Here is a 144,179-nt window from a genome sequence, read left to right on the forward strand (position 1 = left end):
TAGAAGTTCTCAATTTATTTTAGTTTGGAAGTCAGTTTCCACCAGATTTTTATTTTTATTTATTTTTGCACCTAAAAATGGTCAAGAGAGCAATGAGGGATGTTATGCAAGCATTAGAATTACAATTAAATCCGAAATGGTTGAGAAATGTGTGGGGGTCCCTCTACTGTACTGTACTGTACTGTACTGTACTGTACTGTACTGTACTGTACTGTACTGTACAACCCGAAATCATCACATTTATAATATGCAGTGCGTGTGTGTGTGCACACGCACATGCGTGCGTGCGAGGCTGAAAAACAGTGACACTTGGTGGTGAAAACCATCCAAATGCTATTTTCAGGCTCGGACGGACCCAGGCAGCCAGCCAGGGATACAGCCAGGGAAACACATAGCTGTCTATAGGAGTGGTTGCAACACTCAAAAATAACAGAATAACTACCCTCGAGGAGGGGGGGGGGGGGGGGGGGTGTAATGCAATTTCACATCTCAAACTGCAACAATCAGAGAAAGGAAACCATGAAACTCATTATGCACGTGATCTGTTATGGCCCTTCTCTACTTGGCAAAGGACAAACTGCTGTCTCATAAAAGGTTTTTCTGCCAAGACTAATTTGTGAGGCATTAGAGAGTGAAGGCAACCCAGGACTCTTCTCCCTCCTGCCTCCAGAACTGTGGAATAAACTCTGTATTTTTCCTTTTTGGAGGAGCGATACCTCCTATAAACAGCAGCACCTTGACTCTGTTTGACCTGAATGGAACACAACCTTAATTAATTTAGCACCATTCATTGGTATTGTTTACCCTAGTAGGGTTGTATGTCACAATGGCTGCTGTTAAAATGAAGGTCTATAAATTAATCAATTTCAATTACCGGTAAACTGGAGTTAATAGGAGCTGAATGGAGCTCGGATCAATTGTTTTAACTTGATGTTGATTATTTTTGTTGCCCATTAGAAATGGTTTGTATAATGATATGATTTAATATCATATATAATAGGCCTACTATTCGAATTAAACTGGGGAAAAAATTCAATGATATTGAATACATACATTGGTTAACTATACCTACATTCTTGAGAGTGTATGTGGTCCTTGACATTTAAAAAAGGTGTATAGTTTTGTGGATGCAATGCACTGCACATTGCAAAACGATACATCCTGCAGTCTGCCATTTAGATTATGAGATGTATCTACAGTATGTAATCTGTATCAAAGTTGACATTTTGGCCAGAGACTACAAAATGTTATTTCCGTCGCATAAATGTTTAGGGCTCATCCTCCACGCAGATTCCATGGCAATATGCCCATTACTGTAGCTTTTGAGATATCTTGTGCACACCTGGAACTGTTGGGGGAAAAGGCCATGGGTCACCAGAACCAGTAGGTCTCATCATACTGAAGGTGCACAGTAAATTATGTGGCAATTCAGACAGTATTTATGTATTTTATATATATATAAATTCTTCACTAGAGGACAAGGCAATTGATTTTCAGCAACTCGTTTTCGAGGGGGTTTAAGATATGTAGTTTGGGGAATTGAATAGACCAAAAAACCTAATAAACTATGGTGTATTATTTTATTATAATCTGTTGATGTATTTTATAAAAGGATTCGACTATTCACTCAAAACATAACACTCTGGGAAGAACTGCCTAAGCCAGAGAATGATAGTGTGTATGAATAAATACATGTTTCACACTGTTGTAATGAAAATCACACTCCACACAGTGGAGAGATAGAAATCACCTGTGTGTGTGTGTGTGTGTGTATGTGTGTGTGTGTGTGTGTGTGTGTGTGTGTGTGTAGGAGCTGCATTCAAGCCGCCAGGCCAATTATTTCTGCCCAGCTGCAATTATAAAAGGCTCCCCAGCTGTGTTTGACACAAAGCTGGCTTAGGGAGAGAGAGAGAGGCTTACCACCAACCAAAAACATCAACACAATTACAGGAGTCCTAACCTTTCACAGTGTTCAGCAGCGACAACAGAGCCTTGTCAAATGGACCTTTGGTCTCGGGCTGTTGGCCGAAAAATGCCAAAAAACGGTTCAATCTTTCACCACGACAGTGGTTTCTTTTGAAGCCCCTCTGCAAGAGAGTGAATCGATAAATAGTTGCGATTGTCCTTTCAACTCATTCAATTATGAACTGTTATTGGGGAGTATAACCTACGTACAGTACAGTATATGCACTATTATAAAGGAAGATACACCGTAGGACTGTATCACTAAGAGCTACTGAAGTGTTCCTCTGATAATGATAACCAAGGCAATGATTACAACTACCGTATTAATCATTATAGGCAGGAATTCCATAATGAGTTAACACAAGCTGACCCAGTGAGCTCATCGTCTAGGTAGAAGCTGTCATTTCACAATTCCTGAGTGCTAGGATGCTAGTGTATTAGCCAGAACCCTCGCATCCCTATCCTGGGGAAAACGTTAGACACAAATAACAGATCTACAAGCGCAGTCACAATGCACTTGCAGATTGGCTCTTTTAAGCCAAGATATTCAGTGTAGAGGGGAAAAGAGTAAACTAGTCAACTAAGTAAGGTTTAAGTTAAGATAGTCCGTTTAGTCTGTCATTTGTATTATATATGAGGGTGCGAACAGACTTCATGGGGAGATTATAAAACATTTAACACATTTGGCGGCCACTCTCTGCATACATACAGCACCCTGTACTGATTATGAAGCAGCATTTGATGACCGGAAAAAAATATGGCACATCCATGATGGCCTTTTCTCGAGTTCTTTAAGCATCATAAAAACCACATTACTTGAACGCCAGTGAGTACAGTACATCGCACGGTTGGCCATGAAAATGTCCACGGTGAATCTTAAATACTGCACGCATGTCAAGCGTATTAGCAGGCATGAGGAGGGTGGTCTGGCACCATCAATGCCGTCTCTGTCAGAAAGATAGAGACTTGCTGAAGAGAATGGCTGTCATCCTGCCTAGAGATGGGAGAGGAGGAGGGGACTGACATCTCAGCTCTTCCATCTGTCACTCTGTCTCCACGATGATATATGGATGTAATATGGCACCAGTCACGCAGCAGAACCAGTCAATACCATCAGGCCAAGGAATGCTATAAGAGGGACAATGGAAGACTGTGACCCTTGTTATGGAATGACAAAAATCCACAAGGATGGGGGGGAATGGAGGGGGTAAATGGGGGGGGGTGTCTTCCATCCATTCAGTCCATTTCCTTCAGTCAGCAGTCACATAATATCTTCCAAGAATGATAAAATGCTGTTGCATAAAGTCACGTGTCAAGTCAAGTGTAATGGAAGGAGAAATAAAATTCAAATGATACTGTGCCAGAAAAGGTGTGTGAGAATTCTGATATTCAATCCATTTTATGGATATGCCCTAACAAGAGCACAGTGTATGATCCCCCCACACATACGCTATACTGCGTGTAACGAGGTTGCTGTGCACCAACACAAGGCATTACCCGAACTGTAGTTGGGTAATGCAATATATATATATATATTTTTTTTTATTCCCCTACGCTGTACTCCAGCGTGTGTACTTCAAGCGTGTTCCATGTTAACCTCCCTCAGGTTGTCAGCGAGAGCGTTTTCCTCCGTAACCACCGCGGGGAGGGCGAAGAACGAGTCGAGGTGCGCCGTGCGAGCTCCCGCGCAGCCCTTGAACCAAGGTGATATCTGTGTGTGAACACAGACGAGTGAGAGCTGCGCTGTATGCACTGTATGCACCCCCCCACACACACACACACACACACACACACACACACACCCCACTTTCCAGCTCCTAGCCCTGCGGGGCCCTGCGCCTGCCTGCACGCCGGTGCCGTTATCTGCTGCTTATTATTTGGCTGAATGAGCTGGAGCGGGGGCTCCCGGGGGCCGGCTTCTGACATAATGACTGATTACAGTCTTGCGGCTCCCCCTCTTAGAAATCCCACCACTGCCACGGCCGCATCTCGGCATCACAGGCGAGGACCTGTGTGTTTGCGGGGAGGGGGTGGGCTTGTCTGCAAATTGCACCTCACCCCCTGCACGCGCACGCGCACACACACACACACACACACACACACACACACACACACACACACACACACACACACACACACACACACACACACACACACACACACACACACACACACACACACACACACACACACACACACACACACACACACACACACACACACACACTTACACACACACACACACAACACACACACCTCTTGCCAATGAATTCGCTTAAAAGCCCTTCTCAACCTATTTTGCCCACATTATGTATTATGCATTATGTATTAACGCAAACTAATCATATGTTGCCTTTTCAAAAGATACCTGGGCACGTGCTTCCAGTCATGTCAACAGCTACCCTTCTCAAATGACACGAGGTACAGACCAAAACGTGCTGTGATGTTTACGGCCATTTTCCTCCTCTGGCACGGTACATCAGTCGAGGCTGCTCTGACCGCAACTAAAGAGGTGAGACAGGGCTGGAAAATGAGTTTATTTTTGCCCAGCAGTGTCACAAGTCTGTTGAACTGATCATTATTACACCAACCTGGTTTTCTAGACTAGTGCACTAGTTCTCACAGTGTGGCCTGGGAACCAGGAGTCCCTGGGGGGTTCCCAGCTAAATTAGTTAATATAATATAGCATACAAATCTGTTTAACCACTTTAATCCCAATTTATATTTTAAAATACGGTCAAAGTTGGCTAATAGAACATTAGGAAAATGTTTAAATAATTTTTAAACAACACAAATCATCTCTTATGGGGTTCCTGCCACAAAATCGCTTAAATCGGTATCAGCGTCCATAATTAATACATATCAATCAGGGGATCCTTGACATGGAAACATCTGAGGCCTCATTCACACGTGCCAAACACCAATCAAGCAATGTTTGGTCGTTTTTTGGGGCCACCACAATGCTTTTCCAATGGGAGTAACATGGTTTGATTGCTGATTGCTCCCCCCTCATCAAACAAAAATGTTTGGTCAAACCACGTGACTCCCATTGAAAATGAATTGGGAAGCAATCAAACAGCAATCAGACATTGCACACGGACCAGACATTTGTTGTGTAGGTGTGTACGAAGCCTGAGAACCAATGGTGTAGTATAGAAGCAGGATTATTAGGCAAGGACACTCTGGACGCACAGGAGACTGAAGACACACCAATCCCAGGCAGTCTCATCACATTGATGAGAACAAGGGACTGCTCTCTTCAAGTGACTGTTGGCCAAGGCAGACAGTCAGCCAAGGCACCCCCCTCCACACCCACCTCCACACCACACGCCTGTAGTACCCCTAAATCCAATTCTATGCTATTGATTAGCAGAATCAATTTGGTTCAAGTCACAAGCGCAGGGGGGAAGGGGGTGCTGAAATGCTGCAATACATTTTGAAGTTGCCACTGACATCACATTCTGATCGGCTGAATGGATAAACCGCCTCTCAATGCATGACAAATATGCATTCTCTTAATTAAAAAGAAGGGGGGAAAAAAGGAGTAAACGACCTCAAGTGATACATCAATAAATCTTTACTCGGGGAATGATCCACCTGCATGCAAATGCTGCTCATTATATTTTGCCAATCAAGTATGGCGAAGAGGGACGGCATTGTAATATGGATGTAATTTGGAGAAGTTCAGAATAATATTATTAATCAACGTCTTTCCCAGGCGTTCATGCTTGGTGACTGTCCCATTTCTGCCTTCCTAAATACAAATAGATTTTCTCTAAAAAATTAAGGATGTGGATTTTAAGTGAACGTACTACTTGCAAAAGTAGTGTTTTTTTTATATATATAAAATATATTTTTTTATCTCATTGCCATTTTATATAAAGATAGTAGTAACTAAAATTATACAGTGAAAACCAAGGAGCGCGTTACAGTCAAATTTTAAAAGGATATTGATCCATTATCAGGCCTTCAACTTGACTGCAAGGTAATTAAATTAAAAATGTCATACGTAGCATATAAAGTATACATAAGCTGAATTTGCTAGGCATTATACCGACATTGACCTAACCATTTCATTATTCCGTATCAGTGACATATCTGCTATGAAAACATCTGTGCCTGTATCTAAATTGACACTACTAGATTACAGAATGTTAAGATGCCATAGCAGAAATGCCCTCTGGCATTTGCAGCTCCATTAGACTGTGGTAAAAGTCTTCTTGGCTTTTTGATGGTCAATTAGTGATCAGATCAAGAGGTCCCGATGGTTTAGGGAGGGCCTAACACGAACCGTCATTTCCATTCATTTGTATGCAGCTGCAGGTGCAGCAGCTCATTACGTATTCAAGCCCAAACCTGCCTTCCAAACAGGCCATAAATTAACTTCTTTTAGGGCTTCGGCGGCAGAGAAGCACTGCATCTTTGTTTGAGCCACATATAAAGAACTGGGTTTCAGGGAAAAACTCAAAACTACTGCTAAGCCCTCAATATCAATCTCGTGGCAGGAAAACCTAGTGTCACATTGTAAAATGCACGTATAGACAAATGTACCACAGGGGTAGTAAAGAGGTTGATGGACTGTGGCTCTGTCAGACTATGTCAGTTCCATAAGATTTGGATTCCTTTTAGCAGCACCAACAGGGTCATAAGGGTGGCTCAAATGTATTTTTTTGTGCTAGATCAACAGATGTAGGTAGCTGCACTATCCTTCATTTGAAGCAAAAATGACGAAATATGTTTTAAAATCTGTATAGCATGTTTCATATACACAGAGAAGCTCAATATTAATATGCAATACAATAGCCTGTATATATTCTAGTGAATCTTGTATATCGCATGAGTGGGCCTATTATACTGTACTGTATGTTAGCTTTTGATACATCAAGGCCAGGCGTTTTATGAATCAGTACGACTTCATACAATTGCATTTTCCATGTATAAAATCAATAAATAAGACTTACAGTAATGTCATTAAAAGTCATAGCATCAGAGGCAAAGCCAATAAAATATAAGGAAGCCGTTCATTATTGCATCGCTTACACAATTCTTCTATATCAGGAGGACACATCGATTCTCACTCATCTTTTACTCCATTTGTATAAAAGAATGCATTTGTTGCAGCAGAAGCTATTTGATTGCATTCCACATTGTGTCACAGTTTTTGTATCACAGTGCAGGATGTAAATTGTTACTGTATACTGCTCCGGCTAAATGTTTTGATCCCCCCCCCCCCCCCATGTGACAAGTTAACAAAGTGGTAAATTGTGGGTTTAGCTTGCAGAAAATCTAAAGTGGATGTCCACAAGCGGATGTGCACTCATAAAAGTTTGGAGGGAAAAATGTCATTGGGCACGGTCGTGTGCACACTTGAGCTCAACAACCTCATGCTGGAACGTGGGGCGCTTGCAGGCTTTTATTCAAATTGAATGCATAAATTACTCCAGTTAATGGCACCGGAAGTCAAGACCAAGCCAAAACTATTTTGTTGTGTTTTGTTTTCCCATCTTAATTGCAAAAGCCAGTATGCCAAATGCCCGTCTCACCAAAAATCCCCTAGTCATTATACCCGCATAACCACCAGTGCCCACCAATGGTTGCATGCAGTGAGTCACCAACTCCCACCCATCTCAGGCCCCGGCCTTTTAACGGTCACATTTGGATTCGGTAGCAAGTTATCTATCTGGAACTAATTTGATAATCCCCAACAATGCAGATGTACAGCAATGTGTGATAATTGGAAACAGTGGAGCCTATAGGTAGGTCTTCGTCAACTAAAGAAACGCATCTCACACAAAATATGCAGTCACTGCATGGCTGGGCGATATGACTTGAAATCATTATTATTTCAAACTTTTGCTTTGAATAAGATTGATGAACAATTTGTTATTAGTGAATATAGCTGATCTACAAGGTCACAACGTGTTATGAGCTTTAGAATTGTCTATTTTCACTATTTTTGTACACGTGCATCTTGGTATGAGACAAATCGCTTTAGTCAATTATAAAAACACTATTGATGTTGATTTGTTAACCTTGACTCGATTCTTAAGATTCAGTCATGGCATATGATATCAATCCAACATGGTTGTCTTCACAGTGCCGCAACATAAGAAACCACTTCATGACTGAAAGGCCAAATAGCAGGGGACACTCATTCTTTCTCCCTCATAAACCTTTAAAAAGCTTCCGGCTTTTATGCTCTGGTCCTTTGTGCACACGTCTGACTGGTATGCAGCAAAAACAGTGATGCCAGAGCACTCAGTCAGCTAGCACCACAAAAGAAGCTACCACCAACACCGGTCCTATCTGGTCGGTGACCTCATTTTCAGCTCTCGATACAGCAAAGACACACACATCGTGGCATACAGTGAAAGCACCCATCAACAACATTAATGGTGCTTGTGCATTTTTTTCGTCCTAATCTCACCCCCCCCCCCTCTCAATTTATGACACTCTGGAGGTTTCTTCTTCTCAGAGCCGTATGGCATGGAGTGATAAACACATTGACCTTTAAACCAAACAGAAACCTCCCACCGCTTTCATTTTGGCCATTCCATTTTTTTCCCTCCACACTCTGATATTTACATTATAGAGTTTGTGAAAGCCTGGACCAAATACCACAATGCTTTGCGTCTAAGCTCTTTTTAAAACAGAGGTCAGGACAGACAGGTAAATGTGTTCAGAGGAGAACCTTGAAGACATTTTTACATAGATGTTTTTCTCTTTTTTCCCCCGTCAGTGACATTCCTGCCAGACAAACTGTGCTTTCGGCAGGGTGAGCTAACAGCATGATCACTCCTGTCCTTGGGACCTTACGGAACCCAGACCCTTACTAGAACAGCAGGGAAGAGTTGGCCTGTGTGTATGTGTGTGTGTGTGTGTGTGTGTGTGTGTGTGTGTGTGTGTCTACGTGCGCGAGTGAGTGCATGTGCCCACGCAAACGTCATAATGTGTTATCTTAATATTGTTAACTTCACTAATGCTTATAACATCAGCCTGTATTTCAGAGAATGGTTGTGGACAGTTCCGAAACCCACCTACCAGTGACATCATCAGTACTCTGTAGTTTGTAGGCAGTTTTGGTCTTTTTTTATTAAAGCAAGAAGAATGGCTTCTATTCTGACTTTCCACTCCAGGAAGACAAAGGATGACGTTTCTATTAGTCTGGAATCCCTGCTGATGAGATTGGCAGGCAGGTCTCTGAACCGTCCATAGCCCACCAATGAGTACAGTAGACGGAAATTGTGCCATCTTTAAATGATCATTAATAAGGATCAAACATGAAGATAAGAATGTTCCCACTGTCCTTCATATTGCATTTGCTAGAACCTTTCCCTGGGAATTTGATTTGTAATCTTGGATATCTGAATTGAAGGGTAATTGTTGAAATGTAGTTGTAGTACAGTAAGTAAGTATTCACAGTAAACAATCACAATTACTGTTCAGTTATTCAACAGCAGGCCTTGGTGGTATCAGCTGAGGCAAAAACCTTAGGCTTTTTCACTGCCAACTTAATGTTACGCTATTTGTGACTGATGCGTGGAATGTAGTGAACTGATTGTTCTTCTTCTTGATTAACACAGGCTGCTGTCCTCACCTCTCTTTGCTATAATTGGTTTTCTGGGTTCAGTAAATAATTTTCCTCATTAACGCTAATGCACATGGGTGCTGGGTGGAGGCAGAGGGTTTTCACAGCAAAAGCCACAACAAATCAACAAAGGTTGATTCGAAAGACATGCTGGTAAAGGTAGGTAGATACCCCCGTAGCATACTTTATCGCTGGAGGCAAAGCAGTCATCTAGATAAAGAGGTAACAACAAGGTTTGTTCACTTTGTGATCCTATTTTTCCATTGCAGATCTGGGTTGTTGCAAAAGCTTACCAAGTTGGTATGCGATTTGCCTGCTTGGATAGAAATATGACAGCTTTGTGTGTAGGTGTGTTCGGTTGTGTTTGTAGCACGGAATGTGATGATTTGATTGGTTGACGTATGATGATGTAGGATGATAAGAGCACCCCTCACTTCACACAAGTGTGTTTTTTTTCTTCTTTGGAACGTCCCATTCCAACTGACACTGAAGTAGGCTAAATAAATAATAAAAAGTGTTTCCAAAATCTATTTGACCAAGATTTCTGTACAGGCGCTCAGGCACTAAATCATTTCTGCAATCTTTAGTCTCTGTGGTAAACACCCATTAATGTTGCTTTCTTCCACGATGTCAACTATAAAAACTAAATTCACACCGACACAAGAATGTGAACAAAATACATGAGCGTGAGCATGACGGAATGTGTGTGACGTGTGTGTGACGTGTGTGTGTGCGTGCGTGCACTTAGCGTTATCGTTTGAGAGAGCCAAATGTCCATACATGGTTACTATTGGTTAGATGAGGAAAATGACAGATAGACATTTTGCTGCTACTTAATTTTGAAGAGCTCGTTTGGAGATTTCAGTAGACTTGATATAATACTTGAATAATATGAGTTATTTTAACTAAGGTTACAGTTAAGATTAGGTGTTATGTAAATCAGTCAAAAGCTCTCACTAGTGTGCGTGCACGAAAAGGGCAAGATGGTCACATCACATCAAGGTAAACAATACAAGGGGTGCCCGCTGGCCAAGTGGTCCAGGCGCATGCCACATATAGGCTTTGGCCTGAAAGCGTGTTGCGTGTTCGAGTCCCGTTCATGACGACCTTTGCTGCGTGTCTCTCCCCTTCTCTCTCTCTCCCTCTTTCCTGTCTATCTTCACTTGATACTATCATTAAAGGCAGAAAAACAAAAATGTATTCTTAAAAATAAAAAATAAAAAAAGGTAAACAATACAATAATCTCAGAGTTTTGAAACACTTAGTTTATGATGGGCTATTTCAAATCGATGCACTGGTAAAAGCCTTCACTCACTGTACTACAAAAGAAGCCTTGAGGCCATATACTGTAAAAGCTAACCCAATGAAGTAAATTGAAGAGCCCGTGTCTCCATTCATACAGCACTGGCAAATTGGATTCCACCTGGCGTACGATCATGTCCAAAAGGCAAAATCAAATCAAATAAATGGAATTGGCTTTGGAGAGGAAACGCAAATACACTTGCTGCATAACTCCAGTACAATGCATGAGCAGGGAGGAGAGGGAGGGGGGGGGGGGAGGGTATAACGTCAGACAAAGGTAGGGGGGGGGGGGGTCCCAGGTAGAATACAAATACCCAAACAAAGAAACATGGTTTAAAATGAGGGCACTGAAATTAGCCCCCATGATTAAAAGCCAGCACCATAGGGATAAATATGGGCCAATGCATAGTGCAGGTCTTAAATCATCCTGTGGATATAGTAAGAACTCACAGAGAAACACTACATACTATGGCAACGGAAGAAATCCATCTCAAATGGCCGACTTCAAATGGACCCAGCTAATTAAGGATGACCTGTTTAAGGATGAAAAAGACTAAAAATAAGTATAAGTATCTTCATTAGCATCGATACAAAAGACAACAATGTGCTGAAAAGCTTCATTCGGCTTCTGAAAGCCACTTGCCCGGTCGGGCAAGCTGATAGCAGAGTCCACCTGCCGAAAGTTTCATTTAGTGTCAAAACCAATGTCTGTCTTCATAGACAATCTACACACACACACACACACACACACACACACACACCACACTGTGTCAAAACAGTGGATTGTCTCCTGTCAATAGTATTTTGACAGTAATCCTATTCCAACTTCTGCAGGCCCAAAGATGTGGTGCGATTATTTGACAGCAGTAAAGGCCCGGACCGCTTGGCCTAGCGGTCTGGACACCTAGGCTCCATTGCAGTGTGTGTGCTTGCGTGCAGCTTATCTACAGCACTGCTGGACTGATCAGTGTGGAAAAACCTTTGCATGTACACAGCACATTATCTCTCAAGTCAATTGATCAAGATACATTAGTCAGATCTTTGAGATTCTATTTCAATTGGCTATGATTCATATGTTTGCCAGAGTTGCCCGTTTAGCAAAAAAAATCACAAATCCTGAACGGACCGCAAATTTGAATCGGTACCTACCCTAGGGGACACAGGGAGAACATGCAAACTCCACACAGAAAGGCCCTTTCGCCAACCCCACCTTGTGTATGGGCACTGATGACGTGGAGGAGGGAACACGCCCCCAGCGCCAATTTTTGACAATGTTTCCGTTTACACAAACACTCAAAGCTGGACATAGGAAACCATGTCTTTTGCACACCTTCAAAGTGACAGGTGCGTGGGAGATGACCCAGCAGGGGCCCAAACACAGACAAAACTCCTGTACTGTAAGATAATACTTTCATGAGAATATACAGTGTAACAACGTTTGTCTAAATGAGACCTTCACCATCTGAAGTATTCAATAAATCTGATTAAATGTGTGGCTGTGGCCCATTTCTTAAAAGACACATCATGAATGCAACATCCATTCATACCAAAATCAGAATAGCATGTCGAGTTGCCTCTAGTCTACTCTACACCTCCAAAACCACTTTCACTTATGCCCATAGGGATAAAAATACAACAAACTACCCTGTAGCGGGATCCACACGTAATTCCGACGGAGCATTAGTCCGACTAGTCCGACATGCACTGCTCCCGTGCTTGTGGTTATGGTTTGAGGTATTAGTTGTCGTCCCCGTCCCCATACCCCGTAGCTTCTTTGTGTCCCTGGTCAGGCGAGCAGGCCTGGCGGAGATCTGCACTCAGAGGAGTGCGCTTTTCTGGTTTATTTTTTTGTCTTTTTTCCTTCATCACCATTATATTCCCAGAATGCACTAGACGAGATGACAGCTACAGGGCAAAGTGAGAATGTAATTTATTTGATACTGCCTAAAACTATCGCTGTGACACCAGATGTTCCTTCCTTGGATAAGGAGTGATTTTCCACAAGGAAGAGCCCTACGTGTAATCAAAATAGACACAATACATTGAAAACAAGGTAACGCTTGACATAAGCAGTTAAAAAGAATGCAGCAAATGTCCATTAGAGTCGGTCAAGGCAAGGCTCTCTGGTACAGACTGTCTGTCTGTCTGTCTGTCTGTCTGTCTGTGAGGCATGGAGGCCCAATGTACACTGCCATCCTCCTGCAATTTACCTCTAAATTCCACTGGACCTAAAACTCTAAATGGCAACACGAGCAAACATCAAAACCCCCATTCCAGAGGGATGAAGAGGAGATGAATGGCAGCACTGTGCAGTGATGGGGAAACCTCAGAGCATCAGTTTCAAGTGATTGGCTTTGCAACCTTTCACACTTTTGATTTTGATGCTGAAAGAGTCCTGTCTTTACATCAAAGCACATCATATCGGCCTATAGGCCTACAGTCTGTACAGTGGCCCCTCTATGCGCACTCTCTCCCCCCTCTCTCGCTCTGTATGATGATTTGAATATGCAATGCAACCATGCATGCACCCACACTCAGTCTCTGTCTTAGTAGTAGGCCCATTTGTCTATGCGTAGCCTAATATTCATGATTCATTAGTCTATGTGTAGGATATTTTGCAATATATTAAAAGACAGTATGGATGGATGCATTTAGCTGGTTGTGCTTTTTCTCCACTAACTAACTGATGCAAGCTCTCAATGTGCCTAAATTCTGACGTTTGCTCTTAGCAATCTATTATGTCATGCTGGCATGAACAACATATATATAAGTAATCAGTCTATACAGCTATACAATGTGAAATTATGCAAATATCAATATCATGTGATGTGATATGAATGATATATAAAGTTAGTAATGACTAATATAGTCTATTAGGTCAAATGTAAGCCTATTCAATTTTGACTGCATAGGACAATTACGTGACCAACACCCCCGAAATATGAATCCATCTAAATCAATCGATCCATGTGATTTGATTGAAATATTCGTCCATGTCAATCCCTGCAACTTCTCAGCAAGACGACAATGTTATAATTGATGAACATCGTTTCAAGTAGCCCAGGCATCCTACGGCAACGGCATGAATGGAGAGGAATGGGACTAGAACACCTCGGCTTAAACGTTACATACAATAACATGCAGACAATTCCAGTTGCGACTCAAACATCCAAACCTGTACTCCGGATCGATCCAGGAAAACAGCTGGGCAGCAGTCAGTTATATCCGTCGAAATGAAATTATCATATTGCCTATCAATATGTGGCGTTGATTGATGAATGCCACTTTAAAGTAGCCTATCGAATGCCGCGTTTAATTAACTGTGGGCTGCATGGGGAAACTGGACCGTTTTATACAGCAATGCGAAAACAAAAACACCACCATTAAATGCAGGGTTGAATTATGGTCATTTTAACCTAGCTCGCTGGATGGAACTGCATATATATATATATATATATATATATATATATATATATATATATACACACACACACGTTAATTGATGCGCACAAAATACAGCAATGCTTGAAAAGTCTGACACTTACCCGCACGTCTTTAGATCAGAATGTTGATATATGTTTTGCTTCGCGTCCTCCCATTTAAAGTATTTTATTTAGTATTACGTGTCTTTCTCCCCTGGGTGATATATCGTATCGTCCTTACGGGCACAGTGCATGCGGATTGCACCTAATCAAAGGCTCATCGGGAGAGGAAGAACGAATCCAAATAGTTGCCTCCGGGTAAACTCCTGTCAATATTATCCTGAAACCTCCGCATCTAGCTGAGCAGAAATGTGTCTAGAATCCTCAAAGCGGCGATATGTTGCAGCCGAGCAGAAAAAGAAACGGGTGCTCCTTGTATTAGTAGTATCCACAATACTGTCGCTTTGTCCCTTTATTATCGCACAAGGCGTCCTCTCCAGTGCAGTGGCTATAATACAACATACATCACGATCACGTCCCATGGAACTGAAAGGCAGAAGGCGCCTACACAAACACACACATAGTCACACACCCGCGCGCCGCGCACACACAAAAATCAAGAAGAGTATCCAGAAGAATGTCGCGGGTGTCTTCGGAGAAAAGCTCCGTCTGGGGGGGCTCTGGGTGGGGTGGGGGGGTAATCGCGAAGTTGCTTTGCGTCCAAGACAGAGTTCTCTCTCTCTCTGCGACTATGACAAACCTACCGACCGCATGCAATGCACTGCCTCTAGGAGGGACGCTGGCTGGAGACTGTAGCTCTCACAGCGACGGAGAATTAAAGGTGAGGAGAGGAACTGTGGATCTGGATTGCCGCTCACGCTGTATACTAGGGCTCCACCTAGCAGCAAATACGAGATAACATGCTGCTACCCAGTACCCAACGATGGCTTTTCTCATACGGTGTAGGCCAGTATAACAGCAGGTGATGCTCTTTCTCTCAGCCCGTTTACCCCCAGTTTGATAATTGGAATTAAAACTTTATCATATCATACTGTATATTTATTAGGGATTAGGCCACACCGGTTGATCTTTCTTTTTTTCCCCCCTCCTCTGGGTCTGAAGTATGAAAGTTGTTTTGGAGTTTTGTTTGTTTTGTTTTGTTTTGTTTTTGTTTATTTTTTACTCAGGAGAATGTCGGACTAGAAGACTTTCTTATCTTTATTTGTAGTGAGTGACGTCCCCACCAAAGAGGTCCAGGTGTTATTTTGTGCAAAAGTGCATTATGGCTATTTCCCCTACCAGGTTGGGTTTTTGTGCTAATTCGCTTATTTCCATCGAAATAAGTAGCAAAATGTTCAGCTTGTGATACTATTTACATTATGAAGACAGGATATATAAAAATATATATTTTGTTGAGCGATGGAAATAATAATATAATAATAATAATAATGGTGGTCCCCAGCTGATGACCCTGCAGCAAAACTTACCTTTCTGGTATGGTCAGGGCAGGCTTGGCTCAGGGAAGAGGACGCCCGTTGGAGGTGCGACAAAGAAAGCAGGAAGAGTAAGACCATCCTTCTGTATGAAATAATGAAGACGGGATATATAAAAAATATAAATGAGCGATGGAAATAAGCGAATTAGCACAAAAACCCAATGCCCCATTCAATTCAATTCAATGCAATTCAATTCAATTCATTGAGGGCTTATAGAGCACCGAAGTCCTGACGTCACTGTCTGTAGAGGGCGTCATTCCCCAGGTTCATGTATTTTTTTAGTTGCATTGAAAACGCATTAGTGGGATTTATGATCGCTTCATATAAGAACTGTGTTTGGGAAAAAAAACCGATCACCCCGGCCTTTACACTCATATGGATATGAAGCATCGACTGAAGGTGGAAATGTACAAATATATCCAAAGAGTAACAAAATAAGCGCTCGAAATGAGTCAAACAAGTAAACAACCCATAGACTACATATCCGGGTAGGCGGGGTGACTGCATGGCTGCAGCTCCCAGTCGCACCCAAGATACGTCACGCTTAGCGCGTGTGTTTTGTTTTGTTTTAGTCCTTAGAAGACTCAGACTTCGTTTCCTCTCCGTTTTAACGTTTTGTTTCGTCAAACAAACTAAATGAGAAAACAACATGGTACTATGCTTCGTCCCAGATTGCGACCATGAAAGCGGTCAGTGCCACGGTTGTACTTTCTACCGTTTTCGTGAAAATAAGAGGACGAGACGCCGTTGGATTGAGAAGATACGGTAAGGATAAAACAAAGTTATGGGTAAATGGTTTTGTTGCTAAGTGAAGTGACAATGCATGGAAATAGCCAATAATGCGCTTTTGCACAAAATAACACCTAGACCTCTTTGGTGGGGACGTAACAACTACAAAAGGTATAAGAAAGCCTTCTAGTCTGAAATTATGGAGTGGAACCAAATAGACCCTTGCAGGCAGGCCATTCCGTTTGTACACTCGAGTTGGAGTTATAGACTTGTAAAAGCCCTATAGGCTACAATTGTATTAGCCTACAAGGCTAAGTAGTATAGGCTAACTATAAATGTAGGCCTAATTAGCTGCCACACGGGAGACTCATATTGTTAAAATAGGCCTACAATAATATCCATAAAACACAAAATAGCAAATTACCCAACGTCAAAAGCCAAATTCTTTGCCATTAAATACTCACTCACCTGCAAAAATGCACTGTTCTTTAAGCTGGTTTCGGTAGCCTATGTGGTTTCTTATTTTTCTTGATTAATCAACTAGGCCTACGTGGCGCAGTTATATTATTTTATAGGCCGCTCATGAGGCTTTCGAAGTTCGCGCTCTACTTGTCCAGCGTCTGTGTCTTGTCAAAAGGGAAAGATCTACAAACTCACAACGCCTTGCGACGCGAAGCATTGTTAGCTTGTATATCTGTTCTTGTTTGTAACGACGCCCTGACTTGGAGCCAACCAATAGGAAAGAACGAATCTCTCTCTCTGTGTTTACGTCACTTGGCATTGAATTAGACACTTACAAGTGTCTAATTAATATAGTGTCATAATCACTATAGTATAAATAGTGATTATGAGAAGACTACTCAACTTCACTAAACCCTACAAAAATAATGCACACTCACACAGTGAGTGTGTGTGTGTGTGTGTGTGTGTGTGTGTGTGTGTGTGTGCGCGTGTGTGCGCGCGTGCCAGGGCCATGCAGACAGCACTGGAGGAGGGGGCAGGAGCTCAAAGCCCATGCACAAAAGAGCACATTTGTGTGCATGCTCTGTGCTCAGATTTTCAGGGTGGTCTTTTTGTGGGGGTCGGGTCCCTTGTGTAATTTCACACCAGAATTGTAGTAAATTGGATGTCTTATGCTATGCAATAACTTGGCCCATGTCATTACTAGACAGTAAAATATAAGCAATACGTTCTAAACGAAAATACATCGCATGGATGCAACTGTATCCTCAGTGATGTATCACAAGGTCATCAGGGTTTCGGGTCTCGCAGAAAATCATACCCCTCACTGTGTGTGTGTGTGTGTGTGTGTGTGTGTGTGTGTGTTTGCGGCTAGGGACAGTGATGTCATGTGGTACAATACATAAACAATTATTATTATTATTAGGGATCAAGCCAGAAGGAGCGAAGACCCCTTATTGTTTTCCTAGGTATTCATTTTACATTTTTTTGCATTTTTGGTTGGTCAGTTCGTTTTCCACAAAATTCGGCAATATGGTAGAGGGTCATGGGAATGGTTCAAGAACTGAAGCGTGTGGCCCAGGCGGCTAGTGTAGCGGTCCGGGCACTAGCCGCTGCTAAACCAGCCTGACGGCGTGTCGCAGGTTCGACTCCCGATCCCAACGACCTTTGCCGCGTGTCAACCCCCCATCTCTCTCCCCATTTCCTGTCACCATACTGTACAGTGTACTGTACACTATCCAACAGTCATTCGTCAAAGGACCTCTGCCCCCTCATAGCCTGGTTAACCACTCCCCTTGGAAATTGCATTTTCATGCATTTGTGTTGAGTTAATTGAGCTAATGCATATTAATTATATATTTTCTTTTATTATATTTTTACTTGCTCAAGCAGAGCGTGCAAGTACTGTGGTATGCCGTATGTAGGCATGTCCTCGGTGGTCCCTAATTGTCTGTTGATGGTGACATAATTATTGGTTGTTCATGTCTTAACTTTTTATATTTTATAAGGGCTGAGACTAAGTTTGTAGAAGTCGCCACGCTCTGCTTGCGCACAAGTACATGTGTGCATGGTGCAAGTTGGCAGCTCGATAGAGTGCAATTCTAGTTTTTACTGTGGACAAAAAAAAAGACCCTAGGGGTCCCGGACCCCCGGTTGCAGTCCCATGGTCAAATAATTCATAAATTCTCCTGGGCTTACAAGTGAAAGTCATATTACATTGTGCCTGTGTGCTTGTGACAACAATATTTATGCAAGTTTTAAGTTTATGCAAGTCTCCAAAACGATTCAATGCATCTTGAAAATACTTGGCAACCCTGTCTGTCAAGTGCAATTGCCCCTTAACAGTCACATGTTTTCAATCAGGAAAATGTAGCTAAAGATATTGGTGGATTTAATGATTGAAATAGCCGGCACATTGGGTTTGAAGCAGTTAAAATGTCATGCATGCGTGATTTGCGTTGGGTAAAGTCAATCACGTCACGTGCATTTTTTAATCAACTGCATTTTCTCCGTTTTTCTCAGTTTCTGGGAGAATGGTTTTCTGGGTTATAATATGCAGCCACCATTCACCATTCCATCCTTGAGAATAATAGCTCATACAACTTAGCTGCAAGTTTAATTAATCGCGGTGGGGATTGTGTCAGTGAATAATCGCAGTATCCTGATTATTAACCACTTGAATTTCTGGGGGAAATAATACAACGTGATCATGTAGATGGCCTATTTTTGGTGAAGACAAAAAAAGCAGTCAAAGTGCAGTTATACAGTAACCGGTTCTCTAAGATTGGAGAATTTAAGTCATTAAAAAAGGTGTTAGAATACAAACATTGTAGTGACAAATCTTTTTTCCCAATATGTGCCAGCAAGCATTCATTCATTCATTCATTCATATAGCTAATTAACTAGTCAAATGACTAATCAAATAACGACCTCTAATTTTCCAATCACTCAACTAACGAGTGTCCTGCTAATGATCACATGCACATGGATGGAACTTACATGGTATTGCACCACATCTTTGTATATATTTTCTTTGTATTCTGTCCAGGGGGAGGACACCTCGAACTTTCACCGACGGCAAGTTATTTTTCATTTGGACCTACATTTGAAAAGATGAAGTGTTATCTCTCCCCAACACTGCTTGCCATGCACCCCCCAGTGCAAATGGATTTCTGCAGGTTGTGCATACTGACCAAAGCTGCAGTGTATGCCATTACACTTACATAACCCAGGTAGCTTCAAAGCAAATGGCTTAAGCCTTAAGTACTGTGCAATATACCGCTGCCATAAATACATGAAGTCCAGAGCAGCAGTCTCTACATTGGCACTAACCTGAACACCACACCATTAATGACAAATGTCAACTTCTACAGAGTTATAACATTTCACTAATGGTCCACACTTGAAATCAGTGTAAAAATGTCCATTAACACTCTAAATGATTGAGGAATATAATACCTTTATTGACCCCAGTGGGGAAATTCAGGTGTCAGCAACAGCAGTAGGCTAAGTATGAAACACAGTACAGATGAGAGTAGAGAGAAATAAGGATAGAGAGTCTGACATTAGACATGTGCCAATGATCTGACTGAGTATATTCTTATATAATAGTATCTATCTCCATGAATGAACGAACGAATGAATGAATGAATAGTATGTACACACTATCAGTATATAGCAAATATTAAACCCATCTATGAACAGTGTCAGCTGGCCTTCAACAGTACATTAAGTATCAATACTGCAATAGAACTACTCCATTACAAGTCCGGAATTCAAAATGTACTTGAGTAAAAGTAGAAAAGTATTGGCATTAAAATGTGCCTAAAGTACCAAAATTTAAAATGACTCATGCAGAATGTCCCATTTCAAGTTTTCAAATGTATTATCCTTTATCCGTGGCCCTTATCAATATGGACATGTAGAGATTGGACACAATTAAACCGGTATGTGGAGCGAGTTTGAATGGAAGGTCAATGTGGAACTATTCAAAAATTCAGCAATGGTGGTTGTGGCTTGGTGTGAGCCCACACATTGGGATCTCACAAAATAAAGATCAAAATATTGGTGTAAGTGCCTCAAATAATGAACACATGCCTGTTTTAGCGCCACCAGGAGGCTGATGCATTCAGAACATTGCTGCCACACAATAACCATACCTGACCGTGCTCCAAGGAGCACTTTTTCTAGTTTTTCTTTCATCTTTTTGGTAGAAGGGATGTCACAGAACACAAAGAAAAAGTTTAATGTCATGATATGATAGAGGCCTTTTAAAAGAGTGAAAAAATTGTATTCAAATGCAATGGAAATGATTACTTTTACTGTTGCAACATAATTGTGTATAATGTCCAAGCCCTAGCTGCAACAAGGCCGATATGGTGTAGGTACCTGAGACATAATTATTATAATAATAATTGAACACCATGAAGTGATACATATAGTGCTAGAAAACCTCTGTGCAAAGACTTGCCATGCTGTGAGAAACAGAATAATATATTAATACCAATTTGAATTTGTTAAACTGCAAAAGTGTTGACACCTTAATATTCAGAAGTGTTTACTGTTAGAATGCTTTGGCTGCTACACAGTCTCCTTTAGCAGTGTGTACAGTACAAAGTAAAAACTGATGATGTCTGAATCATGCTTTATTTAATGTTTGTTTACCAATGATGTTTGCTGATAGGCTATTCTTCTGAGCTGCTACTTTAACACACATTTAAAATTTGAGGCTTTTTTCTTTTGTAGGCTATACTATTTAAATAGTTTTCAGGACAATGCAGCTATTTGTCCCAAAATGATTGCAAATGATTGGTGCTATTCGTTTAAAAAAGCTTTATACCCATAAATGGAGCGTCACAGTCCCGCCCACTTTCATGGCGATGACAGGCCCAGGAAATAATTCCCCATGGATTTTTCCCATAGACATTTCAAAAAGTATTTATTTAAAGATCTGTAAGCCTCGAACAAAGCCAACTCGGATCGTGACAAATCATGACAACAAACTAAATTAATTGTGCCGAACAAATAATTAGAAGAAGAACAAATATTGTGTTTGTTGTCATGATTTGTCACGATCCGAGTTGTCTTTGTTTGTGGCTATACAGATCTTTAAAGGTATATTCAGTGATTTCACTTAATTCAAATATCATCTCGCCCCACACATCGCCCCACACATCTCATATTTGCCATCGACAATGAAAGGAGAAATGAGGTCAAATGTCCGCCAAATATGACGTAAATTGTGGCAACAGGCATTCTGATTGGCCAGTATGAGATGATGTACGATGATAAGAGTTCCCCTCCCTTTTTTTTACAATAATAATAATCAACTTTATATTAGGAACTTTCAAAACTAAGTTACAAAACGTTGTACAGTACTAACAGTAGCTAACATCTCTTTCCTCTCTCATGCTTCACTGTTACCCTTCCCCTGAACTCAAGATGTCTGTTTCCTGATTAATCTCAGCTGGCCAACAATTGTCTGCTTTACTGCCCTGCTGCTTGTGGGTATTGGTGTGTAATACAGCGTGGCTATTATGGCAGGTAATCCCTCGCTGGGGCCATCAGGAGGCTATGTACCCCCATCTACTATTCTACCGGACAGGTAGCCTATATAGATACTGCATGGTATCACAATGGCAGCAGTCATCTTCCACACTAAACCGCGGCGCAGATTCCCCCGTTTCAAAGCTCACATTCTTAGATCAAAACAAAACTCAGACTCAACATTGTTTTTAGGCTTGCCATGCGATGAGGTATTTTGACAAACTTATCTGATATCAGCTTGATTAATATACATGGTATCTCAAGACAGGCTCCCACAGCTTTCGAATGCTTCGACCTACCCATAAGTATTCAAATGAGGCCATATTTCCCCACTTCACATTTGTTGCATGATGAATTGATTGGTTGGAATTGGGTATCCCCCTCTTTCTGAACAAATAGGGCTACTGTGTATAGCAATGATTACTAATACTATCATAATACAGAGCTTTAACCTTTTAACAAAATACTTTTTGTTTTAGCCAAACAAAATATTGACAAGATCCTATTTAGACCTTTAAACACAAAAACAACAATACTTTGGCAGTGGACAAGGCTACCGGTATATATGTCTTTACAGAGTAATATTGATTTTGCGTATAAAGTATGAATATAAAATGTAATTTTTCAGCATCAATTTCCATTACTTGGCATAAATTTGTAGTTATAAGTAAGCCTTGCCGAGCCATGAAGCTATCTCCTGTTTCCTTAGTGTGAGGCAGACAGCTTGATGTACAAGTTCACCCCCTGGACATGACACTAGTATGTCACAGGGATTTTATACCCCAATCCAACCCCTGATGCTGAGTGCCAAGCAGGGAGACACACCCATTTTTCACAGTCTTTGGTATGACCCGGCCAGGGATCGAACCATGACCTCCCAGTCCCAGGGTGAACACTAGTGTAACCACAAGGCCACTGAAACTAGACACACCAAAAAGTGAGATGGAACCATGAATGATACAAAACTATAGGTTATTGTAAGGACTATTCTGAAACTATTTGCCTATGAAAGACCACCTGCACTTGCACATAACAGGCCTTTATTATCTCCTGACCCTGCATGAGAATTGTGCAGTATATCCCATGTGCTCTAATAGTTTATGTGGGCTATGAGATGGGAGATCAGTGGATAGCGCAATCATGAGATAATCATGGCAATTAGATAAACACTGTCACACAGCTTGGTAGTTATTGCCTCTGCAATTAGGAGTCATTTACTCAAATAAAAGGCATGTACTTGTACAAGCAGTACTTTAGAACTCTTATTTCATTAGAAGGGATTCTGCCACTGCAAAACAGATCTAACTCTTCATCCCTCAGCCTTTTGACAATACCTAATAGACTAAAGATTGAAAAAGTGTCAACATGAAAGGTACCGACACTTTTTCAGTAGAAAATACATCATGTTGCTCGTACAACACATTTGTTCAATGAAGATTGGAAAAGCAAGATGGATTTGACTGATGTGACTGATGTGTCTGGAAACATCACACCTCTGGCTCTGAGTTGCATATCAGTTTTTGGCTAGGTCAGAGTACACGGCCTGTTAATGTGTGGTGGGATTCATGAATACCAATACCTCTATACAGTGTATACAGTGATACAATGACTTGAATTTGATCCATTGACTTTTCTGATGATACCACTCTCATACACTGTGTTCTCTTGAATCTGTCAAACAGCATCTGCTAACAGCATAATCAGCATATAGTCTCATCATGGATGGAAACGTTATTGTGCCGATTCACATTCATCGCGATAAATGTTGAATACTCAAAATGACAATATTCATTCTATGAATAAACCTTCAGTCCTTACAAATAGGTTAAAGTACTACTGCATCTCCAATCACATCAGAGGGGACCTAAAGTCATTTGTAACTAAAGAAAATAATAATAACTGCAATCAGTTTTGAGCGTGAATTATTCCCCTCCCCCTAATCCAAAGGTCACATAGACACTCTGGAGGTCAGTTAATAATAGACAATTAACTTCCCAGCAACACCATCTCAAGAACCTCTCTAGTCACCAAGGGCAGCAGATTGCCTACATATGGCTCTTTGCAACTAAAGGAACTAAGTAAACCATTCCGTGCTGTGAAAAGTATTTCACAAGTTCTGGATTAGTTTGCATTCATTTGTAACATTCTGAGAACCTAAATTAGGCCTTTATATAGACGTGGATCCAGAACTCAGAACCTATACTTTTATAATTTTTCTACAATAGTGAAAATAGCTGATCTCGTGTCATGGTGCACTTGTGCATGCGTATACGTGTGTGTGTTTGTTTTTGGGGAGTTGGTCATTGACGTTTTGACATATTAGCTCACCTGTTGGACATAAAATCAATACAACTCTGTAAAGACATATAACCTTGTACACTGCCAAATTAAGGTTGTTTTTTGTGTTTACAGGTCTGAATAGAAATGTATCTTGTGGCCAGGATGGCTGGCATAGCTGTCTGGGCACCTAGGCTGCTAATGCCTCCTGACAATTTCTCGTGGCCTGATTCCAACGACCTGTGCTGCGTGTCATTCCTCATCTTTCTCTCCCCATTTCCTGCCAGTCTACTATCTCTATCAATAAAAGGCAGAAAAGGAGCTAGAGAGACAGGGAGACCCCTATCACTGAACAAACAATGATTACTAGAGCTGTTTAACACTTACCGTATTTTAACAAAACAATATCACTTGCATTATTGCACATTTAATCATATCTTCCATAATGAATTATGGAGCTGAAAATCACATCCAACAGCAGACAGCCATGATCAAATGTCAGATTACGTATTTAAATTAGGAATAATCATGGGTAATTATATCCTTCTACTTTTCCTTGTGGTGGTGCAGTGGGCTATTATTCTTGTTAGCGTATGCTTGCCCCTGTCTGCACAAGTAAAATCTGCAGCATTTATTAAAATCAGAGAATACATATTGTTAAACGAACAAATAGTGATTTTACTGGAGGGTCCTGAAACTGCAGCCTACAAATATCCTTTCTGCATCCACTAGTTGTTATCCATTGTTTAGTTTTTTGCTCCTGTTTTCACATAAATGAAAAGGCAACTTTATTAATTTACCAAAACAATACAGAACGTAAGTCACATAAACTGCTGAATTATGCATATATCAAACTTAAATTAGTACCTGAAGCTGTGCTTTTGGAGTTTTATGTTATTTCATTATGCTAATGTGGTCTGGGCTTTTGTACACCACTGAAGCCCAAGGCAAAATTCCTACATAATAATAATATACAAATAATAATATTTGCACTCTCTGAGAGTGAAATCTCAAAGTGTCTTGAGTGTACAAATGGAACCCTTACGGGTCCATTTGGTTCCATTTGTACACTCTCAGAGTTATGGTGGTACTTCAAATGAAGAAGTTTGAGAGTCACTGACAATGTGATAAAAACCAACTGTGATGGAACCAATTCCGGTTCCTCAATGTTGGGGTCCGGTTCCTCTGGATCTTCTTTTTCCCGATCCCAACGCTACTGAGAACAACTGCTGAAGAACCTCTGTCACCACAAGTCGTGTGTCTTCTTATATCCTCAATCATGGCTACTGTTGTATACAATACTGGAAATAATAGATCTACAAGATCTACAATGCGTCGCGGAAGTGGTACATTGTGAGCTTGTCTTGTTGATGGACTTTTTTCAATGTGTGACGCCATCTCACGACAGGCCTATGGCATGAGTCATGACAATCAGTGTATGTTGGTACTTGGAAATAAGGAACTTTTTAATAAGAAGTTAATAGAACCTTGCCTGTCGTCGTGCCATTGAGCCTGTCACAAGTAGGCTAGTACTCATAGAGGTCATTTTCATTTAGAAATTATCGTACAATCATTCAAGCTTGAGAAACAACCTTGACCATTGAAACAAAATAACCATTAGCATTTGGGGCAACATACGGGGCGGCAGTGGCTCAGGGGTAGAGTCGCCGGATGGCAACCACAAGGTTGCCAGTTCGAACCCGGGCTCCCCTAGAGTTAATGTCGAAGTGTCCTTGAGCAAGACACTGAACCCTTAATTGCTCCTGATGTGCTGGTTGGTGCCTTGCATGGTTTCCGCCGCCATCTGTGTGTGAATGGGTGAATGCAAACTGAGTAGACATTTCCACTAGTAATTACAACACTCACAAATGCTAAATGTTCTTTCTACCTGACTGTGGCAGGCATGAAACAGCAGAATACACACAGCACAGACCTGAATAGCTGGAATTCTGCCCTTATAGGTGTATTTTTATCTGAAAGGTTGCTCCTTTTATGGTTCATGGATGAGCCAATCTTCTTGCCAGTTGTCAAACTAGGACAAAAAGTGTGAGGGAGAAGTGAGGATATAAAATACATGAGGGACTAAGGGAGGATGGAGAGGAAAGAGGGAAAGGGTTATGGACTTGAACCCAGGTTAGCATGTCCCTTTGTGTCCACAAAGTAGTTTGAACCTGTGTTATCTCTGTCTTCAAAGAACATCTAACAGATGGGCCGTACTGGCTCTCTTTGACTTTGTTGCAGGTGTTTTCAGAGATGAACATAGGGGCAGCCAGGGGTAGCCTGGTGGGGTTCAAGCAGCTAAAGATGTTCTGCTCATAATCAAAGAAAGAAAGAATAGCTAGCATAGCCATACGGTTGTTAGCTACAGTCAAAGTCATCTCTACCACAATGACAAGGCCTTCTGGTCTTCCTCTCGTTGATTTCTTTGTGGTTAAACTTATGACCATGTGTTTGTGTTTAGGGAGCTTGTTGACTAAGCTAAATCAAGTTACCGGTAAGCCTATTTCATTTGTGAATAGCACATTTCATACCTACCTAGGTAAACTCAATGAGCTTCACATTAATAAAACACAACTATCCAAAGCCACCACACGCTATAAACATTAACCACATCCATTCACAATTGAAATGTTACAACATATCCAACCTACTCTCACAATAACACAAACACGCACGCATGCACTGTGATGCAAGCACACACACACACACACACACACACACAACCAAAATCCTGGGGAAAATGGGAATGTCATAAGCGTGTAGTTTTAAGACTTGACAGGTTTGCTTGTGATGAAAGCACTGATGATCACCCCACCAGCTTTGGAGCTTAAAACAATCCCTATACCTCACACCAGTGGTTACCAAACAGTTCCCACAGGTGTGCCATGGGATTTTGTGACAACCACATTATTGTTGTGTCATTCTGTCTGTCTGCATCACTGCCTGGTATGGGAACTGTACTGACCTCAACCGCAAAGCAATGCAGAGGGTCTTGCAGAGAGCATCAGAGCTGTGGTTTGCCAACCGTTGCATTGTCATGGGCACTCAAATATGTAATGTTTTCAGATCAACAAGTTCACAGCTTGAGCTTGTAGATCACCTTTTTGGAATAGACAACATATAAAATAGAGTTAAAGTGGTTAAAATCATTGTGATGGTGTATTAAAGCGGCACAAATTGATAATACATGTTATAAAAGGGGCATTTTAAATGGATGTGAATTCTCTCGAATAACCTGTATTCATAATATTATCCATGTACCGAGATGTTGACTTGTCCTTAAACCACTTCCTCACACAATACCATGACCCCCAGACAATTTATAAAAGTCACAGCACTGCTGGCTTGCGCGTGTATGAGATTTGATGCAGAATCACAATTTCTAAAGGAGTTTGTCCCTGAGGATGTTTGATACATTTAATTTTGAGTAACGGCTCATATCAAATTTGATAAGCACGGTACATTGGGACCTGAAATGGAGAACATAATCCTATAAACAGGATACACTAGATGATCTTACATTGTATTCGCACACTGTGTCCTTCTCCAAGGTGCTTCCTGGGTTGAAGAAAACATTCCTTTGCCTCCTTTGTACCATGCAATGTTTAGTGAAATTGAATATGCTCACTACAGTTCACAGTTCACTATTCATGTGAGAAACTAAACCTTTTTGGGGGTGCTTATATTTGGTATTATTCTTTCCACATTGATATGCACGATAACAGATGGTTGAAGAATATCGCAGGTTTAGAATACAATATCATTATTGTTTGTGGTTTGGCCTTTTTGATATACTGTATTTCAGCAGTTGCATATTAATTTTGCATATTAATTTTGATTATGTATTGGCTCAATAGTCTATAGTCAGTGGTCAATAGTGTGCTGTACACTATTGACCACTGACTATAGACTATTAGACTATAGAGTATAGACTATTGTACAGTGATTCTCAAACATTTAAAAAGGACCCCCGGTTTGGCATATACCACGCATACCCATACTCTATGTATACGAGTGTATGGAACCGAATTGACCCTTAAGGGTCCATTTGTACACAACGTGTACACAATTTGGTTCCCAATTATCAATCATTTAGCACGTGACCCCTGGATCCCCCTCAAGGACCTTGTAGGGTTCCTAAGACCCCACTTTGAGAACTAGTGATCTGCACAGTAAAATCCTGGGTCAATTTGTACACTTTCAGTGTTCAATCAACACTCTGGAAATCCTGTTGTTAAAAATATGAATCACAGATAATTCACTATAGACAGTTGTTGACAGGTGTCAGGTAATGTGCAGTGAGTGAATAACAACAGGATAATTTGCATCATTGCCAGTGCAGATGGAAAATAAATAAATAAAGTTTTAAACCTTATCATTATTGTTAAGGGGCGCTAGCTAGCTGAGGGGCCCAGCTTTTGGTGTGTATGACATTTTGACATTTGATTTTTATTATTAACACCATTATCATTCCATGAATATGTATCTCTTGAATATATTAACCTTCATACTTTGTGTGTGCTCCATTGTTGTAAAACTTTATGTTTTGTATTGATGGTTTTTGTAGATATCCCAAGCCGTGCATATCCACGGATATCCTGAGGAAGAAATGCCACTTGACAGTTTTCAAATCAGCCTCATGGTGGCGCTACAACAGGCCAAGTTGGGTCACACACACACACACACACACACACACACACACACACACACACACACAGTTTGTTCATGTGGGCATTAATTAATAATTATTAGATCTTTGCGCCCAAAACGACTGGTAAGCATTTTAATGGCATTGTCATAATTCTGGTCTGATAAAGCTACTACATTTCTGCATCTCTTAGGGCCCATTTAACCATATAATGCATTTTTATGACCAAATCATTATATTTTTTTTATGATTTATTTTTATATGGGGCAGTCAATAAATGTTTATTCTCCCAAGAAACATCTCTGAGAGTCTGAGGTCTTCTGACACATATTTTTCTTTCCATCACCATCCTCATCACCGCCAGTTTGACGAGTGAACCCTAATGTGATTTCCTACGGTATCATTTTCATGAGAATTGGGCACAATACGTTTCCATACGTGTCGGATACAACTCCCATTATAGGGTTCTTACTTGTATCTCAATGTCATCATAGTTTGCGTAGTGCAATCACATCTGTGGCCCTTTTAACTGGAGTCAGATTTTAACAGTTTGTTCATGTGGGCATTAATTATTAGATATTTGCGCCCAAAATGACTGGTAAGCTGCATTTTAATGGCATTGTCATAATTCTGGTCTGATAAAGCCAATTACGTGACTATAGCCGCTGTGCCACTTAAGAATGACGAATTTATCAGACTTACTTTGTGTCTATTGCTGTCTCAAATTGACTCCAAAGGCTTTGCCATTGACTCACATCTCCAGTCATTGACTCACATCTCCAGTGAACTTCTCCATGGTCAGTTTAGGCAGTTTGACGGACTGTTGTCTTTTCACTGTATTTCCCGAGGCTAGGTATATACTGTTATCCTGAAAGTGTACACTCTGACAGAGACCAGTACTGGCCTACTGGGTCCATTTGGTTGTGTCATCCACTATGGCTCTGCACTGGGAAGCCGTGTCTCCACCAAAAAGAAAAAGAAAAGAAAAAGTGTCTCCACAAGGACGGTCCTGCAGGAGGATAGGAGAGTGTGTGATGTTTGGCAAAATGTTTAGGAGTAATTTAAACATGTTTGTGTGGGTTTGTGTGGGTTTGTGTGTGTGTGTGTGTGTGTGTGTGTGTGTGTGTGTGTGTGTGTGTGTGTGTGTGTGTGTGTGTGTGTGTGTGTGAGAGAGACGCAACTTGGCCTGTTGAGGCTGATTTGAAATCTGTCAAGTGGCATTTCTTCCTCAGCCTATAGTGGGAATAGGCATGCACTATCCACGGATATCATATCCGTGGATATGCACGGCCGTGGATATCCGTACATTGGTGAGATATAGCAGTGTGTGAGTCAGAGGCATAGTGGATGACACAACCAAATGGACCCAGTAGGCCAGTACTGGTCTCTGTCAGTGTACACTTTCAGGATTACAGTATATACCTAGCCTCGGAAACCCAGACGTTTTTTATTTCCAGGGAGAAAATACCAGGTTTTCCAGATATTTATATTTTATTTTATGTATGATTGATTGAAGTATTTATTAACATTTTGCAGAATGGGTACATTTCACATGAAAGCACAACTCAATACAAAGACCATGGACGACACAATTCAATTCAAAGGGCTTTATTGGCATGAGAAAACATACGTTTACATTGCCAAAGCAGAAAGAACAATACAACAATACAGCAATTACAATCAAAACAAAAAATTATGTACTTTGAAGGTCAGAATCTTCAATAGATCAACTTCTGTGTACCAACGACACACTAGAAGCATGACACTTAATTGTTTACAACATGCAGGGTCCACCATTTTTCAATTCAAGTATGTATTTATTTGTTTGTTTTTTATTAATTAAAAGGCGTTTTATGGCCTATAGTCTACATATCAAACGGGGAAATTTGACATTATTATACAGCCTACAGTAGTTCACAACTTCACATGTCCAGTAAGGGGCGCTTCATCATCATGCAGTGTGTCAGCACTTCAACTCTCTTGTCTGTCGCTGTAAATGTGTCCATAGGATCAGATTACACTACGCCCCATGTTGAAGCCCCGGGGCAGGCACTGGCAGTCGGTCTGTCTGTCTGCTGTGCGCCGTTACACGCAGCGGTACTACTGTTACAACAGGATTACATCAAGTAAAAGGAACGCCTGGCTACATGTAAGTGTATTCTTTTTGTGATTATGTTCTTTTGTCGACTAAAAGTAAGCGCGTACAATAGCTTTGAGAAACAAATGTGCTTGGGCTGTCGTGCAACATATAACAACAATGTTTATGTCGCTAAAGAAGCCGAGACGCGGTGGAGCGATGGGTTCACTCACTCATGCGATAAAAGTGGCTTTGCTTTTATTAGTCCTTTGTCGCATCTAAAATGCTTCAATGTACTGTACTGTAAATAAAGCCGGGCTCCTTCCCTTCTGTTCCAAACTCAACAGCTCGCCTCGCCTAACTTTTCTATTCTTTGTCGTGTTTTGCGTCGGGTAGCCTGTTGCTTCTCGCTACTCCATGGATGAGATGGGAAGAGGAGCCTGAGGAGGAGGAGTTGAGAAAAGCGGATTGTCCCATACAGACTTGATAGGCTACATAATAATAGCCACAGCTAGGCATGACTTTATTCAATATCCACACAGGTCACTATTTACATTGACTCACTATTATAACACAAAAGCATGGGCCAAATGATCAGTAGGGTATCTTTTTAAATTATTTTTGTTTTATACTCTTGTGGAACTAAACATGACTGAATGGCATTTAATATGTTTGAGCAGGCTGAAAGTAGCAGTCAGATCTGCAAGCTCACTCACTGACTGTCTCACAACCAGGTAGCTTACCATAATAACTATGCAGCTTACCTGTCGTCTATTTTCGGCAAGCGACTGTCTGTAGCGACACCGTTACGATGGGTCAGGGGGTCAGGGCTCAGGGGGCTGCTGATAAGAAGAGAGACTCATTGTTTACAGGCGCTCCCATGGGAACGGGGCTAATCAGTGTTAGCCACCAGTTGTTGTCCCTTTTCTGCTATTTGGCACTGCATAATAATGATTCTGAACAATGTGTGTATTTACGACACGTTGTAAGAAGAATGTAGGCCATTGCTTAGGCTGCTATAATCCCCCCTGAAGTCTGATTTACATATTTTGCCAGTGATTCCTTCAAAAAACTATAAACGTAGACTGGAGAGTAGAGACAAAATGTTACCAGCCGTGAATCAATACAGGTCTGGTGACTGGTCCACTGTAGCATTTTTCATTATGTCTTATTGTCTTCAGTGTCCACTCCAGTCAGCAGATACTATAAGTGTAATAAGTATAGTCGCCTATTTGGTTATCCAAATAGGCGAATACAGTGTTCAATATTGAACACTGTATTTATGTGAAAATATATTAAATAGGCATAATATATGCTGTGTAGGCTATAGTAGCCGGGCTAACTGGCTGCAAATTTTGGTGCAAAAGCAAACTGCGTACAGATGAAGGTGAAGACACTATACTTGTTGCTCCTTTGGTCACTCATGAGTCATTGGCATGTAAATGTGCTCTAGTACGTCACAAAGCCACGGTCAATTACTGGAGTCCAGGAATGGCAATTGACAAATGTCAATCCATCAATAAGAGCATTAGCCAAAGTAGCCCAGTAAGATCAGTGGCCGTTTTCACAAGAGGTGAATTTCAAAAATGTCACTATACTTCCTGCACTTTGGGTGTGTATGTGAAAACGGGGCATATGTCACTCCCTTGATATGAGAATGAACCGTTTGTTCCAAGTAGGAATGCACAATATTGACATTTTGGCAGAAATCCGATAACCGATTAATTGCGTGGTCAAATCAACCAATATTGATACAGCTTTCCAAGTTTCCAGTAGGGTTTACCTTACAGCTGTTAAACAGTATAACTGTGAATCTGGGTGCAGAATCTGCAGATGCAGACTTTAAAACAAACTTTTTATTTGAGCATTTTCCAACTTTAGCTTTCATTTGTTTCATTAGCTTAATTTGAAAGTCTCCCTAGAAAGACAGCAGCCTCCAACCATCACAAAAAGGCCCTTTCAGCTTCCAAATAAAATACCAGTGCAGACACCGATTTGACCAATATGTCATTTTTAAGTGGCCTCAATATGACAAGAAATAGTGATTTATTGGACTGAGAAAGTGAAATTACAATTGGCCGATACCGATCTTGTGCGTAATATTTACAAAAGTATTATATGTCAAAACCGTTGCTGTGTGTGGGGACTCGGGAGGAATGGGAGACTGTTTAGGCCTCACAAGCACAAAGCTCACAATGTGGCACGAAGCGATGCGTAGTGTAAGCTTATCAGATGTGCTATTTTCACTAGTTTTGTTCCCAGGCAATCATCTAATTTCTCATTTGCGACTTTGAGTTAAAAAGTTTGGGAACCACAGCTCTATATGACAAGTCTGCATTTGATTATCACCACATTGCTCAGGTAATGACTTCACTAAGGCCTGCCACAGGCATGTCACACAAGTCACGAAACCCCTGCCAAAGTCGATTAATGAAGTGTCTCAGGAATTGCAATTCGCAGCTGTTTATCCATCAATAAGAGCAGATATACTTATAAGAGACCTACTGTATCAGCCTTGATGTGTATGTTCCCTATTGTTTCCATGCCGGTAAAGGTTTGCAATTGCACTGGGATTCCGCAAATAGTCTAAGGTTCGGTTTCGAAGACACGATGACATTTTGATGAAGCATCCGGGCAGATAAGAGTCCACCCATCAGAAAAGGGCGACATCCAATTCACGTTGACATTTAGAGTAGAGGACATTGGAGAAGTCAGTTACTGAGAGGGAATGCTAGGTTAGCTTTTGGTTGTGACTGCAAAAAAGCATGAAAAACAACAACAGAAAGATGTCAGTGAATGAAATAGCTGGGCTATTGATTGCTGGTTTGCTGTCTCACATTTTGCAGTCACTGATTTATTTCAGTCTGCCTTATTTATACATGGTCACGCGACGGTGTCACTGTAATCTGTAAGCTGCCGCGAGCTTACTGTAGATCTGCTATTTTCTGCATTTACATAACAGTTGCTACTGTATGATGCTGCTTTTCCCTCCATGAGTTTGGAATGATGTGATGCTGTATTGTATTTTGCAGGCCTTGAAGAGAAGAAAGAAGTGATTTTTGTTAATGGGCAACTATCACACTCACCTGGCATCCAGAAATGATTGAAACAATGGGTAAGTCATCTATTATTCTGACAACATTAAGACAGACAATATAAACATACACAGAGAATGAGTAAGAAGTAAGAGATAAAAACATATCAGAAGGATGGAAACTGGAAGAGAATCGCCTTTCTTGGCCCCACCCCTCTCCAATTATTTAAATTGTGTTTAGTTTCCAAGATGGCCACAGCACCGGGAGGGGGTGGAGGTGAGCGGGTCGGCATATGCCCTTACTGGGCCGCGTTCACACATTTAAGACACCTGTCTTGTGTCTGTCTTGTGTCTGTGTTTAATGACCGCTCCAATGCATTTCCAATGGAAGCCCATATGGTTTGACCAAACATTTTGTTTGGTCAAAAGCTGTCAAAGCTGTGTTCAGACACAAGTCAAGTGTCTTGAATGCAGCTCAGTAAGGGCATATGTCGACCCCGCCTGCTCACCTCCGCCCCACCTCCTCCTGGTGCTGAGGCCATCTTGGAAACTAAACACAATATAAACAGTGGGAGAACACACACATGCTGTATTAGGCTTACAGTCTGGTGGGAGTCAAATATAAGCATTATTCATGCTTGTGAGGCGGCAAGAGCAACCTAAACAACGGTGGCGGAGTTACCCACACTGCACCGGGTGGGGTATCTAACAGAAACGTCCTGTCTGCTGAGACCTCCACGCTATTGGCTTGTTTACAGCCGCTGTTCAAACAGCCGAAACCCCCCCCGCCGCCATCTCTTGTACCTTGTATTAGGTGTTAGTCACAGTTGGGGAGCCTCGGAAATTGCTTCGTCTCTCGTCCAAATGACGCCGGACCGGCCGATCTTCACTAACAAGCCGCTGTGTGTCTTGTTAGTGAAAGATGACGCTTGAGTTGCTCGATTGTTGGAGCTTATGCTGGGTCCAGCAAGCAAGCTGTGGAGGGATGTCCCCCCTCCCCCCGTCCCCAAGCCCCCCCCGTCCGTCCCTTCCTGCAGATACCCATTCTAGGCCTCCATGTATCCCGCCATTGACCCAGAGAAAAATAGAAACATTGTTACTCTGGAAGAGAATAGCACATTGCATGGAGTTTTCTCCTTCTTTCTTTCTTTATGTATCTATCTATCTAGCTTGTTATTTATTTTGCTTTCACGTACGTACAAGCTGGAACCACATTATTCCATTATTGTAACTTCTATTGAATTGCAGTCAACCTTAACTAACCCTTCATGGATGGAAACCTGTGGTTTGCCCTCTCTCCATTAGTCTCTGTCTCTACTCTACTCTGTCTTCTCTGTTTCACCCTCTGTTTCTCATTTACTCTAGTCTGTTGTAATATTAACTACATTCCATTTCTGCATCATCGAGAGGCACATGACTGAGAGAAAATATTCCAAACCAAATAATATCGTCCCATTTAACCTAAAGTCTATATTGCACTGCACTAGTGTATATCTCACACACACACACACACACACACACACACACACACACACACTGGTCTCCTCCTTACCGATGCCATATCTCTTTGGGTCTGATGTGATCCCGGTTTTCACTGATTACCGATATTTTGACCAACATTTTGTAAAAAAAAGTGTTAAACTTTTCTAATCATTTACAAACGTATTTGATTTGACTAAAGTTTCTATTTGAGAAGAATTTATTTACAGAATAAAAATAACCTAACTAACCACTTAAGCAATACTCAAACATGATGAAAACAATTGCAGATCGCTGCGACATGTTGTGAACATTTACGCATAATGGTTCGGACATAATTGCAGATACTGATGTCATCAAAAAGTTAAATAATGGCCGATATACCGGCCAGACCGACACATTGGTCAAGCTCCACTCCTTCCTCCATGTCCTGTCTCTCATTGCCTGCCGGCGACGCCTTGCTGTCACTGAACTATGTGATGGTTTGCAGATACGCAGCGTGCCTTGCAGGCTGTGGAGCGTCTCCAGGCCAGGCTGAAGGAGAGAGGGGAGGTGCCCACCGAGGAGAAGCTCAGCCTGCTCAGGTCGGTGCTTCAGAGCCCCCTGTTCCACCAGATCCTGGCCCTGCAGAAGTCCGTGCAGCACCTCAAAGAGCAGGTAAGCTCACCAGAGGCTGACCTGCAGGGATATCATATCAAAGAAAATGAAGCTTGCACATCCATTGGAGGGGTAGCTGCCGGCCAGACGAAAATCACAGGCAATTCCAAACTAAAGTTTGCACACTGTGTGGCTCAAACGGATCCCTGTCAAGCTTTATTTGTTAACATTTTACGACTAAAAGACCTTCTTCTAAATGTCTGAAGAGGACGTTTTAGTCGAGAACAAATATAGCTTTGACTGGGAGCCCACAGAGTGCAGACTTTAATTTTGAATTGGCTGACCTGGGATAAGCCTGGTCGTTTTTTGAGATTAGATTACGTGAACAAGGCTGATAGTACCACTGATTCCATGAAAAAATAATATAACCCTAAACCGTCCTAACCTAATTCAAGCAATACAGAGTTTAATAAAGTGTTACAATTACAATAGTCTGGGCAACCACACTAATAATCACACCTGTGTGAAGTGAGGGGTGCTCTTATCATAAATCATCTCATTCTGGCCAGTACAATTTGCTCACTTTTATCTTCAATCTTTGTGTTTACCCACTGTTGTCTTCAATGTTTGTGTTTACAGTTTACACACTTTTGTCTTCAATGTTTGTTTTTACACAGACCCTCAAAGCTGGGGCTAGGGGGCTAATTTTGTGAATCTTTGACTTCATCTGTCCAGTCTGTCATTCAATCTATGACGATTACTTGGTGTCACGAAAGTGCCATGACATCAGTACTATAACGTCAATCAGCTCCATATCTGGGAAAGGCTGATTTGATTAGACAATTAATGTTTTAATTAAAAATGTAAAAAGAAAAAATAATTATATATATAAAACGTGAAAACATCAGCCCCTGACAGACTCAGAATATTAATGAATGAGAATGTGGGGATATGATTGCCAGCATTCAGAGACGGCAACAACGTCATATCACTATGGTGATAAATAATAATGGGTTAGAATGGTGAGCTAATTAAAATGTGACCCTCATTTCCGAGGGCTTCCCAAGTCGGCCGTTAATCGGGATGCTTGTAGGGGAATACCACGCAAATTACTTTAGGCATTTGCATCAGCATACACAGCATGAACAAGTCTCAATAATCTCACTTGAGAACTGAGACTAAACTGTGAATGGCTGCCCATTTGACAATCAAATAGGAGAGTATACTTGTGAACCTATACGCTGCAAAATCTGTCAATCTAATCAAAGTGTAGATATGGACCCTAGCAGTACCTGTATCCATGTTATCTAATTACAATGTATGCGGTACGTCAGTCTGACACCAGAGATGAGGCTGGCTGGCTGGCAGGGTAAACTCTACTCTTATGTCAATGCCTAATAAGACAGACAGTACTGACACAGTGCCGACAGTGTCCCTATTTTGTGTTCTCACTCCTATGTCCAGATATATTATAGGGTTATATATAAGTGGAGAGAGTTGTCCAAAGCGAGAAACTTTTCTCTGGCTGATTCGGCCCTTTGAGAATGTGAACATTTCAGCATAAGCGAAGCGTTGTCGGGTCATGGCAGATATGTGTGGAGGGGCCGGGGTAAGTGCTTGAGACGCGGAGGGGAAAGTATGTAAGCTATGCAGTGGGAGGTTGGATGCTGAAGCTTTTTGTATCCCTTGTGGAATTCCGATTATTAAAGCCCTGCTGGCATTTTTGTGTGCTGCTGATGCTTTAGCTTACCTCACTGTGAATGTGCTACATTCCAAAACATTTTGTAACTATTGTGTGTGTGTGTGTGTGTGTGTGTGTGTGTGTGTGTGTGTGTGTGTGTGTGTTTTCACCAATCTAATCATTATACATCCTCATCAAATCTCCATTACAATTTCCCGGAACAGTTATTGAAATAAAACAAATTTCATAATGTTAAAACAGATGTCTGAGTTTCAGCAATGCTCTTCAAAATCCAACAATAGAATCAATTTAGATTGAGATACAGTGTGCTTTTGTCTCATGACAAGAGCCAGGCACACACACACACACACACACACACAGTCTCCTGGCTCCACTTGTTAGGACTGGTCACCGTGTTGCCATGGTGAGCAGGCCTGCTCTCCAATGAGAAAGAGGCCACTGCCACCATGTGAAGTGAGGCAGAAACAATTTCTTAAATGTGAAAGAACCAAACTGGAACTTTAATCCTCTTAAGCCAGACGCTGGCTAACAAAGCTCATTGTTGTACTGTACAGCAAATATGCTAACACCCAAGTCAAACGCTTTAGTACTTAATGCTGTGTTTTTTTCTTTTTGCATTTTAAGATTTTATTTAGTTTGTACATCTTGTTGTGTACTTCCGTTGTTGTTTTTGTCTTGTTTTATACTGCTTTGGCCCTGTTTTGGCTAGGTCTCACTTATCAATTATGTTTAGTCTCAATGTGACAATGTGAAGTAAAGGTTATGCAAGTACAAGATTCAAAATGGCAGCTTGAGGTCGAGGGAGTGTTTATCGAATGATGGCTAGCCTTTTTTAATCAAATTCAGGGAGAGCATAAACGTTACGCCCTTTTGTTAATGGAATCAAAAACACAATTTTACACAGTTGTCTCATTCATGTAATGCATTAGTCACACATGCAAAGTCATTTTGGCAATTAAAACCGGAGCATTTCAAGGCCTCCAGATGGCTTCGATGCCTCTTCCTCCCAGCAGGAGGAAACGCCGATGGAGGGCTCGTCTGAGGACGACGTAGAGAGAGGACAGAAACATTGCATTTTGAGCAGTCATTGTTGGAACATCAGCTAAGAGCCATTGATCACCAGAAAGATTTAATTGTTATTGGTTTGGTAGATAAAAACTATCTCCCATTGTGTTTTAGACACAAACGCCTCTGAGATTTCATACTCGCCGCACACTGTCTTCACACACTATCAACGGAGATATCAAAAGTCTCTTGCACACCTGAATAGAAATCTTTTTTGACAAGTGCGTCGGTGGAGTGGGCGCGTATATTTTGAGAAATCCAGAACACCCATGTGCACTGTCTTCACTTGCTCAGTAGCAATATCAAATTATTCCTCAAATTATGGAGTATGTCTACTCCACCTGTCACAATTTATTCAGGGGTACAAGAGACAATTGAAAATCTGAATTTTCATACTCAAGAGTCAAAATACATCTAAGTGAAATGTATGTAATTGTTTTCACAGTAGAGAATTGTGCTTTTGTTTTGGTTATCTCCAACAGCACCAGTTGTCTCTCCATGAGCTTTTTTGCCAACAAATCACTGATTTATTCAGCTTTGAACAGTGGAAGAACGAACAATATACAAAGACACATGAACTGTCAGAAATGTCTGGCTCAAAACACTGCTATCTCTACAAACGAAGGCTAAACATTCAAAGATGTAATGTGATGTCAGAAGTTAGAACGTGATGACAAAACCACAAACTGTGTACTATCTCATTAATTCTGTTTCCAGGGAGGAAGCCCAACACAAGTCGGAGGTGACCTCGGCGACTCTGTCACTGCAGTGAAGCCTAATAATGGCCATCTCTCCTACCCGGAGATCTCTGCTGTCCCACAACACATCAATGGCAAGCCTTCGGCTGAAGAATTTGAGAACGTTATTCAGTCCATGGCACAGGTATGGAATTTGTAAAGGAAGAAACTGAGCTGGTTGTTTAACTTGTTTGCTGCTTGGAGTTCAGTTAAGTTAACAGTGATGAACTTGACATAATAAAAGTTTGGCAAGTCGATAAATTTGCCGCCAGATTTATCATCTGTGTTTTTAAAAGCATTTTTGACAACAACATCTCAATTGTGAAAGCCTCTTGGTGACCTTGAGCAAAGACGTTCAAAGTTGAGACTTCCATTTTGCTTGCTCTGCTCATCTCTCCCGAGGTGCTTGCCTATTATTTTGACGCTGCAGTAAGGCCATGAACGGCTAAGTAACTGTGTGTGTGTGTGTGTGTGTTCATGTTCATGTTCAGTTAGGTATTATACTTCAGCTGTCACTCTCAACTGAAAAGAAGTGGGACAATAAAATACCTTAGTTACAGTGCAATGTTTGTTGGGAGTAAAATAGCGACACGTTGTGAGCTTGTAGAAAAAAAGCTGTCCAAATACAGACACGTTTACTAAGTCTATAGGCTTTCTAAAGTGGTCACAACCTGAAGTATAGTATACCTGGATGTGCCATATCTGAGTGTAAGATGTGGGTCATTGATTGATTCCCCAAAATAAGGAACAAAGTGATCCCCCTTATCAGTTCAATCAAGGTCGTCTATTAGTTAACAAATATGGGATATTGTGTGTGTGTGTGTGTGTGTGTGTGTGTGTGTGTGTGTGTGTTTTCACCAATCTAATCATTATACTGTACATCCTCATCAAATCTCCATTACAATTTCCCGGAACAGTTCTTGAAATAAAACTAATTTCATAATGTGCGTGTGCTGCAGGGACGCTATGTGACGCATGTGGACCTTGTCAAACCGGTGTCGGGCGGTCTGGGCTTCAGCGTGGTAGGATTGAAGAGCGAGCACCGCGGCGAGCTTGGGATCTTCATACAGGAAATCCAGCCAGGAAGTGTGGCTTACTGGTAAGGAAACATCAAGAATATAGAGCTGCAGAATGTATCGAAACGCCACACATCAAGAATATAGAGCTGCAGAATGTATCGAAACACCCCCAAACATCCCAAAACAAAGACGGAGGTGTCACCACGACGCTCCGTTCTTTAGTTATTGGCAGTGGAATATAGATTGCATGTATATAACGCAGATTGTTTGAGTGGTGCAATCACTCCAAGGAACAGCAATGTCCGTGTGTCCGTGTTCACCTATGTGTTGGTTAATGAGCTCCAGTATATGACTATGAGTACCAGTAGGGGAGCTGTTGTGCCAGAAACAGAGAGAGGTTTTATTTGTTTAGATCAAGTTATTTCTGGGTGTACTCCTCTTTGGAAGTCCTAGGATCACTCACAGGTTGGGGAAGATCGCTCTCTAGTCTCTATCGAAACAATGAAGACACCTATACATGTGAAAACACGTCCATAGCAGTCAGTCAATGAGTTCAAGAGTGGAGAAAGATATATTATTGATTGATTATTGATATGAAAAAATATTCATTCCACACTGGGCACTGGCCTGGGAAGAATCATTTTCTTTTGCACTTTGTTGTTACTGGAGTGGGGTTTTGACTGCAACCAGAATTGAACCATGCCTTAGATGGATGATTCCTAATGCTGCACAGCCTTTTTCTCTGTTCTCCTTCTTTTCACTTTCTCCGCCACGGGCCAGTGTAATAACTGGATGGGGCCGCATTACAAATCCTGAACCTATGTACCTATGCAGAGCTCCATAGTCCATACTTGGCGTGTGGGTAGATTTAAGCAGATCTTCAAGTGATGCTGTGGTCAGAATTAGTGTTGGACATGTGACATTACAATACCTCTGTAAACCGTGTTTCCATCCAAAATATAATTATTGTTTAATTTATCCAAACTAACCTGATATAAAATAGATCCCCGAACGGTGCAAGACCTCTGGATCTGGTGCCAATCCAGATTTGTGAGAGTCCTAGTAGACCACCGGTTATCGATATTTTGACTTAAAATATAGATTTGATTAAAGTTTCTATTGCAAAACATTTAATTAGAACGTATTCATCCACGTAAGCCCTATTGAAAATGGCTCAAAAATAGAAGCTCTAAGATTAAATGATGTCCGACACATCGGGCGAATACATGGAAAAACATCCATTCACTGAATGCTGTCTTCTCTATACAGTGATGGGAAGCTAAAGGAAGCGGACCAGATCTTGGCTATAAACGGCCAGCCCCTGGACCAGACGGTGACCCACCAGCAGGCCATCGGCATCCTGCAGAAGGCCTCGGAGAGGGTAGACCTCACGGTGGCCAGGGGACCCATACCCCAACTGGCCACCCCTGTGGTATCGCGCACCCCCTCTGCTGCCAGCACCCTGTCTGCAAACTCCAGCGCCGTAAGAAGAACGCATACCTATCTCTCTCTCCGTGGCAATTTAGCCCATTAACACATTTTGTACATAACACGTCCTGAAACGTCATAAGGATTGGAACCGAGAGGTGCCTTAGACGTCTGTGGACGTCCTAGCGACGTCCAAACGACGCGGGGCGAGATAATAATATTCAGAATAATTACTTCTTTTTTTTTTGGCATTTCGCTTTTCGCTTGCCGTATGCTAACGCTCTGTGAAACTATTAGCTTGTCATTGACTCCCATGTTAGCGCGGCGGAAAGAATGACTCGTATCTCCTCATCCAGGGCGCTCTCCGTGGTGATGAATGGATCGATATGCTGGCGCTGCGTTTCTGCTCCTCATCCGTCTCTCCCGCAAAATATGAACTCTTTTTGTAGCGTATATAAATATATTAAGATGATCGGAGATTGTGATGGCACTTTGTCAGTCAACTTTTTTAAGAAAGTATTTCCGGTTCATGGCTTTCAAAATGGAAGCGATCACTACTCTGGCGATTACTCCGGCGCAAGCAACGCCTTTATTTTGATGCAGTTCCGGTACTAAATGTGTTAAGAACCTGAGGGCCGATTCCACAAATGCCTTCTAAATCAATAGAGTTTAATCGTTCAATTGTCCTCTGGGGGTGCCTGTTGAACTTTGTGTTATTCTTTTTTAAATCACTTTAAAATAAATCTGTGACTACTTAAAAGGTAAGGACAAACGGAAAATCGCTGGCACTGGGTGAATTAAATAAATATTTACTCTGGCAGTGAATTACATAATGGGTTAATGTGGCTAAACCCAAGAATGCACGCACAGTCGGACACGCACAGTCGCGCGCCACACACACGCACACACACAGAGGGGCACGGAAGCATGCATGCACAGCAGTTTTTGTGTACCTTCTGGGGCCACAAATGGTAATGGTCACACATGCTCGATATAACATATGCCACATTAAACACTGAGGCTTGTGTTTGTGTGCATAATATGCACACACCTACACACACTCAGGTGCTATTCCCCGGGGTGGCATCTCTGTGGTGTTGCGCTCCAGTGAGGGGAAAATGCACACGCTTGCATGCATGTATGTAGGACCCCACGCCTCAGATGATTACAAGTGCAGCAGAGATCCGTCCCTGACCTGCATTTAGATTCAAACACATCCTTCACTGATACCGGATGAATGACTGCTGCTATTGGGGCGAAATGTTATATGTTCATCAAAGAACCTGCTGACTGCATGGAAGATGCAGCCAAAGCCCTCGCACTGCTCCTCGCTAATAAGGTTATTAAAACCTGAGTAGTGAGGCGGAAAAGGACTTCCCACATTTATACCGTATACAACAAATGTATTAAATGTTACCTTGTATAGCACTTTTTTTAAACAAGGCTACAAATTGCTTTACAAAAACAGGATAAAAAAAGGATGGCACCGTTATCATGAAAGAGATTATAATTGTATAAAAAGATAAACAAGCCAAAGGCATACAGAACTATAAAAAGGCCTTGACATTGAGCCTTAGAGGTCTGCAGGCAGGCCGTTCCTGTCAATAATGAGGCGAGTTTTAGGAACAAACAAAAGCAGGTCATATCTGAGGATCTCAGACTCCTCAGGATGGTTCATACGGGAGCAGCATATTGATAAGGTAACTAGGAGCCTGGCCTCAAAAGGCTTTCAAATTCATCTGTAAAATTGTGAATCAAATTCCGAAACTCACAGGCAACCGGTCAAAAGAAACAAAGATGGGTTTAATATGGTTGCATTTCTTAGCTGGTTAACTACTGTGTTAACCAGCTAAGAAATGCAGGTTAGTGGCTGTCAGCATGACATTCTCTATGTCAGCAAATTATAAGAAAGGCTGCTTCTCAGCTGCAGGACGCATGATTGTGCAACCCTTGTCATTTGTGCCATCGTGTCACATTGTAATTTCCCATTTATCACCAATTATTAGTACCAAGAAAGAGTCCCCCTCCTAGCCATCGACTCAAAGAGACTAGAGATCTAGCCTGGGCACCATTTCATTTCGGTATATGATCCGGGCGGGAGCGGATGATATCGTTACGTCATGTTGTAGTATTGTTTTGTAGTCGACAGGCAGGAACAACAAACCCGAACTTCCTTTTCCCTCAAACCGATTTTTCTCAATAAAAGCTGTGTTTGTTGTTCCTGCCTGTCGACTACAAAACAATACAAACATGACGTGACGATATCATCCGCTCCCGAGCGGATCATATACCGAAATGAAACGGAGACCAGGCTTTCCTCCGAGGTGGTGGAAAGCCTGGTGGGCGAGGTTACTTCATATCCAAGCTCAAAAGTATCATCACACAAATGATTCCATTCTTTTACAATGTGAACTTGGTGTTACACCTGAAGCAACATTGAAATATTTAGATGTATTGCTTTGTCTGTCTTTCATGTGAACCCAGTGGCAGCATGTGGAGACCATTGAACTGGTCAACGACGGCACCGGGCTGGGCTTCGGCATCGTGGGTGGAAAGACCACTGGGGTTATCGTCAAGACCATCCTTCCTGGAGGCATCGCTGATCAGGTACCTAGATGGCCGCATATATGTCCTGTCAGTTCAGCCTTGCCAGGAAAATTACCGAGTAGGAAAACATCGGAAAATTATGCTGAACTCAATTGACAAAAATAAATAAAGAAAGAAAATGGATTGTTCATTCAGGCCTCATGGTGCTGCATTTGGTGACAATAATCTAAGCTGGCTAAGTGCCTTTCACTTAAGGGTAACTTTGCTTTAAATGGGATGCATATTTAATACAACATTGCTAAAATAGCTTAGGGTGCAATGAAGAAGAAGACATTGTGATTTGAATACGCCAGTGGCCCCTCCCTAGGCAAGAAATTATCACCCACGCAGAATGTAATAGGACTATGTATTATATGAGTAGCGTGTATTACCCGGTGAGACGTATGCCTGATTTACACATGTTTGCATGCTGTGTCACGCACTGAAAATAGTAGATCTGCAAGCTCACAATGTGCTGTGCTGTGCTCATGTGCTGCGTGCTTGTAGATCTGCAAAAAGCGTACAAAAAGTGTAAATCAGGTGTTACACACCAAACTCTGACTCCCTACGTGAGGCAACCTAATTGTTTGCACGTTTGCCCGTGACAAAGTTACAATATTACAAGGGGTTTGATTGGCTTATACTTAAAAGGCTTCAAACTGGTCCGTTTTATTTGGCCTACTGTAGCTGTAACTGTAACGCGGTTTGTTCTGCTCCAGGACGGCCGCCTGCACAGCGGCGACCACATCCTGAGGATCGGCGACACGGACCTGTACGGCATGGGCAGTGACCAGGTGGCACAGGTCCTCAGACAGTGTGGCAACAGGGTGAGGCTGGTCGTCACCAGGGGTCCCGCGGACGAGGGGGTCTCCGCCACCGTCGTTTCATCCTCCGTGCTGCCCACGGTCAGCGAACAACAGGTGGGCACATAGACGGTCTCGTTGTGAGCACATGAGCACATAGATGTGCCTTCGATAGCGAGAGCGAGTGACCTCGCAACGTGGCTAATGCCTCCCCCCATATACAGTATATATTGAGTTCAATGGACAGGTGGCGCGATCTTGTGAGGTTTGTCGCTGTTACTTTCATTGGTGTGACATCAGTATTCTCTTTCTGTATCCACCTTATTCTTGGCGCCCTTGCCCTTTTCCGCTGCTTCATTCTAAAATGGCGCTTCCCGTCTTTTTCCAGTGATCTCCACGTAACTCAGAGACGGACGTCACATAAGTTATACTTATGTCTGAATTGTATTGGACATGAAGTTCCGTCTTCCATTTCCTTGCCTTGTGTTGTCAGGTGTAGAATGAAGGGAGACTTAGAATATATAGTGGGTTACGTCGTCAGCTGTTCGTCAGCCTTTGGAGAGCACTGACAGCACTAAATGTTGGCAAACAACAATTTTGTGGCAACAATCTGGGCACCATTTCCATCCAAATGCATCGCAGTGACTCATATACCCTGTCATCCTCGCTCACAGCAGCTACATTTTGTCTGTGTCTCACACGATCAGCGTGCACATTAATCATAGTGTTTGAAGATAATAGAAAGTATTAGAGGGTTGAACGCTGGTGGCCATTTGTAGGATTTAGGGAACTCAACATGCAGGCTTATCTTTGTGGCACCATTCTCTTAGTCACACATTCCTGCTGCTTAGTTGGCAGTGGGTGGTGGCTTGATGTTTGCTCAGCTATCCTTTATAGGGGATGATGGGACCATATAAAAATGTCATGTCACGATTATCGTGGCCAAAATAATTGCGATTAATTGCGATAATCAAAACATGCGTAAAACTTGAAAACGCCACTTTTGTTAACCACTTTGAATCCCGGCATCCATATTGTGGATTTTACGGGGAGGAGACCACGTGGCAGACCAAGGACCAGATGAGAGGATTATATCTCCAAACTGGCCTGGGAACGCCTCGGAAGTTACTAATGTTGCTCCAGAAAGGAAAATCTGGAAATCTCACATGGAACTGTTACCTCCGTGACCCGATTACGGATAAGCGTTTGAAGATGGATGGATGGAGATCGAGTGTGGACGGAAAAGTCCATAGCCAACTCGGGTCCAGTGTATAATGAAGGACAATCTTTTTTTTGGGGGCGATAAACGTTAACGACTTACCACAATCCCATCCCTACTTGCAGCCATAGGCTTATCTTTTTGGCACCGTTCTTTTTTTAGTCACACCGTGTTCCTGTGGCTTGGCAGTGGCCTGACGTTGGCTCACCTTACCTGTATCACTGTTTCTACAGAGCTATGAGGAGGAAGAAGACGCCGAGGCCTTTGAAGTGAGGCTCGCCAAGAACGCCCAGGGGCTGGGGATCACCATCGCAGGCTATGTGGGAGACAAAAATTCAGGTGAGAGTCGCTATATTTTGTCTTTAATAACAATTTGGCAAATAGTTGTGTGTAAGCACCTGCCATGTGGTTATTCACTGGTGTCGTTATTTCACAATCGAGAGTTATTCAGTATAACCTCCATTTCTGGGTGGAAAAATAATCAATCCAACTAGATTCAATAAAATTAAATGTCATGAGCCTTTGCATAAGAAATTGGGCCTCAGCATTAATTATCACCGTTCTGCAGCGGCATATCAAACGTGATTCATGTATTGCCCAGTGTAATTTTTTACGATAGCCAACCACTATGGTGACACTTCCTTCTCTCTTCCATGGATGTCAGCGATATCTCCTATAACCCATTTTGGGCGGGGAAGGTGTTTCAAGCATTATGTTATGCTTTAGCTATTTAAAAATAGCAGCTCTACAAGCATAGCGCGGCTTGTAGGTCTGCTATTCTGGGGGGGGGGGGGGGGTCCCTGGAACAACATATTTCCAGATGGCGGTCGATGGCCAAATACAGATAATTCTGAGGGTCCTTGACAGAAAAAAGGTTGAGCACCAATGACATAGAAACATGAGGCTTTTTTAGAAAACTGTTAGGATTTAGAAGCCATTTTTCGAATCGGCCTCAGGTCTAAATGGGTTAATAGATATACCTTTATTTTTTTCCACTTCTCAGAGCCCTCCGGCATCTTTGTTAAGAGCATAACTAAAGACAGTGCTGTTGAGCAGGACGGCCGAATCCACGTGGGAGACCAGATCATAGCTGTAAGTACTTCTCTTCTACTCCATTTAATTAAAACTTCTCTTCATTTACTGGCATGAGGTAAATTGCTCAATCTGATACTTTATCCCATTTATATTAGAGATTAAATGTATTAATTTAGACAACGGGGGTGGATTATATAAGAGACTGATCGTTATACTCTTAGGCACTTGGGGATAAAGTCTTAAACTTCACTACTGCAAGTCTGCAACACATCTGTGAGGAAGTTAAACTCTTACGTGTTGTGCCAGAGTTAACTTGACTTGACTTCTGTCTCGAGTTTGACTTAAAGCGCAACTAAATATTTATGCTGCGTTTTCAAAAAATTCTTGCAAAGTCTTAATTTTACCTAGGGGATTACCAAAAGTCTGTGTTCTACAAATCATCACGCAGTGAAATTACATTGGTAATGTGTTGCAGGAATGGAACTTAAAAAACACTTAATGGACTGTTAACGAAGTCTGAATTATTCAAATGCTGGAGGCTTATTGCTCTCCAGAATTATTTAAATAAACAAGTGGCTGCCAAAGGAGATTGGGGGGATACACATGCACGGTGCACCCTTCCACCCTTCCATGTTAATTACCATTGAGATCAAACCAATTTCACTTATATGCTAATCGTGTGTATTTGTTGACTGTCAATTCAGTGCTTTGACTCCGTCACTCTAATCCCTATGGCATTGGTTCTCAAACTTTGTCATGTCAAGGAACCCCCCCAAATTAATGTATTTGACCGCATACTCTCATCTGAAAAGATTTTTGTACGAGGGACCCGCATACAAGATTTCTGTTGTTAAAATGTAAAACATTAATACCGGTAATAACAATAATAATAATAATATATCATTCAAAATATTGTTTCTGGGGAACAGAGGTCCTTGAGGGGGTACGTATATATATATATATATTATATATATATACGGACATGACAGAAAAATAATTAAACACTGCCCCATATATGCACACGGTTTGCTGCCCCCTGCAGGTGGACGGTGTGAACATCCAGGGCTACACCAACCAGCAGGCGGTGGAGGTTCTGCGACACACGGGGCAGACGGTCCACCTCAAGCTGGTTCGCAGAGGCTTCCAGCCGGAGGAGGTCCCTCCTCCGCTGGCCCCCAGCGACACCACCGGCCTCCCCGCCTACACCACCAGCACCACCCTCCCCAGTGCCACCAGCCTCCCCGCCTACACCACCACCATCATCCCCACCGCCACCACCGTCGTCGTCCTCAGGGAATTGGAGAGGACTGGCAGCCAAGGTTATTATAGTTTCACGTTTTTCATTTGTTTGTTTGGTTTATTAAGCGCTAGCCACTTCTACATCTGTGTGTGTGTGTGAGTGTGACTGAGTATGGCATAAACAGCTGCAACTAATTACACTAATTTAAGAGAGAGGGAGAGAGACAGCAGCAGCCTGTCTGGTCCTTGGTCAACAGTATTTGGGGTGTGAGGCATTGCTTACTTTCTCTTAGTTGTAGTTGTAAAGTCTACACTGCGGGCAGTGGGAAGAGTGCTCAAGGTAGTGAGGACGAGTCCCAAAATGTAGGCCACTGTCCTTGTTTAATCACTGATCTGTCAAGAGCACTATTACCTGATGCAGGAATTTTGACCTCTAAATTCAATCTACACTTTACACAGTTTGAGCATTTAGCAGAGGAGGCCACAGGAGGCCCTGACTGAGATCCATTGCAGAGATAACTTGGATTAACTCCCATGTCCCATCAATGTAGCAAAGACTGCCTTACTGAATGAAGTCTTGCACGCTGTCTGCACTGTGAAGACATGAGTCATGCTGTGTTGTGGGGTAGCTGTGGAAAGCCCTGAAGCCATACATACATAGTGATCTGTCTGTCTGTGTCCGTTTGTCTGTCTGTCTCTGTCTCTGTCTCTGTCTCTGTCTCTGTCTCTCTCTCTCTCTCTCTCTCCCCAATATTTTGCTGTAAAGCTGGCAAATGCATTAGTGCACTATTAGTGGCTTTACTCTTTCTGTATTGCTCATCTCTCTTACTGTGATTTTATAGAGCACATTGTGAAATATTTTGCTGTAAAACTGCATTAGTGCCCTACTGGCTACTAGTGGCTGCATCCATTCAGCAACTAGTCTGTCTGTCTGGCTGCTTGCTTGCCTCTCTTTTTTGGGGGGGGCTGGGTACCCCACAATTACAGCGAAATGCACCACCCACCCTCAGGACGGCCCTGAAATGTTGTCTAGCCCGGGGACCCTTGCGAAGATAAATCCGGCCCTGCTTGTAGTAGTGGGCTGACATCCAAGTTTTCTTTTTTTTTAAACTTTTGCCTAGCTAAGCCATGACAATAAAGGCTTTTTAAAACTCAACTGAGCGGAGTGGCCTTTTTTCACCCTTGAACCACCCGACAGAGACAATATTAAATTCACTAACTGTCATGGGGATTCCATATCCGCTTCGACATTAGTTAACACCGTGACTTCAATCCTTCACATGTGGGCAGGGACCTATTTACTCGCTCTTCCCCCTAAAAAACCACACGCACCGCAGCTCTATAGATAGAAAGCAGAGCCCTCCGCCCTGATGGGGGAGACCTTGAACTAGATGAGGTCTGTAATTGAGTCCGTAGTAAACATCAACACACAATGCAGCGACGCTGCAGGGAAACTCATCATAACGCACTCTGGAGTCAGTGGCAGTCGGGACGGGAGCGCGCTCTACAGTTCAGAGCTTGGCGAAAGGATTACGTCTTTATGTACTAGCTATGATGGATATGCTACACTATACATGTATGTACATGCCCATGGGCACTAGCCTGTAATGTCGGGTCTTTGAGCTTTTTGCATAGTCATTTTACTCTCTGGAGTCCGTTAAAGTTAACGCTGACGATTTTACTGCATGATGGACAGTAACTGAGTACACTTACTTGAGTACTGTAGGCTACTTAATACATTTATTTGGCATTATATATATATATATATATATATTGATATAGTTTTTTTTGCAAACTGATTACTTTCACTCTTCTACATTTTAAATAGAAATATTGTACCTTTGACTCCACTACATTTCTTGGAAGGCACTCTTGGCACAAAACGTACAAAAATATATAATGGATTACCCACTTGACCCCTAATACAAGCTGCCAAGGTCACTATTTTAGAACATTTCTGAACATTTCTGAAAATGTACCTCGTAACCAAATTGTACTATTATTATTTACTTTGAGTATTATGCTAATTGTCCACCCACTGCACATAGTTGTTTTCACATTGCATAATTCCGCCGTCAGTACGAACTTGTATCTCGTGTTTATTCCGCCGCGCCTCTCGCCATTCATCCCTTAAGCTATTTAGGCCTGACGTCGAAATAAAAGTCTTCTGAAAGAATGTATATTCAAAGATTTGTGCCGCATTTTCACAAATTTTCAAAAATAACAGACCTACAAGCTCGTGGCGCGCCACTAGGTTGGGGCGCTATGAGCTATTTTTCAATAGCTAAAGTATAACATAATGCTCATAGAACACACAAAAGGGGCTCCCGCCCAAAATGGCTTAACGGGGCTTTCATCCACTGCTTACAGATGAGAAGCCAATCCATTCCCAGAGCGACGTATCCGCTGTCACTCCAGCCAAGGATCAGCCAGCGGAGGACAGAGACGGTAGGCGGCTGACATCCCGTACTGAGCACACACTGACATGATGATGACATAATGGAGACCGCTCCGCCAGGATGCAGGCTATTACGGCAGCACACTGAGCCCCCCATAATTATATAAAGTACTGAAAACGGTGCCGGGCCAAGGTTTCCCTGTTAGCGCCATGATTGCAAAATGTCGGGTGGAAACACCTTGTATGTACAAAACATACTTTTCTTACCTGCTTTTTACTTGTGTAAACTGTGTTTACAGAGTGCTGTGTTCCTGTGTATACCAATGGGTTCCTGTGTAGTTACTATTTAGTCACAACTTGCAACATTAGTTTTTTTAATGGACAGATACGAGGTTTCTGCTCGACAGCAGCGACGAGCTGGCAATGACATTTTCATTGACGCGAGGATCGCTTCCTCACTCTATCTTAAGCACCTTGCAGAGAGTTAGAGGGTATAGTTAAGTCGCACTGCCTGGTGTGAATTGCATAGATCTGCATTCCCCGCTGTTGTTGTTTTTGTTGCCTTTAAGCCGCTGCCATATATCATCTTTTTTCAAGGGATCAAGCTAACGGCGTTTGAAGAGCAGGAGCTAATGAACAAGTGGATGGGGATTCTGGGGCCTAGCAATGAAGTCGTAGTAAGTGTTTTGTTTTTGTTTTTCAAAAGCCGAGCTTCTCTTTTCAACACAGACTCCCTCACCGCCAGTACTTAGTGCACCCTCATGGGTCCCTTTTTTTAACACTCGCTCGAGTGTTTGTTGGTTTAACACGGGTAAACATATGTGTGGCATGACGGCTGAGTACATGCCACAACAAAGGAACACGATGGCACAAAAGTGTCTCTCTCCAATGACCAACAATGCATTCAAGAGGCGGTTATAATAATACATAGTAATGACAGTGATGCTTCATAGGCTAACCACATGAGTCTGACATGGTCGTACGACACAAACAGCAGATCTGCAAGCTCACAATGCGTTGCAATTTACGACACGCTGCAAGCGAGTAGATCTGCTATTTTTCCAGCACCATACCGGTGTACGATGTGTAGTAATTAAGCATATAGAAGCCTCAGCTATTTTGGAGAACTTTCACCTATTTCACTTGCCAAAAATAGGGACACCAAGGTTAATGTGGCTAAACTCACCTAGCAACCTTTTTGACTTACGGTTATATGTTGCCATGAACTGGTGGAAAGTGGTTGTACTTGACATACTTTTACTTTACTAGTGTTTCCATGTTTCAGTACTTTATACAGTACTTCTACTCCACTCCATGTATTAGACATCCTTGGTTGCATGGTACTTTAGATTACCGGTATTCATAAAAAACATACATTAACCACTTTTTCTCAAAGTGTTTTTGTTCTCAAAACATTTTGAACACCATTTCTTTCCATTCACCGTGGTGCTTTCTTTCCATCTCCACCAGGTGGCCCAGGTGGAGAAGTTCAGCGAGAGCAGCGGTCTGGGCATCAGTCTGGAGGCTAACAGCGGCCACCACTACATCCGCTCTGTCCTGCCAGAGGGGCCGCTGGGCCGCTGCGGAAAGCTCTTCAGTGGAGACGAACTGCTGGAGGTAGAGAGGCCCTAAAAATAATTTAACCCCATGACCTGAATATTTCAGACGGGTCATTAATATTCACCGTTTTTTTTAAGGATGCATTTCTAACCCACTTTACAAATGCCTTCTAAACCACTAGTTCTCCCACTTTCAAGATGTGAAGTGAGGGGCGCTCTTAGGTGATGTAATGATGTAAAAACAAACGGTGTCAAAACAAACATTAATTTCTCTTTATTGTTAATGGGATTTAATATTTGTGTTGGTGACTAAACAAACATAAAGTTCTCTTCAATGTCAATGGCGTTTTTAAAACAAACATTGACCTAAACGCAAACATTAAACCTGTATATAGGAGGGGAAGAAAGAAAAAAAGATGAAGACCTTACATGTCAAAACATTGTACACTGAATTAATAAAGTTATATTGGGAGGGGAATATCTTAGACAAGTGTGCATATTCTTTTCTCATCCCTAACCCATATCTCCCATGCCCAGGTGAACGGCATCTCCCTGATAGGCGAGTCCCACAAGGCAGTGGTCAGCATCTTGAAGGAGCTCCCACTGCGGGTGCACATGGCATGCTGCAGGCCCGCCCCTCTGCAGCAGACTGACATGGATGCCAGCGAACCAGGAACTCTGGCGTTTCCCTTAACGTCTCAAGTAAAGGTACAGTATTCAAGTGGAGGACCCCCCCCCCCCCCAAATTGATGTGTATTGTAACAGTTTAGTTTAGTAAAAAAATAGCAAGCTCGCAGTGCGGCAGAAAGGTCCCCATTTTTGGGTCGCCGACTCCTTTTCATGGGTTACGAGTACATATCCCCCTTTTTCTCACGTTGCTTATATATTTTTATTATTTCGAAACGGGTAAAGTTTGTGAAAAAAGCAGATCTACAAGCTCACAATGTGTCCCTATGTGACACATTTCACTATTTCAGATTTCGGAAGTAGGACTAGGACTTTGAAGTGATTATATGTTTTGGAGTGTCGCGGGTTTACTATCAGTTTATCTATTGGGTCTGGAGCTAAAAGGTTTGGGAATGCCCTTGTGCAAGTATAATTTGCGCTGACAGACAAAAAATGTAAAGAACATACAATTTAATCAATAAATCACATTATAATAAACTAATGAAGTTATGGAAATGGCTTTCAGAAATTATTTTTGGTGCATGACTGAGCTTTAAAAAAATAATAACCTCATATGGGAACCAAAACAGTGCATTGCGGTGCTGATATCATCACTTTCATTCTATGGTCCATTAGCATGCAGAGCTATGTATTCACTATTCAGTATGTATGCCAGGACTGCCATTGCTCACGCAGCATTGCAGCAGATAGGAAAGCCTCTCCTCCACGTGCACTAATAATGCAATCATAAAATTAAAAGATCACACCCAGGTGAAGTGAGGGGCGCTCTTATCATCGTACATTATCATACATTTGGGTTTACACTAATTAGTGTAAAGAAATTACGTCATTTGACTATGACGTAAAATGTACACTATGGCGTAAAATTCTCCATTCATTGTCAATGGGAATTTAATGTTTGTGTAGGACAAAGTTTGTGGGCACACACTAAAAGCTGGACATACTGTAGGAGGGGCTAGAACCCCTCAAAAATAAATTCAACATACTGTATAACTTTCCCTTTATATCAGTGGTCAACTTTCTCATGTCAAGGACCCCGACATGTTTCTGTTGTTGCAATGTTTCAAATTGAATATTGAATTTTTGAGGGCTGCTATACCATCCTATGCCCAGCTTTGCATGTGTGTGTGTGTGTGCATGTGAATTTTAGTGATGATTTGATTGGCTGATTACCCCATGGCGATGATTTGATTGGCTGAGCAAAGTACATATTGAGGATAAAAAGTGAGGCAAGATTTGCCAATAGTCTCTCACTTGAGTCACTTCACACATATTTATTTATATATTCAAGATTTCTTCGAAAATAGCTTATCTAAAAGATCACGGTGCGTTTGGCGACGCATGGTGATCTTGTAGAGGTGGTTTACGCTGACTGTGACGCTATATTAAATGATTTTGGAACCCCCTCAAGGAACCTTTTGAGAATCAGTGAACTAGAGAACATTATTGGTGAGAAATATTTTCAGGGCTCATAACCCATGAACTCTCCAATAACCTATTCTGGACGGGAACCCCTTTTGGTGTTTTAAGCATTAGATTATACTTTAGCTATTGAAAAATAGCAGATCTACAAGCTACGAGCTTGTAGGTCGTGAAAATGAGGTGCAAATCTGAGTGAATGTTTTTAACTCAAATCTTTGCTTCTGGGGGGTGCCTGGAACAACATATTTTCAGATTGGGGTCCGCAGCCAAATACAGATAATTCTGGGGGTCTTTGTCATCAAAAAAGTTGAGCACTACTGACATAGAAAAATAGGTTTTTCAGCAAACTGTCATCTTATAGAATCGAGCTCGGGTCTAAATGGGTTAACCAAGCCATAGCTGTCCACTGCTCCACTGGTTTTCTAGATTGCCAATGACAAAGGATTAAGATTCAGGGATAAGCGTGAAGCGGCCCACGGCGCAGTATATCAACAATCCACGCAGTAATTCCTCGACAGCAGTGGGCCAGTGGCCGACAACGTGGGGACTTCAAAAGGAAGGGCGGTTTTCATCTGTGCAGCTTTAGCTGTGATAACATATCCCAGGCCCCACAACCAATCCCAAAAGATCCCTTTCATGTCCTGACAGAAACTTATATGAAATGGAACTAGAAGGGGGTAGCAGCAGGCCTATATGGGTTGGGGAGTAAAAAAGAAAGCCATGTACGAGCAGCAGCTGAGACTTTTTGGGGGGTTTTATTCTTGCAGGACAAAACAGACGGCGGGTTCTTGGCTCCCAGAGACACGGAGGTGCAGGTGGCGGAGTTGTCTGGACGGGATAATGTGAGCGAGGAGGCGCTCGGAGCTCCACTGGCCATGTGGGAGTCTGAGGTGCAGAACATTGAGCTGGAGAAGGGAGAGGGAGGACTGGGATTCAGCATTCTGGATTATCAGGTGGGGGATTCTGACTGCAGGACAACCTTGTTTCTACAGTATGTATAAAAATAACCTTGTAGTTGTTATTCACAAGCTGTTGTTAATACGTTTTATTGGTTAAATATTTATACATCTCACAGACGCACCTAAACACTTTCAAATTCAGAAAGTGGCACAGGTACGAGGTTTTGTACTCGACACAGATACTTTATTAAGCTTTATATCTAAGGAAGCCCTCTCCCTGCGTATTCATTGTTATTCTGACTGGCACACTGCTTTTGCATTCTTAACATGAACTTCACAAGTCCATTTGTACACCCTTTTTGGAACCCAACCAGGAACCCCAAGCACCAGCACCCCACTTTGAGGACTCCTATTGTATATTCACACCACGGTTGTCAAGTTGGAAATTGGAAAACGGCATTAACTTAACAACCTCTGACCAATTGTTTTACTGAGATACACAGCTAAAACCAAACTCCTTTTCACTGGTTGCATCAGGTTGTCATTTGTTTTTCCTCTTCTGTTTTCCTCCAAATTGTTCCTCGCTAACCTGCGGCTGCCTTTTGGCTCCGCCTCAGGACCCGACGGACCCTGCTAAGACGGTGATTGTGATCCGCTCTCTGGTTCCCAACGGCGTGGCGGAGCAGGACGGCAGGCTGCTGCCCGGAGACCGGCTCATGTTCGTCAACAGCCACGACCTGGAGGACGCCAGCCTGGAGGACGCGGTCCAGGCCCTGAAAGGGGCCAAGCTCGGCGCCGTCCGGATAGGAGTGGCCAAGCCGTTGCCTGTAAGCGAAATCCAACCTGCTTTTTTATTTATTTATCTGCTCTACTTGTTGTTTTGTGTTTCTTTTGCTGTGTGCACTGACTGGGGTAAGTGTTTGTTTACCATTGCGGTGGAAACCATGTAAAAGAAAAAAGGAAATTAGATAGTGAAAATGGCCTTGTGACACATTGTGATCCTGTAGATCTGCTATTTTCGCTACTTTTGCGCGACACTCCTGTATGATGAACTAGGGTATTCATTCATTCACGAAAGAAAATACTTAAAAAGTTTAAATATGGAGATACAAGGTTTCTGCACGACAGTGTTATGTCTTTATAATTGTATCTCAGTGGCTGTATGTGTGTTAGTGTTGTGAGGATAGGACTAAATGCAGGAGGCTGGAGAAGTCTTCATACATTTCTGACACGCATTCATTACTCATGGGAATGCAGTGGTTTAGCTGTTCGTTGAGTAGGTTGTTTATTTATCCTAGACTCATTTGCAGGTGCACTTTGAGCCCTCTCTTTTTACTATGCGGCCCAGTATCCAATAATGAGGGTTCACCTTACAGGTGGCTTGAATTTTTCATGCAGGGAAAGACGATATAGTCTCTGCATGATAAACCACTTCAAGAGCGGCGCTTTATAAAGGGCACAAGTGGCCTAAAATACCTCATGCCCTTTGTTTGATATTGCTCCATTATTGAATTTGGCCAAGAGCATGAACTCCTCACTCATTTAAAATGCACTGAAGCACCTGTCAAAATATTCGGTCTCTCAACATGTTTATTGCCTCAGGCATCTGTACTCTTTGCTTGTGGGATGTGTCTTCTTTTTCTGAGCCAGTGCACATAGTATTACACTAGGAACAGCAGAATTTAATTTTTTTCCTTCTCCTTATACTTATCTTGGGTTTGGTTTTTGACTCTCGCTGAACCTATGCTTGAGTCTCTTTGCCTCTGCTGCTGTGACACCTGAATCTCTCTCCGTGGATCAATAAAGGTTGATCTGATCTGATCTTTATTGGATCTGCCATTGGTTTGCACAGCGAGGCAGTCTGAGCTGCCAAGGTTAGCTGGATTACGAAGTTGTTAGGAAGCCACTGTGGAGTTATCAGCCCCTGAGGTGGAGTGCACTTTCAGGAGGTGTTTTGATGTATCATCCTCTCAAAATGGAGTAATCCTCCGAAACCAACTTTATTTTTTGCCCTTTCTCTCTCTCTTGCTCGTTTGTTTCTCTCCATCCCCCAGCCCTTCTGTCTTTCTCTCTGTCTGGGTTGCTTGCTGCAAAAACGTCAGGTTAGAAACGAGCAACAGTGAAAACACCGAAAAGAGCCTTACTGTTTGCAATTTACTCAAAATAACAGACACATCACTATTGCTAATTTTGATAATATAGAAGAGTGAGAAAATCAAGAGAAGAAAAAACATTCTCGGTAAAATCTCACCCAATTTAAAATAAATCCAATTACAGATGAAACTAAAGGAATTTCTCCACTTTCCTATAGGGAGTGCACGGAGCTTCCCGCGCTTCTCCGCACCCATACGATGACGCGCAGGAAAGGCCAGCGTCACGGAGAGCCACTCATTCATTTATGTTGGTTAAACACAGGGAGGAGGAAGGACTGACTGAGGCTGTCCTCTACCGAGCAGAGCCTGCGTTGGTTAGTTCTCAGTGGTTCTCAAACTCTAGCCACGACCCACTGATGGGCCGCACGCGTGCATATATAGAGGGCATGCACATGCATAAAGTGAGTGGCAAAGTGAGTTTAAAATCGTTTTAACTTTGTTTAATGCGTCGTCTGTTTGGATGTATGGGCTGTCAAGGCCAGCAAGTAGTTTTATGCCACTCAGTAGGCGTTACCGCCTAACTTCACGGGTATGATGTTGATGTCACACGCATACCCTCTATTGCAAGTGGGCCCCCAAATGAATGGCAAAACATCCTATACTGAGATTGTAATGATTGATACTGTAACATTAATAATATGTGAATTCATGTAAAAGTCCAATCGATTGATTGTAAACATGCCGTTTAACATCTGTGGGTCGTGAACAAGAGAACTGAGAACCACTGGGTTGGTTAGCGTTGGTGAAGAGACCAATCAATCAAACTGGGCGGGGAAAAAACTAATTAAAAAACACATTCTTTGGAAAGAAACACCTCAATCATTAAATTTGTCTTATTGTCCTATTATTGTCTCATTTTCACCAAGAGGATTTAATTGTTTGTTTTTCTACTACTGCACTTGGCAAGGTTCGTTACAAATGTGAATAGCAATCTCAAACCTAAACCTTTTCTAAAGGGATTTTATGTCCCTCATGCACTAATAAAGAAATAGTCGATGCACTGTGATTAAGACAATTACAGAAAATTGGTTCTAACTTTAAGGTCTAGTAAACAATTTATACTCTTGGTGAAAATGTGGTGCAAGGGATGTTGAATGTAGGCCAAGAGAGGATTGGTTGCCCCTATCAACTTAATTTCTATAAATATAGTAATGATGCATTTTAAAGGCTTTAGCGAGTAGTTTATCAGTTCAGAATCAACGCCAACGCCTTTCCAGTTTAGGTGTGTCCTCCTGCTGTTCGCCATTAGTTGTTCCAACTCCATGGAAAGCTGACCAGTTGGATCTTTTGTACTGGAGGATTGCAAATACAAAGTCAATTTCAATTCTCTCTGCACTTTCAGCAGTCTCTTGGCCCTGTCCACTCCTCCTTCCCAAAAGCAACAACCTGCATGGTCTTATGTGACCAATCCTCTCTTAATTCATCATTACAGATATTACCCGTCCCCCGTCCCCCCCTCCGCCTAGAGAAGCATAACACTGCCGGTTTGCAGTTATCCGTGATTGGATAGCTTGCATTTGCATCCAACAGCAAAGGGGTCAATTGCCACCTAACCTTCCAGTCATTCATGCTTCCATGCCTTTCGACAGATTGACACCAATGAATCAGACCTGTCGGCTGACACGCTGCTGGAGCACCGCTACTCGGGGATGGAGGAGGACCACGACGGGACCTTCCAGACGTCCATGATCGCCCTGCACGGCAGCGCCTGTAGCGCCGATCTGGACTACCTGCTCTCTTCCACACCAAAGGTTGGTGCTTAGACATGTTTTGGGACATTTTTTAAGTGGTGCAAACCACTTCCTTAAGTGACTATGTGTGTGGGTAGCTGGCTGGGTATGTGTGAGCACGAAAACAGCATGGTTGTTTTTCACCACGTGTGTGCGCACACACAAACACATATTAACTGTATATATGGTGATTTCAGGTGTGCCAGTACAGTACATTACAGTAGAGAGTACAGTAGAGGGACCCCCACACGGTAACTGTCATTTCTCAACCGTTTGGGACGCGGGGCGGCTCGCCGGATTCGGGCCGGAACCCTGGGTGCATTCCTGTGGGTCTGGAACCACAGGAATGCCACCTTAAGCATTTTATTTCTTTCACAAATAGAGAATCTTTCACTCAATAGGAACTGCTCCCGTCAAACAACGTAATACTTCCTAAGGATAATATGAGCATCAAAGCATTATTTTAAAATACTTTATATATTAGCACGTGCATTCCATATATTCCATAGGGCTGGACCACACATGGACATATGACATCATCAACTTGCGACGGGAGCAATTCCTATTTATGAAAGAAATAAAATATTTAAGGTGTTTTAAATTTTAGTTATAGAGAGATATAGAAGTGTAATGTTTTAAAGCATATTTGTCTTAGTAGCCAGGGATCCGATGGACACAAGAAACGGAGAGGGCAGGGAATCAAACTCGGCATGTTGTGGTCAGGCTACTGTGTATTACTATTGGTGTGTTTAGAATCGAAAAGAAGAAGTCACTCGTGGCACACATTGGGGGGGTGGAGGGGGGGGGGGAAGTGAACTTTGCAACATCCCAGCAGCACATAATGATAAAAATGTGTTTACTTCTCGCAGGGGGGGGTCAAAAGGTCATGGGAAATACTACTGACTTGTGTTTAAAAGCAGCAACCATTACTGCCCTTTGACCTCTGGATAACGAGAATGCACTGCAGCAACGCTTTCCTATAATGAAATAGTATTCACTTGACATCTTTATTCCTGAACACAAACATGACATCACACACATTCTCAGCATCACAACTTCGCAGCTTCTTCCCTAAAGCCAACCACCGTCCAGCCCATCCACCACTAATTCACACTTTACCAGCTCCTACACCATCTCTAGTGGCTTTTTAGCCAAGCTGTTACATCGACACCTGCATTGCTTTGCTATTTATTATCTGTTACTGGACTCTTACCGCTGCTACTGTTACTTTAACGTTTTTATTCTTAACTGCCCTAGTAAGCCTGAGGATGTATGCTCTTCAATAAAGTATAGGGTTGCTATAAAACGTTGTGTTTTATAGCAATACATTCTATACATTATCTCTATGGTTTACATGATTTCATCTTGGTTAGTCACCACAGATACACTGCATGCTATTGCCACAGTAAATTATTTGTATTAGAGTTATTATACTGTACACAAGAGGTCCAAGATCCAATGAATAATACATATCTAGATCAATGTTGGAGCTGCTCCAATGACATGGGGAAGCTACTTTTTGCGAGTGGGCTCGAGGATGAACTGATTAGAAGTAGGTGCTCAAAGGTCAAGGTTCTTCATTTCACTCACTTTACTAGTCTACTGCGGACAGACACGGATTAGCGGTTAGCGGAGGCGCACGGCGACGATGCCTGTTTGGTCTTTGTTGTAGTAATTTCCACTGTGATATGTAGGAGTGCAATGTCAATACCAAGACTTGCCTTTTCATCTCGAAAAGGATATCGCTGCAGGAGCCTCATTTAGGCAACCTTTTGTGGTGATTTAAAAAAATAAAATAAATAGACAAATAAGTAAATAGATGAATAGAAATCGACAGTTGTGTGAAAAATTGAATAATCTCCTAGTATAACAATGAATTCGTTTTCAAAATAGTCTTTTTCTTCTGGGGATTAAACTTTTCTTGCCCGAATATTTTGTCAGATGTATGCATGGCCATGCATACATGGAGAGGTTTTGCTTTTAATTTCCCTCTTTTCCTGTTTGGCATTCCTGTCCTCATCACACCTCTTTGTAGACTTCCCATCCCAGTGCTCCCCAAATATCCATTAGAAGGAAACCTCACATTTCTTGCTCTATTCTCAGTAGTTCTTCAGCATGTGTGTGTGTGTGTGTGTCTTAAAGCTGTATTTCTGTATGTAACTTTTTGTCTGAATAAGTTAAGGTCCTTGCACACTGGACGCGTTTTTCGGAAAACCGACGGAAAAACTCAGTCGGGTTTCCGAAAAGGCTACAATGTAGGGGTTGTATCCGGTCTCCCTGCTCTTCCATTGATACATTTAGATCCGGTGTCTCGGTTTTGACATGACCTTTGACATGATCCTGTTTCTGTTTTGACACAAACATTGCCCTGAAGGTCAACGTTCAATTATTTCCCAGAGCAAGCAGGTCAGGTTCTGTTGTAAGTGGTAAAAAAAAATGTCAGCACTTGCGCATGAAATATGCGCATCAAATATGAGGTCGAAAAGGAAAGTTTCATGATAGTAAATTAACCCATTTTGGGTGGGAACCCCTTTTGGTGTTAGCATCATGTCATGCTTTAGCTATTGAAAAATAGCAGATCTACAAGCTCATAGCGCGCCACCGAGTGGCGGGCTACGAGCTTGTAGGTCTGCTATTTTTGAAAAATTGAAGAACGACTGACATAGAAACATAGCTTTTTCAGAAAACTGTCAGGATTTAGAAGAACGTTTTAGAATCTGATCTCAGGTCAAAATGGGTTAAATCGATGGGACTTCCTTTGGAGCCCCAGCGGCGAGCGTTAGCCGAGATTCATTGCTGCCCAGACGTGGTTCCGTACAGTAGGTGGTGGTGTGATAATAAAGCTACATTTAGTGCCTCACACACACTCAGGATCCTTAGTAATTACTGCTGTTCTCCACTGGCAGCTGATGGCCTTCCTACGGCTCATTACGAGGAGTGCAAAAGTGTGACTGAGCTACATGATATGCAGTGCACCCATCGGTTCAACAACTGTTGTTGACATAAACACGTTCATTCGGCTGCTGTGCTTTGTTTTACCCAGTGCAACGATACTTTTGTAACTTTTGTACCCCAGTACATTTTTAATTCTAGGACTTTTACTTGTAATGGAGTATTTCTACATTGTGGTTTTGCTACTTTTACATGAGTAAAATTAAGAAAGAAAAAATCAATCTGAGTGACTTTTCCCCACCACTGTTTTGTTTTAATCCTAGCTGACAGGTCGATTGGACTTGCTGAGCGAGCGGTCCTCATTCGCAGCGGTGTCTGGCCTGGCAGACGGTACAGAACCCTTCTCTCCGGAGGGGAAGTCGACTCCCGGGCTAAGAGGTCAAGTTGTGATTGACACACTCCTGAGTGGTTCCGATCCCTACCTGTCCCAGCCCTCTTCCCGACTGGAGCCAGCGGACAGCTCAGGCTCATACAGCCCCTTCAGTGAAATAGGTATACCAGGGGTCCTGTCATCATTATTACATAATCAATCGCCTAATCGGAAATATTTGAAATCATCGCAATTATTTTTGCATAATCATTATTGTGTTCCAAAAATAAACAAACCTGTCTCTGCGATATTGTCGGGGAGGTGTCTCTGTATCGTTTACGACAGTCACTCATATTTCTCAGTCAGTAACATTAGCGTTTTCTCGCAGTCAGTCGATTCTTCATATCCATAATGAGTGAAACCGCCGGGATGATTTGTTTATTTTTCAAACACAGTTCTTATATGATGCAATCTAAAGGGAATATAATACAAATTCTGTAGCCGATCTACAAGCTCTACAACGTGTCGAGATGTGATGCATTGTGAGCTTGTTGATTGGCTACTTCTACTACTTTTTTAATCACATTTTGGTAATTAAATATGGAATATTTTGGGTATAGTGCATTATTTATTGTCATTATTGGTATTTGTCATAGTCAGTCATTGCTTTGTATATTTAAGTTGTTTGTCATATCTGCTCTGTGCAAATTATGGCTCAGAAAGCCATAATAGCCAAACAGAAATGTCAATGTTCAATGCCAAAAAAACATAATTAAATTGTTCATAGCAATTATTTGCATGACAATTAAGCGTTGAGTAACTTTTTCATTGGTGACAGCCCATGGTACCAGGACTGATGTTCAGGAGAACCCACTAGAGTCGCTCCACTTTCAGATGGAGCCAGCCGTCTCAGTTGGAGACATTGGACAAATACAGGCCACGTACAAGGTACACGTCTCACTTAAAGTACTTTCAAGAGTAGAAAGTGAAAGATCTGTTATTGTTGTTACAATAATATACAATGATAGGGGTCGGTCTTTGGAGAGGGCACATAAAATCCCCAAAATAATGATTGATAATTATCCTTTGTTTTTAAGTTTATTCGTAGTATTTATTCAAATATGTCACCTGACATCGTCCCAGTCAGGGATGGGGGAATGCTGAACACAGACTTTAAGAAAATATTTTGTATTCCTTGCCCAATCCAACCCTCTTCCCATAACCTAGCCTCTGTAGATGACAGAATGGTCCTGAATGTGACCTAAAATGCTTTCATTTAGTAGCTGAATATCTGTGTTGAATTATCACCCTCAAGGATAAGGACACCGCTGCGAAAGAACCAGGAGAAGAGGACGACAAGGAAGTGTACACGCCTGGGAGCAATTTTGAACGAACCATCACCGTCGTCAAGGGCAACTGCAGCCTGGGTGAGTGTTTATTTGCTCACCTTCTTGGAATGTAAATCAGGTTGAAAGATTGAAGTATTGGCCTTTACTCTTTTTTTTTAATCTTTATCCTTTTACAAATGCCATATTTGGTTAAAAACATATATTGAAATTAGCTTGGCTACTTTCCAAGCCACAAGGTTCAATTTGAATTCAGTGCCCTGGACCCTGCTAGGGGGAACTTGTAGCAAACCTTTAACTTGAGAGCTGACTGAGAATACAGAAAATGGATTTTAAACAATCTATACGTGCTATTCAAAAGGTTCAGTTTAGCTGAGAAGATGTGCCATTTAAATGTCACTACTTCACGCCTTCTGATCTGTTCCTATTCTAAGTTTTACTCCAGATGAGGTATGCCATTAAAGTTGTGGTTTAAACAGACATATAAAACTGTTGTTATGTGTTTTTGACATCAGCCCCGAGGCTGCAGTCTGTCTTGTCTGGATTCCAGCTTTAGTGAGAGTTGTTAAATTTAATTATTCAGTGGCCAAATATTATAGGAGTAATGGGATTCCGATTTAATTGTCTCTTCAGAGAAAATCTGAATTTAATTTGGTTCACCACTGCTAAATCCCCCTATTAAAAGGTAATCTAAAACCTACGACATATGCAATTTGCAGTTCACGGCATTCGACAATGGGGGGGGGTTAATTTGCAACAATTTAAGTCCACGTATTTCAAATAACCATGAAAGTCCTTGTGTGTGTGAACTGCCTCATAGGAATGACAGTGAGTGCCGTGAAGGATGGCTTTGGAATGCTCATTCGCAGCATCACCCCCGGCGGCTCCATCAGCCGTGATGGGCGCCTGGGCGTGGGGGACCTCATCCTGGCCATCAACCGCGAGCCCACTGCCAACCTGTCTAATGCCCAGACCCGCGCCATGCTCCGGAGACACTCTCTCATTGGACCAGACCTGGAGTAAGTGATCGTCGCTGTCAACAGTTCAGTGACACAAGGGGACTACAGCTAAATACATATTTCCTGTACACATAATACTGACATGTGTTTTTACTTTTTAAAGAGGTAAAAATCATCATAAATGCTCTGTAATTGCTTTGATTATATATATTATTTGCTGCAGTGAAATTTCTCCTGCAATATCTCCATGTTTAGAAACACGCCGAGCCGTCCATTCATTTAGAAGGTTTTTCTTTCAGTAAATCATACAGGCATTTCCCTAACAACCCTTGAATGATTACATGAGGTTAACTGTGATCAAAAGCCTTACAAAGGATACTTACGAATGCATCAATTAGTTGGTGTCAAACTGCATGCACAAGAAAATTAACATGTACTTGCAGTTACTGTGTCTTTGCCCGTCCTTCCATTGCATTATGCATTGGCAGCTCATTTATAACGAAGTGCAAGCTTTCATAAATGCCTCAATTATGGTCGAGAGAGATTAGCGGTCATGTTGTCCATGTAATCTAAATAGTTCATATCCGTTGGTTGCACTGAATTAGTTCAGGGAGGGTAATTTGGAAGAGCAAGAAGTTACTATTCCCTCCCACACTGTGAGGAAAGTTCCCTCAAAGGCAAAGGTTTAATGTGGTATTTTACAAGTACCGCTTGATGTGCTAAACTTGGCAGTATGTTAGCTTCGGTGCATAAAATCCCCAACTCTTCACGTTTTTTAGATCTGCTTGTGCACCCGAGGACGATCTGTGCCCCTTTTATGTGTGAGTATGGCTAACTTCCATGCCGGTGGTGTGCTAGCACAACCTACCTACCTTCATTTCCTATCTGTCATTTTCTACATCTGAAGCTGGGCTTTTCTTCCCGTCTGGCGAAACAGGTTTTATCCAGAAAAATATGTATCTTCTGACCCAAATAGTTAATAGTTAAAACTGATTATTGAAGAAAACTTGCCATTATAAGCCCTACTTTAATTGTTAGAGCAGCACATTGGATTGGATGATGCTACTATCAACCTAAAGATTGTCTTGGGGTTTTTGTTGTGGCAGTGATGCTGATAATGGTGTGTTCGTGCACATTCTAATCTAGCACATAGATTCACATTATCTGGATAAATCTCTGGATCATCTGCCCTCTCACCTTTAACCACTAAAAACAATTTCCTAATTAACTGTGTCTAAGATGCTTGCCGACCTGCTTGCCGACCTACTTATGTGATTATGTGATCTCTTTTTAACTACCATTCTACTAACTCTATTTGAATCATTATCTCAGCCAGGAGAACATGCACATGTGTGTTTGTGCACACGCGTGCATGCCTTTGTGTGTGTGTGTGTGTGTGTGTGTGTGTCCACAGCTAATCTCACATACTACTGGGCCAATCGGTGTGATCCTTATTTTTCAAATCTGTGAATGTCCGCTATGTATTTTATTTTTCCTTTTCTTTTATAATCACACCATCTGGCTGATGTGCAGGAACTAACCCAATGTCAAACATGCAGATGCAAGCCAGTACAAGTTGCCCGTAGATTAACCCATTCAGGACGGGAACGTTTGGGTGTATGTTACAACATACACCCAAAACTCCCACTGACAGTCTTTAAATCTGCTGTCTTGTGTCACTATTTAGTCCCTTTTACAGTGTTTAGAGTGCTGACGCTCGGCAAAACTTGCACGACACCGTGTTGAAATCACTGACATTTAGAGTTGCTGAATGAGCATGGTGGATTTGGATATGTTTGGGTGACGTGTTTGGGATTTCCAGCGAGGAAGACAGTACAGACCATGTACAGCTGGTAATCAGGTTGTGCTGCATACATTGCTCGCAGCGATTCCCAACCTTGGGCTGTGAGGATATTGCAACGTGGACCTGAAATAATTGGCAAAACACTAAGATTTGTTTAAGAAATATTATAAATAGGAATGTATGGTTCCATTTATACAAGCCGGGACACAATCGATAGATTCATCATTAAAATAAAATAAAATTTGCTCTTACCACGTAACATGGCAGCCATTCGGTTAAGAGGTCCAGGTGGGTTGGTTTGCGTGCTTTAGAGAATTTCAAGTGGGTCTTGATGCAGGAAAGTTTGGCTACCACTGTATTAGGGCATGCCTCCTGGCGGAGATTTGCACTCTTCTGAATGCACCTTTCTGGTTGGGATTTATTTTCCTGCATGTGTCATGACACTGCATGTGCTGATGTTCAAAATCACCATGGTTCACTCACCTAAAACACTCGCCTGGGGTACATTTACCACTGCGTCTGCATGCTTAAGATCTGTTAATGTCACTCATAATATGTGTGCTCTTCAGAATCAACCAGATGTGAAGTCCCGCTGAAAGAAAGACCTGCCACAAAGGGGCCCAACCATTTGGGTGGTGGGCAGGCTGGGGTCTTGAGACCCCCCTACCCCCAGTGGGGATATGTTTTATCCCTGCTTCTGTCAGACTGAATTAAAGACGATTGATACATTCCCTTTTTTCGAAATGTAGACTGATATGTTGGAACTTGATAATATCACAATTTTTAACATTTGAATTAAGAATTGTTTTATTTTCTATATACAGCTTTTCGTCACGTGTCACATTTGCCATTGACAACGAAAGGAGAATTTACGTCATATGTGTCCGATACATATGACGTATGTATCAATGTCGCATATATTGATTATATTTTTTAAACAATGGTTAAAGGATAATAACATAAGTTGACAAATTAATTCATGAGAAAGTTTTTTCTTTTTTATTGGATGATGTTGTACGATGAAAAGAATGCCCCTCACTTCACACGGGTGTGATTCTTTTTTATTTATTTATTTATTTATTTTATGTGTATATACAGTATTTATAGAAAGTAAGCACAGACTTTAAGAGAATGTCCCCAGTCTTTTTCTTTTTCTTAATTTAATTTAAGTCAAACCCTGGCACTGTCTAACCTAAATTATAATTCCTAAAAACCTGAATGCCAAAAAAACAGAAAGAAAAATGCATGATGCATTTGGTGGTGGAAAACTTTATTGGCTCAGACATTTATGAACAAGGTGCACATCTGTTTTGTATAATCAGATGCCGTGTATACATAATTCATTGGCATCTCACCTTGGGCGGTTGATAGGCAGAATCCATTTGCTTGAGAAATCGTTACTGTCGCGGCAAAAACCTTGTATCTCCATTATTTCAACTTTTCATGTTTTCTCGTAAATTGATGCCCTACTTGACCATACCAGAGTTTTGCACAAAAGTGGTGAAAGTAGCTGATCTACAAGCTCACAGCGCGTAGTGATGTGACATGCTGTGAGCTTGTCTATTCGTTATTTTCACAGTTTTCCTTTTTTATATACGATAATAAAAAGGAACTTTTTAAAGACATACAAGATTTCCACCCGACAGCGACAAAATAGACTGTAGTTCATTTCTGCTGAAATCTTGAGCGCGCAGTAAAATTGGATGTGGTGGAGAAAAACAGGACAGCTTCTGAATGCCAATGAGACAGCCATAAATGAATATAGCGGCTCTTTTTTTTTAGAAACGAAGAGAGAAAAAAGACTGTTGGACTCAAATGAATGCACATTTCTTTTGACACTAATGTCTTGGTAAATGATCGTGTGTCATTTCACAATGATACATGCTTACGTGCATACATAACATGCCTGAACCAACTCAAGTGGAATTTGTGAATGTGGAATGATAGGGATGGTGAAGATGACAAATATTTGAGTTTTAGTGGTACAGGTAGTTGGATTTCTTTGATGTTATTGAGGCTCAACTTGGTGCGTGTGTGTGCGTGCGACTGTGTTTGCTTTCAGCATCACCTATGTCCCAGCAGAGTATCTGGAGGAGTACAAAGTTAGCCTTGAGCAGGCTAAAGATGAAGCCTTCACTGGAGAACTCCCAGCCCCAAAGTATGTCACTACACTCTTCCTTCCGAAAATGATACGACCGCAATAGGCTTGCTTGACACATACAGATAACCTGCATCGCACTGAACTACTGCTGCGCGTGTCTGTAGTCAAGAACAATATCTTAGTTGAAACACATTGAAGAGTTCTAAAGTTAAGAAAGTATGTTGGTTTCATCCAAAGCCCCTGGTGAAGCTTTAATTGGAAGCTTGCCTTCCTTCCGTTTTTAACAACCCGTTAAGCCTGGGAACATTTTAATTAGAAAGACCTTTTGAATGTGCTCAGTTTGACCAAAGCCGATGCGGTTTTGAAAAGTGTTTTCTTATTTCTTGTTGCAGAGACATTCCAGACCTCCCTGAGCGGGAGGACGGCGAGGGAGAAGAGAGTGCCTCTTATAACAACTGGAACCAACCTAGGAAGTGAGTACTTATGCATGAAACACAACAATGTGGATTTTAAAGTAACTATGCTTCTGGTTCAAGAACGGGGGGTTTTGGGGTGTGGAGGAGGGGTTGAAAGCTGTTGGATTGTCTCGGGGGGGGGGGTAACAAGAGGCTGTGGAGTGAAGTGTGAAGCTGTTGCAATCAAAGACGTTCGGTAGAAAATAGATAAAAACATGTTCTGGCCAGGTGTCATCTAATTTTCTTCTAGTGAAAGTACATGTCGTTCACTGTGTCTCTCAAAGGGTGTCATTGTAAAACAGTGGTTGCCAAAGTGGGGTTTGGGGATCCCAGGTGTCCTCAACAATGATTGATATTAAGAAACCACAAATGGACCGTTGCCTGTCTGTAACTGTGAGTGTGTACAGCGCGACGCATTGTGAGCTTGTAGTTCTGCTATTTTCAGAGCGCAACACCTGCGCAACAACATGTAAATTGCCTTGTCTTTTAGTTCTACTCGATATCTTCTCCATATCTTCCCTCCCTAACATTTTTAACATCTAGTTTTCAATTGTTGACGAAATTGTCAATATAGTTAGTCTTAGTTTTGTCATCATAGTTTAGTATTTATATTTCGTTTTTATTTCCTTTTAGCCAGTGGAAAAAGGTAGTCGACGGGGAAAAGAATTGTCATAGTTTTAGTCGACGAATCTAAGAGTGGAGCCCTTCATTCTAAACGTTTTCTCCTCTGCCTCTCAGAGTGGAGCTGTTCAGAGAAGCCGGCAAGTCTCTAGGCATCAGCATCGTGGGAGGCAGAGGGATGGGCAGCCGGCTGAGCACCGGAGAGGTGATGCGGGGCATCTTCATCAAACACGTCCTGGAAGACAGTCCTGCAGGACGCAACGGAACCCTGAAGACTGGAGACAGGATAGTAGAGGTGAGGGTTCACTAGGGGTCATTACGCCTGGAGCAGTGTTGGAAGGAAGCCATTAAATGGCTTACTTAAGCCATTAAAACCGGGAAAGCATCTGTGCCATTTTAGATTCAACCACTAGTTCATAGTGCATTGTGTCGTGCCACACTTTGAGCTTGTATATCTGCTATTTTTGTCATGCAAATCTTTGATATGTCTTTTTTAAAGCAAACATTTTTAACATAAATCATTGCATCTGGGGGCTGCCCTGGGGCCTCTCCTCCTCCTCCTCCTCCTCCTCCAGGTGGATGGAGTGGACCTCAGAGATGCCAGTCATGAAGAGGCGGTGGAGGCCATCCGTAGAGCAGGCAACCCTGTTTCTTTCTTGGTCCAGAGTATTATCCACAGACCCAGGGTAGGTCAAAACGACACCTCGTGTTCTGTAGGGGACTGACTGACTGACTGACAGACAGACACATGATGGCTTTATCCCAGTATTAACACTTGTGGGGTTTTTTTTACCTACGCAATATTGCTCTGTAAAGAAATTGCAAAAGAGTAAATGGCCATATAAGTGTTAAGAGCAACATGTACACTTCATACTTGAATTGTGTCATTACACCACTGGTAAGTACTGCTGTGTTACTGTGTCACTATATAAATGTTTATATATGTGGAGTGCTAGTATATATTTTCCTTTATTCATTAATTGAACTATTTATCCATAATGTATAAATGACAGATAAGGGGTCAGGACAACGAGGCCTTTTCGTGTAGGGGTCAGAATGGAATTTGGATTTGGACTGTTTTTTTGTCTGTGGTACTCGTAATCCAATTTATTTAACCTTGCATTTTGGTGCACACAGTGTAAAAGCACTTCAAGTGCCAAATACAAATCACAGATTTTGAAATGAGGAAAGTGAAGCCTTTTTGAAATGGACTCTTTCCACAGCGGCCAAAGCTGCTGTGAAAAGGGTTTATTGCTTTAGAAGGGCAGGTACTTAAGCCATTCTGACCTGAGATCAGATTCATACGAGGTTTCCACTGGACACACACTGGTCTGATGGACCCATTCTGACCTGAGATCAGATTCTAAAAAATGTCAGTAGTTTCTTCGATTTTTCAAAAATAGCAGACCTACAAGCTCGTAGCGCGCCACTCGGTGGCGCGCTATGAGCTTGTAGGTCTGCTATTTTTCAATAGCTAAAGCATAACATGATGATAACACCAAAATGGGTGCCCGGTCAGAATGGGTTAAGCACAGTTGCTAGAGCTAGATCAGATTCTATAGCTTGTAAGGAATGCGATAACGTTTATTTTCTTTGGCATGTGGGCAGCCTCTGCCTCGGTGCAGTCCTCGTCGAAAATCACCTCTGACTGTGCCTGCATATCGTATCTGTTGTTTGAAATAGCTGAAATTTGAAAGTTCAAAGTGCAATACTGTAGTTCCACTGCAGGGACTACTGCGGCTGTGGTATTATCTCCACCAATACTCATTTCTTTAAGATATTTCAAAATATGTGAATTCTTTTAGCTGAAGGGTAAAATTGTTGTTGTTTTTATATAGTGGGGTAAAAAAGTACAACATTTGATTCTGAGATGTAGCGGAGCAGAAGTATCTGAAGTAAACTAAAAGCTCCTCAACATTGTACTGAATTACAGTACTTGAATAAATGTACTTAATTCCTTCCCAGCTCCACATCTCCGCATGGTAGTCACTAGTCAAGGATTCTTTCATGCTTTATGACAGCCCGTAAAATACTCTCCCAAACCAAACATATTGCTTTTAGCCCTCCGATTTCCCATTAACCAATCCAGCCTCCATCTCTGTTCCCATACGCCGCCATCTCCCTCAAGCCCGTGTCAATATATAGTCCATCCACGTCACACGCTGTTGTAGAGAAATACAGCAACGCTTTAGCACGCATGCCACATCGCAAACGCCAGGTAATCCTTCTTTCTCTTTCTGTCTGTGTCCCCCCCCCCCCCCCCTGCTCTTGATCTGATCGGCTATCTATCACACTCAATCTCTCCTGTATGTCTGAGGCAATCCAGCTGTACCGACCCCACCCCCCCACCCTGGCTTACTCTCTCTGTATAGAACGCCAAAGTCCTGATCCCGATCTCAAATCCCCCTATGGGGATTACAATGCAAATATAAAGTACATGAACCTGTGGATTTGCGGCCTCTACCGATATTGACGTCAGACTACGGCTCTATTAGCTAGTGGTGGAAGAAGTCTTCAGATTGTTTTACTTAAGTAAAAGTAGCATAACACTATATAAAGAAGTGAAAGTCTTGTTAGTCACAATACTTGAATAAAAGTGCACTACAAAAGTATTGGCGTGCCAAATGTACCAAAGTAAAAAAACTTCAGACACTCTTGAAGACCTGAGTGTTGAAACGCGTCGGTCAGCTGTTGCCTTGCTCATCAGTGTTTTTTTCCCTACAGTCTGCCTGACCACAAGCACAACTTTGGGTTCCATTTTGCTTAAAAGTAATCAACTTGATTACTTGATCAAATCTTTTGGAAAATAGCCGATCTACAAGCTCACAACCTGACCTTTCACAATGTTTTGTGACCTTGTAGAGCTGCATTTTTCAAATGGCTGAGGAAAGAAAATAGGGATTAACATTTTAATGTTTTGTAATAATCATCTAAATCTGCTAAGTAACTAATAACTAAAATAGTCAAATATTTGTAGTGGGGGTAAAATGTGCAATATTTGCAGTAGAAGTATAACTACATCTGAAAATGAAAATAGTAAAGGTACCTCAGAATTGTTGCTGTTATTGTGCATGCCTATTCTGGGGGCAACATTTGCCAAAAAATAGCAAATCATCAAACTCACTATGTGCAACACGTTGCAAAACTTGTACATTGGCTCTTTTTTTAGAGAGATGTGTAGATGCTAAGAAAGCGGTTCACGTAAAGTTGTAACTCAGGTTCATTTAACTAAGAAAAGAATAAGGTTAATTTAACTAAGAAAATAATAATAGTTCATGAGTACCATACGTGAATAAATGTACTCAGTAACTTTCCACAGCTGCTATTAACTTCTCTTGTTTCACCACACACAGACGAGACCTCCGAGTTTTCAGCTTGAAATCATAACAGTTGACTTTTAAGAGGCTGAAAAACACTATTTTGATTAGATAATGCCTTTAGCTGCAGTGCTACAGGCAGGCCAGTAATGCTTTTCTTAAACGTAGCCACTGGGGGCCACGTAAAGAGTATAATAACCACCTCCTCCATGTTGCCTATATAAAAGTGTTCCAATCATTTTGTTGTAAGCAGTGAATAATCTCGAGGTATCCCAGAGGAGTCTCTCTAAACCATTTTTTTAAAATTATTCCACGGAAAGAGACCGACCGTGCTTTGAATATGTTTTTTGGATATAGTATATCTTTTGGGGTTTCTTTTTGTGCGCACAGCAAAATAGGCTATGGTCAAGGAAACGGCTGCCGCATTGAATAATACAGTGTTTCTGAACTTTCTGTCCACCGTTTCTTTCTTTTTTTGTCCCCCCTTTTTTGACCCGCCGGGTCAAAAGAGGTTTGACCCGTTTCATCAGAACTGCTCTCTGCCATAATGTTAAATATCCTTCAACCTGTCTTGCTTTTAGAAAACGCCCCTGCCTTTTCTGCAGCTAAATAGCCGCCCTGGACTGACCCTTCGCTGCACTAATCAAACCTGCTTAGTACCCGCCCAGCCCCAGGTTAGAGCACGGCCCTGTGTCTTTGTGTGTCCTGTGTGTGTATGTTTTTACTTGACCTGCCTTCCTTTGTGCTTTGCTTTGTGTGTCGTGTTAACAGTCCATTGATCTGTCCATTGAGTGAGTGTACAAGAAAGGAATCGGGAGGGTATATACAGTGTTTTGTGTGGGGCTGAAGTACAGTGTTTTGTGTGGGATTGAAGTACTAAGCAAATAATGTGTTTGTTTTTAGTTTTCATTGAGTTATCAACAGGGCTGAGTTAACTGCCTCGTGGCAACTTTAGTTAAAATAACTGTTTCATTTCCACCATCTAAACATTGTCTGGCACTCACTTGCATCATTTTGTGTGGCACAAAATGGCTGTTGTGTCTGTGTGTGGGAGAGAGTTTGTGTAACTTGTTGTGTGGTGTGTGCATGCATATACATGACTGGGTTATACCAAGCGAATCATATCATCTTTCGTAAAGGCTTTACCCAACAAACAAAAAAAGAGTCCTCCTTTCCCTTGTGTTGAAAGCCCATATTTCCCAGTTGCCCCGCAAAGCTTGTTCCTAAGTCTTTCTCTGCCAATTTAAAGAAGAAGGATTGGAACGAGTCTGGAGAAAATGCTTTTATGTGAAGATCTTTCTTCCGCAAAGCCAATTGCCAAAGTTTCTGCTGGCAGCCTGGCAGAACATTTTGAGCCCGTTCATATGGGACAAACGCTTCAAGCCTGAGTGGAACCGTGCTGCTGAGCAGCCTGTTTTCACTGAACTGTCCAGGGGCAATCCATAGTGTGGTCATGCCAGCCATGGACCCGACCAGCACTCATCGCTTATTGTCACTGTCGGGCCGGAAACCTCGTATGTCCTGTTGTATTTTCCAAACTGGACCCTTGTCTGGTTCTGACAGACTGGTAGTGTGTGCAGGCTGGGTGGTGGTGTGTGAGTACACAGAATTAGATTAGTACATGGGCAACTCATAATATAACATGTCGGAAACTGTTATTTTTGAGTGGTGCAGCCACTCCAAGGAACAGCAATATCCGTGTTCACCTACCTATGTGACTATGAGCACCAGTATGACTATTAGTACCAGTAGGGGAGCTGTTGTGCCAGAAACACAGAGAGAGAGAGATAGTGCTGCGCCTGCTAATGAGAAAGGGAGAGAGAGGGAAGTTGCACAACTCAGTTCACACGGGTGTGATTCTTTTTTTAGGAAAATGGGAAAAAAGCCCCTGTGTCATCATTTATAGTTGTAATATTTTATATTTTCATTTTCAGACTTAACCAATCAAAATTCTCCCAAAATAGTGAAATCTACAGAGCTTGTACATCTTCTATTGTCTCAACTTTGTACTGTTGTACAAAGAAGTACCAAAGACGACCAAAAAAACTAACAAACAAGCTAGTAGGTCTACAAAAGAAAACAAATTAAGTTGAATTCTAAATGGTTTTATAGCAACTTTGCCTAAAAGTGGGTTAATTTGAATCACCAGCCGTATCTATGCTACATCATACAACAGTGTTGCATGGCAAAAATCTACAAGCTTTGAACATTTCTATAACATTTTCGAGATTTTGGCATACCGACATGCCCCAAATTAGACATGCCAGCTTGGAAGTGGTCAATATCAATAATCAAATACATTGATTGTTTTAGTGGTTACTTTCATGACAATGTTATTTCACTCTACTTGCTGTCAGTCATGAAATTAGGTCTCGATGAAGTCCCACCATGTGATTGATTGATCATTGCATGTATTATTCGATACTGTACGTTAACTATATGCTATGCTACGCTCCTGAACAGTTTTCAAGTTCATGTCCCATTTGTGCACAACAGACGTCCCCAGCAGACTCCAGTGAGGACAGAACGTCAGCTACAGCCAGGGACACTAAGGACAAGGTTGGTATTTTTCCAATTAACATCCATCAGCTTACTTGCTTACTGACTTAATGACTTATCCAGACAGAGAGCGGTGCTCTTCTTGCGGCCTAAAAAATGCATATCGCTCTCCACAGATGCATCCCTTCAAGATTCCCCATTTTCAAATGGTTTATTTTGTCACTCACTCATAGTATAATAGGCAAAATGTTGGTGTGACATGCTGCTCAGCAGACTGTGCTAACAATAACAATATACAGAATAACAATGGTTAAGGGTAAAACAGTATACAATACTGTATAATAAATACAGGACAGGTCCATCTAAAACCTTCCCAGCCATGGACATATAGTACACAATATGAAGGGAGAATAATTTATCAACTGGGAATTACAATACATAGTATATACTACAATATGTCCAGGTGGTTTTCCCCAAAAATAATGATAATAAAGACAGCTCTGCTCTTGTGTGTGAGCAAAAGTTGTCTTCACAGATGGAAGGTGTTTGACCTGGCTTGTTTTGTTTAGTTTAGTTTTGCCATTGTTTAGGGCTCTGGTAACCTCAGGGAGAGAACACACTTATTGCTGTGTCTCTCTGTGGTGACCTTGTGTCCACAAATGGAGTGAGTGACTGGCAGGCTTAATACTTTATACATTATCGTTCCACAAAGAAGTTGTATTTTCTAAATTAAATTATTTTAACATTCTGCAAAGATGATTTTTGTCAAAAGTACTCTGGTAACTGGACCTGTCTCAATTATTTCATAATCGTCTGATCACAGTTATTTGAGATCACTAATGTTCTTTTTAAGTATAAAGTAATTACATGTGTGTTATTTGTCATATCTGCCCTGTGCAACATGTGTTTATGACTGTTCCAACGACAGAAACACAATTAAGTCATTATTTGAGTGACAATTAATCGTCAGCTGAAACCTCCAAGTGCCTTACAAAGCTGTTTGTTGTTTGTCCGTAGGAGGGTGACAGTCACAGTAGATTATTACTTCGCCTGTACCCAACTAACCCTTTCACCCCTACTCCGTTTAAGGTTTGTGGGTACTCTGTGTTGTCATGACTTCCACTGTCCATGTCAGTGTATGCCTGTGTTGACCATATTCACATCCACGGTGCTCTCGCGTCATACCACGACCCCACCAGACTCTGTGAATGACGTGAGAGCAAAATGGCCGTCATGTGAAATTATGCTCAATGGAATATAAAGCATAGCACTGTTTCTCAACTCTGTGTTTGGTTCCAATTGTTAACCCTCAGAGTTAAACAGGTACAGGTTTTCACGGTGTAGATTGGGGTCCCAGAGAAAAAGAATAACCCTATCGAATAGGCCTCTGTGGCCTAATGCATATCAAACTGGGGGACCTCACTCTGACCGCCCGGGGGTATTTGGAACAATTAAATCAGGGCGCCCAGCGATTTGCAGCTTCAGAGCCTATTTCAAGGTTGCCCCGCACCATCTCGGAAGTAGCTAGAAGTAGCTAGATGTAGCCAAAACACCCCAGAGGGGATCGACAACAACGGGAGGTTTGATTACTTCTAACGCGACAAGCGGCGGGACCACGATGGGCCGACAATAACATAATCTTGTTCCGTCTTTTGATTAATCTCCGTTCGGGGCGCTGAGCGTAACTATTTGATAGGACAGACTAGAGACCACTCGGAGTGTTAATGTGGTTCCATTTGTACACTGTCTGAGTTACAGACGTATGAGGGTCCATTTGTACCCCTGGTGGTCTCCGGACCCAACGTTGAGCACCAGTGCTATAGTGTTAGTATGTCCTGTATTCTTGCTGTCGGGCAGAAACCTCTTATCTCCATATCTTTTTAATTTTTCCATAACTAATCTCCCTACATAATCATACTACACACAAGGGCATCAGGTTTTGAGCTTGTGGATCTCCTACTGATTTTGATAAAGTAACAGTTTTGGTCTTGGATATAATGAGGTTTCCACCCGACAGAGACGATATACTGAATGTATTCCAGCGTTGCACACTTGCATACACAATGTCCTAACACCTCTCCCACTGGTCTGAACTCTCTTGTTTGTGTGCTTTTGGCTTCAACATTCAACATCAATTAATTACAAGGGGGCTTTTATGTTTGGGGATTGACAACACACACACACACACACTCATTTTGTCATCAAAGCATACAGGAATTAATATTTAATCAAGTGGCGCTTAACCCATTTAGACCTGAGGACGATTCTACGAAATGTCTTCTAAATCCTAAAAGTTTTCTGACAAACCTTTCTATGTCAGTGGTGCTCCACCTTTTTCATGTCGAGGCCCCCAGAATTATATGTAATTGGCCTCCGACCCCCATCTCAAAATATGATGTTACAGGGACCCTCTAGAAGCAAAGATTTGAGTTTAAAACGCACGCTCTGAAAGAATATATATTCCAAATTTGCAAATAGCATTTCCAAAAATTTCCAAAAATAGCAGACCTACTAGCTTGTAGATCTGCTATTTTCCAATAGCTAAAGTATAACATAATGCTTAAAACACCAAAAGGGGTTCCTGCCCAGAATGGGTTAATGGCCAGCCTTTCATTTCTTTGCTTTGGGGCAAAATTATTTTCTAATGTGAGACCAAACGATGATAAAAACCAAAGGGTTGTGTTTTCACTCTTGTTACTCTTGTCTGTAAGGTAAGTGTTTGAATCTGCTGTATGATTGGTAACGAGTATGTATGCGTTTGAATGAATATCAGATGTTTTTGTGTCAACGTTTTTACGGCCAACACAGTTTCAAACTGATGATGGTGGTGCTTCACATCGGAACATATTGGGCATCTAATGGATATTTTATGTGGATATTAGCCCATTTAGGCCTGACGTCGAAATAAAAATAACTTTCGCTCTGAAAGAATATATACCTATTCAAAGATTTGTGCCGCATTTTTACGATAAAAAAATATAGACCTACACGTTCATAGCACGCCGCGCTATGAGCTTGTAGATCTGCTATTTTTCAATAGCTAAAGTATAACAGAATGCTTGAAACACCAAAAGGGGTTCCCGTACAGAATGAGTTGGGTAGGGATTTGGGACCAGGGCCCTATTTTCACCGGTGCCATACCGCTCTGAAAAACATTTTACTTACTTCAAATAGCGACGTTGTGAGCTTGTAGATCGGCTATTTTAACTATTTAGAAATGTTTTTCAAAATAGTAAAAAAAAAAGGCACACGGGGATATATTAGGGACAACCATAACACAGAGTCCTTGAAGTTAAACGGGTTGAGAATCACTGGTCTAAGCTAGTGTAAAGTTAAGTTGGTTGATTGATTGATTGCATGTCTTTGTGACTCCCATATCGATGGGGATGCAGGCTGGGAGACGGGAAGCTGGGAAGGTGTCCCCACTCGGCCCTCTCCTCGTGCCCCTCCCCATGGTGCCCCACGTGGGAGAGACGGACACAGACACGCTGACGGAGACTCAGGAGACGGAGGAGGACAATGTGGTGGTGGTGGTGGTGGACCGCGAGGACGAGGAGCTGGAGGCGGAGGACGAGTTTGGATACAGCTGGAGTGAGTTCAACGTCAATACGTCTACCTCTAAATCACTGGTTCCTCAAACTGTTGCATGTCAAGGACGGACCCCCCAAAATGATACTCATTATTAGCCCTGCGGACCCCCATTAGAAAATGTATGCCAAGGAACCCCCACAAGAGAAGGTTCTTTTGGTGATTCTCGACCATTTTCATTTCAATTTGAATTAGGCTACAGACGCCTATTTAATGGCATTTGTATCTCTGGGACCCCCAATTTATATCGTAACATCAATGTTAGGATATAAATTGTAAGCTCTGAGTTACAGACCCATAAGGGTCCATTTGGTTCCTCCCCGGACCCCAACTTTGGGGAACCTCTGCTCTAAATCAGCCATTCCCAACCTGTGGTCTGTCCGGGGCCCCCTGGTGGGCCATGTGGATTATTGCAAGTGGCCCCACCAAGTAATTGACAAAACATTGCAATCTATTGATCTATTAATAAACAGGGGTCATCATTGCCATGCTGGCTTGGTGGCTGGTGGCCATTTTTATCCAAATTATTTGTTTACCACGGACATGCAAAATGAGGGGACAACAATAATATCACCAGAAAGTAAGCACATAAAGAGCTAGCCCTGAACGGCCATTACGGGGTCTTATGATCAAAACAAAACAAGAACATTATGGTGTGTAAGAAAAGACCACTTAACACAAGCTAAGTGGTCAGATGATGGGTGGCCCGCACACAAACGCCTTTGAGATTTTCAAGTGGGCCCTGACAGACAAGGTTGTGTGCCTCTGCTCTGCGTATGTGTGTGTGTGTGTGTGTGTGTGTGTGTGTGTGTGTGTGTGTGTGTGTGTGTGTGTGTGTGTGTGTGTGTGTGTGTGTGTGTGTGTGTGTGTGCGTGCGTGAAATGTCTACATTACACGTGGTGTGTGTGTGATGTTCTGCTTCTTATGTGTGATCTGGTTCAGTGGTTTGGAAAGTGTGGATAAAGGAGCAGGTGCGCTCCAACTCAGTGTTGGCAGCGGCACACACACACACACAGAGTCTGGGGAGGCTTAACTTGTGACATCTTTAATGTTTTCCTTTTCCCTTTTCCTCTCACAACTGAGCGGCATGTCCCACACCAACCCTTTTGACAGTATTTAGTCTTAATGCTCACTGTCACGAGGTGAAGGCAACATGTTCCACCGTAGCTCCTATTTCCTTAGTCTGGCGTTGCCACTTGCCAGACGATTGGAGATTTCAAACTATTCTGTACGTCAGGGGAGTGGCGTGCACAGACATTTAGAGGGGCAGGTGCTCAAGTAAAGGAAAAAAGGGCACCTTGTGCAGTGAGTGGAACCGGCCGGCTGCGTTAATAGTGTGAGATTTATAGATTTTGGGGCATAAATAATATATTAGAATATTTTTTATCAAGAATTGATCAATGTCACCATGGTCCACATACTGTACACTTTTTTTCAAAAGGGCACATTGCTGTCCAGAGGGCAAGGGCAGGTGGTGCTCTAGCACCCCCTAGTGTATATCTGTGCACGCCACTGGGGACTTCTAGTTATATACAGCAGGGAGAACAGTCGCCAACAAAATAATTTCCGTCGGTTGGAAACTTCATGAGTCCTATCTTGCTCACCGCCTAACCCCTTATCCCTTAATTTCTTTGCCATTTTTTACTATTTTGAAAAACATTTTTAAATATTTCAAATAGCCAATCACACAACGTGTCGATGTAGATCGGCTAGTTGAACAATTATTTTATGTTTTTTATAAAAGAATAGTAAAATATGGCTAATATGTTTAGGGACTAGAGTAAGATGGCGCGCAAGGTAGGGTCCCATATGTCCAAAACGGCTCAGGATTCAAGGGCAATGTAGGAATTGAGGTCAACTCATCCGTTGTTGCTCTTGCTCACAGCAATACCTGAAACCTACAGTAAACTAGGATGGACTCTTATGGACTCTTTACTACACATCTGCCACTAGAGGTCACCCACATCACATGCTTGTCCTCATGACTGTCTTGTCTACCTGTTCCATAGCGAAAGCACACGGATGCACAATAAGGAAATACTCAGGCCTGTGGCATTTACATCTAGACCCAAGGACCTTTTATGTCTTGCTTTGTATCACTCAACACAGTGCAGAGTGGATGAACTCATGAGCTCAAGGTGGAGAAAAAAAACTATTCATACGTCCTTCAGCCTGGCAAGCAGAATAAAGGACAGACTTCCAGCCCCCGACCACCTGAGCATAGGGCACATTTGCGTGCGCGAGTGCATCTGTGTGTGTGTGTGTGTGTGCGTGTGCGTGCGTGCGCACGTGTGTGTGTGTGTGTGTGTGTGTGTGTGTGCGTGAGCGCGTCCTGCAGGGATAAGATTGATGATGCCGGGACCGGTTAGGTGAGTTGTGGAGATTAGCAGAGGACTGATGGACCAACAGTGGCATGCAGCCCAGAACACCGGGAGCCCATCGCTCTGAATGCTAGCCATCCACACACACACACACACACACACACACACACACACACACACACACACACAGAGAGAGTGGGTGACTTAGAGTAAGCGGTAAGGCGAGAGAGAGACGCATGCACGCACGCATGCATGCACGCAGAGAGAGCAAATAATGAGATGGATAGAGGAGGCGGTTTAACGTTGAAGAGATCCAGACAGAGGAGATGGATGAAGGGGAGTGTCAGCATCTGACATTTACCTTTCATGGCCGTGCATAAAGCTACACAACACACCTACTAGCTGCTGTTTTCTTTTGTTGTGCCTCAGCATTCGGTGGAGAAACCTGACGTGAATTAGGATCCAAAATGTGAAACACGGGTGCCCAGACAGGAGAAAGTGACAGGAGAAAGTGCTTGTGTCTGGAAGCCCTTGTACTGTCCTGTACTCTCTGGCCCGGACTCAAATCCCTCCAGGACCTCCCCTGTGCTGTATATTTCCCCAAAAGCTGCAGCTTTCAGACTTTATTCTCTGACTTAATAAGAAATACTGTGTTGTCCTTTGAGAATTGCTTGCAATGTGCGCCAGAGATGAACACGTCCTCGCCCAAAGAGCATTAGCTACAGTAAATCACACAGTGGCTGGTGGTGGGAGGGCATTGCACATTTTGGCTTTTTTACTGCCATCTCGGCAGCCGGTGGGGGCGGTGTAATTTTCTGACATTAATCTCAGGGATTTCTGAGAAACATCTTGCAATTTTCTGACTTTATAATTTCACAGATTTGCCACATTAAACGCATAAAATCTCTGAGATTAATCTCGCGAATCTGCGAGTTAATAACCTGCAGTCAGTGTGTGTGTGTGTGTGTGTGTGTGTGTGTGTGTGTGTGTGTGTGTGTGTGTGTGTGTCAGAGTGTGCATGCGTGCGTGCCGCACGGAAATTTCCGACTTTAATTTGGCAAATCTGTGAGATTATGAAGTCAGATATTTGAGTTTTTGAAGTCAGAAATATCCTACATTTTATTCAGAAACTTTCGAGTTTAATGTCAGAAAATTGCCCCGCCCCCACCGGGGTTCTTTTTTTTTTCTTTACAGAGATGCCAGTAATACACCGTCGTACTTTATCCACCACTGCTTGCTGTAAATAAATACCATCTCTCTCTCTCTCTCTCTGCGTTCCAGAGAAGATAAGCCAGCGCTACGGCTGCCTCCCGGGCGTTATCCACATGATTGAACTGGAAAAGGGGAAGACCGGCCTCGGCCTCAGCCTGGCAGGGAACAGGGATCGCTCTCGCATGAGCGTGTTCGTGGTGGGAATCGACCCCAGTGGCGCGGCCGGCAGGGACGGACGGATGGTCGTCGGGGACGAACTGTTGGAGGTAAGACGCTGTTCTGTGTCCCGCTATTTCATTTCTAAACATTTATAAACAGATCGAGGTTATAGCAGCACGACACCTGCTCAGATAACTTGGCATTGGTTCACGGTCATTAAGGTGCATAATTTGCAATTTGTGTTTATTTCAGATCAATGGACAAATTCTCTATGGCCACAGTCACCAGAACGCATCTTCTATCATCAAGAGTTCCCCGTCCAAAGTAAAAATCATCTTTGTCAGGTACAGGAAAAAACTTACTTCCTAGCAGACCATGCCAACATCTAAGGGACTAAATAAGATATTCATGGCAACCTCTAAAGACCTGCATCATACAATTTTAGTAAATCGTACTTAAAGTGCTTAGAGTGCTTGAAATGACAGCTGATACAAGGAAGGCATGTTCAGGACCATTGTAAGGTAAGGTAACACCAAAACCAGTAGAGGGAGCTATTGTGTCACAAGAAAGACCAGTGTTTCAAGTTGAGTAGTCTCATACACATGAACAAAACATGACATGTTTCCTATGAGCTGCAAGTCCTTCTCTCTCAAACATAATTATGTTATTATGTTATATTATGTGCGCTAAAGAGTGACAGTGTCCAGGAGGGTTGAGTCTAGATGAGAACAGAGCACATATTGATATTATACACTTGTGCACTTGACTGAAACACTGAGTTGGAGTCACTATAAACCAGTAATTGTTCCTTGAGGGGGTTCCAAATGTACTCTCACAGGTCTGTAACTCTTTCCACCGGGGGTTGAACCAGTTTGGTTCTTCCCCACCCCACACTTAATATGTGTGTTTTCCACTGCAAATTAATTGGTTCAGAACCCCTAAATGTTGGTTCGGAACTGGAACCAAACATAAAAATGGCCACCGGTTCCTTGTAAGCACCAACGTTCCAAGTATATCTAGAACAGAACCGGTTCTAGAACCAAAGTAATTTTTGTGGAAAAGTGGCGGAGAGTGTACAAAATTCTACACTCACATTTGGAACCCCTCCAAAGGAGCACAGAGGATCCCTGATGGATCCCACATTGAATGAGAACCCCTGCTCTATCTCATCTACAAGACACAGAAACAGTTCTGTTTGCTGTCTAAAAGGGCAGGCGTTTTGCAAACAGAAGTTTATAAGGTCCTAGAATGGAATCCTTTGATTGATCCCGCAGGAGTAATTCAGGCGCCAGAGGCAGCACAGCGGTGAAGTTACAGATACAGAGTAGTAGGAGAAGTACTGGGATGTATACATTGTATATGTATGTATTCGTCATAGGACGAATGTATTCGTCATAGGACGAAAACGAACAAAGGGTGTACACACAGTATACATTACACACCCTATACAAATGGGATGTATGATGTCAAATATACACCCTATTCAAACAGTGCTGAAGTGGGAGCTATAACAGCGTGTGTTGTGGTGGAGGGGTTGAGCTGTGTTTGAGTAATGACTCTCTGGAACAGGAACCCAGCAGCCCTGAACCAGATGGCCGTGGGACCGGTGAGGGAACATGAGGAGGATGCGTCGGAGCACCATACCGAGGTACATGTGTGTACCCTGGCACGCACGCACACACACACACACACACACACACACTGATAACTAACAATAAAGAAACATATAAACACTTCTCACTCCCTGCAAGGCCAATGGTCAATGTCCATGTGCAGTTTGGGATCTGTTCGTCAACCCACTTAACATAATGAGTGATTTTATCATTTGTCAGACCCCAATCTTGGCTGTTGTTAGCTCTTTGAAGAAGACTTAAGATCTTAATGCACATCTTCCTGCTAGCTCCGATGCCAACAAAATAACGTAATCTCGTCTCAAAACATGCAAAGATATGTACAGTATGCAGGCAAATCTTCCTGCGTGGGGCGCACAAGTCGTTATGAAGGGTCATGCCTTTGTGAAACTCAATCTGACAGTACTGTCACCACAAAGAACAAATTTGTATTGTGTCATGTGTGTCATGTTCTTCTAGAAACAAGGTTAATGAATTATACTCGCCATGCCATGCTGTGAATGTCACAATGAGTTGATCTACACATCCATTGTTTATTCACTTATAATGGAAGAGTTGTAATTATATTGTATTCATCATCAGTTGTCTATTTTCTGCCAGGTGGAATCATGTCATTCCAACGGGACACCTTTGGCTGACGCGGACTCAGTGACGTACATGCATCACATCATACAACCTATGGTGTGTTTACTCACTCGCACACACGCACTAACGATGGTAAACCACACACTATAATGAAGATCCACACGTGTGTACACAAAAGGCTTAGGAATGAGACGGAGGCACTGATCTGAGCAGCAGCCAAGGCGGAAGTTAATTAAAAAAAGACCTTGATTTACACAGTATTTTCTGGTCTATCCAGGATTACAGTTCCGGTGTACTGTAGCACGGCTGTTGAGCCCAAACTCAAAAATCTCTAAAGTGTTTGTGGCCGACCCATCTTTCGACTGACACATATTGTACACCATGTTTGTTTTGTGTGTAATTTTAGATTTTAGCCTTATGTTATAAAAATGCAGATACACGAGCTCATAGATCTGCAATTTCTTTTTTTTTTATGTTGAAAATACATATATAATTTTGGGGGTCCTTGTATGAGTTTGAGAACCAGATATAGCAACGTGCGTTTTTCTGAAAACTGTTAGGATTTATAAGAATGGGCTCCACTGGGCCTCTGGGAGAAAGCTCCCCCCAGTGGTGACGGGAGGATACCAAAGGAGTCCAGTCCCAAGCCTGGTGCTGTCCATATGGTTTAGAATAGATCAGGGAATGATAGTATGAAGGTAACATCTGCTCTATCCAAGGATATTCAGACACACACATACACACACGTTTCACGTCACGCACACGCACACACACACACACACACACACACACACACACACACACACACACACACACACACACACAATGTCAACTATTTAATGGATGTCTTATGCTAATGAGCTTCCGCGGTTGTCCATCATTTCCTGTGTATATCCTTCAAAGATCTATTGTGTGCAGCAAGGCATATGTGTGGGGCTAATTGGTCTGGTAACAATGAACTATCTATCCGGCTGGCTTCATTTGACTGTACTGTACATGAATGCCAAGATCAGATGAAACCTTCTCTTATGATGAGAGAACCTTCTCTTATGAGTCCAGGGTTGTTTGTTTGGTTTTGTTTTTCACTGTTTTAGTTTTTTGCTTTCTCCACTAAAAGGAGGATGGTGGACTGGGCATCACCTTCGTCGATGGGGACACCAAGGACGGGATTGAGATTCAAAGCATATCCGAAATGAAAGGACACACAGAACAAGTATGCAAAATGTGTTGGCAGAGTAAAAAGAATATGTCGTCGCTGTTGGGTTGGAAGCCTCATATGTGTCCATATGTGTAGATCACATTTTTTCACTAATCTTGTGCGACGCTCTTCTATGATGTAGTAGAAGAAAAAAAAGAATGAAATCCATACAAAGTTCAAAATGTGGAGATAAAAGGTTTCTGCCCGCCAGCGACGACGATATAAAAACCTCTCACACATTAGATGAGGTTGGCTAACAACACTGACATTGTAAACAATTCTACTCTCTCTCTGTGTGTGTGTGCACAGGAGGGTTGCATGAGACCAGGAGATAGAGTGCTTGCTGTAAATGGTGAACCAGTGCTTGGCTACTCTGTGGATAAGGTAGGGTTTACTGGACACAGTGTTGATTTCGTCGACTAAAACTAAGACGAAAAATGTTCGTCGACTACCTTTTTCCACTGACGAAAACTAAATGAAAACTAAGCTATGATGACTACAATTTACAATTTAGGCATTTAGCAGACGCTCTTAATCCAGAGCGACTTACATTAAGCAAGAACAAAAGCATGGGAATACATCACATAAAAACATTCATCATGAAACATGCGTAAGCTAAGAAAGTAACAGTGGAATATCTATATAATGAAATTTATACGTATAAACTTTACATATACTACTATGCTATACATATGTACTATGGCGTGCTATGACTATATACAATGCAATTCTAGTGCTGTCTACATAACATGCTATAAGTCTGTTTCAAATGCTATCTAAGTCTACAGAAGTGCTATCTAGGGTAGAGTAAGTGCTATGGGCCATGATGGAGTCTGAAAAGGTGGGTTTTCAGACTACGGCGGAAGATTGGGAGTGATGCTGCAGTTCTGACTGCCATGGGAAGTGCATTCCACAGTTTTGGAGCCAGAAGGGAGAAGAGTTTGGGACGTGTGGAGCGTTGTCCCGGCGTTTTTAGTGAGGGTACTTCCAGCTTCCCTGCGTTAGCTGATCTGAGTGCGCGGGAGGGTTTGTAGGGTTCAATCATACTTGCAAGATATGGGGGAGCCATACCTTTGGTTGCTTTGAATGCCAGCATCAGAGTTTTGTATTCTGTGCGGGCAGCGACCGGGAGCCAGTGGAGGGAGCGGAGCAGGGGGGAGACATGTGAGAATTTTGGCTGGTTGAAGACCAAGCGAGCTGCGAGCTAGACTAAAACTAAGACTAAATATACTGACAATTTCATCAACAAATAAAAACTAGGCTACATTTTTAGGAAGAGACTAGTGGACAAGAGATCCAGTCATTTTACACTTGGTTGCGTGCTGAAATCGCAGATCTACAAGATCACAATGCGTCGCAGCGTGATGCGTTGTGAGCTTGTAGATCTGATATTTTCAGCAAGGGTAAAATCAGCCATTACGATGGCATCAAGGCCAGCCAAAACACATTTTAGGCGACTAAATCAACTGTAGATTTAGTCGACTAAATATAAGTCGATACAATATAAAAACACAATAGATGAGACAAAAAAGCCAGAGGCTTGTTTCCATTGTGGTCCATTAAAAATGCATCACTCGAAACAACTGGGCAAAACAATAGTACAACAAAGAAACAACTAACTACACAAAAATATAGAACATCTAAATGTACAGAAAATGTACAGTTTTTTACAGTTTAAACTCATGATAATAATAAGGTAGATCAAATAAGTTGCAAATTATTCCTATCCTTTTTCTTACACCAGGTCAAATTGAATCTCAAAACTGAGATGCTGTGTTAAATATTGAATATTCAATTTCTCTGATTACTTTTCTATTTGCATTTGCATTTCTGTTATGAATTAAAATTAGATTAACTTTATAAACCACATAGATATGGTTTTTCAATCTCACCTGCACAATCAGTTATTTTTATCATGTTGTTGCTGACTATGTTGCTTTGTTGCTATTTTGCTAAAAAAATACAAATATTCTGTTTGTTGTACAATGGTGGACAAGCACAAAAGGCGTCGTATTGCTATGCATTGTGAGCTTGTAAATCTGCTCTTTGCACTATTATTATTATTTTTAACCATATTAGCCATTTATACTCTATACTGTAACTAATATACTTTGGCCTTCTTTTGTTTAGCTCAATTCGCTACTGAGGGCTAAAGGTCCAGTGAAGCTAACCTTTGCCACAGATGACAGCACCCTGTCCTGCCAGTTGTCCAGCCAGTCGAGGGCAGGCTCTGACGGAGCCCTGGCCAACCCTCTGCCTTGCATCACCATGTCAGCCCTGGGCCAGCTGGAGGCAGAGCCCATCAGGAGTGAGCCATCTGACAATCATACAATAATGTCAATAATAGTGCTTATAGCTTACCAGACCTTGTTTGGCCGTGTTTGTCACGGTTTCAAGCAAACTAAACTAATGTCCCGGTGTTCAACATTCACGACCAGGAGCAGGTGCAGTCACTAGGTGTGCTAAAGTGCTACAATTACTGTCCCCCATCCAGGTGAAAACATTAAATAGATAAATAGTCAAAAGTAGTGACAATAGCAAATCTAGCTTGGCTATTTTCATAATATCTGGAATTTCCGATTTAAGTGACAACATTTTTTTTTGCATAAGAAACTGATCAAACATCACGTTTGTGTATTTCAGTGTTATATGCCGATTTATCTGCACTGCAGCGTTATCTTGTTATTGATTTGTGGTTCGGGAAAAGTTACATTAGTAAACCAGGCAATCCAGGCATCTGACAGCCATCTGACAGCCATGTTGATCAAAGCCACTCGCATTCATGTCCTCCGGCTCACAGGCAGTGCATAGAGCCTTCACAGTGGTTTGACATGGTGCATCTTGTTCCCTGTCCCTGTCTCCAGTGGTGGCTATTTTCCACATTCTGCACATAAAAGTATGTTTGGTACTTTAAGTACGATACCAATACTTTTTTTACTTGTTCTTCCTTCCGTCGCAGCTCCGAGCCGCTCGTCCACCCCCTCGGCCACCCTGGTCTCCGACCCCGTGACCTGTCCCATCATCCCCGGGTGCGAGACCACCATAGACATCTCCAAGGGCCGGACGGGCCTGGGCCTGAGCATCGTGGGGGGCTGCGACACCCTGCTGGTAAAACAAACAAACAAAAGCATGCTAGGTGGGGGGGCCGTGTCTCTGCATCAAAGAGCTGCTTTGATCTGATCACTCTGTCGGTTGTTTACGTCTCCACAAGAAAGAAACGATGGGGTATCCACTATCCAGTAGCATGGCCTAGTTTTATTAAGTGATTTATTAGTGATTAGCGCTCGCATTACTGAAGTAAAGATAAGCACATGCTACTTCTGAGAAGTGGCATGGTTATAATGACCTCTCAGTCATGCGAGTGTTTAAGGCCTAAATGTCATCACAGTATCGTTCAGCTGGATTTTAAGACCTATTGACATGAAAAATAAGTCATTTTGTCACAACGCTGTCATATAAAGAATTGTGAAAATAACCAATCCACAAGCAATGTTTTGAAACGTTTCACCACTGATGAATCTCCACCGTTTATTTTAAAAGTTGATACGTGGATAGCTGGATACTTGACATGACGTGATCATTTTTGCAAAGCCACACGACCCACCGCCACCCACTGGGAATGTTTGCTGCATGCATGGTGGAGAGCGCCTGGAGCCTGGAGGGCTCAGGAATGTAGGATATGATGTTGTCACAGTGGCTGTGCGCCTCCCCTCTCCTCCTCCTCCTCCTCCTCCTCCTCCTCCTGCGCTCCTGTCCTGTCCTGTGTTCTGTCCATTCTGTGTGCTCGCTCAGGCTTGGGGGGAAATAGCCCTTTGTCTGGCCTCGGCCCGCAGGAGACAATATCCAACGCTGGAATGTAACCTCTGAACCCTACATGACACTCACGCTGGAACGCACAGAGACCACCGGCCACACACGCATGTGCACGCGCGCACACACACACACACACCATGCCGCTTTCCCTCTCAGTGATATTTGTGTCATCTGTCTACGTGTTGCCCTGCCGCATCACCTGCTGTCATTCGCTCTCCCGTCAGGCTGCGTCTTCACCGCTGCTGCCATTTATTCATCTCGTGCTCTGTGCCTCTTCCCTCCTCTTCCCTCCTCCGTCGACCACAACCGTCACTCTTTTGTCTTCCTACACTTTCTCACGGCTCCCTTTTTTTGAGTGGTGCAACCACTCCCTTAGGGAGCTGTGTGGGTGGCTGGCTGGCTGGCTGGGTAGCTGGCTGGGTGCGTCTGAGCACAAAGACAGCACGGTTGTTTTTCACCACCTGTGCACAACCTAACACACACGCACATATTAACTGTATATATGATGATTTTGGGTGTCCCAGTACAGTACAGTGACAGTACAGTACAGTACAGTAGAGGGACCCTCACACGGTAACTCTTTCATTTCTCAACCGTTTCGGACGTGGGGCGGCTCGCCGGAACCGGGCACCCTGGGTGCGTTCCTGTGGGTCTGGACACGGAGTTGCACCACTCACTTCACACGGGTGTGATTTTTACGTCTCTCTCTCTTGCTCTCTCTCTCTCTGCCCTCAGGGGGCCATCATTATCCATGAAGTTTATGAAGAAGGAGCGGCCTCCAAAGACGGCAGACTGTGGGCCGGAGACCAGATCCTAGAGGTATGCCACGAGTCCTGTCCACGTCCAACAAGCTCACACAACCACTGTTGTTTTTAGTCACCTGGAATGGCTTTGTGTTAGTCTGGTTTTAGTCGACTAAATATCATAAGATTTCAGTCGACTAAATCTACAGTTAATTTAGTCGAACAAAATGTATTTTGCCGTCGTAGTGACTGGTTTTTTTTCACTTGCTGAAAATAGACAATCTACAAGCCCACAACGCTGTGACGCGTTGTGGGCTTGTAGATCGTCTATTTTCAGCATGCAACTAATTGTAAAATGACTTATACTGGATCTCTTGTCCACTAGTCCCTTCCTAACATTTTAGTCTAGTTTTTATTTGTTGACGAAATTGTCAGTATATTTAGTCTTAGTTTTAGTCATCGTAGCTTGGTTTTCATTTAGTTTCCATTTAGTTTTCGTCAGTGAAAAAAGGTAGTCGACGAACATTTTTCGAACACGACACACAACGTGTCACAGTGAACACGTGAGGCCATGCCTGCGTGAGCCATAGTTTAGACTAGGACGACACTTTGGTGGCCATTTTGTTAGCCGTCGAATTCACTCGAAACGCCCTTAAATGAGTACAAACTGTAGCTCTTTTTTGTTTGTTTGGTACTTTTCGTCTCAGTGTCACTTGAGAGGTCGAGGGGCCAACGCCACGAAACAATGTTGGCAGTAAAAGGAGGCGTTACAACAGGTCCGAAGCACAAGCTCTAATTAGGAATGGCCTTGTAGAACAGTGGTTCTCAAACCTTTTCTTGTCTGGAGCCCGCAAATTGTATTCAATTCAATGTATTTGAATGCCGAGCCCCATCTGAAAGGATTTTGTGTCGGGGACAGTCACCATAAGAGAAGATTTATGTTGTTAAGCATTCTCAAAATGTTTTTTGTTTGTTTTTTAAGTCAAAAATAGCAGATCTACAATATGGCCGAAGTATAAAGCCAACTCTCCTGACCTTCACGCCGATATCGGCCCGACTCGGACGTGGAAGGTCTCCTGCCGACAACCTGTTGTAGACGGTGCCGTGCCGTCAGGCGTTTGAGCTAAAGTACAATATTTCGTTAGGAGATGTAGTGGAGTAGAAGTAAAAGTATTGGAAATACTCAAATAAAGTACAAATACCTCCAAATTCTACTTAAGTAAATGTACTTTAGTTATTTCACACCACTGACTGCATACAAGGTTTCAGCAATGATGATATAAAGACAGAAGAACTGCTGAGAATGCAGCAGAGCGACAGGGACAGAACGTGGAACCAGTGGGTGAAAGTACTGGACAAGAGATCCTCAACATTAATGATGTTTGATAGGCTGAGTGACACTGTGCCAAGTAGCTGAGCTCTGTCTGGAATCGCCCTCCGTGTGACCTCCAGCTTTCTGAAGAGAGGGAGGGACGGGGTGGGGCCAGAGTGTTAGTTATGGTAGCTCAATCAATGGACCCGAGTACACGCACGCACATACACACACACACAAACGCACACACACACGCACACACACACACACACACACACACATAGGTTTTATTACTCTACTTGTTGGGATCAACATTTTAGGAAGGTGAATGTATCTGAGTGTAGGAGGTATTCTCTTTTTTTAACTCTATTCCTAAAGCCGAGAATAGCCAACCGTGCGCAGCGCCTTAGTATAGTACAGGCATGACCCAAACCCTTAAACATAACCTCCAAATGTCTAGTCCTAACCCTAACCATCGCCTGCATCTCTTCCTGATTGTAAGCCTATATAACTGTAAACATCTCTAAACAGCAACTTCTGAAATGTCTATTATCGAAATTCTAATATACTTGTGGAGGAATTTGGCCCTCACAAGTGTAGTGATTGCACGCACGCACACAACGCACACACGCTCTCACACACACACACACACACACACACACACACACACACACACACACACCCTTATGACTTAAATGGCCCCTGCCATTCACTGGTGGCCCAGAGCCAAGCTGTAGTATTCATGCGATACCATAGGGTCAAAGAGGAGAGCTAGGGGAATCGCTAACGGCCACCCATTCTGCACGCACAGCAGAACCAATGGCATTATAGCAGCACAACATTCTCTCCTCCTATGGGAAAGAAACACTTTGTGTCCACGGTTTAAATGTAATGGGTTATTTCCCTCCTTTAATGTTCCCAGGCTAAACATTGGCCCGGCAGAGGTTCACACACACGTGGGAGGGTCTACTCCTTCTGAAGAAAATAAATAAATTAATGTATTTCTTTATTCTTGAATACAATGAATGGCTCACAATCTCACAATGTGGCACATCATGACGTGCTGTGTGAGCATGTAGATCTGCTATAGTTAAAAGTAATTCATGTTGGACAAATCTGCCCAAAATAGGGTTCCCAGGGTTCATGTATTTGCCATACGGGTTAGCATTTCCCACAAGGAAATGCATGTTTTAAAATCAGCCTAGTCTCTCAAGCCGATTTATTTTCTAATTCCCAGCTGCTTCTGATGGCAGTTAGGCGGAACATTAGAACAATGTGTGAGCCATGAGTCTGACCAGAAGCATGGATGAAACATATCCCCACCGGTGATCAAAATGAATGACCTGGGTATGCTATTAAAGGTGAAAATACGACTCCCGATCCTGACGGCCTTTACTGCATGTCACCCCCCATCTCTCTCCCCATTTCCTGTCAGCCTACTGTCTGTCCCTCCATAAAAAAAAAAGAAAAAAGATTGGACTTGAGGACAGTATGTTCTTAGCAGTGTTGAGTTTGTTTCGACTAAAACTATGACGAAAGATGTTCGTTGACTACCTTGACCTTGACTACCTACTAATAGTAATAATAAACAAAACCGTGACGCAGATCTACAAGCTCACAACGTGTCACAAGCTTGTAGATCTGCTATATAAGTCTAAAATCGGCCATTACGACCCCATCAAGGCCTGCCAAAATATATTTTTGTCTAAAATCTTATGATATTGAGTCGACTAAAACTAGACCTAACACTGAAACATTTCAGAAGACTAAAATGTGACTAAAACTAAATGAAAATGTATTCAGAAAAGACCACGACTGAAACTAAATCAACACCACTCACTCACACACAGGTGAACAGCATTGACCTGCGCGTGGCCACGCACGACGAGGCCATCAACGTGCTGCGGCAGACGCCGCAGAAGGTGCGTCTGACCGTGTACCGAGACGAGACCCAGTACAAGGAGGAGGACCTGTGGGACGCCTTCACCGTGGAGCTGCACAAGAAGCCCGGGCAGGGCCTGGGCTTCAGCATCGTGGGGAGGAGGTGAGGAGTCTTCATCAGGTCTCCCTGATTATACCGCACACCATTTACAATTTAGGCATTTAGAGGTCACTCTTAATCCAGAGCGATTTACAGTAAGCACGAACTGTGAACAACACATGGTAAAAGGTCGTCGAGGCTAGGGCAAGTGCTACGGGCTAAGATGGAGTCTGAAGACGTGGGTTTTCAGACTACGGCGGAAGATTGGGAGTGTGTCTGCAGTTCTGATTGCAATGGGAAGTGCATAATGTGGCCATGTATTATTGCTTATTGGAATGAGAAGGTGCTGCAAAGTTAAAAGAGGCTTAAGGTGGTTGCACACTGGTGTGTTTTTACGTATCCGAAAGTAGTACGCCGTCATTGCTGTGAGCCTGTCACCAACACCCCACTAGACGGTCACCAACACCCCACTAGCCTCCACTAGACAGTTGCGAAAAACTGATAAAATCGGTCGGGATAAAAGTTATATGGATGAAAATATTTGGCTGCAGTGTGCAAACATGATTGACATAATTTGTGTTCAATTTTATTTTTACGTCCTCCGAAATTACCTCCGAATATTCGGCCAAAAAAACGCACCAGTGTGCAAACACCTTTATGCTGTTATATTTGCATGCTTTTTTTAACAGCTAAAAAGTGTCTACCTATGAGTAAAAGTTTAACCTGTAGGCTATAGTTTGACTGAGTTTTAAACAGCTGTTTATTGTTTGGGCATTGATTGTCGGGTTCTTTTCTTGCTCACTGAAGACTAGTGAAGCTAGCGTTCGCACGTTCTACATGATATTTGTCTTTGCCTCTTTTTTTTTATTGCAGATCACGGAAACGCAGGTAAAGCAAAACCCGTAGAGGTTTAGAGACCCTTCGCTTTTCTAGAGCACATACCGAGACATATCGCTGTCATCTGCTATTTTGCAAAGAACCCTGAATCATTTTAAGAACACAAATGTTGTATGTTTGAAAAAGCTTGAGAACAACAACTGCAAATACACATACAGACACACACACACGCACAGACACACGCGTGTCCAATAGACTTGACTTGGCGCATGAAGTCATTTCTGAAAGCCTATAGGCGCCGCCCCTCAAAAAAGCACTAGTTTTGGTCATACAAGGTTTCCCTCCCCGACAGTGACCTTGACGTCCCTCTCCTCACTAGCCCGTCTCCGGCCCCGCGGGGGCTCCAGACAGAATGTCTTTCCAGTGGTGATTGAAGGGTACATTCTGGACAGCAATAGGTATCTTAGCGTCTAACCTGGCTCTTAACCCTGGTCCCTGTCATAGTAAATCACAGCGCTTTGCTACACATGCGGAAAAACACAACTGCTAACCGGCGGTGGAAAGTACATTTTGTATTTGTTTTTTTAGGTATTTGTACTCCACTACATCTTGGAGGCAAATATTGTACTTTTAGTCCAATACAATTATTTGAAAACTGTATTACTTTCTAGATTTTTATTATTATTATTATAAAACGTACATTAACGACGTCAGCCCTATATACATTTCGACCATTTTAAAATCGACAAGCTCACGACGCCTTGTGAGCTTGTAGATCTGCTATTTTCATAAGATTTTTATACATTTGAAAACTTTAAATGGGACATTCTGCATAAAGAGTACGTTGTACGTTTGTTACTTTAAGTAGATTTTGGTGCTGATACTTTTTTACTTTTACTCAATTACATTTTAAAAAGTATTTCTATATTGCAGTATTGATACTTTTACTTCAGTAAAACAAAAAGTGAGTACTTTTTTTCCTCCACTGCTGCTAACTCCAGGGTGGAAAACAACAGCGTAAGAGAAAACTTAAAAAAGTGAACCCTTGGCTAAAAGTGAACGCAAAAGCTAGCAGTTAGTGGTGAGGAGCTTGTGAATGTGACAGCCAAGTGCATCTGGCAGGGGGGGGGGGGGGGATTGAGCGATCATGTTGCTTAATCACAGCTTTGACTTGTACTCGTTGTAATTCCACGTCGTGGAGATTGGCACCTGAGAAATGCAGAGTCAACAGCAGTGGCGTACAACACTTGGAAAAAATCCATAGGCTAAGCGTTTCTCTCGTCGCGCTGTCGTCACCAGTTATAATCTTTCCATAGGTCTGCACTTTAGCCCGTTCTATTCAGACCTGAGACCGATTCTACAAATGCCTTCTAATTCAGCAGTTCTTCTTCTTTTTCTTTTTTTTTTTAAACTTTTTTTTCACCCATTTTTTCACCCCTCAACCTGTACACCCCATCTGGTGGTACAGTCTGAGGAGTCGCCCAAAAAAGACCAAAGTGGAATGAATGTTGTTCTGACCAAGCAATTCGAAATGCCAGTTGAAATAGGCTCTCCAGCCTTGCTGAAATGAGCATGACGGCAGACCATAGCCGGCCGTTTTGAGGACGGATTAATCACATTAGAAATTATCATCAGTTGTGCTGGATCAGCACGTGATTAGACAGAGTTTAGTCAGAGCAGCAGCATTATTGGAATGGAACAAAAACAAAACAATTCAAATAATACATTACATTTCCCTCCTGTGTTAACTGCATAGCTGAATAGGATGGGGCAGGTCTACGCTCCTGTGTTAACTGCATAGCTGAATGGGATGGGGCAGGGCTACGCTCCTGTATTTTAACATACAGAGCCAGATATGGTGGTACTTGGAGAGCCAGATATTTTCTGAGGTAGTACTTGGTATAAAAAGGTTGAGAACCACTGATCTAATGTAATCCTGGGCGCTACACTTCCTCTGCCAACCTGGGGAGGGCACTGACATCATGCTTCTATGCATGAGGAGTCCAAGCTGCTTCTTTTCACCTGATAGGAGAGAGTTAAAATCAGCTAAATCAGCAGTTCTCACGCTTTTGCAAAGCATTCTAAAATAGCAGATATACAAGCTAGTATATCTGCTAATTTAAGATTTAATTTAATGCAAACTATCATCTAAAATGACATAAATGCTTCCCCAGTTTTGCAGCCACTAGCTCCGGTTTCACCAACCTTGCCTTTGTTTGGAAAATGGAAATATGGAACTATATTCTTTTGCCGTACTAAATTTCAAAAAATGAAAGCGCCAGCACAGGATCACAGATTAAGAATGTCTGATGTAATGTAGTCCACAGTTAAAATGATCCTATGATAGTATGAGAAACATTATGTTCCCGCAGTGGCTTTTTGCAAAGATAAATACAGGAGAGGGGAAAAAAAGAAAAAAACAATTTGAGGATGGAATAGACTGAAAGGAAATGAAAGTAACATTTTTAATTACATACAAGCATTTTCAAGCAAAACCATTAAACTATTTGTTCTTGTAATGTCTGCTTTCTAATTTGCTGTGGCCGTACTGTACCCTTCATATATTTTCATGGGTATAATTATGCAGTGTGTGGGTAGGCTCCTCGGAGATGTTTTGCAGAGGACAGGTCTTGACATTGACGACGGAATCGTCTAAATGTCGGTGTTTTCAATTACACAGAACCTTGAGCTCAAACTGTGGACTTAAAAAGTATTTCATCCTCCCGCCACTCCATTTAGCAAGACTGTGTTTCCCTCTAATCTCTGTCGGTGTCACAAAGGCCAAAGGGATAGAAATTTAGAAAAGGTTCCGGACCTCTCAAATCACTGCAGAGGTCAACAATTATGTCCGTACACGGACAAATGTGTATGTCGCAAAGACTTGGTCTTGTCCATGGCAAACTTTAGGGGTATTTCTTGTATTTTGTATGTATTTGTATTTGTATGTTTTTTTTTTTCAAGATTTTTTTTTTGCTTTTCTGCCATTATTGATAGTATCAAGTGAAGACTGACAGGAAAGAGGGAGAGAGAGAAGGGGAGACATGCAGCAAAGAGCGGGACTCGAACACGCGACACGCTGTCAGGCCAAAGCCTATATGTGGCATGCGCCTGGACCACTTAGCAGCCGCGCCACGAGCTTGTAGATCTGCTGCAGATTTTTCAATAGCTAAAGCATAACATAATCCTTAAAACACCAAAAGGGGCTCCCGCCTAGAATGGGTTAAATAATAAACGTTAGTACTTTTTTCCCCCACCAACGCAGGAATGACACAGGAGTGTTCGTGTCAGACATCGTGAAGGGGGGCCTGGTGGACAGCGATGGCAGACTGATGCAGGGAGACCAGATCCTGTCCGTCAACGGAGAGGACGTCAGCGCGGCCACTCAGGAGGCCGTGGCAGCCATTCTCAAGGTATACAGTACCTCCACCGCAGTGTTGTTTTTGTCGACTAAAACTAAGACGACTTACCTTTTTTCACTGACGAAAACTAAATGGAAACTAAATTAAAAAGGAAGCTATGACAACTAAAACTGAGATTAAATATATTGACAATTTTGTCTTATTCAATTCAAACTATAATTTGATTCAATACTTACTGACACATGTATGAAACGTGTGTGAAAATGTGTGTGTTGTTCCAGTGCTGTGTGGGGCCTATCCACATGGAGTTGGGCAGGTTCAAAGCTGGACCCTTTCACTCCGAGAGAAGAACATCCCAGTGCAGTCAGGTAACCGTCCGTATTCCATACTACTGTATATCTCACACCTGTCTTCCATTTTACCACTGGGTTAAAACCCTACAGTTTGTTGACCGGGGCCCTCCAGGGCTCTATACTTGCCCCTTGAAGAGAGGAGAAACAAGAACTCAAATGAGTAGTTCACAGTATAATATCGAGTGCCCGGTTGGTAGAAATAGTCTATATAGAAAGGGATACCAGGCAGCACTCACTTTTTATCCATTTTGGATTCCTTTGTTATTCACGTTTTCACGATAGACAATGTGGCACAGCTTGCTGATTATTATTTATTTTTCATTTGTTTGTTTGTTTAACCGTTATTTGCCAAGGGTAGGTTTGTTTAGCAGGAATGCGCTTTTTCAGCAAGGCCCTGCTGATGTGTCACAGTTCTTACAAATATAGACGCTGACTTTCTGTCTTTCCTCAGATGAGTGAGTCGGGCAGCGGTAAGGTGGGCCCTCATTCACGCTCTGAATCCGGCGGCTTTCAAGGTGATCTTGACAAGCGAAGCAGAAGTCAGGAATGTAAGCATTTTTATTGTGTCTAGCGCCATGCGAACAGACCATTACTGCTGTCATTCCTAATTCATTCATTCATCTAAGTCAAGATAAGCCATAGAGCCCCATTAAAAGGCACCGCACAAGGCTGGGTGATGACTTCAAATCAATGTAAGCTTGTAGATCAACTATGTATTTTTTTTCCAACGAAGTTAAGGTGAGACACCCCAGGTGAAATCATGATTTTTCTTTTTTTTTTTTTTTTTGCTATTTTGCTTCCTAAACATGTTTTCTTTCAAACTAAAGCAAAATACACATTCAAAATACAGATTTAGATGTTTAGTTGGATAGTTTATTTTAGCCAATGACAGCTCGTTTTTCGGGGTGAAAAGCCACCATCTCTATTTTCATGATTGGTTGTTGGTACAAAGGAAGTGACCATATTTGGATCAGACCACAGTCAGCTTGAGGTCCAGACCTTTCCAATGATATATGCCATTATATGTTGTTGCAAAGGTTTGGATGAGATATTTTGTCTCAAAATAGTGGCTTCAAATAAAACGTTTTGGAATTTTACAATACAAATCTTTAAAGGCCGTTTTCTCAAAATGAGTTTTCCTCATACTTGGGACAAAGAATCTCCACTTCAGTTGAACTCACATACACCAAACTTTCCAGTCTTATTCATAACTATATTCCGCAGACATTTACACATGGATTTGTTGATATATCATTCACAGCCTGATTTACATCACATTTTATACCAAAAAAATGCCGAAAATTGGGTTTTTTATGCCTGTTGACACTATTTTCTGATTTGTGGAGTGATAATTAGAGATATCAAAAATCCCATGTGTAATTTTCTTTGTCTCTAATGTGTCAACAAAATGAAATGATAATTTTGAACCTGGCTTTATCCGATCTTCAGATTTATCGTCCCGAAATGTATGCAAATTAGCGCATATAATGCCTAATTTGCATATTTAAACATATAATTTCAGAAAACTTGTAATACAAAAAATCTTAGTTTTAATATAAGTAATCAACTGGAGAAGTTTCATTGTGATAGCTATTATTTAACTTTTTTTCCCTATTCACCTGGGGTGTCTCGCCTTAAGTGATTAATCAGACTAATGGATTATATATATATATATATATAAAAAAAGAAAAGCTAAACAAATTTGTTGATATTAATGTAAAAGATACTACCAAAAGTATGTTTCTCGAATATTCTATTGACCAACATGACCAAGATTAAGCCTGTTCTTGGTTTCAATATATTTTCAGTTAACTGCCCAGCCCTATAGCCTATCATGGGGGTGCCCGCTGGCCAAGTGGTCCAGGCGCATGCCACATATAGGCTTTGGCCTGACAGCGTCACGTGTTCGAGTCTCGTTCATGACGACCCTTCTCTCTCTCCCTCTTACCTGTCAATCTTCATTTGATTCACACTATCAATAAAGGCAGAAAAACAAAAGAATAACCAGAATTATAACACATCGTATCCCCACCAGATAGCATCTAGGAAGGGAGACGTCCTGATGTTTTTCTTGTGTTCTCTTCACCACACGCAGCTCTGGAGCAGCAGGACGTCAGGGCGGTGGAGTTCACTAAAGGCCCCGCGGACTCTCTGGGCATCAGCATAGCAGGCGGAGTGGGCAGTCCTCTGGGCGACGTGCCCATCTTCATCGCCATGATGAACCCCACTGGCCTGGCCGCCCACACCCAGCAGCTCAAGGTACGTGTGTAGTCCAGTGTTGTTTTACTCGACTAAAACTAAGACGAAAGATTTTCATCAACTACCTTTTTCCACTGACGAAAACGAAATAAAAACTAAGCTATGATGACTAAAACTAAGACTAAATATATTGACAATTTCGTCAACAAATAAAAACTAGACTAAAATGTTAGGAAGGGACTAGTCGACAAGGGATCCACTAAAACAATTTTTTCCCCGACTAAATCAACTGTAGATTTAGTCGACTAAACTATTTAGTCAACTAAAACTAGACTAGCACTAAAAACAACACTACGTGCTTCAGGAGGAACGTGCACACATAGACAATCAAAGGGTTTACCTGTCTGTAAAAACAAACCTGCCCTTTTCAGACCACTAACTAACCGCAAATGCCCCCCTTTACTTTCCATGCCATACCCAAAGGCAGCATTCAGGAGAATTGCCTTTTTACAAACTCTCCTGAACTTGAACGCAGCATTTTGCATCGAAATAATTTGTCCTACTCCTCTGTATAGAAATCCATGCCGTACGTATCTTCAGTAGCTAAAGATCTGATATGTTTGCTTCTTTTTAGTTTTAGCTAAAAGTGTCCTTTTTAGGGAATTTCATTTCAAAATGTAAAACCTTAAAAAGATGAGTTGAGTTACAGGTTACAGCCAAAGGAAAGGTGCACAAAGATGGATTCCTTCTTCGGTGAGGTTTGTGGGGTCAATCTAACCACTTGAACCCGAGAATCCTACTCTAGGGGGGGACATTAGCCAAAAGTAGCAGATTTCCAAGTTCAGTACAGAGTCAACTCCAAGGTCCAGTCTGAAGAGTTGAAGTGGTTAATACCCAACCCGTCTGCCGTCTCTCGTTTCTCAGTTCCTCGGTCATGCAGTGCATGAACGAGGGAACTACAAACATATCACATCCAATCGGACCTCGTGATTCATTTTTGCCCCCTTGAAGACCTCTACTTCAAAGTTCAGACATAACGTAATTTCCCCTCTCAAGATTATTCTTTTGGAGTACGAACAGAATAAAGAATTTAAACTTAATATGCAAATAATGCCATTGTGGGATTTAATCTGAATCAGAATGTACAACTATTCCCACTCGCTTTACTCATTGAGAGATCTACAAGCCCTCTCATAGGTCAAGAGACCACAGCTTTTAGCCGTGACCTCCAGCCTGCAGTGATTCAGTGAATGGACATGATAAAGTGACAATTGCAACTCTGTTTGAGACAGACTGGAGGAGGACAATGGCCATAGCCATTTGGAACAATAAATCTCCCACTGTGTCACCCACAACATAAAACCTAACAGAATAGAAGCCCTCACTGAAATGAACTCAGCACACACACAACACTGTTGAATTGTATATATTCATGCTGCTTTATCTTTTCACGAGCAAACAAGAGCGTCAACTGAGATAGCCTAGTTGAATACTGGCACGGCCTAGCTTCTGTATAATGCAATGACTTTATGACGTCGGCTGTTTAGTGGCAGCCATTGTAGCCATCCTGATGTACTGCAGAATTATTTCTGTTATGTGGTAGTACACGGAGTCTGTTGGAGATAAAATAATTAAGCGATAGTGTGTGAGCAACGGTTCCTAATTTGCATGTTTGTGTGGGCTTCAGGGCAGTCAAAATAATTCGAAAATACTGTGAATTTGAAATATAGAAAAGATAATTGGCGCCATTATGAATTCAGTGACTTTGCAGTGAGTTTATAATTAGTATTATATTATTTGTCCATCTTTTACAGAAGATAATCCCAATCCAAGTAGGCTACTTCTGTTTCACATGTGGGGCTGGGTACTCGTTTCCCTTTGTCAGTATAAAAGGCCGTATTCATCCCGGTGTGCTGCTGCAGGTTTATGAAGCATGTGAAGCATGTGCACTGAAGTGCTGTTGTTGTGTCTTGGTCTCTCCAGATAGGTGACCGCATTGTGAGCATCTGTGGAACTCCAACCGACGCCATGAGCCACACGCAGGCCGTCAACCTGCTGAAGAACGCCACCGGTAGCATAGAGCTGCAGGTCTGTCTGTCCCACCGACACCCATTATCACGCACGCACACACGCACACGCGCACACTCCGATCCGATCCATTTAACCCAATTAGAGTCTGAGGCCGATTCGTCAAATGCCTTCTAAATCAGTAGTTCTCAAACTTCAGGAAAAATAATCTAATAAAAACTGCTTCCCCGGTTTGAATGGGTTCATTGTGCACAACAGCGTTGAACCGAAGTGCTGTGTACACAAAAAATGTAAAAGCTAAAATAAGACAGATTAAAACAATAAAAAGGTTAACCAAAAAAAAAACACAAGAAAAGGATAAAATACGTTAACATATTGACTCTCGGAAGCAAGTCTGGGTCAAAAGCCAAGGAAAACAAGTGAGTAAACACAGATTGGGCGCTCGGGTGGCACAGGATTAGCCTGGCGTTGGCCATCCTGTTCAAGTGGGTTCACCAATGTGTTCCCCCTGTGGGGAATATTTGTGAATTCACATGAACAGGATGGCCAACGGCAGGTTAGAGCTGGAGTCTATAGGGCACTGTTTCCCCAAACAGCGGGCCGGGGCCCATGTGTGAGTTCACAGAATCATTTCCGTACGTCACAACTAAATATCCCTTCTTTTTTATATGTAGTTACCGGTATATACATTTTCCATAAATGAACAATTTCAAAAGACTTTAATCAATAATAAGTAATGAAAATAGCCGAACTATAAGCTCACAATGTGTATAAATGGGGCTGCTATTGTAACTTATTTTTTGCCAGCCCATTATTTCTGGCTTCTGAAATCACGCCTCTACCGTCCTCCGCTGGCATTACGTCATCCTGGTGAAAGTCCTCGGGGTGTCAGGTGAAAAGAGGCAGCCTTGACGTTACAGATAACAACAGACATGTGTCGTCTGCGCTCTCCCACATGTATACTTTACACATTCCCTAAACGGTGTGCCGAGGCCACACATAGTTATTGCAATATACAATTACAATACAAGAAAGTAGTGAATTCCTATAATCTTTTATTTTTATCCAGTATATTCTGTGCCCTACAAAATATATATTTTAACCGCCTGCTGTCCCTATTTTGGGCATGTCATTACAGGCAAATTAGTTTACATTTCTGCTTCTTTCTTTTTAAATTAAAATGTCTTTACGTAAACATTAACAACATAGCCTTATTTACTGTATGCTTAGTTGCGTGCCGGTGTCGTGTGCTCAGTAAACAGTAGATCTACAGATTGTATATCTGCTATTCACCGCAGGCGACACCAGTGTAACAAAGTAGATCACGCTTAGATAGAGAGGGGGAAATGAGAGAGGGGGTGGGGTGGGGGAGGGGCACATTGTACCGGGGGTTGGGGGGGGGGCACATTGTAAGTTAACACAATCATCAGAGGAACAATGACACATATTATCATGTGAAGGAGTTAGGTTATCTTTCATTTATCAGTGCATTCAGTCAGTCAAAGGCTTCCAGCACTCGACACTGACACCCCATAAAACTGGTCTATCTGCTCTCTCTCTCTCTCTTTTAGCACAAAGGCACGAGTAAATCATCCACACGGCACACAGTGCACAATCCTTAAGCACTTTGTAAAGCAATGAGGTTTATCTGGACAATACATCAAGGCCTGCAACGATTGTAACAGAGTATTGCACCAATAAACCCAAAGGGGTCCTTAGAGGCGAGAGGGATCCAGGAGGTCCCCAGCTAAATTATTGATGATTAGGAACAAAATGGACTCTTGTGGGTCATTTGCAGTGTAGATTGGGGTCCCAGAGAGGTTGGGGAAGGGGGGGGGGGGGTGGTCCTTAAAATGTCTAAGTTTGAAAACAACTGTTATGGGGAGTCCCTGGTCCCTAGTCCATTCATCTTTTCAAAAGGGGCGTCTATGACTTAATATATACAGTTACAGTGCCATATGTGGGGGTCCTTGACATGCCGAACCGAAATATTTTGTAACCACTGAACTAAAGCATCATGTGTGTTTGTAGGTGGTGGCAGGGGGTGACACCTCAGTCACAGGTCCCTCTCAGGAGCACCTGGGTGCAGGCCTCACTCCAACCTGTATCTTCCAAGATGACCTCGGGTATGTGCGGCTTATTATTTCCTCACCATCTCTCTGTGACATAAAATACCAGGTTATCACTCTAACGTCTATCTGTCTGTCTGTACCCCAGACCTCTTCAGTATAAGACCATTATACCTTTAATGTCTGTCTGTCTGTCTGTCTGTCTGTCTGTCCATCCCCCAGCCCTCCTCAGTACAAGACCATTACTCTGGACCGAGGACCAGACGGACTTGGCTTTAGTATCGTGGGAGGGTACGGCAGCCCCCATGGAGACCTCCCCATCTATGTGAAAACCGTTTTCGGAAAGGTGAGAGAATGGCTTTATTCTTTCACTTTATTTCATCATCATTATGAGCTGACCACCTAAAGTGGTCACAAATAGTTGTTTTGAGGTTTTGATTCGTCTGACTCGTACAGAGTCAACAGAAGATCCAATTCTGTGAGTTTCTCAGAATGTTCTGCAGGTTTTAGGCTAGTCTTTCATAAAACTATTCAAGAGACGAAAAACTAAAATCTAAATTTGCTGCCAAAAAAAACACGTACAAGTACCCACCGCTCTCGAAATTCGAAATGTTAAAGGTACAAAAATATTGGCAAAATATGCAGAATGTCTCATATCACGTTTTCAAATGTTTAAGAAAATCTTTAGAAAATAGAAGAACTTCAAGCTATGTGACACATTGTGAACATGTAGGTCTGCTATTTTCAAATGGCTGAATTGTATATACAGTAGTTCTGAAGTGGTTAATGTATGTTTAGTAATAATAATCAAAATCTACAAAGTAGCTAGTATTAACTAAAGTTTTCAAATGATAATTGTAGTGGAGTAAAAGTACAATATTTGCTTCTGAGATGTAGTAGAAGTAAAAGTAAAAATATCTCAAAATTCGTTTTTTTAACCATTATTTTAAACTTTATCTATTGACCTGGTGCCGCGCTACGAGCTTGTAGGTCTGCTATTTCTTTTAAATCGTGAAAATGTGGCGCAAATCTTTGAATATTTATTCCTTCAGAGAGAGCGTTTTTAACTCAAATCTTTGCTTCTGAAAATATATGGGAATAATTGCTTTGAAAATACTATGTTGTAAAGAAAAATCAATAAACATATGTTTTAAAAAAACGTTGCTTTTCATATTTTCAGGTGGGGGTCGGCGGGCCAATTACATATAATAATTCTGGGGCTCCTTGACATGAAATAGTTTGAGAACAACTGATATAGAAACATAAGTGTTTCTGAAAACTATCATGATTTAGAAGACATTTGTAGAATCTAGTATCAGGTCCAAATGGGTGAAGTACAGCACCTGAATAAATGTACTTAGTTACATACATTCCACCACTGCTCTCTAGGAAGGCGCCATGCGTCTGGGCTCAGTGTAAGCAGGTTCTTCTTCTCTCTCTCCGCTGTGTCTCCGCTCAAGATTCCATCTGCATTCCTGTGATACCGTATCCTCCCTGTTCACCTGGCTGTGCCCCCTCTCTCTCTCTCTCTCTCTCTCTCTGTCTATCAATCTCTCTCTCTCTCTCTCTCTCCCTCTGTCTATCAATCTAAATGAAGCTGAAAGGCTTCGCTAATACGATGAAAGCAGAAGCAGTTTGTGATCTGGGGGGAAATGCGTTGTAGGGGCGTCTCATAATGATGTTGTTGTGTTTACTCTAATGGAGGTAAACTCTTACAAGTGTGTGTGTGTGTGTGTGTGTGTGTGTGTGTGTGTGTGTGTGTGTGTGTGTGTGTGTGTGTGTGTGTGTGTGTGTGTGTGTGTGTGTGTGTGTGTGTGTGTGTGTGTGTGTGCAGGGTGCGGCTGCGGAGGACGGTCGTCTGAAGCGGGGGGATCAGATCATGGCGGTGAACGGGCAGACCCTGGAGGGAGTGACCCACGAGGAGGCCGTGGGCATCCTGAAGAGAACCAAAGGAACTGTGACACTCACTGTGCTGTCCTAGAGACACCGTACACACACACACACACACACACTGTAACACTCACTGTGCTGTCCTAGAGACACCTTACACACACACACACACACACACACACTCACTGTGCTGTCCTAGAGACACCGTACACTCACACACACACACACACACACTCACTGTGCTGTCCTAGAGACACCGTGCGCACACACACACACACACTGTAATACTCACTGTGCTGTCCTAGAGACACCGTGCACACACACACACACACACACACACACACTGTAACACTCACTGTGCTGTCCTAGAGACACCGTGCACACACACACACACACACACACACACACACACTGTAACACTCACTGTGCTGTCCTAGAGACACCGTGCACACACACACACACACACTGTAAGTTTGTAACGCTCACTGTGCTGTCCTAGACAACACCATGTACACTACACACACACTGTAATGCTCACTGTGCTGTCATAGACAACACCATGTACAGCTACACACAGTCTCACACACACACTTTCACTCACTCACATGTCACCAGTGGTGGAAGTATCAACGCTTCAAGTTAGAAATACTGTTAAGTATACTAGAAATACTTAACACATCCCCTGCCAGGTATTAATTCAATACCAATCGAGATGTAGCGGAGTCTATTGGAAATACTCAAGTAAAGTACAAATTCCTCAACATTTTACTCAAGTACAGTACAGTACGTAAATGGACTTAATTACTTTCCACCACTGACACACACACACACACACACACACAACACACACCCACCCTTGAACGCACGCACAATCACATGTCACCGCCTCCATTCATCACGCATATTTGAGCACTCTGGAGATCACAACTCTCATGTGTAAATCAGTCACTCTTGGCTAATGGTGTTAGACTCACTAGAGCAGCGCTTCTCAACCTCTCTGGATCAGGGCCCACTTGAAAGCGTTTGGCGGCCCACCTGTCTGACCCCCCTGGTCAGGCGGGCGTGCATTCTCCGAGCACTCTTATTTTCGTGATCAATCAATCGATTTTGTTCCGCCTTGGCTCAGTGGCACTAATGTAGTATACTTTTAAGTTCTTTTTTATTATCGGCATCACATTGAAAACTCATTGTAACCTTTTTAATATTAATGTTATAGTATCATTTTCTCTTCACCTAACCCCCCTCCCTCTATGTACGTTATCTGCTAAGTACGAACATGTTCGTACCTAAAGCTTTACACCAAGTTGGAAACGGTTTAGCAAAAAACTTTTCTTTTTTTTTGTGTTTTGCCAATTATTTGGGGGCCCACTTACAATATCTTCACGTCCCACCAGTGGGCCTCGGTCCACAGGTTGGGAATCGCTGTGCTGCTAGTGTACATACAATACAGTATTGGCTGATCTCGCGTTGACCTCACGCTGATCCCTGGAAATATGCACACTGAAAGGTTGAACAACCATACACTGATATTTATATATATATATTTTTGTCATAGCTTTGAACACTGTGATTTATATCAAGTAGACTGAAGTAGAGCCATGCCGTTAAAGGGCTTAGTATGTCATTGCAAAGCATGCTGACACGAAAGATATGTCGTCACCGTCGCGCAGAAACCTTGTATCTCCAAACCTCACTGTGTTACTGTGTTTCTTTCCCTTCATGAATGAATGCCCTATTTTCAGGGACGTAGCTGACCATGTGGTTGCCCTACTCATAGGATATTTGTGCTGCCCACCCTCCCGACGAGAGCCCTGCATTTCCTCATTCAGATCGGCTATTTTCGTTCCGTTTGCGAGGACGCACACACGGCGGCTCGTTATTACGCGGTGGAGCCACGGAGAAATTTGTTATGACGGTCGGCTTGGCACTTTTTGTTGCCCCCCTCGAAGTGTTGCCCTACTCGCAGTGCGTATTGTGCGTATACGTAGTGACAGCACTGCCTATTTTCATTACAAAAGTAGTGAAAATAGACGACATATAAGCTTGTAGTTTGTCTATTTTTACTATTTCAAAGAAATAAATTGAAATAGTGAAAATAGACGATGTAATGCCTGTGGGTTTTATAAATTTAAACAATGAAAGTTATCAGCAAGACTAATTAATAACTACTTTGGATCCATTGAAAACGGTTTTGGAGATGCTAGGTTTTTCTACCCGACAAAGACGATATGCATAATGATGAATTAGTTCTTGATATAGCTCTTGACATGGTGTTGAAAATTGTTTATAGTCTCAAATAGACTGTGAATAATTATGAAAAGAAGTCTGGAAAACAGAACCCCTTACATTCCATGGCTCTGGACCTACAGTAAGTATTCACTGGACACTGTGGCTCAAAGTATTTTATACTGCAGGTTCCTTTCCTACTATGAATCCAACATACATGGACTATATCATTTTGATCGTTATTAGGATCGAGTGCTCTCGTACACGACAGATAATATTTCAGTTTCATCATATGAGCCTCTTATACGTTTTTATTTTCTTGTTTGTGTGACGTCTAAGATAAATGTTTGGGATGGCTTCCATAAAAATCAAGAGCAATGCTCTTGAGGCAATTGGCAGATGGCAGGATCTAGCTAATGGCTACGTAAGCTGAAACGAGAACCATTCATCTTCTATATGGTGTGCCACTCTGATTCGCCCCAGAAGGCCGATGCTGCTGTAACTGCTGTTTTGTTGTCTTTGATAGTGAAGTCACTGTTGTTTTTTTAGTACAGGGTAGCCAAGAGACTGAATACGTAAATAGGCTTCATGACTTGGGGGACTTAGGGATGCACCCGATCAGGAATTTCAGTACCGATACCGAACAATTTGGCCCATAGCCGATATTAGTTAATTTTGTTTTGGTGGTTATTCATTCCCCTTTTTGTGCCAGTAATACGAAGAAATTAAATACAAAAAAACATACAAAAAAAAGAATAATAAGAACCTAATGGATCTTATCTGAGTCTGCAGATTGGTATGCTGCAACATGTAACCAACACAGCAACATAGCCAGCTCAGAATTGATGTGTCGTAACAACAGATAAATATCGACTACTGCTGTCGGTGAATGTTAACTTAAATTTGCAGATGCCGATGGCAGCCAACCAGGCAAATATTGTCCGATAGCGATATAGGGCGATATGTATCGTTGCATCCCTACTGATATTTGGAAGTTGTGTTTAAATTAGAAGGGAATGTTGTGAAACAGTTGATGCGTCTTGGTCATTATTAGACCAAGCAGTGTGTTTTGGAGCACACACCTCAGCGTGTGCTGGATATTTACTGAAATATAGTGCTGCTAAAGCAGATGTCATGAGCTATTATGTTACAGTATTTTGATTTCCGTCTTTACTTTTTAAGTATTATTAACTAATGTGTTGACTTCATTCATGCAACTGTGCAGAAAACTAGAGGGAAATCTCATTGGAAACATTGCTTCCCCTCCTCCTCGCTACACATTAAGTTATCCTACTGTATATGGCAGTGGTTTTCAAATTTTTTCATGGCCAGAACCCCTAAATTATTATGTATTTCGACCCGCACATGAACATATTTTGTACCAGGGACCCCATATGACATATAATTTGTGTTGTTAAAATGTTTAAAACTTCAAAATTGTTCAATTGTTTTCCAAGGTTAATAGCCTATGTATAACATATGGTTAAACTGATGTTTATGCTGTATCCCCCTCCCCCCCAGGGACCCCTGGTGGGTCCCCGGACTCCACCTTGAGAGCCACTGCTATATGGCTTATGTTATAGACCTAAGTTCACCCTGGGCTACAGAGCCTTCTCCCTGTGTACACTATCTGAGGCGACAGCCTGATCTGATACTGGACGCTTTGGTTTTGAACAACAAAGGCAACAATGTCCTCGTTCTTATCACTGTATGCGGTTTTAGTACTGTTCAACTGACAGTGTTTTGTTCACCCACTGAATTGAATAAAAGTGACCTTCAAACTTGATAAGTTGCCGAGTTCCACTTTTTTGTTCTTTTAAAATGTGTGTCGTTAACCGCGCTTTATTCTGGTCATTGACTCCACGCGACGCTCCATCTCCAACATGTTACATGTGTGCAACAACTGGAACATAATATACAGTAGCTGAGTACAGTAAATAGCATGGATCTCAATACAGCCAGAACAATCCCATGACGTTATTACCATCAATTTCATTACTGCGTGTAACGGCCCCATCTCTCTCTCCCCATTTCCTGTCAGCCTACTATCTATCCCTCTATCAAAACAAATATAAAATAAAGGCGAAAGCCACAAAAACAAAACATAAAAATAAATATATAAATAGACAATCTACAAGCTTGCTCAGTTTGCCACTGAGCGAGCATGCCAATCTCCTCTCCTGCCTCCCTGCAGCTTTGATGAGACTCTTTGCCCAGAATGCCATCACCCGTGTGGACCAGCTCTAGACTGGCAGCCAAATCCAGCCTAAATCAGATTTCTTTTTGCCACATCCAGATTGGAATCTGATTTATTTGATGAAGTCTGAACAGAAACGAGTCACATGCCATACGATTTTTACAAATCGCATTCAGAGGTGGCTTCAAATGAGATTCAGATCTGAGTTCTAATCTCAGTCTGAACGCTCTAACCTGCTCTAGTCTAATCAGTAACCACCCAAGTCTCATATCTTACACTATTGACTGTGTGTGTACTGTTTACTGTTTACTGTTGGGTCATATGTTGGTCACAGTAGACACAGTAGGCTGCCGTGCCTTAATGAATTAAAAGTACCAGAAGGACTTCGTAGTGCTGGCTAATAAATCCTCTACTACACACTACAAGTTCCAGCTACTGTAAGTCTATTGGCTATTAACTGTTACTTCTGTGATCACTCAAACAATGTATGCCCACAAGTACAACATGTTCCTGACCTGGTGGAGACCTGTGCTCCAAGGAGCGCTTTTTTATATTTCTCATCGTAATGTTTGTCCTGTCAGGTTCTCCACTGTGTCGTTTGAGTTATTGTAGTCTGACTCTGTTGAGTTGGTTTAGTATTGTGTGTTTGATATTGTGTGGGTGTGTTCTTTGTGAGGTTGCGTAACATTTATTGTTGTACTGTCTTAAAGTCTTCGTTTATGTGATCCAGTTTGGGTCCTGCATTTGGGTCCACTCTTCATTGAGACCTGACACCACTAGTATAAGACATCCCAAAAGACTATAGCAGTTTTACAGCAGATTTACACAGCTACATCTGATAGCTATAGGACATTGCCAACTTCTGCCAACTCCCCTCGTAACCTGGGTTTTTGGAACGAGAAAAGTATCCCCAGGAAGGAGACCATATAGACTTGTGTGTATGTTGTAACAAAAAGCAAGGGGAAGGGGTTGGAGGAAGGCGGCACAATGATCAGACCCAGACAGGCGAGAACTGCAGTGCCCCACTGGACAATGTCCAGGGACTTTTATTCAGAACAAAACAAACAAATAGAAAACGTGTCGATACTAAATAATGCTCCAGCCTCCCAACTGGAGCTACTGACTTGACAACCTGAAAGGCCAGTCCCTAACTAGGCCAGGCTGCTATCCGGCTAATTACTGGTCAGAACAAAAACACTGCTTACAAATAGTAACCCCGTCCGTCCCCCACTCCCCCACAGTCTTCCTGTGTCGGTGTACTGTCTGTCTGCGAGACACTTCTTATGAGATAAGATTCGATAAGATCTTTATTGTCACTGTATGAGACATACAACGAAATTCCGTTTAGTACTGCAACCATGCACAACAGATTATATAACAGTATCAACAGAGAATACAAAGACAACTTCATGGCATAAAACTGTTATCTCTCCGGTTGGCACACTCCAACTGTGGTTAGTTGTGCCTGGTTCTTGAGAACCCTGGCGTAACAAGTTCAACAGGAGTGTGTGTGTGTGTGTGTGTGTGTGTGTGTGTGTGTGTGTGTGTGTGTGTGTGTGTGTGTGTGTGTGTGTGTGTGTGATGTGTGTGTGTCATGTCTGTATTTTACTCAAAAACGTTTGTCTGTTGAGAACGTGAGCTTTTTTCACCAATACCCTGTTATCAACCATTATGATAATATGCAATTTCGTGTCTATAGGTGACAATGACTGTAGTTTTCTATGAATAGATTTGCAAATGTATTGTTGTCTATCCTCAACTGTCTGGCAGTAGTAAATAGTGTTGGTTCTCAGACTGCTTCCCTAACGCAGCTGGGCCTAAAACCAATCTTTGAATACTAACTACAACATTAAGCCCATCTACAACCAGATAGTGGATGGAAATGCCACTGAAACCGTTTTCAGTGCATTCTCATGACCCTTCTATGGTGCAGTGGAAAAGGCCTTTTTAAAGGCTTGCTTGGGGCACAGTGCAGAGTTGCGTACATTATTGTTATCTATGCTAACTCATCTGGATGTCAAGATTTATGAAGGGAGATAAATCCTCTGATGAATCACATTGACTGTCTCCAGCGCTCACATTTACAGATGAAAGGCAACGGGTGCAAATAAGCCAGTAAAACCTGTTGGAAAGGCTCTTGATCTAAAGTATGTGTAGAGTCAGACCAAACTGAAGTATATCACCACCAGAAAGATATCTGGCACAGTGAAAGCATGCGGAACAGCACGGTTTGCTCTTGCCTGAATGGCCCCTCTGTTGAGACTTTATATAGCAAAGGCAGCGACAGTGAGTGAAGGCTTTGTTAAGATATGACTGCCCATCTGTCTGTAGTAGTATAAGATATGACTGCCCATCTGTCTGTAGTATAGTATATGCTGACAAGTACAGCTGTTTCACAGTCCATCACATGGTCTGTGAAAGTCCCACGCATTCAGTCTGCTCCATAACCACTTAAACCCTATAGGCTAACCTTTTATATATGGTTGACTGGAGTCCCCCATAGTGGTCTAGTTTTTTTTTTTTTTTTTTTTACACAATTCTTCTCTTCTGGGGGTCCCTGGCACAAAACATTTTCAGATAGGGGAGTTGTGCGCATAAAGACGACGCACAAGACCTAACAGTGGTAACAGCTTTATGTCATTCCTCGGGGAATACTTGGCCTCGTGGTTTTTCCCATGTCAGTGACACTACTGTTCACCTACACCTGTTCCGAATGGGACGCCACATGCCACATACCAAAACTCACACAGCTGAGGCCCTCTGAGCACCTGCTGTTTTAATTAGGCTGTGTGCGGTAGCGGGTTACACACAGCAGTGTCTCTCTCTCTCCTGGTTGAGAATGACCACGTTGAGTATGCGTCTGGTTTACATTAGGCTTGTCTGGGCACGTCCTTTAGATGGGAGATCAGATGTTGCGGCCGAGTCATGCTTGACTTAAGCGCGGGCTGATCGTGTGACATCTTCGCTGACAATGGCGGTGAGCTGATTTAACCACAGGGTGGTAACCACTAGTGGATCAGCGGCCTGGTTCAATCCCCGGCTCCCCCTGGGTTAGTGTCGAAGTGTCCTTGAGCAAGACGGTGAACCACTAACTGTGTGTGTGTGTGTGTGTGTGTGTGTGTGTGTGTGTGTGTGTGTGTGTGTGTGTGTGTGTGTGTGTGTGTGTGTGTGTGTGTGTGTGTGTGTGTGTGTGTGTGTGTGTGTGTGTGTGTGTGAGAGTGAATGTAATGCATATTGTAAAACTCCTTGATACAGGCGCTGTATAAATGCACCCTTTTGAAGAAATAGGCCAACATTTGGTGACCCGTTGTGAGATTGTAGATCGGCCATTTCCGCTAATTGACATTGAGCTGAACATTTTCCCCATGAACAAGAGCTGTCCCTGCAGCCTCGTGAACATGGACCCTTACAATGGTGTTCACTTTTATATTCTCATGGCACACATGTCTATACCCCTGGCACAGCTAATGTGTTTGACCCCACAACTTTCGAACGTACGTGGCCGGAGAAACAAACAGCGGACATTTGTTCAAGGGTTTCCGGGGGCCGCCCCGGGATCACCCATGACTCAGTCTTAACTAACCACACACTGGCTTTCAAGAGGTTAAACAAACAGAAACTGTAGCAGCCGGCGAGGGGGGCCATGATGACTCAGCGAACATGCCTGGTGGCACACGTCATGTCACCATGAGTTGCAAGGGCAGTCCACTGCATGATGTTGATGGAGGTTTCATTGCATTGGTTGAACACCAAAGGGACAGCTAGGCACTGAGCAGGCAGAGAAGGAGAGCTGAATGCTAAACAGAGCCTGACAGTTGACCAAAATGGAGCACATAAGGCTGTTTTGAAATGATCAATCACATCACTGGTGATTGTGAATACGAGTGCCAAGTGATGGGATTGGTTTTGAATTGATTGAATGTTTTATAATGGGGTACTGATTCAGGAATTTTGCAATTTGACAGCTCGAAGTTCACGAATTTCAAATCATGGATGGTTTCTTCTGTTCAGTTAAAGACTTTTCTGCCAAATGTTTGCCTATATTTTTCGCTAAATGTTATGCCTGTTATGACATGCCCAGAATGCAGACGCTACAGTTCATGGTATGAGCTTTTGACCTTCAACCTAAAATGATTGATAATAATAAAGCTGTTAATTTTTGTCAGTAGCTTGGCTCACAATACAAACAGCTTGTCAAAGGCATGTCTTCACTTGAGCCCGATGCCACAGGGGCTGCGAGTCCTGCGACACAGTCAGTGTCTGTGGCAACACTAGACAGTTTAGTTTACAGTGCATTTTGTCTCATGTCGTGTTGAAACCTTGTATGTCCAAACTTCAGTTTGGACAGAACCAGCCAGGTCTATGGATTTTGTTGAGAGCACTTATGACGTCGTAAATCATTTGCAAGCCATGTCTATGGACTTGTTTGTTTTAGGGCACTATATGACAACGTCATGTGGCCGATATAAATACAGTGCACACGAGTGTTCCAGTAGAATTTAAGAATCACACCTGTGTGAAGTGAGGGGCGTTCTTATCGTATACATCAGTGGTTCAGCCCTGTGGTACGCGAACGCGCACCACCTCTAGGTGGTGCATCACATGAAAAGGGTAATGGCGGTTTTTATGGCGTTATTTAACACAAACTGCAAAATCCGGTAAACACTTGTAAGGAGATTAGAGCAGCTGTGAGAGTATACTGTGTGTCTCTCAGTGCAGTGACATTCCGTGATTATTTGGCATACCGGTAATCATATTTAAAAATGTATCATTTTTGGCCAAATATAACGAGACTGAGCGGTGGGGGGGGGGTGCGTCAGCTACTGTAGGTCAGGGGGTGCAAGCCAGGCCAAAAACGCTTGGGGTCCGCTGTCGTACATCCTCCTCATTTGCTCAGACACATATGACGTAAATTCTCCATTCATTGTCAATGGGAATTTAATGTTTGTGTAGGACGAAGATCTACTAATAGCTGAATATAAAATAGTGAAAAGAAAAAGGAAAAATAGGGACAGTAACCGATTTGTGGAGTGTGGAGATAAGAGGTTTCTGCCCGACAGCAACGACTTCCAACCTACAGTAGTGTCAGAAAGACCTTCTGCTTCATCTCCGACTTGCTCTGACACGTCAAGCCATCAAAAAGAATGTGTTTGCACAGATGGAACGAACCGACCGCAGGCACGGATAGTTGAACAAGCCTTTCCAGGGTTAGACTATTGCACATGCAGCACCTGATCATCGCTGAGGAATTCTAAACAAATCAGCAATTTCCATAGATGGAAATGAGCCTAAAGTACATTTACTCAAGTACTGTACTTAAGTATAATTTTGGGTTACTATTACTGTAATGCGAGTTTCCATTTTTCAATTACACTCGGGGAATAGTTTTTACTCTATGACAATTATTTGAATACTTTACTAGTTACTTTGCATGTTTAAAAAACATAAATATACCAAGTATTTTATACCTGCTCTGTTTAAACATATCCAATCTACAAGCCCACAATGTGTGTGAGCTTGTAAATTTGAAATACATGCAGGACTTTTACTTGTAACTTGAGTATTTCTACATCCCCTTTTTTCACTTATACTTAAATAAATACAGTAGGCTACTGTCAACTACTGTCAATTGTTGTGGTCTGCTATCTTTTGAATTGATCAGACCTCTGCCTCAAATAATCTATCGTGTTGTGATAGCAAGACCGGTTGATCACGTTTCACCCTCTTTGTGTGGAGAGGAAAAAGGGCACAGGTCACCCTCTCTATCCAAGCCTGTTTCCATGCTTGCATACACAACAACCAGCAAACATAATTAAATTTCCTCAAGCGAGGCAGAAGTACATTTGCAGTTCAAACAGCACTCTGTTATTGAAGGCAACAGAACGTCTTTGACAAGAGAAACTCTTGTCAAGACAAGAGTGACCTGTGAGGATGGGCCATTCCACTTCAAAACAATCACGGTTGTTTCAAACTTTTGCCTTGATTACGATTCATTTAGAAAAACAATATTTTCTAAAATAGTGAAAATGACAGATCTACAAGCTCACGATGCGTTGCATCGCAATGCATTGTGGGCATGTACATATGGATCATCTATTTTGAGTCATGCCACCATTGTGCGACAGTATAATTTATGGGCAGGCATAAAGTGGTTAATCACACTAATCGATTTCTTTATTTTCCTGTGTCAATTTGTTGATGTTGATGTAAGTAAAAAGAAAAAAAAGAAAAACCCTGCTTCTCGAATTAATCAAAGAACCTATATGAGCAAAATTATGTTGGCTCGAGGTTCTAGGTTTCGCTTTCGATATATTTCCGGTAGTGTTGTTTTTGGCAGCAGATTTCTATTTCAGTTTAGTCATAGTCTTTGGAATGAAACTTCATTTAGTTTTAGTCACGTTTCAGTCACCTGGAAGTGTTTTAGTTTTAGTCGACTAAATCTACAGTGTGTAGTTGTAGATCAGCTATTTTCAGCATTCAAACCTAGTGTAAAATGACTTACTGTATACTGGATCTTTTGTCCACTATAGTCCCTTCCTAACATTTTAGTCTAGTTCTTATTTGTTGACGAAATTGTCAGTATATTTAGTCTTAGTTTTAGTCATCATATCTTAGTTTTCATTAAGCATCCATTTAGTTTTCATGAGTAGAAAAAGGTAGTCGACGAACATTTTTCGTCATAGTTTTAGTCGACGAAAGCAACACTGATTTCCGGTTATGCTTCTGAAGCAATCATTTCACCTTCTTGCACAGTGTGAATGCCTTGCCCTACTGATGCTTTCAGTGTGTAAGAGCTGTCAAAACGATGACGTGAAGAAGCGAGGCCTTGGCTTATACAATCCTTAGCATTGTTGAAGTCGGTATATAGAATAGATGCAGTTTCTCCAAAGGTTCTCTCCCTATACTCCAGAATCAAGATTCAAGAACACACACACTCGCAAAACAATGATGTTACTGTAGACACATTGGGTGGTGACGAAAGCACCTTGCCATCCTTTGTCATGTGTGTGGGTGCGTGCTTGTGTGTGTGTGTGTGTGTGTGTGTGTGTGTGTGTGTGTGTGTGTGTGTGTGTGTGTGTGTGTGTGTGTGTGTGTGTGTGTGTGTGTGTGTGTGTGTGTGTGTGTGTGTGTGTGTGTGTGTGTGTGTGCGCGTGTGAGACAAACATGTCAGGCGCGAATGAGCAATTATCACAGTCTCCATAATAGCAAAGCAACGGAATGAAATCCCGAATACAGCTGGGAACATTTTGGCTGTTTGTCTACCGCTGTTTATTATGGCTGTGTGCCGTGTTTTGACAAGAGTGCAGTTGAACTATGTTAATTAATGTTGTGATTAATAATAAACTCAGACAATGGGAGGCTATCCAAGATAGATCTGTCCACACACACCCAGAGGGAAACATTCCCATGAATCGTAGGCAAGTGTGCTGTTGCACACCTTGAATGAGCAGTAGTTGCTGCGGGCAGAAAATAGCATTTGCATGACAAATCTTAGCTAGATTCAGTACCAGCATGTCCCCAGTTGCTCTCCATGGTGTCTTGTTAGAGTATATAGTTAAGCTTCTATGTCCAAAACCGTTCCTTTTTGTTATTGCTTAAAGAAAATAGCCGGTCTACAAGCTTGCATACTGTATGTGTTGCATCGCGAGCTAATATTTTCACTACTTTTGTGTGACAGTTGTATGATGGAGCAGTGGGCATTCTTTTACAAAAACAAAGAATTCAAATAAAAAACATAAAAGGTCGAAATATGGAGTAACGACAGCATCATACACACACATGATCACACACATAAACACATTTTTCTTCTGAGTAAACAATCGGTGACAAACAATACTTTTCTCTCAAGCCATAACCCCAAATTAAACGTTAAGAGCCAAACTTGACAAGAAGGAGGAAGCTTAAAATGTGGTCATGAATGATTTACAGTTGAGGTTGTTGTTGTCTTTTTCCTCTTCCTTCCTCTGGGGGACGGGATAAGCTAAGCACAGTACTGTCTTGTGTTCCTTAGCTGTCAGACTAAAGATGGGAGGTGACCAAAGCTGCAGTGACATCAACCCAGATCACATTTCACCTTTAGTATGTTTGCTGGACAAAGCAGAGATGCAGGACAGTGTTTAGAATGACAACAAAGCCCACGTGTAGAGGACCCTGAACCCAAGCCATCATGGAGTTGGCATGATGTGGCAGTCATGCAATGACTTTGCAATAGCCCATATGGCTCCTGTTGGCTCCACTTTGAGAACCATTGCAATGATTGCAGAGTGTGAGAGTAAACACAATACAGTATAGGACAGAAATAAAACGTAAACAAGCGGAAGCTATATGATTATCCGTTGAGATGATAGTTCCAGAGTTGGTGAGACACATACTGCATAAACCTGCACTCATTGTGCAGAGTCAAAGGGGAAAACAGACAACCTGTCTAGACAATGAGAAGAGAAGAAGGGGAAAAAAACCCTCCAAAAGAAACAAAAACAATCTATATAGCTCTGGCCCCTTGAGACACAGCGATGCAGACGGGGGTAAAGTGCCCTTCTCATAAAAGTCAGCCTCCCTCTTCCCATAAAACTCTGACCATCCGCTCAATAACAGTTAGGTAGCTGTAACTGTACGAAAGTAATGAATTACATTTACATACTGTAAGTACAATTCTTACTTACTACTACTTTCTTACTACTACCTGAGTATTTCCATTGTTCAATATGCTTTATAATTCTACTCTACTACATCTCAGAGCAAGATACATTACACATTATTGATTATTTGAAATCTGAATGTAGTCACAAGTTATAGTATAGATTTACAAATATCCGGTCTACAAGATCACAACACGTTGCGATGCGAAGCGTTGTGACCTTGTAGATCTTTGACACATTTTGAAAACTTGGTGGGGAAGGATCTTGGTGAAATGGGATCGACATTCTGCATAATAAACTCTTTCACTTTTGCTACTTTCAAACTACATTTTGACGCCAATACTTTTCTACTTTTACTCAAGTGACATTTTAAATACAGACCTACATTGTGCCAGTTGCTACTTTTAAGTCCAAAATGGGAATATGGCTTCCACCACTGCAGTTATAGGTAGCTTACTTCACTACTGTAAAGCCAGCCAGCAAGGTTGTGGCTTGTTCCTCCCGCTGTGTTTGTCTTCCAATTCATTACATCACCCGCAGCTGAGGGCTGATAAGGGAACGTTTAGTCAAGGTTTTAATGACCCCCTGTGTGTAAAATGATGACGCAATGACACGGCCACTGGGAAACGTTAGTGTGTGATGAAATGTTTGTCGAAGGTAGAAAAGGAAGAAAAAAACGCCCGGGTGTTTAGTCATGGGACTCATGTCAGCTAGGGGCCACGTGCGCGGTGCACGGCCCTCGCAGGGGCCACGTTGCACGGCCCTGTTGAAGGACATGGCGGCAAGGTTTACCGCATTACATTTAAGGCCTGGACATTGAACAACAACCCGTTGTACCTTTTCTGGTGTTGATTTTACGTTGCAGGAATTGTGCATGGATTCGGATTAAATTAGGCGACTCTAGAATGTCTGCGACATAAACAATAGCAACTTTCATGTCGACCGTAAAATCCAGAGTGTCCATTTTGAGCTAAATCCGGAGCGTGTTAGTTATTAAAACTTTGTTTTAACCAGTCTGTATGCCAGAGTATGTTTTAAACACATGCAACACGGCACTGTTCAGCTAGAGGCCTACATCTGTTTTCAAATGTTGCCAAATGTTCACCCCCCCCCCCCAGGGAAGCCAGGTTTGATATAGTTAAGTGAACCCTGGATTTGACCTTGTAACAAAGACCTGCGTGGCTCTATTATTAGAAACCATAACTAGTTCACTTCCCACTGTTGGTGGTTAACATTATTGACTGACATCTCTCTGCATTTGGGATTTAAAAGCAGAGGCGTACGATATAGATTTTATGACATGAGGGATGGAAAAACCAATGTGTGACGCAAAGGGCCTTATCTTCATTCAACCCCCACACTGCAGTTCAATCCAAAGCCTATATTTAACTCACTTAATTAACACATGGGTCCATGTGGTCACACACAGCATGCAGTCTGCGCACGCGCGCACACACACACACACACACACACACACACACACACACACACACACACGCACACAGCATAAGATTGAGTGTTAATTTAACTTTGAAAGTGTAAAACCTCTCCCGTGGGGGGGGGGGGGGGGTCCTCTTCCAATGTTACGACTCCAAAAGTGTACTTCAAGAGATAATACTCAGGATTTCAATGCCTGGCATTGATTTGAATGTGAAATCTCTGTGATACTCATACACAATACACATTGACTGAGCTCACGCTGCTGCATTTAGAGTTCCAATTTTTTGGCTGTTTGTTAATCTGTTGTTATGGTCGCAATTTGCGACTCGATCATGCTATTTTAGCACCTGTATAGAATTAAAAGCTGTGGCCTCATTTTCAAAAAGTGTCATCATCACTTAAACTGAGACGGAGCGAGGAGGGGCTGCAAGTCATCTGGAGCCCACAGCTTTACTTGAAAGAAAACTTGGTGCAATTGTCACCGACTGAGATGGAGTGTTTGATCCGGCACGTGATCAAGTCCTGCTGCGCGTCATTACATGTATCACGCTAAAATTACATCCATATGAACGCCATGACCTCTAACTGGCATCACGCAAAGACTTGATCGACATGCAGTCATAAATTCCCGCTTCCGTAACGTTAGTCAGCCTAATGTCGGCTGCTTAAAAGCCCTCGCAAGGGGGGCCCTTGCATTTTTACAGCATTCGCACGCTGTTCTATAATAATCCTTCCACGATGACGAATGTTTGGTGTAGTGGGGATTCCTGGGCATTCTTGAAACAGTGGTGGAAAAAAGTTAATGTTTTAGTTAAGTAAAACCATCGATACTGCAATGTAGAAATACTCTATACTTACAAGTAAAAGTCTGTTATTCAAAGTTTACTTGAGTAAAAGTACCAACATTGGCATTCAAATGTACTTAAAGTACCAAAAGTAAAAGTACTCATTGTGCAGGCTGTCCTAGTAGTGTCATCATTTGTAGTGGAGTAAGTACAATATTTGCCTTTGAGACGTAGTGGGGTAGAAGTAACGGTACTGGAAATTGGAAATACTCCAGTAAAGTAAAAAATACCTCACAATTGTACGTAATGCAGTCCTTGAGTAAATGTACTTTAGTTACCTTACTTACACCACTGGCATTCGCACACTGCTAATCCACCACTGATGGTTTTCAGTGAAGGTGTAACATTGAAACATTAGGGGCTCCATTTTCGTCACCGCTTAACCCCTTATCCCTAAACTTCTTTGCCTTTTGTAAAAACATTTTTGAATAGTTCATCTACATTGACACGTTGTGAGCTTGTAGACTGGCCATTTTAACTATTCAAAAATGTTTAGCAAAATAGTAAAAAAAAAGGCAAAGAAGTTTAGGGATAAGGGGTTTAGCGGTGACGAAAATGGAGCCCTATAGCCGGTGCTCAGAGAGACAAGACTCATAAAAAGTAAAGCGGATCTGGCCCAAACACACGCTCTATTTGAAGCTCCATAACTGTTAAGTGATAATGTGTATACCATTCAGGAGAAGAAGGATCGATGCCAGCAGCGAAGGTTATCTCGCAGGTCTCCTTTGCCTGGGTTTCATCAAGGTATTTCCGAAAGAAAGACGAGGCACTCTTCCATGAAAAATAAAAACCCTTCATTATGTTGCCATATCCATGCAGGGCAGTTCAAACTTCTGGCACGCCATAGAGTCGGCTTTCATTAAAGTGTGTTTCAGGGAGGGGAAGGGCTCCGCTTCCCCTAAGCAAAACACCATTTATTCATCGAATATCATGGAAGAGCGCCTTTACTTTCTTTGTAAATACTACGCATACCATCGTTTGAACAGCTCCCATGGCTATTCATAAGAACCAAAGTATGTGACGCCGCTTCACTATCTAATTAAACGTGTCCTTCATTATTTTAAATATATATATTTGCTGACAGAAAGTTTTCGAGTTTTGTATCATAACAAATCACTAGATCATTATTATTGCCTTCAGGAATGCTGCAGTGTTTTTCTCTATTAAACATGACCTACAGGTGTCTCACCCTGTCTGGCATTCATAAGGGATTTGGCCTTTTAAATGCAGTTCCTCTGAGTGATTTATTGGGATACCCTGGGGGTGCAGGTGGTAAGGACTCATTCTGCTTTAAAACAGGTTTACACATCTGAAGCCAGCGGAATGTGTCCCGCAGGTTCATTCACCCTTTAGAAAAGTAAAAGTTTATGCTCACTGCACTTCTTTTTTACATCCTTCTCCTTCTCTCTGAGAACATGGAAACTACATGTGCTCTGTTGTACCAAAAACAAAGTCATGTACAACTCACGTGTTATACTCCAGAGGAGGAGCTCTCTGTTGTAAAATGTCACTCGAATCGCATGATGGCAGAGAGAGGAGAGTAAAATGACCACAGGCTTTCTCGCGTTACATTTTCACTGAAGTAGAAAAACTGATTTAGGCTAGTATCAACAACATTATAGCGCTTTCATTCATCCTTGTCACGGGGCAACCCGTGCCCTATAGACACTAGAAGACTCCACAATATAAAACTGGTCATGACAAACACACACTGCACAGATGCTTCATTTTATTGACTGTCATTCAAGCTCCTTGGAGGGGTGGCCATGTGTAGCATCATATACCCTTATCTGTGTTGCCTAATTCTATTGTAATTGTTTTGTGTGATGTGATGCCTTGGTAAACATTCAGACTCTAAATGTGTAATTGTATAGTTGGTCTAACTCATGGGTCATGGTTTACCTGGTTTGAGTAGATTGGTCCAATTACTAATCATTGTGGGTGGGGTCTCACCTGGTACATAAGGGAGGCTTGTGGAAATGTTTGGGAGGGAATCAGTTTAGCTTGAGACTAACAAAGGAGACAACTCCAGGGGAGAGCTGGCAGGGCCAGGAAGGCATAGCCTGTTTTCAGTTTCTTAAGTTCTTGTTTTGTTGATTTTCCTTAGTTGAGTTGTCAAGTGTTTTCTTACTTTCTGTTATTTGAAAGTGTATTGTAAGTCTTTATTCGTGAAGTATTATTTTTGCCTGCACAGTCAAATCCAGCCTGGGTCGGTCACTCTGTGTTTTGAGGTAAATAAAATACCCAAAAAGATCTACATTCTTGGACTGTCGATTCTTGGAGCCTTGGCCGTTCGGGCAACTTTACAATCCTGATTGACAATTCAAATAAGGCATTTGAAAGTAGGAGGCAAAGCCAAATATGCACCTATGGGTAAGAGTCAGACTGGATTCCATAGATTACGGTATACATTCTGAGATCGATGACTCAGCTTAGCTGTCACTTTTGTTATAAGGAAAGAAATGCCACTGTTTGACTGTTTAATGGTGCATGTCTTCATGTGATAATTGCACTGTGATACAGATAGCTTGAATGCTGCTGAGGCTCCCTTAATGAGTTAGCAGCATGTTGCTCATGTCAAGAGAAATGTCACTGTCACTTTTAAATGTGGGCATACACGCAGTGTAGCCTACACGGTCAGTTAGGTCACCCAACATAAGTAACACGCACAGTGTCCCTATTTTTGCCAATGTTCAACAAACGTGTTATTTGGAAGAATGGTTCTCAGTGTCTTATACTCACCTTACGTCATTTATGACGCTTTATCATAATAAAATGAAATTGTATTATGATAAACTACTTTATAGCCACGTTTACGACTGTCTCTGTTTCGAGGATTGGCTTAACAGGGTCTGGTAAAGCCTGATTTATGCTAGACATAATCGCCGGTCTGGTATTTTTGGTGAGCAGCACAAACGCGTAACCAAGTAAAAATCTGTGGTAGGATTACCATGGGTATTTTGTTACTCTATCCATTTGTGTTTATGGCACGCAGTGGAGTGGATTGCCAAGGGGCACGCGGTTGTGTTATATTAACACAATGGCACAAGCTTTCACACATGCTGGCTCCACATTGCCACAGTGAGGTGATCATTCATGTGCACTTACAGCAATAGTCCTTGTTTGGTATCCAAACAAATCTTGCTCAACGTAGCGGTCCTGTCTCTGAATCTGACTCTAAGTCGTCTTCATTGGTCCCCTATATGTTCCTGACCCAAACCAAATAGTGTCACATAACAACTTGCTCAGGACTCGACCCATGGCACCAGCAATCAGGACTAAATCAGATTACATCCAGAAATCAGTTTCAACACACTATTAAAAAAGTATTCCACAGCAGTCAGTGAGCTACAAAGAACTACTCCAGATTGTAATCAAAGCTGTTCTAAATCATGGTGGAGGATAATCACCATTGTGAATAATGGCTTGTGAATTGTGATGGAATGATTGACGCAATATCTGGTCCCCATTGTGGGTTTTTGTCTCTCTTTCGGAGAGCAGAGTTATAAAGATCTTGTGCTTTCTCATGTAAATGCCATCAGATGACACGTAATTACTTTCAATGCACCTCATTCCACTGTCATTTGAATCCCATTTAGGCCAAATAGCCCTTTGAGAAAAGAAAACACAGCTCAATCACCTCCTTTAAAGCACTTCAGTAGAATACTACCCAGAGGTGAAACTGTGCAGGCTTTCAACAGATAAACAGACAATCAAGTAACTGCAATGCATCAGTTTCAATTGTTCGCTCAACGTAAAGATTTTTATTATCCCAAAATTATGGTAGCCTATTGTATAGCTAACTAGGCTACCAAACAATTATGCATTATGTTATATAACCTTAAGCACACAATATCTCCTAGACTGTCAGATTTGATTAATTTTGAAGTTGAATACTTGGAGTTAATTTGGTTGAGGATCCCCTGGAACACTGCCCAAGGGCCCCTAGCTGGGCATCCCAGCCCCAGGACCCCATTTTGAATGGTCCAGGAACACTGGGACCCATGATATCAATGTAACCGGGTGAAATTATAATGTACTTTCTGTCATTCCCCCTGAGGTGTGGTGGGTGTGATTGTATCATTGAGGGCCTGTGGAGCCTCAGTATTGGGTGGCCAATTGGGTGGCCAATTCTATGGCAGTCAATCACGATACATGACTTCTTTTAAAAGCAGGAAGTGCTACAGTGCTTCCTTTTTTTAATTGTTTGTTTTATTTGGAAAAAGCAACGAATAGTACAAATTACGTACATTTCTTATAGAGAAAGCTATAGCCTACTTACAACAGCAGATTTTGCCGAATGGGCGAGTTGAGTGTGCTCCAGCATGGGTGTGCGTCAGCTCCAGTAACTTCAGAGACAGATTTCTGCCAAGGCCTTCTCTGCAGGTAAAGGCTTACCTGCTCTTGACCAATCCTTTCATTGTAAATGTGGCATAATGTGTATTTGTCTTTCAGTTATGCGGCCAGGTGCCAGCCTGGCTCAGGGAGGAGGACGCCATGCAGGGTCACTACCTGGTGAGAAAGGGGCCGAAACACCAGGCTAGGATCAGGATGGCTCCCAGCTGAAGAACCTACAGCATTAGGCATCGTCGGATATGCGTCAGGCAGAAATGCCCTAGTGCAGGTATCAACAGCTGCCTGTTTCGAACATGTCAATTTTTGTAACTGTCTTTACTCTTTACTGTCTTCCCTGTTCCTATAAGCTCTGTTATACAAACCTGTTTTTTAGGATTTATTTTGGGGCTTTTTATGCCTTCATTATAGGACAGTAGGTAGACAGTAAATGGGGAGTGGCACGCAGCCATCTTGCCAGCAAGGTGCTAACTAGGTGCAACTTCCCATAAACAGCCCATTCATCCAAACAGAAAAGTCCTATCTAATCGTATTAAACGATGTCAAACTCACCAACATTGCAGCTGTAAAGCTTAAATTATCCTCTTTCAATCTGGCCAGGGGAAGGTAGTTTAGTTTACTGCATGCTTTTTGTGAGGGTACCTACCCTAGGGGACACGTTGAGAACATGCAAACTCCACACAGAAAGGCCCTTTTGCCAACCCCGCCTCGGGTATGGGCAACCCTGCCTGGTACCAACACGGACCCATATGAACTAATTTGGTCGAGTTGGGACTTTACAGTGTAAATTGGGGTCTGTGACCTAATGCATACCAAACTATGGGGGTCCTGTTGGAAAAGTTTGAGCACCACTGGTCTACACTGTCGGCACACTTTTAGGCCCCGAGCCATGGCTTGTGAAACACTGCCCTTGGAAAGGCACCCGTGTGGCTATTCTACTGTTTTCATAAGTGAGCTGTGGTGGAATTCCTGCAATGGAACACTGCTTGCCAAGATTCCCATGCATTCACATTCTACGTCATAACATAACCAGAGCTAGCAGCTATAATTTATTAGCACATTTATTTCACTTGCATAAAACTTTTGTTCCAGTGAATGCGCTCGCACGTCTTTTCAATATCAAATGTATTCAGCGCTCAACATTTAAAATTATCAGCTTACCAAAATATGCTCGGTTCATGTCGGAAGGAAAAGCTATATTTTCTTTGATATGATGTAAAAAGTTATTTTTTATCCCCCTTTGTGCGTGGAATAAAACTAAAGAATAGTTATACTAATGAAAGTCTTTCATGGCATCCATGGTTCTTGTCAGCAGTGTCACTGTCAAGTGCTGTTCATCTTGAGTTGTCATAATGCCAAAGAAAGGTTTTTGTATATGAATTTCATACTTGAATTGTCTTCTGAGTGCTGAAGTATCCTTGATCTTAGTGCCACACATTTCGCAGCACAACTTTGCAAAGTTCTAGTACAGGTTCAGGCATTTTTCTTTAGTATGCCATTAATTATCGTTAACAAGCGCTGCATGATTTGTAACTATCTCGGTTCCGTAGTTTTTAGGGCCAGGAAAACACCTTGCCCTTGCATTCATTGCATGTGGTCATTTGTCTTAATTAGTCAGTGCAAATATGCAATACCATTCACCATGTATAGACACAAAACTAAATGAGGATGGAGGCTGGACATATAATAAGCAGACATGCTGTCAGTGAGCAGCACAACAGTGATGCAAATGATGATCCTATGCAGACGTAATCATTAACCAAAACCGCCGGTAGCCTGGCTGCAATTACCTCAACTGTGGGTTCCTGCAAAGCAGACTGGTCAAGCTGTGGTTAATCATGATTCTTATGTACGTGGGATGCTTGCAAGCTGAGGTCATTCAGAATGGATGTACTATTATATTTGACATCATCGATTATTTGTGGGATGAATGTTTTACAGAATAAAAGGGTAGCATTGCCATCTCTTAAACACTTGATGTTGTCTAGTTTTGTAGACTAGACTCTAGTGATGGATGGATGGTAAACTCTGAAGAATGCATAATACAGTAAATGTAGTTTCCTTTTAAAGTTGGCCTGTATTTGATCAGTATAACAAATGTTTTCTGCAGAATTTCAAATGTACAAAAACTCAAATCTCCCAGTCCCTAGAGCACCTCATGTCTTCTGCAACTTATAGAGATAGATCTTTATTGTCATTGTATGCATGTACAACGAAATTAAAAGTGCCAACCGAAAGGATTTATTTGAAAGGAAAGACAGAATGCTGGCCGCATAGCAAGCATAATGGTACAGTGGGGGACTGAAATGTATTTACTTGAGCACTGTACTTTAGTAGCCTACAATATTTTTATTTGCAAGCACATGCTTTTCTCTCTGTTATATTTCAAATACTATGGGAATACTATTACATTTCTACTATGGGACTCTTGCCACACAAACCTACTAAAATATATTATATAGAGAAAATAGCTGATTGGCTATGTTCACTATATTTGGAAATGTTTCAATACAGCAATGCATTGATATTAAATAATAAAATGCACTTTGTAATGTGTACTTTTGAGTACTTGAGTAATTTACTCGGGCATATGGCCTACTTTGTCCTGTCCACCACCATGACAAGACAGTGAGCAGAGCGCATAGCGAGCATACATGTGCTGTAAGTCCTCCTTGACAGTAACGACCCCCGGGGACCTATCAGTAACAGTCTGCTAAGAGGCTTTACCATCCCCCCCCCCCCTGCCCCCAGCACAAAGCGCTGTCTGTTAGCCAGGAGGGCATCCCAGGAGTCAGCCCAGACAGGTGGCTATCCCCACAGGGAATGTATGTGGGGGCGGGGAGGTTGACTGCTACGGTAATCAGAGCCAAGCCCGGGACAAAAGCGCGGTGTTGTTTGCCCGGTGTGGGTTTCCAACCGCTCCAACAGTTGGTCTAGAAGGAGTGTACGTACAGTACTGTATGAGAGCGCCACAAAGCATAAGAACTATAGTCCCAGTTCGTGTTCAGATCATTCATATGACATTAATTCAGTTGTATCGTGTGGCAAAGGCCCTCGTCATTCAGGAAGTCTTTATGCTGAGAACAGCTTGTACAGTTGGCAAGGGACTGGCAAATGGCAGCTATAACTGCAGCTATAAACAGATTAAACTCAAATATGATGTGCAATGTGGTGTGTTAAAGACAAGCTTATACTGTCCTCCTTTACGACTCTATTGGCTCTAAATCTATTTGGTTAACTTCTAGGAATGAGAAGCCTCAGGTATATAGGTGGCCTGATGGTAATTCAAGCCCTTCCCAATTACACTGCAGGCGTGGACGTCATCCAAATCCCATCCGAGTAGAAATGATCTTGTGTTTTCATTGACGCTCTGGGTTTGGATGAAGAGGCTTTAAAGTGGTTTCCAAGGGCAGTTTTGCATTCTAATCCCTGACGGATATTAGAGGTCCTTTACCCCTTGAACCACAGTATTTGAGGGAAGACATTTGAGGGGTGCTGGCCCCTCCTATGCCCAGCGTGTGTCTGTGTGTCCGTAGCATGGAATGTGATGAGGTATGATGATGTACGATTATAAGAGCGCCTCTCACTTCACACAAGTGTGATTTCTTTAGATACAGAGAGGTTTTCATGACAGTTCTGAGCTGTGTGAGCTGAGCTCTTTCTTTCCCTCCTCTCTCCAGGTCTGTATATGTGCTACCTGGCAGAACAAGGGGATTTCATTGCAGCTCCATATTACAATTGATGAGTGAATCCTTATTTCTGGCACATTCTGCCATGTTGGGCCCAAAGGGATGGACAAGAACAGCTTTGTCTCCCTGGGAAGAGTCAGATCATCACACCGGGGCCGCTGAAATGCACATCTCGGCCTGATCAGACGGAAACATCTAGAAAGACTGCGGAATAAGGGAGACTACACTGATCCAGGGGGGATTAACCTGTCATATAAAGGAAACGGTGTGACAGCTAAACCAGGCTCTTTAGAAGCCTGTGTAGGATTGTAAAGAAATCCCTTGTGTGATTATGCATTTTACGACAAATATAACGAGCATGATTGAGCTCATATGATATAATCAGGAACGCAGCAAGAATAACAATTCAAGCTCCGCTTTATAAGCTCTGTTTCAGGATGCAATGAATAACACCCAATCTCAAAATGAAGTGGTTTGAACCGACTAACAACTCCATCCCTCACAATTGGGGCATAAAATGTGTATCATTGGAGGCAGAATGGGGTGGTGTACATATAGTAGAGGAACCTTTTGGATCGAGACCGGGACCCAAACAGTGAAAATAGCTTCTTAAGCCTCTTTAAGGGTTTATTTATAATAATTATTCATTCATTTTAAGATATTTTTTGGGCATTTTTGCCTTTTATTTGACAGGTGACAGTAAGTAGACAGGAAAGGGGGGAAAGAGAAGGGGGAGGACACACAGCAAAGTTCGTTGGGATTGGGACTTGAACCCGCAACACGCTGTGAGGCTGGCTTACCAGCCAAGGTGCCTGGACCTTGGGGATATTTACATTTTCCTGCTGTTAGAGAAACAGTCGTTTTGGAGGACTACTAGACATGACATTGCCATCCTTAGAAGCCCTGCCACTAGCAGGGCTAAAAACAACAATAACATATTCCCAGCCTGCACCAAACTGTGAGGGGATCAGAGGAGGGTCTAGGAAAGACAGGCACTGGAAGGGAGTGCAGTATCTCCTCTTTCCCAAGAGGATCACATCTCGGCCAGGCGCTGTCGCAGCGTTCCCCGGAAGGATGACACTTCGTGAGGCAGTGCAGACAGGGCTGTTGGGAAGATGGGTTCCCTTTGTGGCAAGAAGACTGTGTCAGCCTCGGGGACCAAAATAGACCAAATCAAGTCATGTCATGTCAGGCAATGAGCCTCACAAAGGTCAAGAACTGACACTATACAAAACAAAGATTTGAAGTCCATAGCATCACTGCCTGGGGCAACAGTGTCTTAACTTTAAGTATCCCATTCCTGGTCGGAATTTGGAAAATGCCTGATGAAAAAGTGAAGAATTTGACCCTTTGAAAGATATTCACATTTTGTTGTCTTTATATCTGTCAGTATACTTTGAGTGCTGCACAACATTTATTTTCCAAACTTATTTTCATAAGCTTGCATGCCCTAAACGAAATATCATACTCTTATGGTATATAGCCCAACAGACAGGAAACATGAACTCTCAGCACAAATCTCAAAGTACTATTGCCTTGTCCATGCTATTGCATTGCTCTACGAGTGGAGTTTGCAGATGTTTGGACCTGTTTAGATCAACCTATTGTTCTTTTTTGCTGACAATGATCTGCCCTCATTTCTGAGGAGTATTTACTCATACTGAAATAATACATCAGATGACAGTAGTTGACTGCACACAGCAATGCTGATTAAATAGAATACAGTAGAGTAGAAGCATTCTGTTACTGTATAAAATACAGTGTCCACTTTTGATCAGAAAGAGCTAGCGAGCATCACACCCCCCCCCCCCCCCCCCCCCCCCCCCCCACACACACACACACACAGGATGACACGATGACACCAAAGAAGACACATTTCACAAGAGATGGGTGGAATCATTAGGAAATCACATACAATTTCATCCCACTTCAAAGCTACTCAGATACCACTAGCCCCCACCCCGTCTCTCGCTCTCTCATATGACTCAAAAGTTGTTGTCAAAGAGCAAAGCAAAAGCACACACTGGATGGGGGTAGAGGCTTCTTTGGAAGCTGCTTTGATTCCTAATATAGCCACGGAATGGCTTCCGGGCCTTGATAGAAAGAGAGTGAAAGGGTTGGGGGGGATCAAATGGGATAGAGTGGGGGGGTTTTTTCTCTCTCTCTCTCTCTCTCCTCTTTGAGCTTCCTGGCCAATGCAGCCTGCTGTTTAATCTCGACTGGCTCTGTGTGGATATCGGTCGATGTATGGAGAGCTTTTGTGGGGAGGCTCTCCCAGGCACACGTCAACCTTTGGAGACCCTGCTGACATCAAGGTGAAGGCAGGGAGGGGGCTTGGATGATAGAAAGATGATAGAGGGGTCAGGGGTGTGAGGGGTATTTGAAGGGAGCTGTGTACGTATAAAGCGAGAGTGATAAGGTGGGGTATGAAAAGAGATGGGTACGGTATGTTAGAATCTACTGATTATAGACCACAATCTTTCCCTCTCCCCAATATGTGTTATATGTAGAGAGACAGTGTGCAGTATGTGTCTCTTTATAGGTTTAGCCTGCATTTGTCACTGAAACCTATAATGACTTTTATTGTGGTCATTTGATACCTGTTATTGTACTACCCCCCGACATGCCCTGGAGAATTCAAACATGATTCACTAACCACTGCAACCAGCAGATGTGATCTAGTGCACTGGTTTTAAACAAAGGTCCAAATGGACCCTTACGGGTCTGTAACCCATAAGGGTTCTCTTGGACCCCTGGTGGTCTGTAGTGTATGACAAAAAGTAGCCATAGCCACTACCAATCCTTTGTTTTGAATGGAAATACACTGCAGCAGCTGAGAATTGTTGACATTACAACTGGTCATACTGTAACTGTTACAGTATACTGGTTCCACCTGTTATAGCTGAAAGGTCAAAAGGGTTCTTTTGTGCTCATAAGCAGCCTTTGTTTTGGTAGTGGTGGTGCGTTTCTATAGGGAACATCATTAAAAAGTGTACATTCTATAATGAGATGTTTTAATGTGGAATTTCACCCTAACCCGAGTTCATCAAATAATGTAACACATATAATGTGCTTTAAAGAAAGACTTGCACCTAGGTGAAGTAGGCTATGTTTATTTTACTTAGCTTCTAAAAAGAACTTGTGGTAATCCTATTTGTGGAAGGGTTGTATGTGCTTGTGGTTTGGCATAATACAGTACTTTCCGTTCCTTTTGCAGCTGTAAAATAAATATCCCATAATGAACAGCCACAGCTGGCTTTTAATGAGCCAGTGTGGCTATTATGTGCAAATTATTAATACTCGATTATGTTTAACATGACATTATCTTGGATTTCATCAGTGGTCTACAATATGGTGGGATCATTTATAAAGTTAACGTGTTAAATGGCACAGACTCCATCTGATAAATGTAAATAATGCTTCTCCTCCATCACTGGCTGTATTTGTATATAGTCATTGTGGTGAGCAAATGACTGGAATCTATGAACGGAATGTGACGTGACCGGTACGGGCTCTAACAGCTTCTCTGACATGGCCATGTGTTTGTATTTGGGTTTCCCATGTTTTCAATCTGCTATCTGCAGAGACGTACCAATGGCCTTTCTTTTAAATTTCAGCAGTCTGTTTGTGCAGTTGCAGTGGCGAAGAAAGAAAAGTCTTCTGCCATATTTGGTTAAACTGGTCCCCAAGACCCATATAGTGTCATGGGACTACTTATGGGTGGTGGTATGCCTACAGCTTACAGTCTGAGAGGCTCATAACTCATTAAATGGGATGTTTTCCTGACGTAGGAGGAGGTAGACATACCGCAGCGTTCCCTGTTATGTAATGGCGTAATTGGAATGAGGTATTCGGTGTGGCTGAAGTTGAACAGTATCATCGCATCAGTGGTGCAGAAAATCTCCAGAGGGACTACACCATTAAGAGTGCGGTCAACCTTTGAAATCATTAAGCATTTTTCCTCGACGAAACGAGATATTCTTGGAAAGGGACGAGCGTTATTACGTTTTCCACAGGTTCATAAATCTCCCAGCAAACCCCCTGCTGTTCTGAGAATGTAACGGGGCTGGAAGAGTGTGTGCTGCGTTTATCATGACAGCAAGGCATTAGTCAAAGCTATCACGGCTGAGTAACAGGCTGCCTGAGGCTGGGACTAATATGAGTCATGCCACAAAAATTCAGCCATAAAGCCGAAAATGATACGATAGCACAAATGCAGTCTCATAGTATCTAATTGTGATCTTTATATAGTTCTTCTGTGTATGAAAAGTTGTTGGACAACAATTAACGCTTATAGCAGCAGTGGGAATTCCCGTGGCTGAACCACATCCCACCACAGGGTAGACTCAATTAAACCAGTTTAAATGAACTTGACAATCATGTCTATTTACTTGAGTAAGTATCTGTGACTTCCTGTCGGATGGCTTCTCTGTATGTATGGGTCTTTTGATTCCCTCCATCTCTACTCCAATAACACAACATCCTGTATCTCGTGTCCACTCTCTTGCATGGTGACAGTATCCCAGACACGACACCCACACAGACAGTATAGGTTTCCCTTCATCTCATGGCTCAGTCCCAACCCCAGTCCAGTCAAATTAGCTAATGGAGTCCTGGTGGGAGCCCCTCTCTTAGATGCACGGTCGGTGTAATTATTTGTGCTGAAGAGAAGTGTTATGGGGGCCTAAGCATTTGAATGAATAAATCATTGTTTTGCACCCTGCACTCGAACACACATGTGCTCTGGAAGGCAAACAGACTGCAGTGGTCGTCCTTGTTTGTTTTCCACGGTCATTCACCTTCACAAAAGTATATCAGTTATATTTTCAAAAGATGCATCTTGCATATTACCTTTGCACAGTCTTGATTAATTAACAGTATCTCTAGCCTAGCTCTGGTCCATAGCTCTAATGCGTTGCTCAGAGTGCTTCCACCAAGGAAAGTAGGCTTTCTAATAACAAAATGCCTTTGTTTTGGTGAGAAGCAAAAACGTTCTTTTTATTTACGCTAAAGACGAGAGGCTGGTCTGCATTCATGCGAGCCCCGGAAGTCGAGAGTAACATAGCTCTAAAAGAAACGCATAAGAGCTATGGACCAGAGCTATCTCTAGCCATAAGCTATCTAAAGCTAGATCATGTAATTAGCCTAAAGCATTATGTAAGTTAGACTAACTATTCTATATCAGGATATTATAGCCTAGTAGTTGATGGCATTATCAGACTGCAGTCACATATTATTTTCTGTTCCCAGGGTCCACCTCAACAATCTATTACAACTTTCAGTTAAACTATTAACTATCGTGGTTAAATTAAACATGATAGGACAGGTATTCAGTAAGAGTTGCTACAGTTTAACGGGCAATTAAATTCGACTTAAGAAGGCAAGATCTTTCCCCTTTTCTCCCTCTAAATAAATGGTGAACTCTGAAACGGTAAACCTCAGGTGTCATGCTTGGCGAGACCTGCACAGGTAACGAGTCAAGCCACACTCGGCTGTGTGTAAGTATTTTCAGAAAGAACAGTGAATTACAATACAGAGGGAACAGTTAAGTCCAATTGACAAAGGCGCAAATACAGATGTTTACAATAACCATACGTACATGCAAGTAGCCTACATGTGCAGAGCAGACCCAGATGGATAGATATGACAAGACCCACACGACAGCTCCTTTATAGTAATACTCTCTGTGTAGTGTACCGTGCAGCTTTAAGGAATTTTGACTTAGAGCACTGTTACATCAACTTGCAGAACCAGTTCTGTACGTCCAATTACTTTGGGGCCCACTAGGTCGATCTAGTCTTAACAAACGCCCTGTCCTGAAGGGACAGAAAGCAAGTCAGTGATTATGGTTGAATTTGTTAAGACTAGAAATGGTGAGGAGCTGAGACAACTTTTAATGTTTTCAACTGAATTGGTGGCACAGAGGTCATGCTACCTCTCAGAAGCCTCTATGGTTTAGTGTGCCTATAGCATGGTTTAAGTTTTGGCTTCACAAGGAGCTTAGTGTGCAAAAGGCGTTATCAAGGAGAGTTAAGGAAAGGCATAAACTAAATAAAGCTTCTTTACTCACCAAGTGAGACAAAAGTCAGCTTAAGGTTTCTGTATAAATAGAGTGGTTGTATCTGTGTGGAGATTATGAATAATGGAAACTCCAAAAGTGTGGACAAACTCTTCATTATGTCATGATGCACACAGACACACATTTACGCGTTGGTGGCGGCTAATCAAACAGGTGCTCCAGGGTTTATGATAATGGTGTTCAAGACCAAAGCTTCCAGTTTATGCAACACTTCCTTGAATGAATCCAAAGTTCAAAACCTGCCCCTTTTGTGAGAAAGCTTCACAGAAGCATCTTTAAACATAACTCATGACTATTCAAATAAGCATGTTTCCATGGCTAAGGTCTTATGTCAGGCTAAATGAAGAGGGTGTCATCCTAGTCTGGGAACTGGGGGAAGTTCGCCCCATGGCTACTCGTTTATTTGCCGGCCATGGAGACCAGAAGTTTCAACTTTCCGATAATGACTTTCCCGTGTATACAGTCTGTCTGGAACTGCAATTATCCCCGCACGGCTAGAAACAGCTGAGAGTGAGATTAGTTTAAAAATATAAAGAAATACACCACATGGCTGGAGTACTGTTCCTATATTCAGTTTCATGCACGATTATACGGTTTGTTTCAATTGACTGGTTGTATATGCATTGTATTCTGGATGTTGAATAGTAAGCAGTGTTTGTGTTGTAATGTAATATGATTCTCATGTGTGAGAAGCCATCCGCTCTTAAGTATTATCCCAAGTGGCCTTAATTCCTCTGTAAATAGTTTGAGGAATTTAGACGGTAAAATTAATGGTCATTTCCTGAATTTAGAACTTTTACATCTCCATTCTTGTTTTGTTTATTCCAAGCAAAGTGAGGTGGGGGCATGAATGCTAAATGAGGTGCAATCTTCCATGCTACATTACAAGTAGCAACCTGGTTATGGCTGGACTACTAAAACCGAAATGCATAATTTCTCTTCTCATTACAGAATATTGGGGTAATTAAGAAATGTGTTTGTCATAAACTGCCAATTATTTCATATATGTCGCATATGTCTTGCAGGTAGGGCACATAGTGTGTGTGTGTGTGTGTGTGTGTGTGTGTGTGTGTGTGTGTGTGTGTGTGTGTTTTTCATGGTCCGACAGACAGAAGGGGGATACAGGCACAAGCTGAGAAACAAGAAAATTCCAATACATTATCTCTAATTTCTGTATTTTCAAATACAACTTCAGCCACGCACTGAAAACAATAATTTATAAAGTTAAAAAGTAGGCAAGGCATAACACAAACACAGATTGTATACAAATCAACATACCAAACAAAGATACAATCATTGATTTGTGTATGGAAAATAATGGCTTTGATTAAAACTTCAATCTATTCTGACGAAATGTGAATTGTTAAAAAACTCAGGCTCATGTGCACAGGTACACACACAGGTACATGGACATTGCTGATTGTAGGAGTGGTTGCACCACTCAAAAAGTGCCCACTATTAAAACGAAATGTGTCCACTAAAATTATTCACAAGTGTCGATGCAGTGTTGGTTCTCTCTGGACGTAGCTTTCAACTTTAAGCAAAAAATGTCAAAAGAAAACAAAAACTCTTGACAATATTGACATGAGAAGAACATGGATGAATGCCAATATGCCGGGCGGCGGTGTCACACACCGCAAATAGCAGATCTACAAGCTCAACACAGTGTGATCTGTTGGTGTTGTGAGCTAGCTTGTAGATCTGGTCTTTTGGTGCACGAAGACCATGCACAACTAAGTATAACCCACCAGAGAGTATCAGTAAGGATTTGGCTTGGAGGCAAATTGCACTTGAAGTTAATCACGTTTTCTACAAACTGAGGTGTTGCCACATTTAGGAATGTTGCCTCGTCTGCCTCTCGGAGGGAATCTTCCAATTTTCCAAATAAATGTTAATGTAAATCCTAATCTTGATTTAGATGATCGTGGTCGCTGGCCCATACATTTTTTTCTTTTAACCATTTTGGTTTCACAGATTTGTGTTCTTCTGTAACCATCGGTAGGGGATTATTTCCAGTACATTTTCTTTCACTGTGGTGTTAACCACTGGCGTCAACCTAGCGTCCCTATTTTGGACTTGTCGTTATAGGCAAAACATTTCAAAGGATTTTCTAAAACCTTGCAGCGCATTGCAAATCAATGCAACACGTGTAATTGTAGATCGGCTAAGAAGTGATCTATACCACATTCATGTTTTGAGCCTGTAAACAGAAAAAAAGAAGAGTTCTGAGGTACTGAAGTACAGCATGATGTCCTTGCAATAAATATGCAATAAATATAGCTTTAATGCATAATAGAGCATATTTGTTCATCAGCATAACGTTACATTTGTGTTTTTACTTTATCTTGCAGTGTGAAGTGGCAAAGGATCGGTGAGATCATGTGCAACATCCATAATATAAAGAATATCGATTCAAGACACAAACTAGTGAGTCAGTCAGGAAATGTCAGCAACACCTCAGGTATCGTATCGACGTCAGATGATGTTAGAACATTTTGGAGCCGGTGGCAAAGTAAAAAATAAATCTTTCAAATGGTGTGCATTTCTCAACGGAGAGATCAACACACCATTACTTTTCTTCTTCACTGAATATCCATGTACGGTAGTCTCTACCAGCGCCACATGTGGCCCGTCTTCCATTATCCAAAACAGTAGTATTCATCCGATTCCACCCTGAGTTTTGATGGCGGCTTGGTGAAAGCGTCGCCGTCGATAACGCTTTTGTCCACGAACCGCTCCAGGTCTGTGGGTGAGGGTGACGTTTGGTCAGGGAAGTCCTCCTCCAAAGTGTCCAGATAGCTGCCCACAGATATACCATCGAGCCCGTCACTGTTGTTGCCGTCGTTCAAACTGGTATGGCTGCCCTGCAGCGAGGCACCGTCCTGGCTGTCTGATAGGCTGTACAGGCTGCCCGTCAGGCTGCCCTCTTGGCTGGCCGCGCCCCCTTTCTCCTCCATCACCCAACGGATGGACTCGATTCCCTCGTTGATGGACATCAGCTGCTTCATCAGCTTGACGTCGATGGCTCGCAGATGGGCCTGGCGGGTGAAAGGGGGAAAACATTTGTGTCAAGAGTGGGTACATGATGAAGAACCTGGCACTTGAATGCAGCTGCTAATGGAGCCCGCTGAAATAAGTACGCCTTTAATCATGTCAATGAGTGAACGGGTGGAAGAGCCCCCACATTATTCTGATTGCCAGCGCCAACACGAATCACGATAAAGATACAGTACAGCCACTTCTCGGAAAGCATTCGTGTCATTTTAGATTTTAGGATAAAAAATAGATAGATAGTACAAGCTCACAATTAGCTTGTACATCTGCTTTTTTGAAAAATCTTGAATTAACTATTGGTACTGTGACTGTCAGTGTCCCTATTATTCTAGGGTGAACATTCAGCGACAATATCAAATCTACACACTCGCATATGTGTCAGAATGTCAATGTGAGCTTGTACCTTTAGATTTTATATTTTTTCATCAAACAGATTTGGCATAGAGGAGAAAAACGAGAAGCCCTTGGGAACCCTAGTCAACTAAGTACAGTATATAGCCTAGGGTTACCTTAAGTGGTTAAATATTCACAGAAGATGATTGTTTTCATTCCATGTTCATGGACACTATGGTTTATTTGTTCATGTTGACAGAGCAAAGAGACATAATAATGTACCGTGATGGACTTCTTCTTATCTCACTTTTAATGGGTTAACTCGGTCTATAAATGGCAGGACATCAATAATTATAACCACACAGTAACGCCATTGATTTAACTCACTTCCATGACAACCAAACCACTGACTAGGAATGGTAGGGGTCAGTGACTGAGCCATAGATTGACAGTCTATAGTGTCACTCAAGGGGGGTTCCGCTTGCCGCTAGCTAGTGACAAATGGCCGGCAGGATCCATAAATGGACAGTGGCAGGAGTCAACCAACAGTCAAAACACAGTAAGCCGGATGGGAGATGACATGGCCTGATACAATGTTCCAGACAGCTGACTTGATGAAAACTGAGCCTTTCTTAGGACTGGATTCACAACCGGACCCATAATGCCGGCAGTGTGTTTGCTTTGTGGGTACTGGCACCCCCCCCCCCCCTCACACACAAATGATGCAAGGCAAGCGAAGACAGACGGTACATAAAGCTGCGTTGGAATTTTTTACTCGCAGTGGGTAGCCAACATAATTAGAGCTGCACAAATGCTATGTAGTGATATCCAACTGCCCACATTGTTTGTTGAACTGAGAAATAAACATGGGATGGGATAGAGCTACCAGGGGGAAACGTTGGCCTCTAAACGTCTTTCAAACATGGCTTGAACCATTCTATTCAATTGAATCCACATACATTAACACTGGGTGCAAAATAATGTCACACTTGCACCTAAACACAGGGGTGCTTATTGTGACATGGGTGTGAATGGTGGATTGTAAACTCGACACCACAGAAGGGCCATCTAATTGGATTACAGATTAGGCCTACAGCAAGGTGTGGCGGCAGCACAAAAGCTCAAGATTGCCCAATTTAGGTATTAACAATACCTAAACCACATGAACTGGCATGAACCCTAGTGTATGGGGTTAACATTCAACTTCAATGAAAATATCAAATCCACAAGGCAAGCTCAATCTTGTAGATTGTCTACTTTTGGGCTTTGGCGAATATATTTGGTGTTGATGGGGAAAAAGGAGGGGGCCTAGTATTGACCCTTGGGGTAGTGGTTAAGACATAATGGAATTACATATTTATGTACAAAAGTGTATATACAATCATCATTTTCGTAGAGTGAAGACCTGTCAAAAGAAAGGAATAGGCCTACTATTGTGTATCAATTGGGGGAGGGGGAAGCACTGAGTAATCATGACAATATTACATATGATTCAGCTTGTCTCACAGACATATGAGTCAGCACATACACAAAGTTGGCTAGTCAGTCAAGTTGGCCAAATCACCACCCCAATATAGACTGTACAAGTCGGTCAACTTGACCATCTGGTGAGGAATCCTAATGCTATTGGTGACCTTAAGACATGGAGAGGGAGCTTTATTGCTCTGGGTCAAACAAGTCAGTGACCAAACAAGACAAGCACAGAATAAAGTAGCTACATGAGCTCATCATGGCGAAACAAAGAGTGAATATCAATATACACCAGTAGTGACCAGACAGAATCTGTCTCCTAATTTCTCCGATTAGGTAGTCTACATCACGGGGCAGAAGGTGATACATGCCCTGTCAACAAGGAATCAAGTGTAAATGGCTTTCACCAAATGGCTGGTTTCACAACTTGTTGAAAGGATGAGCCATCAGCCATCATGTCACTTAGCACTTCTTCTTGTTGGCATTCAACAATCACTGTATAATGCATGGGACTGTTTTCCAGCCGGCCTTCACTGACTATACCATTCTGATTTAAATGTGTATTACAAAACCCATGGCAACCTGAACCCGGGTGTATGGTTGAGTCCTATTCTTATAGCCTACAATTACCCAGCTGATTCCAAACTTCTGTGAGGACAGGACATAACATTATGGGCAGTAATATAGAACGCTTTGCATATAGGACGATGATCTCACTTTTATAATGCCACAAGGATGTTGAAATTACAGGCTTTTTATAGACTGAAAAGATGAAAACATAAGACATAAACACGACATGTGTACCATTATTTATAGGCTTTGCCCTGACCTGTGTGGTCGTAGGCTACTGTACAGTGTATTACACTGTAATAAGTACAAGTACTTCTACTCCACAATACATCTGAGGAAAATATTGTACTTTCACTCCACTACAATTATTTGGAAACTATAGTGACCTTTTAGATTTAGATTTTTTATTAGGCTACAAAATATAGGCTAAATTAACGACTTTATAGCTATTTCGGCTATTAGAAAATAGCAGGATTACAAGATTCTGAAAACTTGAAATGGAACATGCTGCAGTACTTTTAGTACATTCCTGATGCCAATAAGTTTGTACTTTTACTCAAGTAAATTCTGAATACCAGACTTTTACTTTACAGAGTATTTTTACATTGTGATATTTATACATTTACTCAAGTAAAAATGTGAGTACTTTTTCCACCGCTGCCAAGCTGGACTTACCATTTCTTGTTTCAAAAACAACATCTTGCTCTCCAGCCTTTTCAGGTCACTGGAATGCGCACGATTGTTCACAAAATGTGACACGGCCGTCGCCTTCTCGTGGTGCTTATTCTCGTGGTGCTTTCCTCCCACGAGAGAACGAATGAGACTATCAGGCACTTTGCGACCCAACTTTGTCTCTATATCCTTAAAGTCAGACAAGACGCTGTTGTCCTCGTCCATGGCAGAAGGAGGATGCCAGATAAACGATATGGTTTCACTGGAGGAGCGTCTCCACAGGCGCAGACAATTACGAACGATCAGACACGAAAACCCACTTCCAGCGAATTATCCAAAGCAGTTTCAGACAAAATCTGACTATAAACACAAGTCGACGTCAGAGTCTCAGACACGCTCTACTCCAGTTTGCAGTAGCATGCTGTATACGCAACAATTTAAAGGGGAAAATGCTCGCCGAAACACTTTAAACGCTGCCAGTCGTCTTGGTCTCTTGGTCCAGTTCAGCGCGCTGGTCCCATTGGAACGACTGGGAGCGCCTTTGAATGACTCCTCTTGGAGACTGTGAAATGTGAATGAGTGATGATGATGACGGCTAGGGCCAGCCCTTCAGGGGCAACGTGCTGCTCTAGCCACGCCCACAATGGGCGTCACTCAGGACAGGTGTGACCGGTCACGCCCACCGGCCATATAGCCTACTAATATCTACTCTGTACTGTAGTAAGCTACAGTGGCTACTATACTGTAGTGCAGTACATATATCCATATATACATGGATTTGCCCCCATATAGAAATGTCATTAAATGGGAGTCTGTAGACTAATATGCATGTCAAACTGCATGGGGGTCCTTGAAATTAAACGGGTTGAGAATCACTGCTAGAGCCGTCAAAATCTTCTCTTATGAGGGCCCATGGCATATATTTTTCAAATGGGGGTATATTTTTCAAAAAGTGTCAATTTGGGGGTCCTTGACATAAAAAGGTTTGGGAACCACTGCTGTACAGTACAGTACAGTACAGTACAGTACAGTACAGTACAGTACAGTACAGTACAGTACAGTACAGTACAGTACAGTACAGTACACGTACAGTACAGTACAGTACAGTACAGTACAGTACAGTGGTTCCCAACTTTTAGGTCTGGACCCCCAGGGGGTTCCCCACTA

The 144,179-nt window shown here is 42.2% G+C and overlaps 3 protein-coding genes across 4 annotated transcripts in view; 1 reads left to right on the forward strand and 2 right to left on the reverse strand.

The window, feature by feature from the left end:
- The window catches only part of LOC308335713 (adhesion G protein-coupled receptor L3), a 276,097-nt gene extending 261,216 nt beyond the window's left edge, over positions 1 to 14,881 (reverse strand). The window contains exon 1 of the mRNA XM_080792874.1: positions 14,401 to 14,881. The gene's annotated coding sequence lies outside the window, so the exon portion shown is untranslated. The remainder of the gene's footprint in view (positions 1 to 14,400) is intronic.
- Positions 14,882 to 30,980: 16,099 nt separating this feature from the next.
- mpdz (multiple PDZ domain crumbs cell polarity complex component) lies at positions 30,981 to 111,451 on the forward strand. Its single transcript, XM_080792853.1, has 47 exons — positions 30,981 to 31,084; positions 34,045 to 34,127; positions 36,016 to 36,182; positions 39,607 to 39,771; positions 40,586 to 40,725; positions 41,915 to 42,128; positions 44,558 to 44,680; positions 45,379 to 45,579; positions 46,915 to 47,020; positions 47,685 to 47,773; positions 48,759 to 49,035; positions 51,326 to 51,403; positions 51,951 to 52,030; positions 52,824 to 52,970; positions 53,450 to 53,620; positions 55,789 to 55,974; positions 56,538 to 56,747; positions 59,663 to 59,824; positions 63,019 to 63,247; positions 63,904 to 64,013; positions 64,381 to 64,492; positions 65,232 to 65,430; positions 66,150 to 66,191; positions 69,237 to 69,332; positions 69,668 to 69,748; positions 70,469 to 70,646; positions 70,927 to 71,037; positions 76,165 to 76,227; positions 79,560 to 79,758; positions 83,358 to 83,554; positions 83,700 to 83,791; positions 85,017 to 85,095; positions 85,679 to 85,759; positions 86,781 to 86,876; positions 87,171 to 87,245; positions 88,992 to 89,169; positions 89,821 to 89,969; positions 91,410 to 91,493; positions 94,580 to 94,773; positions 98,810 to 98,957; positions 99,188 to 99,274; positions 99,711 to 99,807; positions 101,355 to 101,518; positions 103,442 to 103,546; positions 105,518 to 105,612; positions 105,778 to 105,901; positions 107,390 to 111,451. The coding sequence occupies exons 2-47, from the start codon at positions 34,112 to 34,114 to the stop codon at positions 107,534 to 107,536; spliced, it is 6,144 nt and encodes a 2,047-aa protein (XP_080648979.1). The 5' UTR covers positions 30,981 to 31,084; positions 34,045 to 34,111; the 3' UTR covers positions 107,537 to 111,451.
- Positions 111,452 to 138,071: 26,620 nt separating this feature from the next.
- Positions 138,072 to 143,569, reverse strand: lurap1l (leucine rich adaptor protein 1 like). Of its 2 annotated transcripts, XR_013965980.1 has the most exons (3): positions 143,016 to 143,569; positions 138,355 to 139,951; positions 138,072 to 138,284 (listed from the first exon to the last, which is right to left on the reverse strand). XR_013965980.1 is itself a non-coding variant. In XM_080792124.1 (2 exons), exons 1-2 carry the CDS (start codon positions 143,235 to 143,237, stop codon positions 139,553 to 139,555), a joined length of 621 nt encoding a protein of 206 aa, XP_080648250.1. In that variant the 5' UTR covers positions 143,238 to 143,569; the 3' UTR covers positions 138,072 to 139,552. The 2 variants fall into 2 exon arrangements, 1 of the variants encoding a protein (XP_080648250.1); XM_080792124.1 differs by having other exon boundaries at positions 138,072 to 139,951.
- Between the last annotated feature and the right edge of the window lie 610 nt (positions 143,570 to 144,179).

This window comes from Protomyctophum bolini, assembly GCF_963924005.1.
Source record: "Protomyctophum bolini genome assembly, chromosome: 20".
Classification (NCBI taxonomy): domain Eukaryota; kingdom Metazoa; phylum Chordata; class Actinopteri; order Myctophiformes; family Myctophidae; genus Protomyctophum; species Protomyctophum bolini.

Bases quoted from the DNA above. Each gene is read 5' to 3' on its own strand.
- mpdz (XM_080792853.1), top strand. The intron at 52,971-53,449 runs GTAGAGAGGCCC...TCCCATGCCCAG, and splicing joins GTGGAGACGAACTGCTGGAG to GTGAACGGCATCTCCCTGAT. The intron at 94,774-98,809 runs GTGAGGAGTCTT...CCACCAACGCAG, and splicing joins TTCAGCATCGTGGGGAGGAG to GAATGACACAGGAGTGTTCG.
- lurap1l (XM_080792124.1), bottom strand. From the start codon at position 143,237: ATGGACGAGGACAACAGCGTCTTGTCTGACTTTAAGGATATAGAGACA. The intron at 139,952-143,015 runs GTAAGTCCAGCT...TTCACCCGCCAG, and splicing joins TGTTTTTGAAACAAGAAATG to GCCCATCTGCGAGCCATCGA.